The 142,005-nt window shown below is 44.1% G+C and overlaps 8 protein-coding genes and 1 long non-coding RNA gene across 14 annotated transcripts in view; 3 read left to right on the top strand and 6 right to left on the bottom strand.

Moving 5' to 3' along the window:
- LOC148103048 (polyserase-2-like) overlaps positions 1 to 6,072 on the bottom strand; it is a 15,730-nt gene extending 9,658 nt beyond the window's left edge. The window contains exons 1-4 of the mRNA XM_087840142.1: positions 5,972 to 6,072; positions 1,537 to 1,557; positions 1,185 to 1,347; positions 733 to 1,001 (exon numbers count right to left, since the gene is read on the bottom strand). Coding sequence (XP_087696268.1) covers positions 733 to 1,001; positions 1,185 to 1,347; positions 1,537 to 1,557; positions 5,972 to 6,026 — 508 coding nt within the window. The 5' untranslated portion in view covers positions 6,027 to 6,072. The remainder of the gene's footprint in view (positions 1 to 732; positions 1,002 to 1,184; positions 1,348 to 1,536; positions 1,558 to 5,971) is intronic.
- Positions 6,073 to 33,989: 27,917 nt separating this feature from the next.
- On the bottom strand, positions 33,990 to 39,357 carry LOC118455009 (serine protease 27-like). Its single transcript, XM_087840435.1, has 8 exons — positions 39,284 to 39,357; positions 38,862 to 38,882; positions 38,510 to 38,672; positions 38,054 to 38,322; positions 37,311 to 37,456; positions 37,001 to 37,224; positions 35,225 to 35,256; positions 33,990 to 34,165 (listed from the first exon to the last, which is right to left on the bottom strand). Exons 1-8 carry the CDS (start codon positions 39,336 to 39,338, stop codon positions 33,990 to 33,992), a joined length of 1,086 nt encoding a protein of 361 aa, XP_087696561.1. The 5' UTR covers positions 39,339 to 39,357.
- A 5,043-nt stretch (positions 39,358 to 44,400) lies between these two features.
- Positions 44,401 to 45,007, bottom strand: LOC148103047 (uncharacterized). Its single transcript, XR_015719020.1, has 3 exons — positions 44,857 to 45,007; positions 44,562 to 44,767; positions 44,401 to 44,481 (listed from the first exon to the last, which is right to left on the bottom strand). It is a non-coding gene; the product is annotated as an uncharacterized LOC148103047 (long non-coding RNA).
- A 7,377-nt stretch (positions 45,008 to 52,384) lies between these two features.
- On the bottom strand, positions 52,385 to 63,239 carry LOC102793936 (transmembrane protease serine 9-like). The gene is made up of 15 exons (XM_087840122.1): positions 63,110 to 63,239; positions 60,113 to 60,133; positions 59,761 to 59,923; positions 59,360 to 59,628; positions 58,617 to 58,762; positions 58,250 to 58,530; positions 58,147 to 58,169; positions 57,916 to 58,078; positions 57,515 to 57,780; positions 56,772 to 56,917; positions 56,187 to 56,685; positions 55,849 to 56,020; positions 53,362 to 53,615; positions 53,126 to 53,223; positions 52,385 to 52,950 (listed from the first exon to the last, which is right to left on the bottom strand). Exons 1-15 carry the CDS (start codon positions 63,237 to 63,239, stop codon positions 52,603 to 52,605), a joined length of 2,979 nt encoding a protein of 992 aa, XP_087696248.1. The 3' UTR covers positions 52,385 to 52,602.
- A 13,527-nt stretch (positions 63,240 to 76,766) lies between these two features.
- fus (FUS RNA binding protein) lies at positions 76,767 to 104,357 on the bottom strand. The gene is made up of 15 exons (XM_035912578.2): positions 104,211 to 104,357; positions 102,415 to 102,439; positions 102,055 to 102,218; positions 101,790 to 101,976; positions 100,668 to 100,891; positions 100,392 to 100,590; positions 94,713 to 94,747; positions 89,620 to 89,655; positions 87,485 to 87,594; positions 85,249 to 85,378; positions 84,905 to 85,003; positions 84,573 to 84,711; positions 80,910 to 81,007; positions 78,100 to 78,244; positions 76,767 to 77,450 (listed from the first exon to the last, which is right to left on the bottom strand). The coding sequence occupies exons 1-15, from the start codon at positions 104,221 to 104,223 to the stop codon at positions 77,411 to 77,413; spliced, it is 1,644 nt and encodes a 547-aa protein (XP_035768471.1). The 5' UTR covers positions 104,224 to 104,357; the 3' UTR covers positions 76,767 to 77,410.
- A 459-nt stretch (positions 104,358 to 104,816) lies between these two features.
- On the top strand, positions 104,817 to 107,866 carry LOC102798069 (uncharacterized). The gene is made up of 5 exons (XM_006801910.3): positions 104,817 to 104,861; positions 105,469 to 105,688; positions 105,915 to 106,079; positions 106,604 to 106,802; positions 107,136 to 107,866. Exons 2-5 carry the CDS (start codon positions 105,545 to 105,547, stop codon positions 107,243 to 107,245), a joined length of 618 nt encoding a protein of 205 aa, XP_006801973.2. The 5' UTR covers positions 104,817 to 104,861; positions 105,469 to 105,544; the 3' UTR covers positions 107,246 to 107,866.
- A 218-nt stretch (positions 107,867 to 108,084) lies between these two features.
- arl6ip1 (ARL6 interacting reticulophagy regulator 1) lies at positions 108,085 to 118,316 on the bottom strand. Its single transcript, XM_006801912.3, has 6 exons — positions 118,142 to 118,316; positions 117,235 to 117,368; positions 115,654 to 115,773; positions 112,235 to 112,352; positions 111,481 to 111,565; positions 108,085 to 108,978 (listed from the first exon to the last, which is right to left on the bottom strand). Exons 1-6 carry the CDS (start codon positions 118,175 to 118,177, stop codon positions 108,860 to 108,862), a joined length of 612 nt encoding a protein of 203 aa, XP_006801975.1. The 5' UTR covers positions 118,178 to 118,316; the 3' UTR covers positions 108,085 to 108,859.
- Positions 118,317 to 122,675: 4,359 nt separating this feature from the next.
- On the top strand, positions 122,676 to 135,464 carry srrm2 (serine/arginine repetitive matrix 2). 6 transcript variants are annotated; one of them, XM_087840117.1, is made up of 15 exons: positions 122,676 to 122,887; positions 125,787 to 125,844; positions 125,950 to 126,201; positions 126,479 to 126,574; positions 128,058 to 128,243; positions 128,362 to 128,445; positions 128,525 to 128,593; positions 128,678 to 128,704; positions 128,792 to 128,908; positions 129,815 to 129,950; positions 130,039 to 132,164; positions 132,980 to 133,666; positions 133,749 to 133,817; positions 134,268 to 134,375; positions 135,020 to 135,464. In XM_087840117.1, exons 3-15 carry the CDS (start codon positions 125,954 to 125,956, stop codon positions 135,072 to 135,074), a joined length of 4,008 nt encoding a protein of 1,335 aa, XP_087696243.1. In that variant the 5' UTR covers positions 122,676 to 122,887; positions 125,787 to 125,844; positions 125,950 to 125,953; the 3' UTR covers positions 135,075 to 135,464. The 6 variants fall into 6 exon arrangements, with proteins under 6 accessions (XP_087696243.1, XP_087696247.1, XP_087696244.1 ...); XM_087840121.1 differs by lacking the exon at positions 125,787 to 125,844 and having other exon boundaries at positions 128,528 to 128,593; positions 129,818 to 129,950; XM_087840118.1 differs by lacking the exon at positions 125,787 to 125,844 and having other exon boundaries at positions 128,528 to 128,593.
- Positions 135,465 to 139,876: 4,412 nt separating this feature from the next.
- Positions 139,877 to 142,005, top strand: part of LOC118455008 (ras-related protein Rab-35) — a 9,294-nt gene continuing 7,165 nt past the window's right edge. Inside the window, exons 1-2 of the mRNA XM_087840115.1 lie at positions 139,877 to 140,024; positions 141,462 to 142,005. The exon at positions 141,462 to 142,005 is cut by the window's right edge and continues 199 nt beyond it. The gene's annotated coding sequence lies outside the window, so the exon portion shown is untranslated. The remainder of the gene's footprint in view (positions 140,025 to 141,461) is intronic.

Here is a 142,005-nt window from a genome sequence, read left to right as displayed (position 1 = left end):
AGGGACCCCCCAGAAAAGTCAGGTTAAAGAAACGTGATTGATTAAATGCACTCAAAGGATGGCTCTACCAAACTTAAAAACAAAGTGCAGTCATGTGCAAACAAAGACAGTAAGACGTGTTTATCTGCTGTGGGTTCTCCTGTGCTGTTCCACTGGCTGACAGTTGGTGGCAGTAAAACACAAAGAAATGTGAAAAAGTGTCACAGTCACAGGGTTCTTTACCGTAAAGGTTTATTATTAAAGTTTTTGTGGTTTACTGTATTTCTGTTTGTTAATATTATTTGGTTAGTTTGGAGTGTTTCTCTTTGTGTGTTGTGTGTATGTCTGATTCATTGTTAGCTACACCCTGGTGTATTTTGGTAATGGTTTTTCTCTGAGACGAAGTTTTATTTCCTTTGAATCGTTTTCTTGATTATTTTTAGCTGTTCTCCCAGGTGTTTCCTCCCCCCCTGTTTTCTTGTGTGTATTTTTAGCCTCAGATCTCCTTTTTGTTGCATCATCACTCATGGTTGTGTGTTTCCTTGTTCCATATATTATTATCATAATGTGTATGATAATAATATATATAACTTTTGCATTTGTTAAATTTTAATTCTCTGTGTTTCTTTCATTTTTTAATGCGTCTCCACAGACCTTGACCTTACATAAGAATTTTATTGCTCAATTTATTTCTAAAATGGTAGATTATAGTCATGATTAATTAAAAAACGATCGGGTGTCTTTATGACCCACCTTCAAATCTTATGTCGCCCCAGCCGGTGACCCAGCTGTTAACACCGCTGTAGAAGGTGCTGTTTGAAGCTGCCAGGCAGACGGGAGAAATGTAGTTGTTGAAAGTCACCGGTGAGGAGAGCTGCAGGAGGCAGATGTCGTTGTTGTTGGTACCAGAGTTGTAGTTTGGATGGTTGATGATCTGTGTTACTGTCCGAGACTCTGCATTGGGATTAGATCCCTGTAGACTCTGACGGCCCAGATTCACAGTCAGACCGGTTGTAGTAATGCTGAGATCATCAGGAGCGACACAAACAGTGCACAGTTATTACAATTGTTATAGACAAGAAAACATATATAAAGTTTGACTTCCCACCCTGTTAAATATTTATCCTGTTACCCCCCTGAGCCCCCAGATTAGCACCTTTCACAGCGTCTTTAAATCTTGTTTAGTGTTCAGCCTCATTACTCACTTTCGACAGCAGTGAGCAGCAGTCAGCACCCACTGACTGTTAATGAGGGATCCTCCACAGAAGTGGAACCCAGATCTTTGCAGACTGACCTGCCAGGGCCAGCTGCCAACAGGAGCCACCTGTCCTCCTACAATCCTGGTGTTCAGAGGCGCCTGACCACAAACTGAAGACCGACATTAAAACACAGAGTGAGCATTACTGTAAGAGCTGTAAACTCTCAGCATTACAAACTGCTGAGTGATGACACAGTGATCCTGGGAGTCTACAGTTCACTCACAAACTAATATTCATATGAAACTAAAGATTTATTACACATAAAAGTAAATCATTACACAAAGAAGCTTTTTCTTACCATCCAGCTGTGACTCAGACTCTGAAACACAGAAACAAACTATTTTAAAACAAATAATCTTCATTCATCATTCTGTGATTAGTTCACTGTCTGTAATAATAGTGGAAAAGTCTGGTTTGCTAGAAGCAAGAGTGTTAAAAATTAAGCCAAGACTTGCAGTTCCTCTAACATCCATCAGAGTGTGCAACAGTGAATCATTAGAACCAAACTGACCACCATTAATGTTGCAATTGTTGTGTACATCTGTTATATACATATATTTTATATACATAAAAGTGTGTGTGTGTGTGTGTGTGTGTGTGTGTGTGTGTGTGTCAGACTCAGAGGGAGGAGGGGTTTACTGTGTGACGAGCTGTCGATGTTGGTCTCTCACACAGAGAAATACAGGACACACACTGTGTGTTGTACAACTTATTCTTCATGCTTGACCCCAGCAGAGTCCTCGCCCTCCATAGTTACTCCATCGTTAATTAGAAAATGGTTTTCTGAGATATTTACTGAGACAGCCTGTTCTGCTTCTGGAGATTCACCTTCCTCATCAGTGTTTTGCAATCATAGCGAGATGTGGCGCCATCTCAGGACGCGACCAACTTCCTGCTTATCGTCATGAAGGAAAAATGTCATCACACCTCAGATTATTTGCATTTATCTACAAAAATTCAGAGTTCAAACATCTTTTCAAAACATCTCCTCGGCCTTAATTAATCTCAGAATAGATAATCAGTAACAATCAGCCACAAGAACCTTCACTCCACCACTTCACTAAAAAATGTCAGATTTATGCTAACGGCTCTACAAACCCATCAGCTGTGTTTACACAGCATTGCAGCATGTCGTTCCATTGTTGTGCTCTCTCACCTTTAGTCTGTCATTCTGCTTTTTTTCCATCTCCTTCCCCACCCTGCCAAACCGCCGAGGTAGGTGACTGCCGCACCCTGACCCTGGCTCTCCTGCAGAGTTTGTCCTCTTAGTTTTTAACTTTAAAGACCCTACAGTGATCGTTATGGTCTTTACTTTGCAGTTCAAAGTGCCGTAAGGTTACTGTTGTTATTTGGTGTTCTATCAATACACCAAATCAATTTCTAAGTCTGTGTTTAATCTCTTCAACACTTCAATCTGTTAAAATCGTACTACAATTATTATACCTGATGGAGTGACTTCTTCCATTCATGTGTAATAAAAGCATCTTAAGATGACGTCAAGGTGTGAAACTACTTCCTTTAGTCCACAGGTGTCGAACTCCAGGCCTCAAGGGCCGGTGTCCTGGAGGTTTTAGATGTGTCCTTGATCCAACACAGCTGATTTAAATGGCTAAATGACCTCAACATGTCTTCAGTTCTCCAGAGGCCTGAAAATGGACTAATCATGTGATTCAGGTGTGTTGACCCAGGGTGAGATCTAAAACCTGCAGGACACCGGCCCTCGAGGCCTGGAGTTTGACACCCCTGCTTTAGTCTCATGTCTTTGCCTGCAGTTCACATTGAAACTAGTTTATTATGGTTGCATCATCTCCAGAAACATGGAGTTTAATTTGTGAGAGTATCTTCCAAACCACAAAGCTGAGAATACTTTCAAAGAAAAATCTTTACCCCAATAAGAAAAGACGTCATGTGACTGCAAGCTCTCTTCTAACTCCATTATCACATCCCAAAACACCCAATATGTACATGTGCTGTAATCAAATCATTCGTGTGAATACTAAGCTGTACAGATCAGAATCTCATGTTATGAGAGGTGATTTATATCCTCAGGCTGTGATGGCTGTCATGTAATTAATATCCTTAGTGTGATGTTTACAGAACTTTTATTTTGAAAGGTTGAATGTAAGGCGGAAGGAGGATATAGAAAAAGGAGACAACAGAAAACGGTAGATGAACAAGTTAGCGCTGCAGACTGTGTTGCCGCTGCAAGCCTGAGAATTAAAGAATGGAACTGAGAAATACTGAAGGTGTCATCATTAATGTTTGAGGCATGCAAACATTACACTTATTTTTTTATTATATTGTTTTATGTACAGAAAAGAAGATCAGACACCAGCGAGGGAGGATAAGAAGGACAGACGCAACAACATTGTCATCCCCTATGTAGCCGGTGTATCAGAGAAACTCAGGAGGGTTTTCTCCAAGCATGACATCCCGGTGTACTTCAGACCCAGCAACACACTCAGACAAAAACTGGTTCACCCGAAAGACAAAACGCCAAAACACAGACTTAACAATGTGGTGTATGCCGTACAGTGCAGCGAGGAATGCCCAGACCTCTACATTGGAGAGACCAAACAGCCACTTCACAAGCGCATGGCACAACACAGAAGAGCCACCTCCACAGGACAAGACTCAGCTGTCCATCTGCATCTTAAGGTCAAAGGTCACTCTTTCGAGGATGCCAATGTTCACATTTTGGACAGAGAGGACAGATGGTTTGAAAGAGGAGTGAAAGAAGCATCTATGTCCACTGTGAGCGACCATCTTTGAACAGAGGCGGTGGTTTACGACACCAACTCTCTGCCATCTATAATCCAGTTTTGAGATCCCTTCCCAGACGCCTTAACGCCCACTCACACCCTGGGCCATCTGACCTCAGGAATTCGCATGATAAGGTGGGGCCAGGTTTCATAATGAACTCACCCGAAACTCTGGCTGATTGGGACCCACACCCAGTTCCACACCTTTGCTCAGGCGATTAGAGGATCATCAGGGGGTCCTTTTGTCCCTCTGTGGGGGGACACTCCCACCAGGTTTATATCTGGGACTCTCCACCATTTGACCTTAGAACTGAAGAAGCCTCTCGGATGAGAGGTGAAACGTCTTCAAGTAACTTAAAGAAGTCCAGACGCTTTTCTTTGCAAGCTCCTTTGATTGTTTTATGTACTTTAATCGTGAAGGTTTGTAGAGTAAGGCCACTTTTGACTCACAAACTAAGTGCTCACCCAGACTGAAAACAGGAAGTGTAGAGCTGTACAAGTATGTTAATAACTACAGGAAGCCAGACAGAAAAGAGGAACTTTGCCATATAAGCAATGTTTGTATCAAAACTGTGACGTGTAAAGTACCAAAATAAAACCTATATGAGACACAGTTTATGATTCTAATGTTAGAGATCCTGCAACTGGTGTCTGGGCTGTGCAGGGGTCTCTGTCTTCCGGAAGATGATTGAATAAAAAGAAATATAAATGTTTTAACCCACTATGAGTCGGTTTTCTCTGTTCTATCATGGGGACAAAAGAATCGGGGTTAACGCTGTACAGCACAAAGGCATCACAGTTCACTAGAACCACAACTAAGGCTGAAAAAAAATTATTTCGCAGAACAAACAATAAAACTGAAAAATCTTTGAGTCTAAATGTCATGGTAGGCTGTGTGGCAGGCAGGCAAGCAGGAGTGGTGGATCCAAAATGCAGGACTCAGACACAGAAGTACAACTTAAAGCGCAGCTTTATTGCTGGGAAAAACCTCTTAATAAACTAAACTCACCAAAAGACAAACAAAAACACTGGTGGACTAAAACACTGTAGCAGAAATACTGAGCTGGAGACGAAACACGGAGGCAAAACACACAGCTTGTTGAGGGTACAACGCGACACTGACTCAGAGAAACACAGGGTTTAAATACACTGGGAAGTAACGAGGGGAATGAGACACAGAAGGAGAGCACAGCTGGGAGAAATCAGGACTGACGAGACAAGCAAAGCAGGACGCATTCACACAAGACACGGACCTTCAAAGTAAAACAGGAAGTATGACACAGAGACGCGAACTTGACACGGTGGAGACAGCAACTAAGAAACAGAGACATAACCAGTAAGGCAGAGGACTCGATGAACCAAAAGACACAGAGGGAAACTCAAACATGCAGACAGGCTTACACAGAACAGAGGGGACACAGAGAGACATGAAGGGCAAGGGATCGAAACTAGAAACCATAGAATAAATCACACACAAGTACAATAATACAAAAATCACAAAGAACTAAAAACGCTGGGTCAGGAGACCCAGGACCCTGACACCAAATACTTGGTTGACATTTACAGATGACTCAAAGTATTTGTGCTGTAATACCAGCTCTGAACTTAATATTACCGCTGATTAATATCACCCATGTCACTGCACTTTTAGAAACTAACTGTGATATGAAAGAAAAAAACATTAAAATAAAATAAAGGTTAAAAAGTGATTAAAAGTTCAAATAAAATAAAGCAGCTCTAATAACTGTGATACAGACGCTGATTGATGGAGAGCAGTTCAGCCTCTCAGCTGCTTCCAAACCAAACAGATTAATCTGTGTTTAAGTTTTCATCACCAAGATAAAGATGAAGCTAAAGCACAACACCAGTCCTCCTTTTCCTGCTGTGTCACTTTAAAGTGAAGCGATGTGCTCCTGAGTGTTTTCGCCCTCTGAGTCGTACCTGATGCAGGTGTGTGCAGAGAGCTCTTACCTTGGGTCAGGAGCATCAGCCCAGCAGCCAAACACATCACTTTGTAGAAAGCCATCGCTGTAAGATCCAAACCTCCAGACCTGCTGAGGCTTAAATAGCCTTCCTCTGTCCTCCTCCTCTCTGACACACCCAACACCTCACTGCAGCTCACCTGATCCCCCTCACATCAGACACGCTGTAACAGGAATTTCAGCTTTCAGGCATCAGTCTTGAACTTGTTTATTAATGATTTACTTTTTTTTAGATTAATTATCCATTGCACATGAGGAAACCAAAGCCTTGCTACAGACTGAAATATTTTTCCTTTACCTGAGGACCTGTTCTCAGATATCATTCGTTTGCAGTTTCATCAGAGAAAAATTTCCCCTCAGCAGGATTTCATTTACAAAAGTCTGCAGGGAAAGTAGGTCCAATTATAGGAAATCTTTCTTTTAAAACTAGCCTGCACTGAAGGCGCCTTTAGTCAACATCACAAACGTCACAAATGTCTTCATGGAAAGTTGGCCACCAAGAACCAATCTTAAAAGGAAACTAGAAGAAAAGGCTGCGCTATGCCAAAATACACAATAAGTGGCAACAGATCAGGTGATGACTCATCACTCATGTATGTACAGAGGTCAGGAGAAAGGTACAACAGTGAGTGTTTATATCCAGAATCAAAATCCTGCTCCTCACATACAAGGTCTTAAATAATCAGGCCCCATCTTATCTTAATGACCTTGTAGTACCATATCACCCTATTAGAGCACTTCGCTCTCGCTCTGCAGGCCTACTTGTTGTTCCTAGAGTATTTAAAAGTAGAATGGGAGGCAGAGCCTTCGGTTTCCAAACTGACTGGTGTCATGACAGAGTGTATGTCATCCAGATGTGGGTCAGGTCTGGCAATGATTGCACTGTTTATGTTCCTATTTTCCTATTTCAGTTAGAAGACCCAAATGCCATGTTGCAATACTGTACTGCTATGGAAGCCAACGTTTCAAATGCAGGTTTGACAGGTTTGTGAGTGTACACTTTGTCCAAAACCTAGTGACGGTTTACTCATCTTTGCCAGTGGGTGGCTGTAGCTCAGGAGGTAGACCAGCTCACCAACTGGTCAGAAGGTTAGTGGTTCGATCCCTGGCTCCTTCAATGTCAAGAATGTGTATGAATGTAGTTAGGAAGCACTCAGTGTGATTGGGTGAATGTGGTATGTTGTATAGAGCACAGACTAGAAGAGAAAGAAAACTAGAAACCTATATAAGAGTCAGTCATTCAATGTCTGAACAGAGTTTTGTCATGTCACTTTTGCATGTTCCAGCACATGTTTTTATTACATGGCTTGATTAAGGTTCACATTTGGCTGACATCTGGGGCCAGAGCTGAAACTGTTCTGGAGCAGCAGTGTGTCTGCAACTGCCCCGTAGCCACACACAACTTACACATGGTCCACATACCGCAAAGAATGACGGCCCTTTGGTGGCCCAGACCAGGTTTGCCAGAGGTGGCCCACATATGGGCCAGCACAGGACCACCAGTGTGTCTGCAACTGGGCTTGTGCCATCAGTCTTTGGGGTATGTGGGCCATGTGTAAGCACATTGTGTGGGCTAGATCTGGGCCATACCAATTTTACTATGTAGGCTTTCCTTTTTGCTAAACCATATAGTTAGAGCTGGATCAGGTGACCCTGAATCCTCCCTTAGTTATGCTGCAATAGGTGTAGAGGATTCCCATGATGCACTGTGTTTATACACTTCTGTGCATTGAAACATTACTTATTATTAATATCTGGCTCTTCTACAGCATGTCTTTATCCTGTCTTCCAAATGAGATACTATCGGTCATAGATCGGCCTCTCCGGAGTCCAGACCTCAAATTAGCTGAAGCAGTGTGGCAGCATCCTGACAGAGAACAGAACAAAATGCAGAAACATCCAAAGAGCACTGACTGTCCTTCAAGACACCTGGAGAACGGTTCCTGAGGGTCCTCAGAGCTGACAGGGAGCTCAGAAACAACTTGGTCACACCAAATATTCACATCCAAACTCTGCCTATAGTCTACTGTGGTGTGAATAAGGCACGGCAGGCCCAGGGATCAGTGTTTTGAGCCATTTTATTTACATCACCTCACACCACAACCCCGCAACCCCTGAGTCCTCGTGTTTTTAACTTGGCGGACGTGATTAAGGATGCCGTGCAGGTGCATCCGCTCTCCCTGCACGGCACCGCAGGCCACGCCCCACCACATCTATCATTAAATCATCTATAGCATCTATTTGACATTTTCCTCCATGATAAGAATTAAAAGGAGGTGGCTCAGAACTTTTGCACAGAACTGTACCCTTCAGTTTTTCCACAACCAGCTTTGCAAAGCCAGCAGACATGTCTGAAGGATCCGTGTGGTAATTGTATTTTTGATGGTACATTTCAAATACTCAACGCTGCTTCACTTGTAATGTGGTTTAATGACATGAGGACATCTCCAGTTAGGTTAAAACCAGCTGAGTTGATTCTTCATCCATCTTTTGTGTATTTACTCAGTGAAGCAGTAAATAAACAGTGACGGCTGGCAGAACATTTAATAATGTCCCAAATACTTCCCGGGCCCTCAGGTGATCTGCACAAAAACAACAACCATTGCTGTGTCACCGGGTGAATCTCACCTGTCCACATTCCTTGACAGTTAGGTGTGGCGTGGATAAATAAAGACGAGGAGGTGAGTACATGACACAAATCAGTGGTGCCTACTTTACCTGAAACATTAAAAAGCTTAAACTGTTGTGAGGTCGTTGTTGTAATTTATACCGGAGCAGGCCAGATTGTTGGAGATTATTTTACCTGATGCCCTGTGTTGCTTTTGCACAATAAAGAGAGCATTTGTATAAAACATTTTAATATTGTAACCAGTTTGTTTGTGCAGGTGTGTGTAGTGCCACTGCCAGTTATCTGCTACAAATATTTGATTAACTTATTTTGGAAAAATATGATATGAAACTTTACCTCATTTTTGATCACAACCGATCGACAATGTGTTTGAATCTGTGGTTAATCATCCTGAATCGCTCTGAGACGCTACAATAGGTCATCCAACTGTCTTTGAAGGAAACATTTTAATTTTGAATTTCAGTCAAGCTGCATTTTTCCAAAAAAAAAAAAAAAAAAAGTGTCAAAGGACTGAACTATTTTGCTCGTAGCATAGTAATATTAAATGCAAGGCACTCTGTGCATAACATGGGAATTGGGGCCTGAACCCCCCAAAAGGCTTACTCATAGTGTTCCCATGTACAGCATTCAGGTTTTCCTGATGCTTCAGAAAATTTGAGAACAGTTATCAAATCAGATTTATGCAATGGAGGATTGTTTTTAATTAATAATGTCAAAATTTGAAGTAAGTAACCAAAGGTGGTAATATTCATCTACATTACAAGAACATCCAAGCTGCACAGCTCATATATGAGGAAACTGTCCTACAAACTCAGTGGTTGAAAGTCCGTTGACCTGCTCTTTAGAGCTGACTGACATTTTTACAGACGTTTTTGTCTCTCCTTCAGTCGTCTGTGCCTCCATCCTTCCAGTCCACCGCCACCGTGCCCCTCCCTAACAAAAACAACATAACCTGCTGATCACTCTGCTCTTTAATCCTGATGGCAGGGATGGAAATCGGAGAAGTTTCGCCGTTATCCTTTTAACAGTCGATGCAAATCATTAAGGAAGCAGCTTCTGTTTGTGCTGTAGGACTCACCCAGAGATAATAAAGGACAGATATACCACACATCTGCTCTGTGAAGAAAGCCAATGCATTTGCATCCTTCATTTTACTGCGCTGGCAGTGGGACCGACACTGTGGGGAGTGTCAACAATAAACCTGCTGCTTGCTCAGGAATAAACTGGTCAAACTGCATCAGGTTGCTCTGAATCAACTTTAGTCAGAGTCTCAGTAAACAGATGTTTTAGAAGAAGCGAAACACTGAAATTTCCACTGAGCACATCTCGAACAACCGTCATGTCGAAACTACGTCTCTTTCATTTACAACCCTGAAGGGAATCCGATAACAATCTGAAAACAATAGAAACCACAATAGAAAATACTTCAGGATGAGTCAGCAGAAAAAGCTGTTTGCTGAGGGGTTTTCATGTTTAACTAGGCGCTATCATAGCCAAAAAAAGATGAAGGAAAGACTTTCTGATCCGAGTCAGTTAACCTTCAGGGATCTCAGTATCATGGTCCTCGGTCGTTGACCCAGTGTTTTGAGTTTATTGTTATTATTTTCCAGTTTCTGCTGTTTTGTATTTGTTCTTATGGTTTGAGTTGTGTGTTTAGTGTTTCTATCATCCCTACCTGTGTCCTTCCTCTGTGTTCTGTTCGTGTGCCCGAGTTGGTGTTGTGAAACAGTCTGTGAGTTTCCTGTTTACTTTGTAGGTTTGTGTCTCGTTATGCCCATTAGTTCCAGCTGTGTCCCCTCCTGTGTGCCATTTCCTGATTACCTGGTGTGTGTATTTATACTGCGTGTCTGCCTGTGCTCCTCGTCGCGTCGTCTGCATTTCTCTGCATCATTTTGGTATGTCTCCGTGTCTCTCTGTTCCTCGCTTTGTGTCCTCTGTTTGTGTTAGTTTCACCAGTTTAGGTTTATGTTTAGTTCTGCCCTCACCTTGGGTTTTTCACTGTAAATAAATCTCCACCTGCATCTCCACTGCCATCTGCATCTTGGGTCCGACTGCTGCCCAGCCGTGACACTCAGTCTTTCCACAAACCATTGAATCCATTTCAGCTCCTTTTACCACAGTGACAACAAGGAAATAGTTTAGCAGCCTGTTCGGGCTGCTCAGGTAGTCCATCTAATGAACCTTCACAATAGTGATGTGTCGGTCGTAAACGAAGCGGCTCGTAGAGCCGACTCTTTGAAGTGAACGGCGTGAGCCGGCTGTTTTTTTTTTTTCTTTCTCTCACTCTCTCTCTCCCCACCTTTTTCCCCCGCGACCCGGCCCCGGATAAAGCGGAAGAAAATAGATGGATGGATGGATGAGTGAGGATACAGTGATCCTGGGAGTCTACAGTTCACTCACAAACATATGAAACTAAAGATTTATTACACATAAAAGTAAATCATTACACAAAGAAGCTTTTTCTTACCACCCAGCTGTGACTCAGACTCTGAAACACATAAAACAAACTATTTTAAAACAAACAATCTTCATTCATCTGTCTGTGATTAGTTCACTGTCTGTAATTACTGTGTGAAGTTACAGTTAATGTAACACTACGTCTCCTCATCAGAGGCTCTGTGTTGTTGGTCCATGCAGGTGAGCATGGTTCAATGAGAAACAGTGTGATGCGTGTAACCTGTTACGTTATTGTTTGTATGTGTTTGGCAAAAGAGAAAAAAAAGTGCAGATTTCATCCTGTAGACGTCTGCTCTGTCAGCTGATCTGTAGATCCAACCCTTTGAGGAAAACATGAAGCACAGAGGGAACAGTCTCTGACTGCAGCTCATCACTCCAGTGAACCACCTGACTCAAACAGGCTCTGCTGCACATGGTCCTCATTTATAAAGTACTCTACAAACTTGAACATTACAGCTAAACGGTGAATTTTCCTGTTTCCGTACAGCTAGTGTGAGAAAGTATTAGAGCAGGTTGCATGTCTCATGTCCCCTCTGACCAGTGTTGCCAACTTAGCGACTTTGTCGCTATATTTAGCGAGTTTTCAGACCCCCTAGCGACTTTTTTTCTAAACAAAGTCGCTAAAAAAAGACGTGAAAGCGCATATCGCTTTTACTCTCAACAAGCAGCGGGTGCTGTAACGCAGTCAGTTCTGCTTTTACTGTGATGCTGTTTTGTGGATCAGGTTTAAAACTACTTATAAACACACACACAAAGTAACTCCACCAGAGTGCCTATTTCGGGTCACTTTTGCCGGTCCAAGCCCGGGTAAAGGAGCAGGGTTGGAATTGTGACATTACAAAAAACAATAATTGCTAAAATAAATTTAATTTGTAGTTCTAAATAAATTCTAAATGCATTTAGGACGTTTTTTACTCACTTTATGTCTCGTTGTTACGTCCCTCTGGAGCCTCTAATCTGCTCAGTGTGTTCAGCTGGTGCTAATTGGCCACACCTAGTCAGGTGTGGGTAAAAGCATACCTGAGGCAAGCTTCTCAGGAGCTCACTTGTCTTTGCCTTGGTGGCACCAGCCATTTTAGCCGACCTGATGTTCCATTTCAAGACAAAACCTCTGTTCACCTACACTCTGGTATTCGTCTCCTTTTTTAAGTGGCGGCTCGTCCGGGATATTTGGACATTTTAGCGGAGTTCGAATACCAGTTTTTTGTATTGCTTTGGGTGGGTGAGTGATGGTGTTCACTGTAATTGAGCAAACTCCCTTTAGTCAGTGTGTTTCAGCTGGGTAGCTGTGCTGCCCTTCCAGCGAAGCACTTGTTTGTTGTTTTGCTTTATTGTGTTAGTTTGTTGTGTTTGGTGGCTATCCTGGGTGGGGGTACGCTTCGGAGTTTGGTAGGAGACTATATCTCTGGTCTGCTGCCTGCTCTCGAGTTCGCGTTTAAAGTTGCCTCGAGCCTGGTACACCACTGAAGACTAGACAGGTAAAGTTTTATTGTCTTTTAGCGTTTTAGGTTGGGAGTTGCACATAGTAAACCAGTGGCACCAAACTTGGCTAGAGGTTTGAGACCATTCAATAATTATGGTCTTGTGGCTGAGGCAGGTAGACCATTTTTAAGTTGGCATAATGTGTACTGTGTGTGCATATGTCAGTGTTGATGGATGCAAATGAGATCCTTGTGAGGTGAGTGTTTTGTGCTGTGACCTTTAGTGTTGTGGGGAATATGGTATTTTGTTGGATCACTTGTGAGTGTTGTTGGCCAGGTGATGGCAATAACACTGTGGGGTGCTGAACCACCCTTGATGTGATCATTGTGTGGCCATAGCTCTCCATTTTGTGGTTGGTCACTAGCATGCTTCCTTTACTGAACTTTGTGGATTAAGTAACTTGTTGTGGTATAGGGCCACTCATATGTGACCGTTTGTGTGGTGGAGACCACAGATCACTTGTGTGTGATTGTTCGTGGCTGGTTTCATTTTGTGTTGTAACAGGCTGAATAATCATTTTGGGTTTGTGACTGTTGTACTCCTTTGTGTTGGTCACATGTTACTTTTTGTGTGTTCAGTGTGGCAACTTCAGATCCTCATGTAGAGGCATCCATGCTTAAAGATGCCAACTTATTTTTGAGGGATCAAGGCTTCAGAGGGACTTTTAATAAATTTAGGGGTCCTAGAGGAACCCTTTTAAGGGAGGAGGTGTTACGTCCCTCTGGAGCCTCTAATCTGCTCATTGTGTTCAGCTGGTGCTAATTGGCCACACCTAGTCAGGTGTGGGTAAAAGCATACCTGAGGCAAGCTTCTCAGGAGCTCACTTGTCTTTGCCTTGGTGGCACCAGCCATTTTAGCCGACCTGATGTTCCATTTCAAGACAAAACCTCTGTTCACCTACACTATATTACACTATATATTCGACTCCTTTTTTATGTTGCGGCTTTGAGCCGGGTCGTAACACTCGTCCACGATGTTATTTCTCTCTCCAGCAGCGCAGGTTACAATTACATTAGCATGACCAATTATGCAAATTAGGCGATGACGTCATTTAGCGACTTCTAGCGACTTTTAGGACAACCAATAGCGATTTTCCTTACTGAGGAGTTGGCAACACTGCCTCTGACGAGCACTGATGAGCAGTAGGTTGTAAAAGAATAGGAAAGCAGGAAACTGCAGAGGAACAGTTGGGGACTGTACCTTTCTATGTGAATGTTAGGAGTGTGCCCTCAAATGTGCTTGATAAGGAAACAGCATGTATTCTTTTTATTAATTGTTTTGCTGACTGTAGTTAGCACGAGGGTGGTGCTCACCTGTAGCCTCCTGACTAAGCAGTATGCAGTATGTTTGTGTGACTACTAGATCACTATACGGGCAGTTCCTTAAGGAAGCACCCAGAGCCTTTATAATGAACAAACTGAGGAAGTACTACTCAGATCCATTTGGTGCTTCCTGTGGCTGCATGTAGTCGGATCTGCCAATGCACATTTGTAATAAAGCTATGATGAAAGGATACTTCAGACTCATTTGACTTCTTCTCCAGCTGGGATTTCAAAGGAGGTCAAGAAGTGAACCACAACACTAACCACCAATGAAGAAGTACTTGCTGCTTAGAGACAGACAGCCTGCAGCAAAGCCTCGGATATTAACATAAGCTCATTGTTGCAGCCAGGGGCAGTACAACAGTGACCTCCTCTAGTTTTAGCTGTTTTCCACTGAGTTCACTAAGTTCTGTCACTGGTTAGCTAACATAAACTAATATAGCATCGCCCTCTTCAAGTTCCATAACAAAAGCAGCCGTAGCTCCTAACCATCTGCAAGGCTTCACCTCAGCTAGTTGGACTTTAAGCTTGCTAGCTAGCATTAGCTGAAAATTTAGCACATCATGGTGTGGACAGCTAACAAAACAGAAACAGAACAAAACATGGAAGCTAACAAAATACTAACACCAGGGGCGGATCTAGAGACATTTTCTTAGGTTGGCATGAGGGTGGCAAAATCAAAGCCTTTTTCCCCCCCAAACACATATGCAGGTGCTTACATGTGGTTAAAATTATTCAAATGCAGTAAGTATACACGTTTTTCATATAAATATAGTCTATAACTTAATTATTGTCTGTAGCCCACATAATTACACACTTTAGTTACATAAAACATGTGAGTTTTGATGTTATGTACTGTACAGCCTGTATAATAAATAAATATGTAGCCCAATAAGTATAAAATCCAGAAAGTTACACAACATGGGGCGGTTCATTTACAAACACAAGTCTAACTTGAGTTTCACTGTTTTTTGTTAGAAAACAGTCACATTGTTACAGCTTAAATTACACAAAATGTCAGAAATCTGCACTGTCATGAACAAAAATTGAAACCTAATTTTTCATGATTTGTTGGATTAACCCTCTGAGGTCTGAAATACAACCGGCCATTTTTGACTCCTTTTGAGTTTACGTTTGTATTTCACCCTCAAATTGTTTCAATTTATTTTTTCCCCTTGCCTTGTTTGGTATCTTTCTTTTCAGCTCAACTGAATTTAGTTGTTTTTTCACTGGCATACTGCATTAGTATTACTGATCTGAAATCACACAAAGAACTTAAAATCCTAGTAGTATTTTTACTGTAAAAAAACAGACATGTTGAGTAAATTTTTATAACTTGAAATGCAAATATGAATTGTACATTTTGTGTCATGATCCTGGGCCATGTTGGCCCAACATTCTTAGTTTTTGTGTATTTTTGTATTTTGTTCTTTATTTAGGCCATGGTTCCTGGGTTGCTCTGTTAAGTTGTTCCTTATTTGATTTCCCCTTGTGACTTTTACCCCCGTGTGCCCCTCTGTGTATCTGTGAGCCCTCGTCTCCCCTCCTTGTGTTTTATTCCATGTTTACCCCAGAACAGCACAGGGACAAATACACTAAGTATATACTCCACACTAAACCTCACAAATCTCCCACATCTAAAAACTCTCTCTCTCTCTACCTCATTCGCTCACTCTGTCTCGCTGCCGTTACCGTCACTCCAAAAAACCTTTCCCTCTTCCTAAACAACCAAATCCAACCTGTTGACTTTTTTTTAATTGGTCAACATGGTGCATTTTTCCACCGATAGGAAAGAGGTGGCTTTTTTCCTTTCTTTATTGTTTTTGCGCTATCCTTAGAAAACGCTTAAAACACACACACCAAAAACGTGAGCGTGTCCGTGGACCACAGAGTGTTAATAACACTCACCTTCCTTCCATTTTCAGAGTGTAACATCCAACCACCTGTGTAAAATCCGAAATACCCATGGTGTTGTTCAAAATGTGCTCTGGCACAATCATAAGCATCGCTTGCTACTGAAAACAAGAAAAAAGTAGTGGTGGGCAGAGCGATCCAAGTATCGATAGTATCGATCCCAAGTCGGTATCGGATCAATACTAGCCTGGTGATATCGATCGATCACTCATTTACAATGCTGTGCTTTCGGCAAAAACGAAACAACCAGGTCGCTGGACTCGCCGCTCCTGTGTCAGCAGAGAGCAGGCACACTTTGCTCCCTCACCCCCCCCCCCCCCCCACCCCCCCCCCTTATGTTTCAGTGTTGCACTGACACATCACGTGACTTAGACACTTTGGGGGTTGTTAAGTTGTTTACATATTAAACACGGCAGACCCGATGGCATTTTCATGCTTCGCAGCTTCATTTATTCTTACAATAATCCCACGGTTGCTGTAACTACATTCAATGGCTGCAGCTCTCCCGCTGGCAGCCGTACACATCACCACCAACAAACCTGCAGCGGCATCGCAGACCACGAGCCGCCACAATAATAAAACATTTTTTATTTAATTATAAATAAATTATTTCTCCTAATTATGTCCTGGGTTTTAACTAATTAATAATACCAAAGGAAACATCACAAAAAACACTTAAGGTCATAAAATTTAATTGCGATTTAGGAATTCAATGAGGCATCCACCTTATTTATTGAAAAGTAGCGTATCGGTATTGGTATCGGCGATACTGGCCCGAATTTACTTGGTATCGGATCGATACCAAAATATGCAGTATCGCACACCACTAGAAAAAAGCCGTCCTGCTATGGGCTGAACCATTTGTTAATGGTGGAGGGGGGAATACTATGCAATATATTCAGTTTTAGCATTTATATTCTCTATTGACTGTAACTACGCTCAAATTGTTAATGCTATCTTATTTTAATAAACAACACTGTCATATGCAAAACTGGGGTTTGCACTTGGGGGGGGCAAGGGATCATTTTAGGGTGGAACTTGCCACCCCATGCCACCCTTCTAGATCCGCCCCTGGCTAATGCCGAGACTTTAAAATCTGAAGTCCAGTAATCTATGAGTAATTGTGCAGTCTGTATGGCCATCTTTTATAATACAGCTTTTGGTTTTGGTGAGCCTCCAGGGGGCGCTAGAGGAACTCAAGATTGTTGCCTTTGTTATGTTTTTCCGCTCTGGTTGTTTATGTAGTCGTTCATCTGTTGTTTTAGCTACTTAAAGAAGTCCAGACGCTTATCTTTGTAAGCTCCTTTGACTACGATGACCTGGATGACTGAGAACCTTCACAGACCTTTAGCTCAGACTGGTTTTACCACCTTTCCAGTACTACTAATACTACGCCTGTATTACTGCAGTACCTGACAGGATGTTATAAGTATGCAGTAAGTGTGTGAGCTCACTATCAGATGTGCATTTGGTGCATTTGTGTTAAAACATTCAGCTCAGCACAAGAAGAAAAAAACACTAAAGTTCTGGGTTCAGTCTCCGACCCACTTCCTGCTCTGAGCCGTGATGAAGGAAACCCGTCATCACACCTTCAACCATCAGTTTATTACCTGACAGATGACAAATTATACTAAATAATTATTTAGTTCCAACATCTTTTCAGAACATCTCATGAATGAATAAATTATAATAATCAGCCACGAGAACCTTTGTTTCTCCACGTCTGTCATAAAAACTTCTTCTTCAAAATATATATTAAAGTTATGTTTACTGAACATTGTGGATTTTAACTGAACTGATGTGTACAGGTGTAAGAAGGGGCGAGCTGAGCAGCAGCGTTTGTATTGAAGTGAAATGCATTAACTCGACCAAAAACTACATAAATAAATCCTGTTGCTGACGATCATTGAGATATTTAAAAAGTGGTTTTGTTTTTTTGTTGGAAACATTTAGAGATGTTTGAATCTGTGACAACAGGCGCGAAAGAGTGATGATCTAAACTGGAGGGTTTCACAAACACACTGCCAGTGCAGTGGAAACATACCTGTGGGATCATCCTGACAGAGACCAGAACAAAAAGAAGAAACATCCAAAGAAGAGACCTGAATGTCCTTCAAGAGGAAGAAGAAAGTAGAGAAAGCTCAGACTGTGCTGAGAATAAAGGCGCTCACACCAAACAAGCTCGTTAGAGTCATACAAACTCTGTTTGACCCATCAATAAATCGCTGCACATGGTTCACATTTTACTAGAAAAACAGAAAGAAATGAGGCTCAAAACTTTTGCACATTACTGTACAGTTTTTAAACATTAACGTCATTATTGCATTTTCATGATGACTTTCCGCAAAATAAAAACTGCTTCTCTTTAATGTGGTGTAATTACATGATGATGTTTTACTATTTCCTCAACTAGATGAAAATGAGTCAGTTCAGTTTGTTCACTCACGTTAGATCAGCAGGAACATCGATTGTCAATTATTCCAAATAAACAGTGAAGGGTGAACAGAAAGTTTAAATCAGTGTCATTAGTGTCAAACCATCGTCAGGCCCACAAATCAGGCCCACAAATGGCAGTCTATATCAGATGAATCTCACCTGTCAACATTCCTGCGTAATTACACGAGTCTGACGCTTGATGAGTGCCAACCAGCCTGCTGTCCCACATCTTTGATTTTCTGCAGAGCGTACATGTTTATTCTGATGATTTAGATAGTTCAGGTACACATTTTCTTCTAAGTCAGCTCAGACTTCACATTTTAAACATTTACTCACAAATTTACACAGCAGAGAATTTTTTAAAATATCATAATGTATCAAACTCTGCAAACTAAAGTCAGGTTAGGTCATGTTACAGTAGCAGAGTGTGGTTATATCCAAGTTACACAAACACCTAAACTGTATTGTAGTATTTGACCTTTTCAGTATCACATACGCTTACATTTAGGGTTTGGGGTCGGGTATTACTGTCATGGTCCCCGTGTCTGCCCGGACGGCTCCACAAGGCCACATGTGTTTCTGTTTACTTTCTCCTCTCACCTCCCCGCCGGCTCACACACCTGCTCTTCATCAGGCTGCAATTATGTGTTGGACATTTAAGGCCGGGACGCAGGCAGTCTCATCGCTGGATGACAGTGCAAGACACGTGCAAGTGTCAAAAAACATTACATTTAATGGCAATAAAACATGAGGTTTTCTTTAGAAACTCATAAGACATAGTTTTAGAAACACTGCTGAAGACGTTTTTTCCCATGTCTTAGTCTTCCTGCTGACAAACTGGATGTGCCAGTAAGAGAATAATAGCTCATCGGGGAAATGTAATGTACAGTCAGTTTATAGGCATGCATGACAGTGTTGCCAGTGCCAGGAAAAGATCTGAAGATAAGATACAAAAATGTCCCTGGTTAAATGAGTTAATAGATGACAAACAAGTGAGAATAAATGATGTGAGATTTCATGGAAGCACGGCCTTATTAAAGGCTCTGCGTTTGACACACCTGAAGCTTACAGAAGTTTTATTCAGATGAAGAAAAACCAACAGTATAAAGACAATAAATCAGGAAATGTTCAACCCTATCTGCTTTATTTTTGTTATTCTTACAGTTATTTTCAGTAAGTTCTGGATAAACGTAGTGAGGTGGGGTAACCTTCGTCCCCACCGCTGGCACCTTCGTCGGTTCTTTGTCCGACGGCTCCCCGAGTCTCGCTGTCTCTGAGCAGAGGTGGTGACACATCACTGCTTTGGAGCCATGAAAACAGACACAGCTGCAGCATGTGTCCAGCATTTTGTACAGTACTGTACTCTACAGTCTCCAGCAGATCAGGACAACAGTGTTTATGACAACAGCAACCATTTTGTTAGGTACACCTGTTCAACTGCTTGTTAATACAAATATCTAGTCAGCCAATCACATGGTAATAACAGGTCAAGACCACCTGCTGAAGTTCAACCTGAGCATCAGAATAAGGAAGAAGGCCATTTAAGGGAAGGTAACATGTAACACTGTAACACTGGTGCCAGACAGGCTGGTCAGACTGGTTCAAACTGATAGAAGGAAGAAAAACTGTGGTCATATGAAGGATTTAGGTGTGCTGGTTTCAATTTTTAAAAGACACGCTGTGGAAGAGAGCCAAAGATGAACACTAACTGATGATTCGATGCAGAGAGGTCTATTAACACATAGTGAGTGAAGAAGAAACACCCAGTGCATCATGGGAATCCCCCAGCAGCCTACGTCTATTGCAGCATAACTAAGGGAGGATTCAGGGTCACCTGGTCCAGCCCTAACTATATGCTTTAGCAAAAAGGAAAGTTTGAAGCCTAATCTTGAAAGTAGAGATAGTGTCTGTCTCCCGAATCCAAACTGGAAGCTGGTTCCACAGAAGAGGGGCCTGAAAACTGAAGGCTCTGCCTCCCATTCTACTTTTAAATACTCTAGGAACAACAAGTAGGCCTGTAATGTGAGAGCAAAGTGCTCTAATAGGGTGATATGGTACTACAAGGTCATTAAGATAAGATGGGGCCTGATTATTTAAGACCTTGTATGTGAGGAGCAGGATTTTGAATTCTGGATTTAACAGGAAGCCAAAACAGGAGAAATTTGCTCTCTCTTTCTAGTCCCTGTCAGCACTCTTGCTGCAGCATTTTGGATTAACTGAAGACTTCCTGATAATAATGAATCACAGTAGTCCAGCTAGAAGTAATAAATGCATGAATTAGTTGGTCACTGTCACTTAGAGATATTGTACAAATGGAAGAAAGCAGTGCTACATATTTTTTAAATATCTTTATTGTAATGAGCTCTGAAACCTGACTGAAACTCTTCAAATAAGCCATTCCTCTGCAGATAATGTTTTAGCTGTTTGACAACTACTCTTTCAAGGATTTTTGAGACAAAAGGAAGGTTGGAGATTATAATTAGCCTCCTCGTCAGCTGCTCCAACTCCTCCTTCTCTGGGCTCAAGCTGCTAATGAAACAGGAGCGGCGTCATCAAAATGATCTGTTCTGCCCCCTGAACTCACAGCACCACCCTCCCCTGCAACACCCTCCCCTGCAACCGAGCCACAGAGACACTTGAATTTGTTGATAGAGTCGTCATTGCAAAGTTCATCATTGACATTAATGAAAGGGGTGGACCCAGTGTCATGCTCTGCCTCTCAATAAATGTGTCATGCAGGTGATCTTAGACAAGTCAGAGGAATAAGTCTAACACAGTGGTTTGAATACTGGGGAGCACTGGAATAAAAAGCCCCGAGCTTTTTCCAACTCAGCAGCGAAGGTCCATGACGACGGGAGGGCTGTTGGAGCAAGTGGAGGAGTCTGAGAAGAGCTGGATTGGCACCAAGGCGACGTAGTACCTTCTCTTGCTCTCCCAGGTGCTCTCCTTGGTTTCCTGAAGTCAGCCTGCATCAGAATCTATGTTTGGCCATTTTCAGCAGAGGGAACACTGGCAGAGCTTTGACTGAGCAATCGCAGGCAGCTCCGTGGGCAGAAACACTGTCGTGAAGTCGAGAGGTGTTCTGAATTTTAACATGAGGGCAGCGAGACCAGCAGGGAAGCGCCTCTGAAACCAGAGCATTATAATTCACAGTGCGTAACACACCAACGATTTGTCACGTCCCTAGGCGTATCATAGTAACATTAAAGATACCCTTCCACATCCTTATGAAATGCTCTGGGATCTCGGTTCAATCGAATATAAAGCTGCTTGTGGCGATAAGACACAGAGCAGAGGCTCCAGGCCTCCATTCAAGCCCTAACCCTAACTTTTACATTCACCTAAAGAGGTCCAGGGGATGAGGAAAAGTAACACAAGGAAAGGGGAAAAAATAGTGAAGTTAAAGGGTTTTATTAATTTTTCTATTCATAACTAAACTAAAGAGACAAAAAAGAGACTAGCCACTCTCACCTTTTAAAGAAAGAAAACAACAAAACTCAGGTGTTGGTCAATAAACTGAAAAGTTAATCAAAAAGGGTTAGTCACCAAAACCCACTACTCTCCACAGAGCAGGAGCTATCAACCACCATACTCACAGCTCACTAACTGCAACCCAACAAGGCTCTCTAGTAGTAGTATTCACTTTTCTCTGCCTTAAGTATTATTAATTGCTAATGGGAGTCAGCTGTACAAAAAAGGTGGCACCTAAGGCAGGAGAGATGGCAGGACACACCCACACAAGGTCAATTTCAAAGGAGGCTAGGGCCATAACACTAAACTTAACCCTATGACATAGTATTTTCCAAAGTGATTCAGGATCAGAAAGTAAACAGTAGGTGGATTTTCATGTCACACGTAAAACACATTTATAGATTCATTCCAACCCTCTGTCATCCCTCCGAACACATAACATACCGACAGTTTATCACAGTTGTCAGTATATTACACGTTGGGATGAGAACGTGTCGCTGAAACAGGTAATCAGAGTGACACAGCCACAAACACACAGACAGGTTAGAGAAGGGAGGTATTCTTCAGTCGCACCGAATGTAATGCCAACCCAAAATCTGGAAACGAATACTAGGGCGTCTCCCAGAGGTGACACGCGTCGTGCCCAAAGAAGCTAGTCCAACCACTATGCCTCAGTACCCTGAACATTGTTACATTAACCGGATGAAGGCGCAAACTAGCCGACACGCTCAAGAACCACTGCATCGACATTTTGTGCAATCAAGAAACGAAATGGAAAGGGGCAAAGGCACAGGACGCTGGGGAAATCGGACTCAAAAAGAGTGGGCATAGTGGTGAACCGGAAGCTCAGGGACAATGTGGTTAAAGTGACCTGCATGTCGGATCGTCTTATGTCACTCAAGATCGACACTGGCTCCACCATCCTACAGATGGTCTCCTGCTATGCACCGCAGACCAACTTCCCCAACAGCGAGAAGGAAGCATTCTGGCTCAACCCCAACGACCACCTACAATCAATTGGCCCCTGAAGAACACCTGGCAATAGGCGATGACCTAAATGGACACATTGGCCAGGAGAGAGACGGATATGTGCGATTTCATGGCGGCCAAGGATTCTGGACCCGAAACAACGACGGATGCCGTGTTCTGGACTGCGCAGAGGCACACGAACTTGCCATAGCCAACACTTTCTTCAGAAAGAGGCCAGCACATCTCATTACGTATTCTAGTGGCGGAAGGGACACCCAAATCTACTACTGGCTAATCCGAAGACCTCACCTGAACCTGGTCACCAACGTGAAGGTCATCCCGTCAACCAACATCAGTTCTTAGCATCGGCTACATGTGGATGGACCTACTGCTCAAACTTGGCCAGCAACGCCGACCACCAATCACTTCAGTAGAGAAGATAAAATGGTGGCGCCTTCACGTGTGCAAAAGCCAGCTAGTGGGCTTGGGCACTTCGGAGTGGATCGCAATGGACCACTAGACACCATCTGAGATAACATCGCCAGTCAGGTACACGACACGGCAGGCAGCACCCTTGGGAAGATGAAGCCAGCGAGGCACTTCATCAACAAGCAAGTGTGGTGGCTAAACCACAGCATACAGCAAACATTCACAGAAATGAAGACAGCATTCAAGATGTGGCTTCAGTTTCACAACGATGGTGACTATCAGCACTACAGGGCATTTTGAGCAAAGAAGGCAGTAAGAGCAGAAAAGGCATCACACTATGACCAACTCTACAAAGAACTGGACATGCCACCAAAACCACCATCGAGCAACACAGGACATCAGCCAGGTCAAACATATTAAGGATTCCAATCATCAGATCCTCCACAATTCGCCCACCATCCTCAAACATTGGACCAAGTACTTTTCGGATATCTGCAGTTCCCCCACCAGCCAATCCACAGCACCGACCCCGTCCCAGGACCCCCAGTTACCATCAAGGAAGTAAAAGCCGCTGCCAAGAAAATGAAGAATGGCAAAGCAACTGGACCAGACGACATCCCAGCCGAAGTTTGGAAGCTACTCGGCCGCCAGGGCATCTCAGTCCTCACCGACCTGTTCAACAACATCGTCAGAGATGGAGCTGTCCCAGCAGCCTGGTCAACCAGCACCACAGTGCCCATCTGGAAAGGCAAAGGCGACGTGGCCAATTGCTGCAAATACCACCCGATCCGACTCCTGGGCCACACCATGAAGGTATTCGAGCAGATCATTGCTGCCAGGCTGCGAGAAATTGTCCCAATAACGCCCAACCAGTGTGGCTTCGTCAAAGGATGCGGCACAATAGATGCCATCCATGCCGCCCGCCTGCTGTTGGAGAAGCACCGAGAGAAGACCAAGACCATCCATATGGGCTTCCTTGACCTGGAAAAGGCTTTCAACCGAGTCCCTCATGACCTGATCACTGAGCACAGTCAGAAGTCTGTTGGGAACATCACCACCTTTCAACATTATGGGTGTGCACCAAGACTCCACGCTGTCCCCGCTTCTCTTCATCCTCAGCATGGACACCATGACCGCTTACCTCCAAGAAGCCCACCCTTGGACACTCCTCTATGCTGACGATGTCTTCCTCGCAGACTAATCCCAAATGGAGCTGCAACGCCAAATGCAGCAATGGAAGATGTTAGATTTATATTGTTGGATTGTCATTTATGCTTAGAAATATCTACTCATATATGCTTAGAGTTTTATAATCAATGTCATGTTGGTAGAGGGTTGATCCTTAATAGTCTGCAAAGACTTTTGTGTGCATTCCAGAGTGTTCTGGCGTTCACGGTCACATCCTAGGAGCATGTGAGAGGTCGCACCTTCTCTTATTGTTTTGTGGTAGGATAAACATATCTATATCTGTTTTAGTCTAAGTGCCTTTTGTTTAGATGAACTGCTGGACTTCCAGACCAGCAGGTTTAGGGAAGTCTTTTATGGGGTCACATTCTGACCACACACACACACACGCACACACACACACGCACACACAAACACACACTGTGTGCACAGCCTCACAAATGTCCTCCTCCTGCGTCTGGCATTTTAGTGGTATCAGCATCATCATAAACCGTGTATACATAGCTGAATTTGCAGACTCCACTTCTTGAATTGATTTTTTCTCAGACCAGCCTTCCGCATCAGTTGCAAAACAGCTTTTTTTCTCTCTTCTACCTCCAGATACTTCTCAGCAAAGGCTGTGTGTTTATTTTGGAAATCTCTTACTAACACCGAGCAGTGCTGATTTTCTAACACTGGAAAATAATTCAAAATGTTAGAAATATTCCAGTGTTAGAAAATCAGCACTGCTCAGTGTTAGTCGTTGTAAATCTTCAGAACTGACTAGGTTACTTTTAAAAATATAACACTGTCAAAAGTGTTCATTTAACACTCAACAGTGTTATATTTAACACTCAGAGGAGTGGACACATATGGACACTCTCTAGTGTTAATTTAACACTGGAGATTTTGCTGTGTAGGCAACTCTCGTCAAAAGTAAATGCAAATGAATCTGCCCAGGTATCATTAAATGTTGTATTTTCTTTTCTTACATTTCTCCATACTTGGGGTTGAAAGTCCAGGTGTTTCGCCCGGTACACCGGCTTCTGTGAGTGTGACACTTGTTTTGAGCGCCGAAAAATAATAAAATATTAGTACCAATTAGTATGTTGGTGCTTCTGTCATATCCACCCTTTTCTTTTCACTTCTGGATTCAAAACAGCACCTGAACAGACGTCACTAATCATTAGGGATGGGTACCGGTATCCGCTGCCATGTTGGTACCGGTTCTGTCATAAACGGTAGTAACCAGACCGAATAGCAGCGCACATTTCGGTGCTTTTTTTCGTGAGCTGTGATACACTTTATATTCTAGCCAATCATTTTACGTTTCCGAGGATAGTAGGCGGGTCCAGGTACGTACGTTCTTTTAGAGCAGAGCTACAGATTAAAACAAGTGCTTTAAGGTGATACTGTGATACTGTCAAAGGAGGTAACACCTCAAATCCGATAAAACACCTGGCCACGCATAGCGTTTTTTTTAAAAAGCCGAGAAATGCGCCGTATTTGATAGCTTGCTGCGAGACCTCACACCGTGCACATCTACTGCGGGTGGGTTGCCTGTTATAGGACCGGGAGTTAGCAACATCCCCCAAGAACCCGAAGAGGAGAGTCCTGGCACCTAGCCCTGCCAGTGTAGCAGAAATGATGAGGATGATGATGGCAGCAGCAGCCGTTCTTCTCTGGGTCAGTAGCTTAATGTTGTTCGTATTACATTAATGCTTGTAAGGTGAACTAGCAAACATCATCTTAGCTACATGTGGCTGTCGTCTTGTTTGATGGCAGATACTCCCTTCACCCTGGCCAAAAAGGCTAAAATGACCAAAGAAAAAGTGGAAAACAGTTAAACATGAGAGGTTTTTGGACAAAGTTTGTGTTTTCCATTGTTTAAGCACTGCTTCCAGCCAAGAGTGATACCATATATGCCCCATAGCTGCAGAAAAGGCTAACATTGTTATCTTTTTACAAAAAACAGCTGAACATGAAGGTTTTTGGACCAATTTTGTGTTCTCCATTCTTTAAGCACCGGTTCGAGCACCGTTTAAGCACCGGCACCGTTTCAAAAGTACCGGTTTGGTACTGGTATCGGATAAAACCTAAACAACACCCATCCCTACTAATCATTTAACTATGTCATCGTCTGGCCAAACTTCAACTTTATCTGCAACTCACCTTGAGAAACAGTTGGCGTTGCTCAGCACTGAGTCCAAGGCCACAAGAGTCCCACCACACACATGACTTCCATTCTTCTGTAGACTCGCCATCCACGGCCACGAGCTGGCTGTCGCCATCGAGGTTCCACCCAAAAGGCCAGAATTCTTCGGCGCTTGTCCACAGAACACCGCTGAGGAGAAAAACCAGAGGTAGATGCAAAGAAATGTTAAAATTTTTAACCATCAGTTCAGGTGGTTCATCTTAAAGAATCATAGCATCACCCATCAGGGAAGTTTAAACAGAAAGTGAAAAAATGAGAAGCGCACGGGTGATGTCACAATCATCAAAACTGTTATGACTTGGCCAATACAGAAGCTGTGAATGATTTCCGAGTTCCGGGGGAAGACAGAAACGTGGGGAGCTGCATCTGTTTGTGGGAGAAAGTGGCCCTCAGGTTGGCCTGTCCTGAGCTATGAAGAAACCTAAGATGGCATACACGGGACACAGACTTCAGCCTTTAACACAGTCATCTTACTGTAGCTGATGCTGAAGCTCTCTGCTCGGGCTGAACACTTCACTCTGTAACTGAATTTTGGACTTCTTATAAGGAAAGCGACAGATGGTACATATAAGCAGTATTCTGCACAATCAAACTGCATCAAACGGTCCACTGCTCTTTACTCTGCTGACATGACTAAACTGCAAATGTCAGCTTAAAGCAGCTCATCAGGTTTATGATGATACAACATTAGTGGGGTTCATTAACAACAGAGCTAAGACATCTTGCAGAGCAGAAGTGCAACTTTTAGTGAGCCGGTGTAGAGACACCAACCTGTCCCTTAACATCAACAGGAGGAAAGAGTTGACTGTGGACTTGAAAAAGGCCGAAACCAAACATCAGTAGAGAGGGTCAGCAGCACAAAGTTCTACATCACTGAAGAGCTCTCCTGGACTCCTGGAACTTCATGCACCTGGCAGAGAAGGCTCAAAACATAAAGCTTTCAACCTTAGGAGGTTGAAGTGAGTGTGGAACTCTTCCTCATCCTCATCACCTTTTACTGAAGCACTATTCAGAGCATCCTGACACGCTTGACAAGCCTGACATCACACCTTATTTTTCACTACAGCTGTAATTACAAAGAAATTGAACTTGGAAATAGAAATGAGTAAAACTCAGTAACAGTCGATCACACTGCAATCAGTCCATTTTTAACTTTTTAGGTGGTTTTAGGATCGGTGTTTGACCTACGTTTGCTGGTGGTGGTTGGCACTGGTGGCAGCAGTTGATACGGGCGACACGGGCGGTTGCCCGGGATGGCATCGTGGTGGGGGGCGGCATCACGTACATTGGCAAAAAAAAAGAAAATTGCTCGTACTCATGCTGCCCCAACATCAGCCAGCGCATATTGGGAATGTCACAGGCACTGATCGGTTTTCTATCGCCCATTTGCTGGGAGTAAGGGCGCCCTCCGTTTGCGAGGTGCGCCTGCTGCTTGCAGCACAGGGATGAGAGGGCGGGGCGGCGGGGGATTCTCTAGCTGGAGCAGCGTCTAATAACCAACTCGCAAAATAAAACAAAATAAAAACAAAACAACAAACACGAAAACACCAGACATCATGATACAGACTTATAATTTGCACCGATGTTTTTTCGAAATTCTATACATGAAAAGTGAGCGCGAGAGCCCTCGGTGCGTCTGCTCGCTGCTGAAGTCAAAGTAAACTTTATTGTCATCTCCGCTACATACAGTCCAGTATATAGAGACGATACGACGAGTCTCCAGTTACAGAAGTGCAAGTAAACAAACAATAAATATAAGAAGAGTAAGAAAATAAATATACACTTTAGGACTCGGGGTAAAGGGATCAATAACAATTTAAAATTTATAATTTACAGTTTGATGATTTAAAGTCTCACACACAACCCGTCGAAAGGGGAGGGGCCTGCTGCTTCCAAATAGAGCACATTTCATTCATAATGTTGTAAATTATGTATTCATGATTTGAATCCTGGGTTGTGCGATATCCCAGAAATAAACCTTAGACAAAGTGAATCTGTGAACTAAGGTGTAGGCCTGTTAGGTTATGTTGTGGTGATCCTCGGGTTCAGGGATGGGTGTTCATACTGTGCAAAATTAAAACCAATGGAAGATGGACAAGAAAGGCTCAAAGCCATCAGGTGCTCAGTTTAGAAAAAGGAGAAAAGAAGAGAAACGAGCAACAGATGCAGGTAAGCAGATGTGTGATTGGATAATGGCAGGTCATCCTGAAACAATCAGAATCAGAATACTTTATTAATCCCTAAAGAAATTATGTGGATTACAGTTGCTCCAAGAAGAAATGGTAAAAATAGCAACAGTAACAGACTGAACTCCAAACAATACATTATGTTACAGATTTTAATATTAAATAGTCATTGTCAGTTGTTGATTTGCTCTGTTCTCATTGTATGATGAATCATGATGGCTGTTTGGTAGCTGTTTGCATACTATGCACACTCTCTCTCTCTTCATGTGTGTGTCCGGGAGAGAACCGGACAAACGCCGTTCCTTCGCTTGACCTCAGTCGCTCTCGTCCGCTCCCCCTTAACACTGCTCTTTTATTGAGGTTACATGAATATACATAGGTTCATTAACATATGACGTTTACGTACAAACAAAGAGTACCTTGCCTGTGTGTGTGTGTGTGTGTGTGTGTGTGTGTGTGTGTGTGTGGTCAGAGTGTGACCCCATAAATGACTTCCCTAAACCTGCTGATCTGGAAGTCCAGCAGGTCATCTAAACAAAAGGCACTTAGACTAAAACAGATATAGACACGTTTATCCATGAAACAATAAGACAAGGTACGACCTCTCCCAAGCTCCCAGAGTGCTCTGGAATGCACACAAAGTTTGCAGACTATTAAACCTTTTATATCTTTCATATTTTTTAGTTGTGTCACATATTTTTTTTGTACCCTTTTCAATTAAAAAATCAATCATTTTATACAGTTTGTGTCTCAGACTTTGTTGACACATTTCTGCATTTACTTTGTTTTACTGCCACCAACTGTCAGCCAGTGGAACAGCACAGGATGAGCCACAGCAGACAGACGTTTCCCATCTTTGTTTACACACGACTGCACAGAGAAACTTGTCTTTGGATTTAATCTTCATCCAGGTTTTTCTGCCTCTCAATAAATGTGTCATGCAGGTGATCTTAGACAAGTCAGAGGAATAAGTCTAACAGAGTGGTTTGAATACTGGCGAGCACTGGAATAAAAAGCCTCGAGCTTTTTCCAACTCAGCAGCGAAGGTCCGTGACGACGGGAGGTCTGTTGGAGGAAGTGGAGGAGTCTGAGAAGAGCTGGATTGGCACCAAGGCGACGTAGTATCTTCTCTTGCTCTCCCAGGTGCTCTCCTTGGTTTCCTGAAGACAGCCTGCATCAGAATCCATGTTTGGCCATTTTCAGCAGAGGGAACACTGCCAGAGCTTTGACTGAGCAATCGCAGGCAGCTCCGTGGGCACAAACACTGTCGTGAAGTCGAGAGGTGTTCTGAATTTTAACATGAGGGCAGCGAGACCAGCAGGAAAGCGCCTCTGAAACCAGAGCATTATAATTCCCAGTGCGTAACACACCAAGGATTTGTCATGTCCCTAGGCGTATCATAGTAACATTAAAGATACCCTTCCACATCCTTATGAAATGCTCGGGGTTCTCAATTCAATCCAATATAAAGCCGCTTGTGGCGATAAGACACAGAGCAGAGGCTCCAGGCCTCCATTCAAGCCCTAACCCTAACTTTTACATTCACCTAAAGAGGTCCAGGGGATGAGGAAAAGTAACACAAGGTGTCCATGTTTAAAAATGGAGACAGGGGAAAAAATAGTGAAGTTAAAGGGTTTTATTAATTTTTCTATTGACAAAAAAGAGACAAATCTACTACTGGCTAATCTGAAACCTCACCTGAACCTGGTCACCAACGTGAAGGTCATCCCATCAACCAACATCGGTCCTTAGCATCGGCTACACGTGGATGGACCTACTACTAAACCTTGGCCAGCAACGACGACCACCAATCACTTCAGTAGAGAAGATAAAATGGTGGCGCCTTCACGTGTGCAAAAGCCAGCTAGTGGATTTGGGCACTTCGGAGTGGATCACAATGGACCACTAGACACCATCTGAGATAACATCGCCAGTCAGATACACAACACGGCAGGCAGCACCCTTGGGAAGATGAAGCCAGCGAGGCACTTTATCAACAAGCAAGTGTGGTGGTGAAACCACAGCGTACAGCAAACATTCACAGAAATGAAGACAGCATTCAAGATGTGGCTTCAGTTTCACAACGATGGTGACTATCAGCACTACAGGGCACTTTGAGCAAAGAAGGCAGTAAGAGCAGAAAAGGCATCACACTATGACCAACTCTACAAAGAACTGGACATGCCACCAAAACCACCATCGAGCAACACAGGACATCAGCCAGGTCAAACATATTAAGGATTCCAATCATCAGATCCTCCACAATTCGCCCACCATCCTCAAACATTGGACCAAGTACTTTTCGGATATCTGCAGTTCCCCCACCAGCCAATCCACAGCACCGACCCCGTCCCAGGACCCCCAGTTACCATCAAGGAAGTAAAAGCCGCTGCCAAGAAAATGAAGAATGGCAAAGCAACTGGACCAGACGACATCCCAGCCGAAGTTTGGAAGCTACTCGGCCGCCAGGGCATCTCAGTCCTCACCGACCTGTTCAACAACATCGTCAGAGATGGGGCTGTCCCAGCAGCCTGGTCAACCAGCACCACAGTGCCCATCTGGAAAGGCAAAGGCGACGTGGCCAATTGCTGCAAATACCACCCGATCCGACTCCTGGGCCACACCATGAAGGTATTCGAGCAGATCATTGCTGCCAGGCTGTGAGAAATTGTCCCAATAACGCCCAACCAGTGTGGCTTCGTCAAAGGATGCGGCACAATAGATGCCATCCATGCCGCCCGCCTGCTGTTGGAGAAGCACCGAGAGAAGACCAAGACCATCCATGTGGGCTTCCTTGACCTGGAAAAGGCTTTCAACCGAGTCCCTCATGACCTGATCTGGCACTCTCTCCCATCACAAGGCCTACGTCGACTGGATCAAGCCCTTGTACAGAAACGTGGCCAGCACAGTCAGAAGTCCGTTGGGAACATCACCACCTTTCAACATTATCGTGGGTGTGCACCAAGACTCCACGCTGTTCCTACTTCTCTTCATCCTCGGCATGGACACCATGACTGTTTACCTCCAAGAAGCCCACCTTTGGACACTCCTCTATGCTGACGATGTCTTCCTTGCAGACTAATCCCAAATGGAGCTGCAACGCCAAATGCAGCAATGGAAGATGTTAGATTTATATTGTTGGTTTGTCATTTATGCTTAGAAATATCTACTCATATATGCTTAGAGTTTTATAATCAATGTCATGTTGGTAGAGGTTTGATCCTTAATAGTCTTCAAAGACTTTTGTGTGCATTCCAGAGTGTTCTGGCGTTCACACCCACATCCTAGGAGCATGTGAGAGGTCGCACCTTCTCTTATTGTTTTGTGGTAGGATAAACATAACTATATCTGTTTTAGTCTAAGTGCCTTTTGTTTAGATGAACTGCTGGACTTCCAGACCAGCAGGTTTAGGGAAGTCGTTTATGGGGTCACATTCTGACCACACACACACACACACACACGCACACACACACTGTGTGCACAGCCTCACAAATGTCCTCCTCCTGTGTCTGGCATTTTAGTGGTATCAGCGCAATCATTTCTTCTTGTGGTGGTGCGGCTTCTAATAGCTGACTATGTCTTGAGCGGCCATAAACCTTGGATACATAGCTGAATTTGCAGACTCCACTTCTTGAATTGATTTTTTCTCAGACCAGCCTTCCGCATCAGTTGCGAAACAGCTTTTTTTCTCTCTTCTCCCTCCAGATACTTCTCAGCAAAGGCTGTGTGTTTATTTTGGAAATCTCTTACTAACACCGAGCAGTGCTGATTTTCTAACACTGGAAAATAATTCAAAATGTTAGAAATATTCCAGTGTTAGAAAATCAGCACTGCTCAGTGTTAGTCGTTGTAAATCTTCAGAACTGACTAGGTTACTTTTAAAAATATAACACTGTCAAAAGTGTTCATTTAACACTCAACAGTGTTATATTTAACACTCAGAGGAGTGGACACATATGGACACTCTCTAGTGTTAATTTAACACTGGAGATTTTGCTGTGTAGGCAACTCTCGTCAAAAGTAAATGCAAATGAATCTGCCCAGGTATCATTAAATGTTGTATTTTCTTTTCTTACATTTCTCCATACTTGGGGTTGAAAGTCCAGGTGTTTCGCCCGGTACACCGGCTTCTGTGAGTGTGACACTTGTTTTGAGCGCCGAAAAATAATAAAATATTAGTAACAATTAGTATGTTGGTGCTTCTGTCATATCCACCCTTTTCTTTTCACTTCTGGATTCAAAACAGCACCTGAACAGACGTCACTAATCATTAGGGATGGGTACCGGTATCCGCTGCCATGTTGGTACCGGTTCTGACATAAACGGTAGTAACCAGACCGAAAAGCAGCGCACATTTCGGTGCTTTTTTTCCTGAGCTGTAATACACTTTATATTCTAGCCAATCATTTTACGTTTCCGAGGATAGTAGGCGGGTCCAGGTACGTACGTTCTTTTAGAGTAGAGCTACAGATTAAAAACGCCCAAGGCGAAGCGGTCAAAAGTCTGGCTGTACTTCACAGCAAAAGATGCAAACTCAGCAGCTGCAACAAGTGCTTTAAGCTGATACTGTGATACTGTCAAAGGAGGTAACACCTCAAATCTGATGAAACACCTGGCGACGCATAGCGTTTTTTTTAAAAAGCCGAGAAATGCGCCGTATTTGATAGCTTGCTGCGAGACCTCACACCGAGCACATCTACTGCGGGTGGGTTGCCTGTTATCGGACCCGGAGTTAGCAACATCCCCCAAAAACCCGAAGAGTAGAGTCCTGGCCCCTAGCCCTGCCAGTGTAGCAGAAATGATGAGGATGATGATGCAGCAGCAGCCGTTCTTCTCTGGGTCAGTAGCTTAATGTTGTTCGTATTACATTAATGCATGTAAGGTGAACTAGCAAACACCATCATAGCTACATGCGGCTGTCTTCTTGTTTGATGGCAGATACTCCCTTCACCCTGGACAAAAAGGCTAAAATGACCAAAGAAAAAGTGGAAAACAGTTAAACATGAGAGGTTTTTGGACAAAGTTTGTGTTTTTTCCATTGTTTAAGCTGCTTCCAGCCAAGAGTGATACCATATATGCCCCATAGCTGCAGAAAAGGCTAACATTGTTATCTTTTTACAAAAAACAGCTGAACATGAAGGTTTTTGGACCAATTTTGTGTTCTCCATTCTTTAAGCACCGGTTCGAGCACCGGTTCGAGCACCGTTTAAGCACCGGCACCGTTTCAAAAGTACCGGTTTGGTACTGGTATCGGATAAAACCTAAACGATACCCATCCCTACTAATCATTTAACTATGTCATCGTCTGGCCAAACTTCAACTTTATCTGCAACTCACCTTGAGAAACAGTTGGCGTTGCTCAGCACTGAGTCCAAGGCCACAAGAGTCCCACCACACACATGACTTCCATTCTTCTGTAGACTTGCCATCCACGGCCACGAGCTGGCTGTCGCCATCGAGGTTCCACCCAAAAGGCCAGAATTCTTCGGCGCTTGTCCACAGAACACCGCTGAGGAGAAAAACCAGAGGTAGACGCAAAGAAATGTTAAAATTTTTAACCATCAGTTCAGGTGGTTCATCTTAAAGAATCATAGCATCACCCATCAGGGAAGTTTAAACAGAAAGTGAAAAAATGAGAAGCGCACGGGTGATGTCACAATCATCAAAACTGTTATGACTTGGCCAATACAGAAGCTGTGAATGATTTCTGAGATCCGGGGGAAGACAGAGACGTGGGGAGCTGCATCTGTTTGTGGGAGAAAGTGGCCCTCAGGTTGGCCTGTCCTGAGCTATGAAGAAACCTAAGATGGCATACACGGGACACAGACTTCAGTCTTTAACACAGTCATCTCACTGTAGCTGATGCTGAAGCTCTCTGCTCGGGCTGAACACTTCACTCTGTAACTGAATTTTGGACTTCTTATAAGGAAGGCGACAGATGGTACATATAAGCAGTATTCTGCACAATCAAACTGCATCAAACGGTCCACTGCTCTTTACTCTGCTGACATGACTAAACTGCAAATGTCAGCTTAAAGCAGCTCATCAGGTTTATAATGATACAACATTAGTGGGGTTCATTAACAACAGAGCTAAGACATCTTGCAGAGCAGAAGTGCAACTTTTAGTGAGCCGGTGTAGAGACACCAACCTGTCCCTTAACATCAACAGGAGGAAAGAGTTGACTGTGGACTTGAAAAAGGCCGAAACCAAACATCAGTAGAGAGGGTCAGCAGCACAAAGATCTACATCACTGAAGAGCTCTCCTGGACTCCTGGAACTTCATACACCTGGCAGAGAAGGCTCAAAACATAAAGCTTTCAACCTTAGGAGGTTGAAGTGAGTGTGGAACTCTTCCTCATCCTCACCACCTTTTACTGAAGCACTATTCAGAGCATCCTGACACGCTTGACAAGCCTGACATCACACCTTATTTTTCACTACAGCTGTAATTACAAAGAAATTGAACTTGGAAATAGAAATGAGTAAAACTCAGTAACAGTCGATCACACTGCAATCAGTCCATTTTTAACTTTTTAGGTGGTTTTAGGATTGGTGTTTGACCTACGTTTGCTGGTGGTGGTTGGCACTGGTGGCAGCAGTTGATACGGGCGACACGGGCGGTTGCCCGGTGTGGCATCGTGGTGGGGGGCGGCATCACGTACATTGGCAAAAAAAAGAAAATTGCTCGTACTCATGCTGCCCCAACATCAGCCAGCGCATATTGAGAATGGTACAGGCACCGATCGGTTTTCTATCGCCCATTTGCTGGGAGTAAGGGCGCCCTCCGTTTGCGAGGTGCGCCTGCTGCTTGCAGCACAGGGATGAGAGGGCGGGGCGGCGGGGGATTCTCTGGCTGGAGCAGCGTCTAATAACCAACTCGCAAAATAAAACAAAATAAAAACAAAACAACAAACACGAAAACACCAGACATCATGATACAGACTTATAATTTGCACCGATGTTTTTTCGAAATTCTATACATGAAAAGTGAGCACGAGAGCCCTCGGTGCGCCTGCTCGCTGCTGAAGTCAAAGTAAACTTTATTGTCATCTCCGCTACATACAGTCCAGTATATAGAGACGAGACGACGAGTCTCCAGTTACAGAAGTGCAAGTAAACAAACAATAAATATAAGAAGAGTAAGAAAATAAATATACACTTTAGGACTCGGGGTAAAGGGATCAATAACAATTTAAAATTTATAATTTACAGTTTGATGATTTAAAGTCTCACACACAACCCGTCGAAAGGGGAGGGGCCTGCTGCTTCCAAATAGAGCACATTTCATTCATAATGTTGTAAATTATGTATTCATGATTTGAATCCTGGGTTGTGCGATATCCCAGAAATAAACCTTAGACAAAGTGAATCTGTGAACTAAGTTGTAGGTCTGTTAGATCATGTTGTGGTGATCCTCGGGTTGAGGGATGGGTGTTCATACTGTGCAAAATTAAAACCAATGGAAGATGGACAAGAAAGGCTCAAAGCCATCAGGTGCTCAGTTTAGAAAAAAGAGAAAAGAAGAGAAACGAGCAACAGATGCAGGTAAGCAGATGTGTGATTGGATAATGGCAGGTCATCCTGAAACAATCAGAATCAGAATACTTTATTAATCCCTAAAGAAATTATGTGGGTTACAGTTGCTCCAAGAAAAAATGGTAAAAATAGCAACAGTAACAGACTGAACTCCAAACAATACATTATGTTACAGATTTTAATATTAAATAGTCATTGTCAGTTGTTGATTTGCTCTGTTCTCATTGTATGACGAATTATGATGGCTGTTTGGTAGCTGTTTGCATACTATGCACACTCTCTCTCTCTTCATGTGTGTGTCCGGGAGAGAACCGGACAAACGCCGTTCCTTCGCTTGACCCCAGTCGCTCTCGTCCGCTCCCCCGTAACACTGCTCTTTTATTGAGGTTACATGAATATACATAGGTTCATTAACATATGACGTTTACATACAGACTTCCCTAAACCTGCTGATCTGGAAGTCCAGCAGGTCATCTAAACAAAAGGCACTTAGACTAAAACAGATATAGACACGTTTATCCATAAAACAATAAGACAAGGTACGACCTCTCCCAAGCTCCCAGGATGCTCTGGAATGCACACAAAGTTTGCAGACTATTAAGGATCAAACCTTTACCAATCTAAAACCAATTATAAAACTCTAAGCATATATAAGTAGATATTTCTAAGCATAAATGATAATCAACAATACAAAACCTGACACGTTTTGTGTGTGTGTGTGTGTGTGTGTGTGTGTGTGTGGGGGGGGGGGGGGGGGGGGGGGGGGGGGTTTAGCCTGGGGCACCAAGCAGGCTAGGACCGCAGTCCTCTGCAGGTGACACTGAGGTCACTGTTGGTCCCAGTGGACGTGAACCTCACGAAGCCCGGCCGGTTGGAGGAGATCCGGCTGTTAATCCAGGTCTGGTACTTGGATACTCTGGCGTAGACTCCTGGAAAATTCGGCCTGGCACAACCTTCCCCAAAACTGACGACTCCCGCCTGAATCCAGCGACCGTTCTGCTTGATCACCATTGGACCTCCTGAATCTCCCTTTGAGAGCAGAAACATTTACTGTTAGCTGAGGAGAAGAAACTGTAGAAGGTGAAAATGTGCCAAACACAGGTAACAACAATCACCTGACAGGAGTCCTTTCCTCCTGCACTTAACCCGGCACAGATCATGTTGTCAGTGATTGATCCCACTCCATAGTTACAGTTACACTTCCTGTTTCCCACAACAGGAACCTGCACCTCCATCAGGTTTTGTGGAGAAGGTAGGGGCACTGAAGGGGTAAAATAAATATATCAGTTTGTAATAAATAACATGTGACTGATTAACCTTCAAACAAAAGGGCGGCTCCTCCAAACTTAAAAACAAATTGTAGTCATGTGTGCAAACAAAGATGGGGAAACATGTTTGTCCGCTGGGGTTAGAGCTCTCTGCAGAACAGTCACATGACTTTGATGCCGCTCTGTCATCTTGTCCTGTTTTATGTTAATTGAGTATTTTAGATGAAGGACAACAGCTGCTGTTTTTAAACGATACAGAAATAAACTTGACACACAGACAGTAGATGGTCGTCATCATGTAGTAACTGTCGAACACCACCTGGGGGCAGTGTCAGATACACAGAAAGTATACTTTCTTTTAACCAAGGATCATTTTGACCTGACATCATCGTGCAGACAGCATGTTTGCTGCAGGTCCAGCACTTCCAGACTGTTTAATTCACATAATTATTCTTTCTTGCTTTGAACTCTGCACAGATTTAACCTCATGGAAATATTTTATTGCTCTAAATATTTCTGAGACAGCAAACTCGTTCCCTGTATTATTGTCATCATTTCTCTAAAAAGGATCAGGTGTCTCTATGACCCACCTCCTTCTCTAGTACTTCCCCAGCCGGTGACCCAGCTGTTAACACCGCTGTAGAAGATGCTGTTTGAAGCTGCCAGGCAGACGGGAGAAATGTAGTTGTTGAAAGTCACCGGTGAGGAGAGCCTCAGGAGGCAGATGTCGTTGTTGTTGGTATCAGAGTTGTAGTTTGGATGTTTGATGATCTGTGTTACAGTTCGAGACACTGCATTGGGATTAGATCCTTGTAGACTCCGACGGCCCAGAATCACAGTCAGTCCTCTCGGGTTGGTGCTGAGATCATCAAGGAGCACAAAACAACATGCAGTTATTACGATGGCTAAAAAGAAATGATATTATTGACTTCCTACTCTGTTAAATATTTATCCTGTTACACCCTCAGCCCCCTGATTACGACCTTTAATAATCTCTTTATGGTAATAAATCTTGTTTAGTGTGCAGCTTCAGCCTCATTACTCACGTTTCAAAGCAGTGAGCAGCAGTCAGCACCCACTGACTGTTAATGAGGGATCCTCCACAGAAGTGGGACCCAGATCTTTGCAGACTGACCTGCCAGGGCCAGCTGCCATCGCGGGCCGCCTGTCCTCCTACAATCCTGGTGTTGAGCTTTGGTTGACCACAAACTGAAGACAGACATTAAAACACAGAGTGAGCATTACTGTAAGAGCTGTAAACTCTCAGCATTACAAACTGCTGAGTGAGGACACAGTGATCCTGGGAGTCTACAGTTCACTCACAAACTAATATTCATATGAAACTAAAGATTTATTACACATAAAAGTAAATCATTACACAAAGAATCTTTATCTTACCATTCAGCTGTGACTCAGACTCTGAAACACAGAAAACAAACCATTTTAAAACTAAAAATCTTCATTCATCTGTCTGTGATTAGTTCACTGTCTATAATTACTGTGTGAAGTTACAGTTAGTGTAACCAATTTGAAAAAATGTGAGATAAGAAATGTTGAGGTTCCAAACACTACGTCTCCTCATCAGAGGCTCCTGTGTTGTTGGTCTGTCATAAAAACTTCTTCTTCAAAATATATATTAAACTTATGTTTACTGAACATTGTGAATTTTAACTGAACACACCAAATTCGTATTAAAGAAACGATTTTTTAATGTAAAGGTTTTTTTTCCTGCAGTGTCACTTTAAAGTGAAGCGATGTGCTCCTGAGTGTTTTCACCCTCTGAGTCGTACCTGATGCAGGTGTGTGCAGAGAGCTCTTACCTTGGGTCAGGAGCATCAGCCCAGCAGCCAAACACATCACTTTGTAGAAAGCCATCGCTGTAAGATCCAAACCTCCAGACCTGCTGAGGCTTAAATAACCTTCCTCTCTCTTCCTTTAGGTTTGCAGTAAAACACACCTTTCTCAAACACCCGTCTGACGACACGCCCAACACGTCACTGCAGGTTACCAGACCTGCTTCACATTACAATCATCAGATTAAACAGGAACTTTTTAATAATTTTTCTCGGATTACGCACTTTACTCACTTACTAACACCAGGAAACAAAAGTCTGCCCTGCTGTGTCAAATAAAAGTTATTTAAAGGTTTCACAGTATTGACTGACGTGTACAGGTGTAAGAATGGGCGAGCTGAGCAGCAGCGTTTGTATTGAAGTGAAATGCATTAACTCGACCAAAAACTACATAAATAAATCCTGTTGCTGACGATCATTGAGATATTTAAAAAGTGGTTTTGTTTTTTTGTTGGAAACATTTAGAGATGTTTGAATCTGTGACAACAGGCGCCAAAGAGTGATGATCTAAACTGGAGGGTTTCACAAACACACTGCCTCAATAAAGGCGCTCACACCAAACAAGCTCGTTAGAGTCGTACAAACTCTGTTTGACCCATCAATAAATCACTGCACATGGTTCACATTTTACTAGAAAAACAGAAAGAAATGAGGCTCAAAACTTTTGCACATTACTGTACAGTTTTTAAACATTAACGTCATTATTGCATTTTCATGATGACTTTCCGCAAAATAAAAACTGCTTCTCTTTAATGTGGTGTAATTACATGATGATGTTTTACTATTTCCTCAACTAGATGAAAATGAGTCAGTTCTTCAGTCTGATGAGCGTTCGTTCACTCAGACGTTAGATCAGCAGGAACATCGAGCACAGACCTGTAACAAAACTACATTCCCGTAAATCTGTGAAACAGGAAGTTTTATTTAAAGAAGCAGCTTCACCGAGAGATCATGAAGGAGAGATACACCACACATCTGCTCTGTGAACGAAAACAATACATCTCCATCCTTCATTAATCTGCAATGACAGTGGGGGCTGTCCACTCGGGAAAAAACTGGTCAAACTACATCAGGTTTCGCTGAATGAACAAATGAACAGGAAGTGTTTCAGAACCAGTAGAACCACAAAACACTGAAGTTTCCACTGAGCACATCACAAACATCTGTCATGTCAGAAGTATTTCTTTCCCTTCTGATGTAAACGAGAGTTACAAAAAGAGGCAATAACAAGTCAACCCCAAAGAGGCAGCGGTCCAGCAGACTATCGCCCTCTCGCTGTTCTCACTGAGACTTCCCTGGTTTTAGTTTTTGTTAGTGTCTTTGACACTGCAGGTAGCATGAGAGGGTAACTGTTACTACTTTAAATTAAATCAGTGGTTGAAGTGAGCACTTCATAAGTGGGTAAAATGTGGACTCACTGCACCAACTGGGCTGAACAAAGAGGGGAAGTCATCAAGTGTCCCTCATGTTGTACTGACAACTGCCTCCCCTTGTCCACTGACAACTGGACAAGGGGAGGCAGCGACTATATATACTATACTATATATTATATATACGGGAGGAAGTGGCTTTGACTTCCCAAATGCCTCAGCAACCAAATAGCACCCAAAGTGTGGGGCCCCACACTTTGGGAAAGTCTGGGTTAAATGATCACCAAGTAATATTTGTTTATGCAGTCCTGCTGTAACTGTGGGGGCTAGTCCAACCAGAACAGTATGGTGGGGAGAGATTTGTTCTTCCGGTACTGCCATTATGTTTTGTCGTGTGCTGGAGTACGCATTAAAGTGTTCCAGCAGACTAACATCCAGAGTGATCATTGGCTCGTCGCATCACACGAGAGCACTACACATCCTGCCCCCTGTGTTCAGTCCCAGCAACACTCAAGCACATCTTGGTTGGTTGTAGGACTAGCCTTACTCGGGGCAGATACACATGGAGACACAACCAGGTTCTATTAAATTCGTTCTTTTGAATTCTTTTACCGACCGAGAAAGACTTCCGACTCAGAGTGGTCAAGCTCAAAAAATCATCTTTATTGTACATTTCCGGAAACGGAGAACTGTAGACACGAGCACGCACCCAGAGATGTCGAGCCGAGAAAGTTGAGTGCAAGATGAAATCTATCAACTTTTCATGAACCAAGAGGAGCATCGGCTTTCATCAACATTTATCCGGGAGGGAGACAAGCAGAGGACGAGCCCCTAACCCCGGACGTGGGCCCGCTGAAGGTCACCAGGGATTGGCAGATGCAAGTGGACTTGGACCAGAGGCTACTTTTTCCCACAGAGATCGTAACAACTACTCTGCGACCAGACCTCGTCCTTTGGTCTAACTCCCGAAAACTTGCGTACGTCATTGAGCTGACGGTACCATGGGAGGAAGCAACTGAGGAAACATTTGAGCATGAGAAGCTGCGGCATGCCAACTTGGAAGCTGAGGCAGAGGAAAGAGGCTGGAAGATCAAAGTGCGCCGGTGGAAGTGGGGTGCAGGGGCTTTGTTGCCAGTACAACAGCAAAACTGCTTAGAGGTATGGGATCAGGCGACAGGCACAATGGCAGGCTATAAGAGAATTAGCTGACACTGCTGAGAGGACCAGTCACTGGCTATGGCAGCGAAGGTAGTCAGCTAACCGCGAGACACACGCCCAGGATTGATCTGTGGTGAGGTTACCACAGCAAAGGGCACGAGAAGAAGTGAGGCTCTTTAAATATTAAAGAGGTAAGTATAACTTTTGCAGTGAATTGATAAATTGTATGAAACTAAACAGAAGAAATTAGAAGAGAAATAAAAATGTAACATAAACCAGTGACACACTCTGACCCTGATCAACCCTGGCAGGGCTTCCTTGGATGAGGGTGTCTAGTGATAATGGCTGAAACACCCAATGAATCCAAGGTCCACTACTGACGATCTATTACAATCTAAATTAGATTCTTAATCCCCAAACCTAACCAAGGAAGGTAAAAAAAAAAAGCCTAACAAAATGGCAGAATAGCTTTTGATAAAAGACCGAAACAGCCTGTGAAGTTGAGGCACACAATGATGAGTCCCGCTGGTAAAGTTTCCAGGCTGCCTTCTGTCACGTTTTAGTTAATGGACTCAGGCGCAGACCGGGAATCTTTGCAGAGTTAACAATCAGTTTATTTACACAACGACACCTGGTGATACTATTTACAACGTGCTGGAGGGAGGGGAGTGGGGTCCAGAGTTCTGGGGTATGTGAGGGGAAAGACGGGAATCAGACGCACTCCAAAGGCTCTCTCTCTTCACTCCCCACACTGGGGAAACACAAATCCACTCACTCGTCCACAGGAAACAGGCAGGCAGGGAAAGGTCCGGGGTAGATCTGCACACAGAGACGGGGGTTAATGACGAACAGACGGAAATAACTTTACGGAGTTCAACTCACAAATGGTTGAGAGACTGACGCTGATAGCTCAACGATCCAGCGACAAGTGACACAGTGCTGCCGTCTTAAATCGGCCTTGCGATCATCCCGATAGGCAGCAGGTGCGCGGGCCAGAGGCGGGAGCCCATAATGAGCACCGCCCCGGCAGGTGGGCGGGTGAGAGAGAGAGAGAGAGAGAGAGAGAGAGAGAGAGAGAGAGAGAGAGCGCGCATGTTGCCTAATACAGGATCAGCTGGTGAGGCACAGGGACCATGACACCTTCCCTCATAGTAGCCATCCCTCAAGACCTTCTCCATCTGAAGCAATGCATTATCAGGGATAGTAACATCTACTCCTTTTATTGAAATAATACATTCAGAAGGGCAACCAGGGAAGTGGAGGCAGATGAGGAGAATGAGACATGGCTGAACAAAATCACCGAATCACAAGAAGAAAAGCAAAACTGAAAGCAAAGCAAAAGTAACACTGACTCTCAAAGTAAAGCAGCCAATGGGAAAACACAGACACACAAGGGAACTGGATACAGGAGACTCAAGAGGATGCAACACAGCTCAGAACTGTGAAAAGGTCTAAATAAAGTAAGTGGAAAATAGGTAAAAACCACAAACATTAAGCAAACTGGGAATTACAAAAGATAGTTAAAGTAGAAAGTCGTCTGTGAAGGTTCTCAGTCATCCAGGTCATCGTAGTCAAAGGAGCTTGCAAAGAAAAGCGTCTGGACTTCTTTAAGTTACTTGAAGACGTTTCACCTTCATCCGAGAAGCTTCTTCAGTTCTAAGGTCAAATGGTGGAGAGTCCCAGATATAAACCTGGTGGGAGTTTCCCCCCACAGAGGGACAAAAGGACCCCCTGATGATCCTCTAATCGCCTGAGCCAAGGTGTGAAACTGGGTGTGGGTCCCAATCAGCCAGAGTTTCAGGTGAGCTCTTTGTGAAACCTGGCCCCACCTTATCATGCGAATTCCTGAGGTCAGATGGCCCAGGATGTGAGTGGGCGTTAAGGCGTCTGAGGAGGGAACTCAAAACTGGATTATAGATGGCAGAGAGTTGGTGTCGTAAACCACCGCCTCTGTTCAAAGATGGTCGCTCACAGTGGACATAGATGCTTCTTTCACTCCTCTTTCAAACCATCTGTCCTCTCTGTCCAAAATGTGAACATTGGCATCCTCGAAAGAGTGTCCTTTATCCTTAAGATGCAGATGGACAGCTGAGTCTTGTCCTGTGGAGGTGGCTCTTCTATGTTGTGCCATGCGCTTGTGAAGTGGCTGTTTGGTCTCTCCGATGTCGAGGTCTGGACATTCCTCGTTGCACTGTACAGCAAACACCACATTGTTAAGTTTGTGTTTTGGCGTTTTGTCTTTCGGGTGAACCAGTTTGTGTCTGAGTGTGTTGCTGGGTCTGAAATGCACCGGGATGTCATGCTTGGAGAAAACTCTCCTGAGTTTTTCTGATACACCGGCTACATAGGGGATGACAATGTTGTTGCGTCTGTCCTTCTTATCCTCCCTCGCTGGTGTCTGATCTTCTTTTCTGTGCCTCTTTGCTGACTTTAAGAATGCCCATTTAGGATAGCCGCACCTTTTAAGTGCTTCCTTTACATGTGTGTGTTCCTTCTTTTTTCCTTCAGGCTTAGAGGGAACATGTTCAAGACAAGACAAAAACAATAAGACGTGGTGTTTGACGAGGCGTGGCCTGGGAAACGTGGCTAGGGCAAGGGAACGGGATGCAGAGTGGAGCTGAGCAGGGAACAGTCACACTGAAGAGAGAAAACAGTGGAGTTAGGGAGGTAGTGGAGGCAGCTCTGAAGTGGCAAGTTGTAGGAGTGGCAATTCTTACTTGCAGTAGGGGACATGGAGTGTTGAGAGGGGGGTAAGAGAATCCAGGGAGGGCTGAGTGGCGTGGAAAGGCTGACCTGAGATCCGGGGCTTCAGATGGAGTGTGATGGCAGGAGGGCAGGCAGGTGAGGCACAGAGGGATTTTCAAAATGATTGCTTGGTATCCTGAGTCTGGAGGTGGAGCGTGAGCCAAGGTGAAAACAGCAACTGCAGCACAAGAGAGTCTGGTTAACAAGATAAATCATAGCAAGAACTTGAAGTATAAGGCCTGTTACCAACATGTGTTGATGACGAACTGGCAGTGGATGAACATCAATGTGTGGCTTAAATCCCTCTGGCTTGATTGCCTGCAATAGGCTCCAGGTGTGCAGGAGCTGGCCCTGCCCAGGGGCGGATCCCAGGTAGGTTCAGGAGCCTTATGGAAATTCCAGCCACCCACTGCAGACCATGACATTTTAGGAAGTCCGTAAATGCAGGGTATGGCATCCCCTGGGTAAAGGCGGTGATAAGTAAGGTGGTCAATGATTTTGTCCTTTTCAAGGTCTTGAAGGCAAGCTATAACTTTCTTTTTGTAGCTGCTCGTGGGGTCTCGCTTTAAGGCTTCGTAGGTATTGTTGTCACTGAGGAGAGTAGTGATCTTTGTATGGTAATCTGTAGTGTTTAGGACCACGGTGCATCTTCCCTTATCAGCTGGTAAAACAGTGATGTTGTGGTCTTTGCTCAGGGAAGCGACGGCCTTCTTTTCTTGTATTGTGAGGTTGGACGGGGGGACTTTGGCACTGGAGAGGGTGGCTGAGACTTTCATTCTGATTTGCTCTGCCTCTGTCTGTGATAATTTATCAATCCGTATGGCAGATTCTGTGGCTGTGATGAGGTCCACTATGGGCAACGGAGAAATGGCAAAATTGAGTCCTTTGGCTAATACTCTCTTTTCAGGTTCAGTGAGATTCCGGTCTGAAAAGTTCTTCACCCATTTCTCCTGACTGTCTTCAGGTGTGTTTTCTTCTCTGGGTTGTGTATGTTCAGAATGAGTGTGTGTTTTTAGAAGCAAGGTGTGAAATTTCCTGCGTTGTCTTTCTTTTCCTTTAGAGCACAGGTGTCGAACTCCAGGCCTCGAGGCCCGGTGTCCTGGAGGTTTTAGATGTGTCCTTGATCCAACACAGCTGATCTAAATGGCTAAATTATCACCTCAACATGTCTTGAAGTTCTCCAGAAGCCTGTTAATGAACTAATCATTTGATTCAGGTGTGTTGAAATAGGTTGATATCTAAAACCTGCGGGACACCGGCCCTCGAGGCCTGGAGTTCGACACCCCTGCTTTAGAGTGTTGGGCCCGCTGAGCCTTGTCCACAAACTTGTAAACCTCTTCTAAGATTGGAGAGGGTAGAAGGGTTTCCAGTTCCTGCAGAGTCTGGCTGATCTTGATCTGGAGGGCATCTATAGTGAAAGTCCAAAAACAAACCTCACAAACGCTGAGTAAACTGACCCCAGAACATGACAGGAACGCTGGACCGAGCTGAGCCACCAGTGAGTTTCCTGATCTTTATCTACTCAAACCAGCAGAAGCTCTTTGACTAAACTGGAGATTCAACTCATCTTTGTCTTTCTGATTCATGTCTGAACATCTGGCCTGCAAACATATATTTGTCATTAAGTAGCTCAGTTTACATTGGTCTGATTTCTTTCTCACAGCTGAGCGAGTGTCAAAAAACTGCACGACATGAAATTTAATGGCAATAAAACGTGAGACAGTCCTGTGAGGTTGGAGTTATTTTTAGATACTCATAAGTCATAGTTTAAGAAACACTTCTGCAGCTTTTTCCATATGTCTTTGTCCTCTTGTCCGTGTGATGACAAACTGGATGTGCCAGTAAGAGAATAATAGCTCATCGGGGAAATGTAATGTACAGTCAGTTTACAGGCATGCATGACAGTGTTGCCAGTGCCAGGAAAAGATCTGAAGATAAGATACAAAAATGTCCCTGGTTAAATGAGTTAATAGATGACAAACAAGTGAGAATAAATGATGTGAGATTTCATGGAAGCACGGCCTTATTAAAGGCTCTGCGTTTGACACACCTGAAGCTTACAGAAGTTTTATTCAGATGAAGAAAAACCAACAGTATAAAGACAATAAATCAGGAAATGTTCAACCCTATCTGCTTTATTTTTGTTATTCTTACAGTGATTTTCAGTAAGTTCTGGATAAACGTAGTGAGGTGGGGTAACCTTCGTCCCCACCGCTGGCACCTTTGTCGATTCTTTGTCCGACGGCTCCCCGAGTCTCGGTGTCTCTGAGCAGAGGTGGTGACACATCACTGCTTTGGAGCCATGAAAACGGACACAGCTGCAGCATCTGTCCAGCATTTTGTACAGTACTGTACTCTACAGTCTCCAGCAGATCAGGACAACAGTGTTTATGACAACAGCAACCATTTTGTTAGGTACACCTGTTCAACTGCTTGTTAATACAAATATCTAGTCAGCCAATCACATGGTAATAACAGGTCAAGACCACCTGCTGAAGTTCAACCTGAGCATCAGAATAAGGAAAAAGGCCATTTAAGGGAAGGTAACATGTAACACTGTAACACTGGTGCCAGACAGGCTGGTCAGACTGGTTCAAACTGATAGAAGGAAGAGAAACTGTGGTCATTTGAAGAATTTAGCTGTGCTGGTTTCAATTTTTAAAAGACACGCTGTGGAAGAGAGCCAAAGATGAACAATAACTAATGATTCGATGCAGAGAGGTCTATTAACACATAGTGAGTGAAGAAGAAACACCCAGTGCATCATGGGAATCCCCAGCAGCCTACGTCTATTGCAGCATAACTAAGGGAGGATTCAGGGTCACCTGGTCCAGCCCTCCCATATAGAACAGATATATATAAATCTTATAAAGTTTGTATCTGTCTTGTGTAAAAGTTGTATGAAAAGCATACAAGAGTGAAAACAGACATAAGATCCCTTGAAAAATTATATAAATGAAACCTGTATGTTTTGGATACTTACCAAAACAATATATAAAAGTAATGAGAAAGTGGCCACTTTCATGAGTAAATCATATAAGGCTTATATGATTTACTATATGAAGTAAGCCAAATCTTATGCAAGTCTTTTATAAGTTTTTTCTATTTCTTTTCCAAATGGGCTTAATATATACTAGCAAAAAGGAAAGTTTGAAGCCTAATCTTGAAAGTAGAGATAGTTTCTATCTCCTGAATGCAAACTGGAAGCTGGTTCCACAAAAGAGGGGCCTGAAAACTGAAGGCTCTGCCTCCCATTCTACTTTTAAATAGCGATGGACCGATCCGATATTACATATCGGTATTGGTCCTATACTGACCTAAATATCGGAGAGAAATAAAAATATAAAATCCAATTCATTAAATATCACAAAAGCACCTCACAAAACTTGCGACATGGCATAACCCAGCACGTCGGAGCAGTATGCGTCATGTGATAGAGCGGCTTTGGCATGCGAGACCTGTTGGCGGTTTGGTTAAGCATTTGGAGCCTCGCTACCAAACCGGCATTTCATCTCCGAGAAAACTATCCCAGAGTAAGTAAGTAAAGCAAGTGTGTAAGTTCGTCTCTGAATGTTTGTAAAGTATTCCCACATTAAGCTTAACAACCGATATTTTAAGCGACTGTATTTATTCTGCGTCGTTATGCTGTCAGCTGCCCGTTGTCCTCTCATTCTCCCCCCTCCCTCTCCTGTTTCTACTTCAATCATGAAACTGATCAATGATCAGCTGATCGGCTTTTCTCTCTTGTTTGTTTATCGCCCACTTTGCGCCAGAAAGAGGAAACCAGCGGATGTCGCGCTAAACAACAGCAGCACGTTTAAGCTTGATCAGCTGTTGTTAGAATTTATTTAATATTCATTTCTAGTATCAGCTGATGTTTGCTGGAGCCACAGCTGTAAAGCTGCTGGTCATGATGGTTTGGATATGTGGTGAGAGGGAAACATGCAGATGAAACCAGGAGATGTCCTTACTGAATCATCAGAGCTGAACAGGTGATGGAGAAACAGGTTTACCTTTTAGGTGACATGTATGAGCAGAGGAGTTTGCGGTATTTAAGCAGCCCTTTGCTGCCCAATCCAACCGGGCTAAAGCTATTACAAAAGCTATTGCGGTGTTTAGCTGCAGACGGGAGGCCGTATTCTGTTGTGCAAAACAAGGGTTTTAAACTATGATGAACGTGCTTGAGCCACATATGATATCCTGTTGCACGTCCACTTTAGTGGCAAGATCGTTCCAGGCATGTATGAGCAGGAAAAGTTTAAAGTTATGGCTGAACTGTCCCAGGCATCTTCTGTTGCCCTACCTACTAAAAATGGGTGGACCTCCAGGGAAACGGAAAGCTACGTGACCGTGACAGCTCATTACCGGAGGGAGATAGGGTTAGACCATTCATGCATCCTGAGACCCTTCATGTGTGGGGCTGCTTCTCATCCAAGGGAGTGGGCTCGCTCACAATTTTGACAAAGAAAACAGCCATGAATCAAGAATGGTACCAAAACATCCCCTGAAAGCAACTTCTTCCAACTATCCAAGAACAGTTTGATGAAAAACAATGCCTTGGCCAATCAGATTGGTCAGTCCATTGTAGCCCAGCTGCAAGGTGATAAGGAGGCAGTATGTCTACTGGGGCCTTTAAGGCTGAGCAGGGACCTCCTGAGCTAAATTTGTCTGGGGTGAAACTTGTCTTGCAATCAGACGTCAAGGGGCCGCCAGTTTTCAGGGATGACGGCAGTGATAAGTTCTCCATTCATGAATGGAGAACTTATCACACAGATCAGACCCGTATTTCTGTGTCGCAGATATGGAGATGTTCTTATGTTTTGGGGATGCGTCTTTCATTCATTGTTTTTATGGTACAGTGTTTTATTGCCTGTTGGATGGCGATTATTAATTTGATTGTACTTAAGTATAATGTTTGAACTATAAGCACTAGAATATTGGGTCCTGGTTATTAAATTGTATTTGTCTGACTGTTTATTTGTTTTTGAATTATTTTGTTTATTGTTCTTATAAGTTGTTTTTGATTTTTCAGTGATATATTATTTATTTTGTGCTTTTTGTTTTCAGAGAGCTTAAGTTAATTTGTTGTATTTGATCTATTATATTATTGTAGTGTTAATGAAGCTGCAGACACAGCTCCTTTCAGCATGGCCGGAGGAGAGGTGTCCTGGCAGGCGCGTGACACACACAGATCAGAGACGTATTTCTGTGTTGCAGATGTGCAGTAAAGAGCCAAAGACCCAGTGCTGTCTCCTGCCTCTTACTTCACGCCAGAACACAACACAATGACAGGCATAACACATGAAGGGGTTACATTTACATTTCTACATTTACTTTGTTTTACTGCCACCAACTGTCAGCCAGTGGAACAGCACAGGATGACCTACAACAGACAGATGTTTCCCATCGTCGGTTACACCAGTGGTTCCCAAACACTTTTTGCTAGGCCCCCCTTTGTTTTACAAGAAAAATATCCCCCTGCACAAACACATCCTCCAACCACATACACACATATTTTGTTTTTCCAAACCCCAAACATTATACACGGGTATTTTTGAAAACGCAGCTGTTTCTATGCGCTTGGACATTTCGTCCACACGTAAACGGCATTTCGAATCACCGAAAATTGAGATTTTTTAAAACTCCTTTTTTGCATTTACATGTGGACGAGGAATCACAGAGTTCGTCACACAACGTCAAAGATATGTGCCTTTATTCACGTCACGCTGTGCGCCACGTTATTGTTTACATGGGATGAATTGCAGAATGGCAGATAAAAAATGGTAAATGGCCTGTATTTATATAGCGCCTTACTAGTCCCTAAGGACCCCAAAGCGCTTTACATATCCAGTCATTCACACACTGGTGATGGCAGCTACGTTGTAGCCACAGCTGCCCTGGGGTGCACTGACAGAGGCGAGGCTGCCGGACACTGGCGCCACCGGGCCCTCTGACCACCACCAGTAGGCAAACATGGGGTTTGTGTGAACCTGTCCATTATGCTAGTATTGTCCAAGCGTTTTGTTTTTTTCCTTTTCGTACCACGCTGGGGAGCACTGGAATAAAAAGCTGTGACAACGGCAGGGCTGTTTCCAATGGGGTCTGCTGGAGCAGGTGGAGAAGTCTGAGAAGAGCTGGATTGGCACCAAAGTGACGGAGAACCTGGCCTTGCTCTCCCCGCTGCTCTCCTTGGTTTCCTGAAGACAGCCTGTGCCAGAATCCATGTTTGGCCAGATTGTTCTTTAACAAAACCAGTGTTTAGGGTTTACCAGGGTTTATTTCTATTTTCAACAGACAGAAGAGCTTTGACTGAGCGATCGCAGGCAGCTCCGTGGACACAAACACTGTTGTGAAGTCGAGAGGTGTTCTGAATACTGGACAGGTCCCTGCTGGTGCAGCGATCTGGTGAGTAATGAGGCATCTCTTCAGCCTTAAATAACACGAAGAGCAGGTGAGATAACCAACAAACCTCCTTCAGGTAAGAATTTGACATGAGAGCAGCAAGACCAGCAGGGAAGCACCTCTGAAACAGGTAATCAGAGGTAATCAGACAGGGGAGAGAAGGGAAGTGAGCAAAGGAGGACCAAAAGCAACAGAGACGGATCAATGCACCACAAACTGGAAGCAAATTATTCACATTTTATTTTGTCTCTTTAGTTTGTGCGGAGAGTAAAAAAAAAACAAAGCTCTTTGTTGTTGTTTTTGTATTTTTACATTTACACATTTACAAGAAGTTTTTTATTTGTTTATTCTTCATTTAAATAACTTTTTCAGTGCAATTTAACAGTTTTCAAAGCAAATATTGTTTAAGTGCTTAAGTGTTTGTGGCCCAAATATGAGGTAGAAGAGGGACAGTCTGATCGATGTCCCCTTGTTTCCAGGATCTCTAAAGGATGCTTCTTTAAACCTCATAAAGGCTACGTCCACACGTACCCGGGTACGTGAAAAAGCAGATTTTTCTATGCGTTTGCACCTTTCGTCCACACGTAAACGGCGTTTTCAGTCACTGAAAACAGAGATTTTTAAAAACTCCGGCCAGGGTGGATATTTTTGAAAACTCCGTTTTTGCATTTACGTGTGGACGAGAAAAACAGAGAAAACGCAGCGTCAAAGGTGTGCGCCTTTTTTGACGTCACACTGTGCGCCACGTTATTGTTTCGGTAAAATGAATTTCTACAATACTGTTACTGTTAATTGTCTCTGCAGTGTTTAAATGCTTACATATACACACAGTTACTGTCCCTCCACACATACGACTCGGTTCTGCTTCTATGCCCCAGCCTTGTTTACTTTTTCCCATCGAGGCTTCTAGACTTCTGATTGGCCAACATTTCTGCACAGTTAGGAATATAGCGCCACCTGTTGCTTTGGCATGTTCCTAGCAGCGTTTTCCTTCATTTCTGCCTTTACGTGTGGACGGGATTATTTTTTAAAACGAAAACGGAAAATCCCCGTTTTCAAAAATACCCGTGTACGTGTGGACGTAGCCAAAGACTGCAAGAATAACTTCAGTTCTGTCTGTAATCATCAATATGTTTGTGACTGTAAGGTTACAATTAATCTACTCTGTCCTGAAAACAGAGTTCACAATGATATCAGTCTCTGATAAAAATATCCAGATTTCACATCTTTCATTGTTGCATTAATTAAAATATAGAGATATGTATGAAACAGTAACAGTGATGCAGACACACTAATGATCTGTTTAGCTTAAGAAAACATGAACTTCAGTGCAAGTTTAAAGATCTTCATCATTTTTACACCCTTAAACCAGAGTCCAGCTCAAAGTCCACACATTGTACAACCAGCTTCCTTTTCTTGGAAGTGGAGCACCTAAGGCGCCGTTAGCCGACAGTAAACTCGCCCAAAAGTCACCACTGAGCTCTTTGTAGATAATCAGTTAAGAATCAAGTCAAAATTAGCAGGCAGAGCTTTAAGCTTGTGAAGTCTTAGAGTTGAAGCTTGTTCACATTCATTTGTGTCCATCACATCATGTCGATCAAGTCAGACTCTCTACAGGAAGAGCTGGAGACAAAAGGCGAGGCTGACGAGATGGAAGAAGACAAAGATGAAGGAGTGAGCAGGAGGACCCCCGCTGCTTTGTGATACAGGGCGTGAGGTAGTTGTGGTGGTATTGGTGGTGGTGTTGGAGGCGCTGGTGGGGTTGGTGGTGTTGGTCATGGAGGGTGGAGACAAGAGTGTCCCCAGCGTCTTCGTCAGGAAGGTATCAAAGGAGCTCACTCTGGTGAAGGTCATGACTGAGCTTCGTCTCCTCCTGGCGGAGGGGCTTGGAGCTGTTAACACGACCGCCTGGAACCAAGAGCCGCTCTGCTGACACATCAGCGGGCCGCCAGAATCACCCTGAACAGACGGGAAGGGTCAGTTATTATTTTCCTGTGACTCAAAGGAAGAGTTTAATACACCTTTGTTACCAGAAAGTTTGGACTATGATTATTATATTTACTTTTAAGCAGCTAAATCCAAGATCCAGAATAAACATGTCAGCAGACAGTGTTATAAGAATCCAGTCATTTACCTGCTGCAGTGCAAACACGCCTGTACAGATGCTCTCACTCGATGATGAGTTCCCACAGTTTACCACCGAGGTCTGAAACTGCTGCATCACTTCCTCAGCTAACATCATGAAAGATAAGAAAATCCTGATGTTTGACTAAAGAAACTGTAAGTGCAGTGGTCCACATGTGTAATCTGAGAGATGGACTGGTGCAGAGTCTGGGCAGAACTCTGTCAGCCTTCATGTTGCTGACTCACCTCCTCCTCTTCCAGGACTCCAACCGGCCGCCCAGCACGCCAAGCCCTCGGCAAAGGTTCTCCCGTTGTCCAAGCAGATGGGCTGGATGTAGTCGGTCAGGGTGGGCTGGGCAGATAGACGGAGGATGGCTATGTTGGTCCCGGTCGTGTTGCTCAGAGTGATATTTGTCACATTCAGGGTCACCTCAAAGGGGTTGGATCCATTTAGCTTCAGACGCCCCAACACGACAGTCCACTCGGACGCTACAGGGGAGCTGTGGGAGGAACGAAGCACACAAACATAAACTTCATCAGCTTCAAACAAGATCTACACCTTTACACTCAACTTCATGGGACCCAAGTTTTACTCATTTGAACCTGGTGACATTCAGGTCTGGGTCTAATTAAAGAGGTGAAGCTACAACGGCCCTGAGAGGTCAAACAGACTTCAACTGAAGAAAGAAGTAGCCAATTGAAAACCTGCTACAGCACAAAATACAACAGAAGTTAAATGATGTCATGAACTGTCTCAAAGTGACAAGGAAAGAGTCCACACAAGAAGTTCACCTAAATTTGAGACACGTTATTAAACATAACCAATAGACTGATGCCTATGGAAGAGGCTGAGCACTTCATCTGAGCCAGCTTTAGCTGACAGTCCTCCCGTGCTAGCTAAGAAATAACAGCAGGTCATGGCTTTCTTGAGTGGGAGCATCTTGAGTGGGACCGTCAGCATCACAGACTGCATTACGGATTACATGAACTTCTGTGTGGACAACACCATACCCATCATAAAGGTACAGTGTTTTTCTAACAACAAGCCATGGATGAATCCTGAAATTAAGGCTCCCTCAAGGAGAAGAAGAGTCTTTAGATCTGGAAGTGAGAGCTGTCCAGAAGAAGCTGAAATGAAAGATAAGGCAAGGGAAGGAAAAATACAGGAGGAAGATGGAGGAGCAGCTGAACAGGACAACATCAGTATCCCAGTGGATACTGGGCTACCTCACAGAGCATCCACAGTATGTGAGGACACAGGGCTGTGTCTCTGACACGCTGGTCTGCAGTACGGGGGCCCTACAGGGAACTGTGCTGGCACCGTTCCTCTTCACCCTCTACACTGCAGACTTCTCCATCAACTCCCCACGCTGCCACCTACAGCAGTTCTCTGACGACTCTGCCATAGTCGGCCTCATCACAGGTGAGGACGACTCAGAGTACAGACAGTGGACTCTGGACTTTGTGGACTGGTGTCAGCAGAACCACCTGCTGATCGACGCCGGGAAAATCAAGGAGTTGGTGGTGGACTTCCGGAGACGCAGACCCACCACACTGACACTGGTGAACATCCAGGGAGTGGACATTGAGATAGTGGACTCTTATAGGTACCTGGGTGTTCACCTGAATAATAAACTGGAGCCACAACACTGATGCTCTTTACAGGAAGGGTCAGAGCAGACTCTATCTGCTGAGGCGGCTGAGGTCATTTGGAGTCCAGGGTGCGCTTTTAAAGACCTTCTATGACTCTGTGGTGGTGTCTGTCATTTTTTACAGTGTGGTATGTTGGAGCAGCAGTTTATCAGCAGCTGAGAGGAAGAGGTTGGATAAACTCATCAGGAAGGCCAGCTCTGTTCTGGGATGCACCCTGGACCCAGTGCAGGTGGTGGGAGACAGAAGGACTCTGGCCAAAGTAACATCTCTGATGGACAGAGTCTCCCACCCCATGCATGTAGATGTTGCTGAACTGCAGAGCTGCTTCAGCGACAGACTGCTGCATCCTCGATGCATGAAGGAGCGTTTGTAGCAGCTTCATTTGTTCAAAATCCCACAAGGCTGGCTGACATGATAGATAATGGCAGGGCTGTGAGTACTACGCAATATTGATAAGATCTTGAAGAAGAACAACGGGAATTGAGAGACCTGGTGACCAGTGATGGACATCAGACCAACTGTAAAACTGGAAGCAGTTTGTTCACACTAACCAAAACAACTACCATCTTCATCTCATGCGCCCCCCCTGGTGCCAGTTGGATGCTCAAGGCAAAAGCTGATGAATAACTCTCTCTTAGATAACAAAACTGTGTTGTGACTCTCCTCTCTCATTCAAGGCCACGACATCGACCGAAGATTGTTGACTTTTGCCTAACCGGGTGAAGGGACACTTTCTCTCAGCTGAACACAAACACACATGTACACTGACCCATACCTACACTACCACCCACCCCCTTCGAAGCTTTTGTCTTCTATGTTGTGAGATGTGTTGACTCATGTGCTGAGGGGTTTTTTTCTCTTCTCAAACTGATCTCCCTGTTGAAGCTCCGTCACCAATGAGTGTGTTAGTTCTTCTGTCAGATTCACCGTTTTCTCTTTATGTCTGAACTCAAAACTCTTAAAAATTGCTCAGTTTAACATCAGAAAGAGAATTTACTAATCAGAGGGTAACATACTGACTAACTCACCCATTGAACTGAATTATCGTCTGTGCAAACTTCAACTTCAGCTGCAACTCACCTTGAGAAACAGTTGGCGTTGCTCAGCACTGAGTCCAAGGCCACCAGAGTCCCACCGCACACGTGACTTCCATTCTTCTGTAAGCTCGCCATCCACGGCCATGAGCCGGCTGTCGCATCTGAGGTTCCTCCCACAATCTCAGAAGTTCTTGGAGCTTGTCCACAGACCACCGCTGAGGAGAAGAACCAGGGGAGACAGAAAGAGGCAGCAAAAACTTGGATCACACAAAACCATCACTTCAAGTTCAGGTAGTGAAGAACTCAGAAAGTGTCAGAGAGCAGCAGCTGTATTATCTACAAGTTTAAAGGAAACAAAGTGTTAATATGATGGAAACTCACATTGGGGAGTGGTTGGAGGCAATGTGGTTGTAGGTGTGGTGGTTGTGGTGGTAGGGGCGGTGGTTCTAGGTGTGGTGGTGGTAGGGGCGGTGGTTCTAGAGGTAGTGGTGGTGGTTGTAGGTGTGGTGGTTGTGGTGGTAGGGGTGGTGGTTGTAGGTGTGGTGGTGGTAGGGGTGGTGGCTTTTGCAGAGGAGGTGGTTGTGGTGGTGGAAGTTGTAGTGGTGGAAGTTGTAGTCATGGTAGTAGGGGTGGTGGTTGTTGGCACTGGTGGCAGTCCTGTGCAGGAGACACTGAGGTCACTGTTGGTCCCAGTGGACGTGAACGTCATGAAGCCCGGCTGGTTGGAGGAGATCTGGCTGTTGATCCAGGTCTGGTACTGGGATACTCTGGCGTAGACTCCTGGAAGATTCGGCCTGGCGCAACCGGTCCCAAAACTGACGACTCCCGCCTGAATCCAGCGACCGTTCTGCTTGATCACCATTGGACCTCCTGAATCTCCCTTTGAGAGCAGAAACATTTACTGTTAGCTGAGGAGAAGAAACTGTAGAAGGTGAAAATGTGCCAAACACAGGTAACAACAATCACCTGACAGGAGTCCTTTCCTCCTTCACTTAACCCGGCACAGATCATGTTGTCAGTGATTCTTCCCACTCCATAGTTACAGTTACACTTCCTGTTTCCCACAACAGGAACCTCCACCTCCATCAGGTTTTGTGGAGAAGGAAGCGACTCTGAAGGGGTAAAATAAATATATCAGTTTGTAATAAACAACATGTGACTGATTAACCTTCAAATAAAAGGGCGGCTCCTCCAAACTTAAAAACAAAGTGTAGTCATGTGTGCAAACAAAGATGGGGAAACATGTTTGTCCGCTGGGGTTAGAGCTCTCTGCAGAAGAGTCACATGACTTTGATGCCGCTCTGTCATCTTGTCCTGTTTTATGTTAATTGAGTATTTTAGATGAAGCACAACAGCTGCTGTTTTTAAACGATACAGAAATAAACTTGACACGCAGACAGTAGATGGTCGTCATCATGTAGTAACTGTCTAACACCACCTGGGGGCAGTGTCAGATACACATAAAGTATACTTTCTTTTAACCAAGGATCATTTTGACCTGACATCATTGTGCAGACAGCATGTTTGCTGCAGGTCCAGCACTTCCATACTGTTTAATTCACATAATTATTCTTTCTTGTTTTGAACTCTGCACAGATTTAACCTCATGGAAACATTTTATTGCTCTAAATATTTCTGAGACAGCAACTTTGTTCCCTGTATTATTGTCATCATTTCTCTAAAAACAATCAGGTGTCTTTATGACCCACCTCCTTCTCTAGTACTTCCCCAGCCGGTGACCCAGCTGTTAACACCGCTGTAGAAGATGCTGTCTGAAGCTGCCAGGCAGACGGGAGAAATGTAGTTGTTGAAAGTCACCGGTGAGGAGAGCCTCAGGAGGCAGATGTCGTTGTCAACGGTACCAGAGTTGTAGTTTGGATGGTTGATGATCTGTGTTACTGTCCGAGACTCTGCATTGGGATTAGATCCCTGTAGACTCTGACGGCCCAGATTCACAGTCAGACCAGTTGGAGTACTGCTGAGATCATCAGGAGAGACACGAACAGTGCACAGTTGTTACAATTGTTATAGACGAGAAAAGATATATAAAGTTTGACTTCACAGTGTCTTTAAATCTTGTTTATTGTTCAGCTTCACCTTCATTACTCACGTTTGAAAGCAGTGAGCAGCAGTCAGCACCCACTGACTGTTAATGAGGGATCCTCCACAGAAGTGGGACCCAGATCTTTGCAGACTGACCTGCCAGGGCCAGCTGCCATCGGGGGCCACCTGTCCTCCTACAATCCTGGTGTTCAGAGGCGCCTGACCACAAACTGAAGACCGACATTAAAACACAGAGTGAGCATTACTGTAAGAGCTGTAAACTCTCAGCATTACAAACTGCTGAGTGAGGACACAGTGATCCTGGGAGTCTACAGTTCAATCACAAACTAATATTCATATGAAACAAAAGATTTATTATACATAAAAGTAAATCATTACACAAAGTGGTGGAAGTTGTAGTCATGGTAGTAGGGGTGGTGGTTGGCACTGGTGGCAGTCCTGTGCAGGAGACACTGAGGTCACTGTTGGTCCCAGTGGACGTGAACGTCATGAAGCCCGGCTGGTTGGAGGAGATCTGGCTGTTGATCCAGGTCTGATACTGGGATACTCTGGCGTAGACTCCTGGAAGATTCGGCCTGGCACAACCGTACCCAAAACTGACGACTCCCGCCTGAATCCAGCGACCGTTCTGCTTGATCACCATTGGACCTCCTGAATCTCCCTTTGAGAGCAGAAACATTTACTGTTAGCTGAGGAGAAGAAACTGTAGAAGGTGAAAATGTGCCAAACACAGGTAACAACAATCACCTGACAGGAGTCCTTTCCTCCATCAGGTAACCCGGCACAGATCATGTTGTCAGTGATTGATCCCACTCCATAGTCACATTTACACTGCCTGTTTCCCACAACAGGAACCTCCACCTCCATCAGGTTTTGTGGAGAAGGAAGCGACTCTGAAGGGGTAAAATAAATATATCAGTTTGTAATAAACAACATGTGACTGATTAACCTTCAAACTATAGGGCGGCTCCTCCAAACTTAAAAACAAAGTGTAGTCATGTGTGCAAACAAAGATGGGGAAACATGTTTGTCCGCTGGGGTTAGAGCTCTCTGCAGAAGAGTCACATGACTTTGATGCCGCTCTGTCATCTTGTCCTGTTTTATGTTAATTGAGTATTTTAGATGAAGCACAACAGCTGCTGTTTTTAAACGATACAGAAATAAACTTTACACACAGACAATAGATGGTCGTCATCATGTAGTAACTGTCTAACACCACCTGGGGGCAGTGTCAGATACACATAAAGTATACTTTCTTTTAACCAAGGATCATTTTGACCTGACATCATCGTGCAGACAGCATGTTTGCTGCAGGTCCAGCACTTCCAGACTGTTTAATTCACATAATTATTCTTTCTTGTTTTGAACTCTGCACAGATTTAACCTCATGGAAATATTTTATTGCTCTAAATATTTCTGAGGCAGCAAACTTGTTCCCTGTATTATTGTCATCATTTCTCTAAAAACAGTCAGGTGTCTTTATGACCCACCTCCTTCTCCAATGTTGCCCCAGCCGGTGACCGAGCTGTTAACACCGCTGTAGAAGATGCTGTCTGAAGCTGCCAGGCAGACGGGAGAAATGTAGTTGTTGAAAGTCACCGGTGAGGAGAGCTGCAGGAGGCAGACGTCGTTGTCAACGGTACTAGAGTTGTAGTTTGGATGGTTGATGATCTGTGTTACTGTCCGAGACTCTGCATTGGTAGCAGTTCCCTGTAGACTCTGAAGGCCCAGATTCACAGTCAGACCGGTTGAAGTACTGCTGAGATCATCAGGAGCGACACAAACAGTGCACAGTTGTTACAATTGTTATAGACGAGAAAAGATATATAAAGTTTGACTTCACAGTGTCTTTAAATTTTGTTTAGTGTTCAGCTTCACCTTCATTACTCACGTTTGAAAGCAGTGAGCAGCAGTCAGCACCCACTGACTGTTAATGAGGGATCCTCCACAGAAGTGGGACCCAGATCTTTGCAGACTAACCTGCCAGGGCCAGCTGCCAACAGGAGCCACCTGTCCTCCTACAATCCTGGTGTTCAGAGGCGCCTTACCACAATCTGAAGACGGACATTAAAACACAGAGTGAGCATTACTGTAAGAGCTGTAAACTCTCAGCATTACAAACTGCTGAGTGAGGACACAGTGATCCTGGGAGTCTACAGTTCACTCACAAACTAATATTCATATGAAACTAAAGATTTATTACACATAACATTAAATCATTACACAAAGAAACTTTATCTTACCATCCAGCTGTGACTCAGACTCTGAAACACAGAAACAAACCATTTTAAAACAAATAATCTCCATTTATCTGTCTGTGATTAGTTCACTGTCTGTAATAGTAGTGGAAAATTGAGTGTCTGTGGTTAGCCTAGAAATGAAGCCAACCCCTGCAGTTCCTCTGTTGTCCAGTAGAGGCAGCAGTGAGTCATTCCCCGTAGTTTGCTCCTTCAAAACACCAGTTTTTATAACTCACCTATTTAAACTGTACTAATAAGTTTACATTATTAGGGGCGTGGTCTCTTTGGCTGAAAGGTGGATGGTGACACAGGCGGCTGTAGCAATTTGCTCTCTGCTAGGCCTCACCTCAGCTAACTGTCCCTGAGCTGGACCTCTGGACTGTTTTTAATGACATCATCTAACCAATAATATGGCTGCTGTACGAACAAACTGTCCAAGAAAGCTGATCTCCAGTTTAGGTGAAATTCTAGGATTTTAATTGGGTTTTACTGAGCACTAATTATCAGGTGTTAATGATGCTCCCATACAGCTAGTTTGCAGTAGCTGATTATCAAATCAAATCAAAACAAAAATTATTTATATGGCATATTTAAAAACAACAATGTCAATCAAAGTGCTTCACAAATTAGGAAATAAATAAAATAAGAGAAATCAACCAAACAGCAACACAAGACGAGACAAAGTTAGAAGCCAGCCAAATGATAGTCAAACTAACTGAAGACAGCGGTAAAAAGATTAATTCAAGCAAGATTTAAAAGGCTTGATAGACTAAGAAGTGTGAATGGCAATAGGGAGATTGTTCCACAGTCTAGGTGCTGTAATAGCAAAGGCATGATCACCCCTGGTTTTCAGCCTAGACCAGGGGGCGGCAACCTGCGGCTCTTTAGTCCTTATACTGCGGCTCCGTGTGGTTTAGGAAAATAAATTAAGTATTTAGCTGAAGTGTATTTTATTTGTGTTTAGTTCTTTTTTAACTTGTAGTTCTAAATTGAAAGATTATTGTGATATTGAAATATAAAAATAAAATTATATCTTATTATTTTTTCACCGCTCAAAATAAGCGTCACACTCGCTGGTGTACCCGCCGAAACGCCAAGACTTTCAACCCCAGGTAGGCCAGTTATGGATCTTCGGATCCACATTATGTCAGCAGCTCCACCATGAACTATGTTAAAACAAACGCCGCTCACGCCTCACAGACGACAGCTTACAGTCCTGCGTAAAGATGAAAGCCCCGATTTGCAGACGCTGTGCGCAGAGGTTCGGGACCAGAAGTCTTATTGTAAACATATCACAGCAGACCCGACGATGTTTGCATGAACACGCTTTTCAGCATCTCTTTATTGACCACTTTTCACACACGGTTGCTGTACGCACACAGCCGGCTGTAGCTTTGCAGCTCACAGCCCGACACACACCAACAACAGCAGAGAGAGCGCAGACGTTAAGGCGGCGAGGCGTGATCGCGGGTGCCGCTCAGGTGCGTCCGCCTCCCCTGCAGCGGCGCTGCAGACCACGCCCCGCCACACACATTAACCTGGTAAAATACATATATAGGCAGAATTTTGCAAATATCTATTTTTTAGCAGCATAGTGCTTTTTTCCAATTATTTTTTAAAAGTCAGGTCAAGGCTCCAAAAGTCCAAAGGCGATATAACAGTTTTTGTTTGCTGGATCATTTTAGTTCCGCTTTTCTTTGGTTATATTTCTTTAAGAGTTCAAAATGAGTTAATTACATAAATAAAATGTAATTTTCTCTGTAGCACTTCATGGAGTTCATAAGCAGCACACCTTAGTTGCTCCGTGGATTCTTTTAAAAAGCAGTTAAAAACTTTTCAAACAAGCCTTTTGTTGATCTACGTATTTTATATTCTTTACATTATTGACATTTGATCTTTTACATTGTGCATAATGTCTATTGATTGTATTGTTTATTTTAATATTTGTGTACAGCGCTTTGTGACTGCCTGTCTGTGAAAAGCGCTTAATAAATAAACTTTACTTACTTTAGTTGTTCACACAAAGCATAAAGGTAAAAACCAATACATACAGTGTTATCTTCATTTTAGATGTCAAAAAGTATTTGCGGCTCCCAGTGTTTTCTTTTGCGTGGAAACCGGCTCCAACTGGTTCTTTGGGTGTTAAAGGTTGCTGACCCCTGACCTAGACTTCGGTTGCATTAAGAGCATCTGGTTTGAAGATCTTAGTGCTTTTTAGGATTAAACACACAGAGAAGTTCTTTAAATAGCAAGGTGCCGTGTTATTTAAGATTTTATAAGTGAGTCAAAGAATTTTAAAATCAATGCAAAATTTATTCATCTCACAATGTTGTTCCAGCTCGCTCTTACAGCAGACTGGTTTTACCACCTGTTCTGAATGTGTGTGTGTGTGTGTGTGTCTGTCTGTGTGTGTGTGTGTGTGTGTGTGTGTGTGTGTGTGGGTTGGGGGGGGAGTTGGGGAGTTGGTTACTGTGTGACTCAGCAGGATGAAAACACTGATGATGTTTATCTCTCAGACAGAAACCACACAGAGACATACTGTACACACACTGCACGCTGTAATACTGCTGCTGTATCTGTACCTGTGTGTGAGCTCTCCATCACCATCAGTGTGTTTGTAGTTCAAACATTCAGCACAAGCGCCTGATGTTTCTACAGCTGAACATATGTCATGTTTAGCCTCACCCTCCACAAACACTGGTTCATTAGGACAGCGTCTGCTTCTGTGGATTCATTCTCAGTCAGTGTTTAGAAAACACAAACGTTTTGCACTCATAGCGAGGTGTATTGCCATCACAGTAAGTCGCTCACTTCCTGCCCTGAACCATGATGAAGGAACCTGTCATCGCTGCTTCAGCCGTCACCATAAACCGACACACATTTTTCTTCAATAAATGTGACGACTATGCAGCAGTGTCACTTTAAAGTGAAGCGATGTGCTCCTGAGTGTTTTCACCCTCTGAGTCGTACCTGATGCAGGTGTGTGCAGAGAGCTCTTACCTTGGGTCAGGAGCATCAGCCCAGCAGTCAAACACATCACTTTGTAGAAAGCCATCGCTGTAAGATCCAAACCTCCAGACCTGCTGAGGCTTAAATAACCTTCCTCTCTCCTCCTCCTCTCTGTTTGCATTAAACACACCTCTCTCAGACACCTGTCTGACGACACACCCAACGCTTCCCTCCAGCTCACCTGATCCTCCCCCATCACACACGCTCTATTAAACAGGAATTTCAGGTTTCAGGCAGCAATGTTGAACTTTTGAACTAATTATTTACTTTTTTAGGATTAATTATTCATTTCACATCAGGAAATCAAAGCCCTGCTACAGACTGAAGCATTTTCTTTAATCTGCTGTGTTTACCTGAGGACCTTTTCTCAGATCTCATTGGTTTTCATCCCCAGCAGAACTTCATTTACATGAGAGTCGACAGGCTCTTGGCCCTTGATTTCAAAATGTTGTTTTTAAAAATAGACAAGATCACAGACATTAACTTAATGCATTTTCTTGTTTTCCGAGCTGTGGGATTAATAAAGGCTGTATCATCCTTTATTATTATTATTATTATTATTATTATTATTATTATTGAAAGTCAAATAAAATTTATTTAAAGATACGTTTAACCAATATAAACTAAAATGTAGACTCAAAGAACAGTTTGGACATCTATAATGTTTACTGAGAAATTTTAGCTTCATATATCAAAAACAGTCAGTTTCACTTTCAGACCACTTGTTTCACACAGTTTAACTCTTCTAGTTATAACTGAGACCTTTTATTTTTGTGTCTCGTTTGGATCGTTAACCATCAAAACTGTTGTCTGAGGGCCGAGAAAGATGCGAAGTGGATTTACTTTACCAAGTGGATCATCATGGCCTCGCCATATTGGTCCATTTGATTGATCTTTATTGTAATTATGTATTTATTTGATTTGATTTTCGGTTGTTACAGACGGGACAGACATGACTGGGGGATAGGACAGGGAGGAAGAATGAAAGAAAGAGAGGGAGACAAAGAAAACCAGAGGGGAGAAGAGACGGTGGCCAATCAGCCACCAGGAGTGAGTCGGTACATACATGAGCGCCCAGCCCCAGACACCAAGAGCCACCAACACACCAACGTCTGAGGGCATCAGCCACCAGCAGGGAGTGTGGTGAGGGGAGATGGGCCTCCGTACTTTGGAGGGCCTGAGATGTTCCCAGAGAGGCGGAGTCTAAGACTCTACCTGACATATAGACACAGACGAACAGGCGCACGCGGACACAAAGGTGCATTCCCACCCCCATATACACAAACAAATACTCGGCACTCATCCGACACATGGAGACAGTCACACTCCCCAAACATACTCTATATCCCAGGTCCAGGTACTCCCGCCCCCAGAGGGGCAAACCGTACCCGGACCCAGGAAGTGTAACCCTTCTCTCTTGGGTGGAGGCAAGCAGACCGCCTCCATATCTGCAGTAGCAGGGAGGCCCCACATCCCAGACCACAATATGACAGCCAGCACCTCCTCCTGAGACCATTTTGTAAAATATATACATGTTTTGCCTTTTTGTATCTTTTAACTTGAATTATCAGACTCTTCAGGGCAGTAAGTCTCAACATGATAGGTAACAGAGCAGGTCTATCTGGAAACCCTTTTGTTCTAGTCAGACTACCTAGTGAGACTTTTGGGTTTTTTTTTGTTTTTTTAATTCTTTATTTCTAAACTATTACTTCACGAAGGTGATTACAGGCATTAATTAACACAGTTTACAAGGGAAAAACAAAACAAAACGAAAGAGAAAGTGTGACCAGTTAGCTAGGTTGGTGGTTTCAAGCTTTGAGAAGAAGATTCGGCTTATGGGTATTGGCATATAGGACCCACTTAACATGAACGGAACCAACACACCCTGTCATTGACATGAGCTGTTACCTCCTCCATCCTATAAATCTCTAGCGTAATTTCCCACCTTAATGACAAGGTCGGTATATCTTGCAAGGACCATTTCCGAGACTTTTGTTTTTGTGGTACAGCTTGTCATATTTGAATGAAAAATTGCATTTTGAACCTGAGGAAAAAAACGTACAATGAAAAAACAAGTGGGCCAAGAATGGAGCCCTGAGGGACGCCATGGTGATAACCTCTGAAAGATAACAGATAACTCTCTATCATCATTGCACAGTCATACCGAGTAGAACAATAGAACAATAGTAGAAGGAAATTGGAAACTGTCCTGCGTCTGCACTACGCAGAAAACAACACGGCATAGTAACTTAAAAAGTCCAGGGAGGTAGCCAATCAGGTGAACTGTTTGCATTGATTAGGGCTGTTGCCATGTTGTCGTTGAGTCTGCCAGATGGCAGCAGCTTAAACACCCGGTGTCCTGGGTGTGTGCAGTCCCGTAGGATGCTGCGTGCCCTCTTGACACAGCGAGTGCTGTACAGGTCCTTCAGGGAGGGAAGAGGATGTTCAATGATTGGGCCATATTAATGACCCTCTGAAGTGCCTTTTTGTGTGCTGTGGTGCAGCTGGAGAACCACACACAGATGCAGTGCAGCACACTCTCAATGGAGCAGCGGTAGAAGACGATCAGCAGCTCCTTCTTCAGACACTGAAGACGCTGTTGGGCCTTTTTTAAAACCGTCTTACCTGTTTGTTGAGTCACTTGACACTGAATCAGAAAATAAATGTTACTTCATTTGTAATGTGGTGTAATTACATGATAGTATTTTTAGATTGAGGTTAAAACTATTTCCTGCACCGAATTGAAATAAATGAGTCAATGAGTCATAGGACACGTTTCCTCATTCACTCAGATCAGAAGAAATATTTGCACAGTTACCTAAATAAACAGTAAAGGGTAATGGAACATTTTTAAAAGTCCCATTGTCAGGAAGAACAACGACAGGCTGCTATCAGGTGAATCTCACCTGTCCACATTCTCACTGAACGCCACACAGCCTCCTTTCAACTTTGTACGGCGCAGTTTGACCTGATGCTTCAGATAATTCCGATTTCCTTCCAAATCAACTCAGACGTCAAACTTTACACATGTACTCACAATTTTACACAGCAGACGATTGTTTATCAATAATATCATAATGTAGAAATACTCTATTTTAACTAAAGTCAGGTTAAAGTATTATTAAAATAAGCAGCAGACGGTGGTAACATTCAAGTACGTTACACCAACGTCAGATTTTCCATGTTTGCAGGTCGTTTTTCACATATATGAGCAATCTGAGAGTCAGCACACGATTATTGTATTATTATGGATTATTGCAGGCTAATTATTACAAGGAATTAATTGAAACCAGCGAGAAAGGTGATGACTGAAAAATCATTTGAAGACAAAAAGCCACAATGGCAGCAAATTCATCCTGAACAAAGAAACAAGGAGGAAAAAATTATGTTAAAGGATTAAAGGACTCATGAAGGACTGAAACTGTCTGAAACAAGCCGCTTTAGTTCCTGTCTCTTTATGAAAGTGGGCTTTCTTCTGATTGGCTGAGTTCTTGAAGGCCACTTACGAGCAGCACGCAGAGTATGTGAGCTCTATTGTGTCTCTATTGTGTCTCTATTGTGTGTCAATTGTGTCTGTTTGTCGTCGGCGACTGTGAAATAAAACCAAAACAATGGGAGTCAGTTACTGAGACCTCATTATTTGAAACTCTGACAGCGTAACGCTAGAATTGAGAAAAGCAGATAAGCCTTCCCGGCATACGTCTTTAACAGAACAACATTCCTGTAAATCTGTGGAAAGCAGGAATGCTGATATAAAGTTCAAATGTGCACGAGGATCCAGGATGTCTTTTGGGGGGTTTGTTTAAAGAAGCATCTTCTGTGACTCAGCCAGAGATTATAAAAGGCCAAACATCTGCTTTGTGAATGAAACCAATTAATTTCCATGCTTCATTTATCTGCAGTGACAGCGGGACCTGCACACTGGGGACTGTGAACAATAGGCCTGCAGCCCAGTCAGGAATAAACTGGTCAAACTGCATCAGGTTTCCCAGAATCAACAAATGAACAGGAAGTGTTTCCGAATGAGTGAAACGCTGATGTTTCCACTGAGCACATCGTGTTGTGTCACAAGTGTTTCACTGAGAAACAGAAATATCAGACGGAGTCACCGAGAACATGACCTGAACTGAAACTCACACATACAAAATCAAATGTATTTGTCACATACACAATCATACACAGTACGACATGCAGTGAAATGTTACATAGATAAGAGATGAACAAAGGTCTAAACGATGTACAGAATAAATTACGAAATTAACCTAAGAAGTAAAGTCTGACCTAAAAAGTTCAATTTAAAAGAAAATGTGCAAGCTAAGAAAATGATAACTGTGAAACAAACAAGCTCACCATCCATAACACAATGAAACAGACTGAAAAGAGTTCACACAGTGGAGCGAATGACAGCAAGCTTTCAGCTGAAGATGGATGTTTTCTGCCAGAGACGGAACTTTGTGACCAGATACTTGAAACATTGTAGCACGAAGCCACAACTCACGACATGTTACTGACCTAATCTTTGTGTGTGTGTGTTTTCTAAATGGTCTTATGTCAGAGAATGTTAACATGTTGCTTGTTTGGTTGTTTATTAGCACAATAATTACTAAATAAAAAGTTCAAAAAAATAAATAAAATGTGCAAATAAACAGTTTACAGAATAACGAGTCACATTATTGTAAAGAAAACTGGTGTAGCTGAAATTCAAATAATTGACGGGGGAGATATTTTTCTAAAAGTGAGGGAGGCAGAGGCGTCGCACAGGGATCTGAGCCTCTGTGAGTCCCCTTTACTTTATCGATCCACATCTCTAAGCAGTCTGTTCATATTAGTGTGCTGCAGGTGGTCGGGTAGTCTTCATCACCTGATGTCATCCCTCCTCTTCTTCGATTCCTCTGCCCATGTGTGATCCTCCAAGCAGAGATGTCATTTCCAGGAACAACCACAGTACCCCGGGGTCGCTCGTCGAGTCCTCGATGAAGAGCGGTGAATGGAGCTAAAGGGTTAAAATAACTGTTCACACCTGTGTTTCCATCCATCCATCTTCTTCTGCTTATCCAACAAAGCGATGTCATCGAGCGAGAGGCAGGGCACACCCACGACAGGTCATTAACTTATAATGGCACCATGGCTGTATCCCAATTCAGGGTCTGCAGCCTTAAAGGCCGCATTTTAAGGCCGATTACGTCACAGCGACACGACGAAGGCTGTCCCAATTCGAAGGCTGCTCGAAATGCGTCCCTCAAATGCGTCCTTCATTTCCCTGAATTTTAAGGACGTGGCGGTGTAGACTTCGTGGCCCAACATATCCCAGAATGCATAGCGCGGCGGTGGGTGTGGATAATTTTGCCGGAAAAAAACAGCGGATGAGGGGCGGCCGAAGAGTAACTTAGTAAACTAAGTACTGAATATTATGTCACTTATTTATGTGCAAATGTTTAATAACGAAGATCATTAAAACATTACTGTTGGCCACATGTCGGCAAAGTCATGTGACATTAGTGACGTTTGTACTAACTTGGTTTTAAAGCCTTTACTTTAAAATATACGCCGTTCAATAGCTGAGCTTAATCAGAGAATGATCAAAGCTCATGTAGAAACAAACAAATGAACAAAAGATTTTCTCCTTCATTTCTGTCAAATAAAGCTGTATGAAACGTTTCCAGCTGTTAGCATCATGGTTGCTAGGCAACCTGGGCAGCGCGACGGAGGCTAGACCGTCCCATCTCACAGCCTCGCACTTCCGGCCTTAGCGGTCTTTGAGTACGCGGCCCTTGAGGATCGTTGAGGCTGCGTACTTTAAGGCTGCAGACCCTGAATTGGGAAACAGCCCATTTCTCCCACCTTTGTCTTCCTAACTCCTTCTGGAGCCTTTAAGCATATAGACAGATAGAACTTCATTCAGAACTTCAAATATTTCCCAGAGGAACTACCTTTCTGTACAGTTAAAGTGATCTGGAATAAGTCCTAAAATTTTTCCCAAAAGTTTTTAGAGATGATAAAACTCCAGACTCAGGACATGATTACTGAAACTTCCCTCCAAGAAGATTAGAGTACGTGCCCATGATCTGCCAGAACTTCTCCACACTCTCAGGCAGCTCTAGATGATGACTGTACCCTCCAGGCAGATTGCCCAACTTCCTCAGGTATTGCAATTTCCAGTTTATTTTTTTGTTTTATGGAGTCAGTGTTGACCTTGCTCAGTGATGTACGGTCTGCTTATTAACCCATTTATTTCACCAGAATGGTATGCATCAGTAAATATGTGAGTAATGTGTCTTATACATGTTTATAAAGTTGGAAACCTGCAGTCAGCTGAGACTGAAGTCACTTGGACGAGTGACGAAAGTTTCTCCCGCTGAAAACGCTACGTCCACATGAACAGAATCAACCTTTTGTGATTCCTCTTTAAGATTTGAATCCTTTTGCAGAAATAAACTCAAGATTGTATCAAGTATCTGTAAAAGTCCAGTTTTTACAGTCCAAATGTTTGATTGACATCTGGAACAGCAAGTGTGCTTTAAGAAAAAGAAAACTGTAAAAAGAAGACGCCTGAGGGTGCGCTTCATTCAACTTGGTCTAACTACATGCTGATTATTATTACCCTGTTGTGTGTAACAAGCCCTCTGTGCGGCTTCTCTTCTTCATACACAAATGTAAATTTCTAAGAACAGCTATTAAACTCTTGTGGGTTTGTTACGGATTCAAATATTGGGAATGGATACAAGAGGAAAACCAAAATAACAACACTGGTCCGGCCGGGTCAAGTCAAACGATGATTTAATGAACACATGCGTGGGAGATGGACACCATACACAGACAGCATCAGATCTCAAAATGGTGGAGCCTTGATCAAACTCTTATAGCCTCTAGTGGCCCCCACCTAATCATCAGAGCCTAAACATTCTTTCTCACACAGCGCCTAAGCTACGACCTTGGCTCCCTGTTTATCTGCTCCTGATGAAATGGGGCAGTATGCTCTGTTCTCTTCTAATCAGACAAATGAGACGATGACTTTCTGTGAACAGTATTTCTTATAACTCAGCAGTATAATGCATCATAAAACAATATCATTCATTCACAATAAATCAATAGTCTAATGTAATGCAAATCAGTTTACCAAATGTAATAATTATCACCTTCTTCTAGTTCAGGAGCATAATGCAAACTGAAACTACACAATAATTCACAATCTTTAATTAGGGGTCTAACATGGCATAAAATAATATCATAATCCCACAATTCCCCCTGATGAGCTCTTTAGACATAAAGAGCTCACTTACACCCTGCAATCCAGTGTTGCCGGGTTCATTTCTCCTTACTCCTGAGGCCTTTTGTCCCCCTGTTGGGTGAACCATATGTGAGATGAGCTCTGTGTTTACGCAGTTCAGATGCAAGAAAAACTTTTATTACAACAACAATAGTAGGTACAGATGACACTCCCATCACTCCCCAGTTCTCCCACAGCTTTATTTCAGTGCTACCTTATACCCTCCAAACGTACTCGGACTAGAACCTCTGTCCGAGGAGCTTTTAACCTTTATTTTATTGCTGTAGGCACCAGTGTCTTCCAGTCGGTTATTCTCTGCTCTTGTTTCCTTCAACCTCAGGGGTTAGACAACCCTTCAGTCGTTGCACAGATCAGGGGATTATTCTGCCCCGATTTCAAACAATGATCTGTGTATTCTGGGATCACAGCTGTGTTCCCCAGGAAAAGGAACAGAAAGGTGTTCTCCTTATGACCAACAGCCTCTCGAACGTCGTTGGTGTGGTGTTCCTGGATTTCCGTCAACCCCTTCATGATTATTGCTGTGTTTATGGGATCCATCCTTTTGAGGTGACTAACTGGAGCCCAAAATGCCATGACACTTGAACCCAGTTGATGTTTCCGCAGTCACCGTATCTGTCTCTGCTGCCAAGGATCCTCGTATATCTGTGACCTCGTCTGGTGTCTGTTCCTTTCTCTGTAAGAGACAGAAAACCAAAACACCTCTCTTCCTAGCTCTAACACTCTAATGTTGCTGTCTACTGATCTTTTGGTGATTCAGAATTTGTTTAGAATATTCAGAATGTCCCAAGGACTTATCCTAATTTAGTGTATGTGTGTGTGGATCACTTCTCCGTTAATTGAATCAGCATTTTGATTTGTGTGCGTGTGTGTCATTTCTCAGTCAATCAACAAGTGCATATGTGTTCATATGTGTGTTTCTCTTGATTCTGAGTCAGTGTATGTAGATGTGTGTGTTTGTGTTCATCACTTTCCTGTTCTGGTGTTCTGGGTAAACCATGGCCTGAAGCGTGCTCTGGGGTCCTGCCCTCCTCCTTTTCAGTCCGTTTGGGTCCATTGGTGCTGCTGCCCAAAGTTCTCTCCATACTGGTTCTGGCCCCAATTGAGGCAGTCCTTTTCTCCAGTGTCCTGCATCTTCTCCTTGTCCAGCTCCTCCTTAACTTGACCCTTTTTGCTTCTGTAGGTCCTTCAGGGTTTGCTCCTGTGTTGGAGCTTCTCGTCAGATTTGGCAACCTCCTGCTCCAGCAAGCTCCGGGCTGATTTAAAGTCCTGTATCTGGGACTAAGCCTGACTGATGGGTTCGATTAGCAGCCAGCTCCTCCTGAGCCATGCTCAGTTTCTGCTCTGATGTCTTGAGCTCTCACTGAGGGCAGAAACCTCACGAGTCTTTTCCGTACACGTCAGATTGAAGTTTTTGATGTTTTCCTTGCTTTGCTCCACGGCCTTCTGCAGCTCTGCTGTTCGGCTCTTCTCAGAGGTCAGCTCCTGACCGAGCCCCGACACCTGTGCCTTCAGCTTATGTTCTTCTGGTGCTTTTGTCCAATCTGAGGTGCCTCCTGACCTCAGTTACTCCTCGTGTCTCTGGCACGCCCTTTTTGCTGCCCGATCCTCCGTGTTGGTCCATCACTGTCCTGCACAGTTTTAATGCAGAGTTGTTAAGGTCAGCATTCTTTTGCTCGGCCTCACTTTTCATCCGGGCTTAATAGGCGTCTCGTCACAGCTCTGTCAGCTGAAGCTGTCTGGAAATCTCCCCCGTGTAGTGAAACGGGCCTTGGATTTAACGTTCTCCGTCTCCGCTGCATGAGATCGCTTTCCTGCAGCACTGTTGACATTCTCAGGCTGTTGTTGTGGGTCCAGCTGCTGTAGCATTTGGTCAGGGTCACATCAAAGATGGTAGAGGGGAGAGCAAAGATGGTAGAGGGGAGAGCAGGAGTCCAGGTCAGCCTCGGCTTTCCGGGCCGACAAAGCAGCCTGTAATTAAGCATAAAGAGAAAAAACAAAAACAAAACAAAAACAGACGAACAGGAAAATGATGTTGTTTGAAAATAATGTTGTTTTGGCTATGTTATTCAGAGAGGGGCCAGGCCCTGTGTCAGCCTTCTCCCCCCCTTTTTTTGTTTTTTCTCACTATATAATCAACTCATAACCCACCAAGTTGACAGGACAACCCAGGTACACGTTAAAATTCTTAAGATCATGTTTAATAATTCAAAAAAGGAATTTTATTTCATTCAGTAATCACTTATATTAATCAATCAGAGGAAAACATGTCACAATTTGACTCTTTTAACCACTAAATTTGTTGTTTCATCACTGGTTTGTGATTTACCAGTGTCTGTCTTTTTGAAGTCAAGTTGTTGTCCTGCAACCCAGAGAGTTTATTTGTTAGTAGTGGATAGACTTTATCATTTAACATCAGGTGTATGTTAAGTTTTGCTGCTTTAACCTTGCTGGAAAATCTTCACGTGTTCATGAATGTAAGCTGTTTCTTCATTGCGTGTGTGTGCGTTTGTGGGTGGGTTATTTTAACTTTTTTTCTCCAACAAGGCATTTCTCTAATTGTGTATGTTTTTAATTTTGTTTCCCAAATTTTGATTTCCCACCTTAAATAACAGCATTCCATGTCTTCAGCCAGGAATTAGAGCTTGCTTGTGAGATTCAGGGACACATGGTGCCAAAAACAATTCAGTGAAAAACTTGCCTGAAAATTTCCAGTGATGGTAGCCGATAACTGGAGGAGAAGATGTCCTTTAAGCTTCTTTTTCGGGTGGGGACAAAGTGAGAGGTCAACCTGTAAAATTTTGAGCCAGAGCTTGGCATGTGTGTCGTCCCAATTTTATTAATCTATCCTTTTGCTGCTGTACTCAGGTCTCCTGGTTGAGAGAAATCCACCTGTATTAAGAGACTAAAACATTCATTTACTATTTTTCTTACAACATCCATTTAATTCATCCACCTAGATTTTACTCTCTCTCTTGGTGCATAGTTCACACAGTCAGGCAGTTGCCTTTTATGGGCATGCAAGTTTCCGGTCACTTACCCCCAACAGCTGCGAAGCCGTCTCTCCCATATCAAAACTCAGCCAAACATCAAACATTCACCGTAGTCATTCAAAACTTTATTTGTAATATTATAATCAGCAAAATCAGCGTTTTAATTACAGGCATGTATTATTATTTGCAAATTATACTTATAAAACTCAATAACACGCTAAACAGGAAGTCCTCTGTGGGCTTCACAGCAGCCACCTCATTTGCATGTTCACACACTATCTAAAAATAGCTCGCAGCGCTGCAGCGCGCTGTCGTCACACACAACCTCGTTTCACACTCAACTCTATATTATATTACAAAGACGTCTTATATTTACAATCACTCTCAGGCCTGAAAGTTTTAGCGCCTACACAATTTTGACAAATTTAAGATAACGGGTCCAACCGAAGAAAGTCCAACTTTTTTGTAGTCAATTAACCAGTATCAGACTTTAACTGTATCTGGCCTCATCTCTAAAATCCCTAAGTCAATTTACAGTGCCCAAAAAAGCGCAGATACCGTTCAACACGGTAAGGAGACTCTAACTCCTAGTTATTCTGGAGTGCCCCAAGCTCCACAGTGACCAACTGACTATCCCTCAAAGAGGACAAGGCCTAGGCGTCCCTGGCCTTGGCAAGCGTTACCTCTGAGCACTGCGCCTCCTAGTGGACTCTAACCACCGTTCTAACAAAATTTATAATACTTTTAAACAACAGACAACCCAAAAACAAGAGTATGACTGAGGCAGATGCAACGTTATGGACAATGGAGACTCTAACTCGCAACATGGCCAACACAGATGCAATCCTTAGACCAATGGAGACTCTAACTCACAAAATGACCAATTCCCTATCAAACTACCAGAGACTCTAACTCAGTATTATTTTCCTTTACCTTGGGACTCTAACCCAGTATTATTACCTTTACCTGAGACTCTAACTCAGTATTTTTACTTGTAACCTTACTTCAAATTTCAACACTCATGAGATTTTTCTTCAAAATCAAAACAGACACTCACCGGCAACTTTTACTGAATAGACATTTAATTTCATCGTCCAATTCAGCACACTTCGGATAAAATCAACAGGCCTGTACCTACCTCTTTTATAAAGGCGCCTGTCCACTCAGTTCGATTGCCGGATAATGTCTGCCCGTCTGACCACCTCGGACCGTCCAAGCCTCCAAAACTTCCATCCCAATACCACAGGACGAGCCCCCAAAACTGTTACGGATTCAAATATTGGGAATGGATACAAGAGGAAAACCAAAATAACAACACTGGTCCGGCCGGGTCAAGTCAAACGATGATTTAATGAACACATGCGTGGGAGATGGACACCATACACAGACAGCATCAGATCTCAAAATGGTGGAGCCTTGATCAAACTCTTATAGCCTCTAGTGGCCCCCACCTAATCATCAGAGCCTAAACATTCTTTCTCACACAGCGCCTAAGCTACGACCTTGGCTCCCTGTTTATCTGCTCCTGATGAAATGGGGCAGTATGCTCTGTTCTCTTCTAATCAGACAAATGAGACGATGACTTTCTGTGAACAGTATTTCTTATAACTCAGCAGTATAATGCATCATAAAACAATATCATTCATTCACAATAAATCAACAGTCTAATGTAATGCAAATCAGTTTACCAAATGTAATAATTATCACCTTCTTCTAGTTCAGGAGCATAATGCAAACTGAAAACTACATAATAATTCACAATCTTTAATTAGGGGTCTAACATGGCATAAAATAATATCATAATCCCACAGGTTAAAATCCATCTTTTTGCTTTACTTCACTTACTGCATCGATTTGGTCCCCCAGCTGACTTTAATATTATTACATTTAATGTGGCCTTTGACTGAACTGCTCCTGGGTCCTCCTCAGTTTTTTTGTTTGTTTGTTTTAACTTTCTTTTTATTGTTTTTCTTTAAACACTATACACTATACAACAAAACAACAACAACAACAACAACAAAAAATAGATACAACAAGTAGGATAACAAAAAACAAACAAAACAAACAAACAAAAAAAACATGTTGGATCTCTTTGTTTCTACAGTTTGATCATTTCTCATCATCAATGTGTTGGTCTTTATCCTGTTGGGTTTATGTACTCAGTCCATTTCTCCCACTTTTTATGGTATTGATATTCCTGAGTCCTTATTCTGTAGGTCAGTTGTTCCATGGTTTGTATTTCATCTATAATTTTGATCCATTCGTCCTGTGATGGTGGGTCTATCTTGTTCCATTTTCTTGTAATTGCCTTTTTACAGGCAGCAAGCATAATTTTCAATATGTATCTATGTTCTTTCATCACATTTCCTGTAATGACACCAAAGTATAATAATGTACAAGTCTTAGATACAGCATAACCCAGAATTTTACCTATAACTAAATGAATATCTTCCCAAAATTTTGTAATCTTGGGACAGAACCAGAAACATGGGAATGATTCACATTTACCTCTGCACAGCCCCTCCAACACGGTTGTGGTAATGAGGTGTGTTTGTTCTTAATTTTGGGTGTTATAAAAAATCTAATTACATTTTTCCAGCAGTGCAGTCTCCAGGCACGTGATGATGTTGTTGACTGCTGTATTTTCCAGGTTTGTGACCATTCCTCATCAGATATGTTCACTCCCAACTCTCTCTGCCACTTCAGTTTTACATATGTTGTTGTACACCCTCTTGCCTCCATTATATGCTCGTAAATTGTAGAGATTACTTTTTTGCTTTGTAAACTTCAGTTATTGCTTTAATTATCTAATTTTTATCCAGATCTTTAATATTATTCCTTTTCAGTTTTTAATGTCTTTAAGTGTCATTTCTGTGTATATATTAAATCAGATTTTATAATTATGTAAAACACAGCGCTGTCACCTGTATTTTTTTCTAGTCTATCCTCTTTCAGTTTAACTTAGAACAGAAGGATCAGGCTGCGTCTCAGGAGGAGATGATGTGACCCTCCATTAAAGTAAAATAAAATCTGGAAACTATTTCAACTGAAAATAATTAAAAAGTTCACAGGATCTTCTGAAGATGATGACCGGCATGTTTTCCTTCCTTGAACATTTTGCAGAGCAACGTCGACGGGTTGATCCAGGCGTGAAAGGACGGTGAAAAACAAACTGACAGTACCGGGAGTCTTTGAGGTGGAAAAAAATGTCTGACACTGATCCAACATTTCTAAGAACTGGAATTGCTTCATCTGTTTTCATCGAATCCAAGTTCGCCAGAAATCAGCTGAAGCCTCTGAAACTATCAGCCTGGAGCGTTTAGTGGTTTTCTCAAAGCACCACAGTGAAAAAGAACCACAGAAGAACAAGTTACTTGGCCAACACTTTCATTTGGAAAAGCAGCACGAGCACGATACAAAAACACCAATAATAAATAGTAAAAAGTTCTTAAACACAGCTGTAGAGCCGGGGCTTCGTTTACACACTGGCCATGATCAGAATGAGCCGGCATCAGCAGGCGGGTGTGGCATCTGTGCCTCTTGATCCCGAACGGTCTGAGCCGTCGTACGTCGCTCACTGACCCTGCCGAACATCAGGAGGTGCCGCGTTCCTCAGCAGGGATCACCAGTAACGGCTCTGAATCTGCTCGCTTTGAGCGTTTCTCTGAAAATCTGATAGTGACGCCAGCTGATGATCTTTATTCACGTCTCAGACATAAATATTTTGAGCTGGGAATCATGCAAAGCTACTCTGACGGAGTGAAAGCGTGAAGCTGAAACAGAGCGGTGATGATCCCGGAGAGTCGCGCAGATATAAAATCTGATCGATTAAAATGTTGAAGCTTGTTTTGGTAAACGACGCCCCGCTGAGCAGACTGTGGAGGAATCACGACAGCTAACACTAACACAGTCACATGTTGAATAAGGAGGGATATAAAAGGTGAGAGGGGTGGGCTGCGTCCGGTACGGACACCTGTGCACACATAGGTCGTCATGGCGAGCGGCCGGGATGGGCTAATAGGGACGGCCCCGCCGCTCCTGCCTGCGGTCGCCCCTGGAAACCAAACACAAAGACATAAAACGTCAGTGCAGTTTCCAGCCAACGAGTTTCTCCAAGTCAACACAAACCACAGAGGCACTGCTGAGTCAATACTCAGACGAAGAAATAAATAAATGATTTCAAAATCAACAAAACTGATTTTTAAATGAAATGAATTTAAAAATCTGATCAGTGGGACCAAATCTTAACCTGTGAAACCTGTTTCTCGTGTATTTACAGTCAAAGCACTCCAAGTCAGGCTAAAAGTGCCCGTGGGACTGACAGCTGGCACATCTGGGGAGGCTCCATCAGTGCTGGTTTCAGAGCAGCATGTGCTCCATGAAAGGAAGAACCTGCAGACTGGGAAACAGGAGCCTGTCCCAGCTGCTCAAACGCAAAATGAGCTCAGATTTTATTTAAATGGTTCATTTTGCTGTGAGTAAAATTCGAGTTTATGATTGATGCCATCAGTTTTCCCACGTGTGTGTGTCCATATATATTTAAAGCAGTTCTCCTGCTGTCTGTCCGATGTGCAGGTGTTTGCAGGTGTTGTTGACTCCACGAGCTAACTGTCACGATTACTCATCGATTTCCAAATGAACCATAAAACACTTGACGTACACACGGGCACGCCGCCTCACAGAGCTGCCACCTTGTTGCTCACCTCACATCCATCTTGCCGGGGCCAAATCCTCCCCGCTCGCCTCCTCGGCCTCCTCTGAAGCCTCCGCTGCCGCGGTCGCCGCCGCGGCCCCTGAAGCCGCCCCGATCAAACCCCCCTCTGCGGTCCCCGCCTCCTCCGTAACCTCCTGCCAGGAAACAAATGAGGTGAGCGGGAATGCATGACTCACAAAACTGAAACGTTGCTCTGCTGTACACATATAGCAGAGTAAACCACTACAGAGCAGAAGGATTCCTTCATGAACCGCACTGTGTTTGTTATGATTTAATGCAATCATTAATTCACAGGTCACCCTGTTCTTCTTCTCCATCTTAGAGAAACTATGACTGATGAAATTCCCCTTTTTCTAATATCACTAGTTACATTTACAACTCAGAAGGTCAGAGCGTGTCCAGGCTGCTCCAATGCTCCGATCAGAGTTTTAACGCTTCCTCGTTCTTTGTTGAATCAAGAAGCTCCTAAACTTTGGACCAGCTTCCCTCTGCTGAATCTGCAGCTTGTTTTAAACGACTGCTAAAAACTCTTGTTTTAAACATAGGTTAGATTTTCTTTAGTCATTCGTGCATCATAGGATACATTTGCATGTGACAAACGGCAGCTGCAGGTTGTTTCAGCTGCTATTTTCTCCTTACTCAGTATTTTTACATGATTTCTTTAAGGATTAATAAAGTATTCTGATTCTTGCTGTGTGTGTGTTTGAGCACATAACTGTGTGTCTGCGTGTTACAAAGTCATCAGAACTACGCGATCGCACAGTACAAGTCGACATCCTGATGCAGATGTAGAAACGTGGTCGCCAGGATGTGCTTATCATTAAAATCATGACGAGAAAACTTTAAAAATTACCAAATGTAAACTTGTTTTCAAGTCACAAACACACTCCTGGAAACAGAAGACATCTTTGTCCTGCAGCCGCCTCGTGTGGAGTTCAGTTATCTCAGCGAGGAGTTTGATCTGCATCCTCATTCTTTGTGCTTTTGTAATCCGGTAATCCAGAAACAGCGATAAGCAGCTACGCTCCACTGCAACTATGTGTTCTTCAGCCACATTTATGAAATAGTTCAAGATTATCTCACGAACATGACCTGCGTGAGATAAACACTGATGCTAATGCGCGTTCACTCGTCGTCGCTCATTTCAACCATCAGTAGAGCTCAGAGAGCAGAGCTCAGTAGATTTTATATCATCAGACAATGACATGAAATAAAACGTGATTTCATCTACAGCCTGCCCACCTGTCACATATCTAACTGCAGAAAGAAATACATGAAAAATAAAAATGAGCAGCACGTGTCTGTGTGCTCTTCTCTTTGATCAGGTAAACTACAGCTGTGCTGTCGATCTCAACAAATCAGTTTCAGGTTGAACCTGAATGTTGTGGCTAAACCACAGAAAGCTCCCACAGCTAAACACACAAGCATTAGAAGTGTACACAGAGTGCATCCTGAAAGCAGCCGAGACAACCAGACAAACAAACCAGCCGGGCGAACGTCGGGGTCAGAGGGCACACTCTCAGCTTCTGTTTCAGTCAGACATCAGTCTGAGACTTGAAGACCATGATACCCAAACAGCGCCTCACTTAAAAACCAGCTGATCGAACAGCGTTTGGTCGGCAGGAAGTAAAGTTACCTCCACGTGTGGCTGCTAATTCTCTTCTTCTGTACCGTCTTCCTCCCCTCACCACAACCGGCCGCCCCTCCCTGAGCCTGGTTCTCTCTTGAGGTTTCTTCCTGTTAAAAGGGAGTTTCTCCTTCCCACTGTCGCCAAAGTGCTTGTTCATAGATGGTCATATGATTGTTGGCGTTTTCTCGGTTTCTTTGTATTATTGTAGGGTCTACCTCAAACAATAAAGCGCCTTGAGAGAACCGTGATTCATATAAATAAACGTGAATGGAATTTAACTGAAGTGAACTTTTAGGGTGAAAGTTATTTCAAAACTGTGATCTGTGACAGGAAGTCAGGTCAGTTCACTTGGAAAAAACTACAAAAATTGAAAATGGTTTTTGTTTTTTTAACATATATTTCTAGTTAGAGAAATTTAAGAGGCTTATCCCTCAAAACTGTAAATGCAAAAAAGTTGCACAAAATAGTTTCCCACCACAGGAAATTTATTTTGAGTGTTTTCATAGTTTTATTTTTGAGATACACTAATTTTTATACACTGCAGGAAAAACGAAAATAAATATTATAATGCAAATTTGCAAAAAAAAAACAGCATGTGCATCAAAATAAATGTTCAGCAGTGCACTTTGAGTTCTAACATCCCAGAAACTATTCAGAAAAGCATGAAGTCAAACATAACTTTTAAAAACACCAGTACAGGCTTATAAGGCCCCGAGGGTAAAAAACTAAAATTTCCATGAAAATGACGTCACTTCCGGTTTCGGGCAGGTCATGGCGGACATGTGATAGTTTGCGCTGACGTCTATTCCAATGTAGGAAGTGTTATGAACAGCTGATCGGATCGGCAAAGCGTGTTTCTGGAATATTATGTTTTTGTTGCTGCAAGTGCTTTTTATGCAGTTTTTGCAAAGCTATATGTGGAAGGAAACTGTGACCGAGGACAAGCTGATGGCATAAGATGTAAGTACAACTCCTCCGGTTTCATATGCAAAAAACATTATTGCGCTAGCTTACGTGGTCCCAGCTCTGCAGCGATTTAGAAATAGTTACGCAAAACAGAGCGTGCCCGGTTAAGCACGTAAAGCCTTTTTTAAGTGTCTGAGTAAACTCTGTGAGTCAACAAATGTTCACCTATTTATTTTTCTAATATTTGTCCAGGTGTATCTAACCTCGCTCCATGGGGGACATCCCACCAGCATCTTCAGCTTTCGGAGCTTTGCACTGGTTACACTCATTACGCCAGGAGAAGTTCAAGTTCCCACAGTTACTGAAGAGAAGAAAGGAAGACTTGTTATATGTTTTTAACAGATCCATAGAAAGATTACTACATTAAATAAAGGTAAGACTGAGCAAAACTGAAAAATCTGCCATCATATTTTAAGCAATCATTGTACAAGATGTTTTTGTTGTGTTTTTAATTCTACTTCCTCCGTGAATCGCAACCTTATCGTGGTGGAGGGGTTTGTGTGTCCCAGGGATCCCAGGGGCTATGTTGTCTGGGGGCTTTTGCCCCCTGGTAGGGTCTCCCATGGCAAATTGGTCCTGGGTGAGGGACCAGACAAAGAGCGATTCAGAAGACCCCAATGAAAAAAACATCGAGGGAACAGTTTACCCTGCCCGGGATAGGGTTACCAGGGCCCCGCCCTGGAGCCAGGCCCGGGGAGGGTGCCCGAGGGCGAGCGTCTGGTGGCCGGGCCTTAGTCCATGGGGCCCGGCCGGGCACAGCCCCAAGAGGCGACATGGGCCCATCCTCCCGCAGGCCCACCACCCGCAGGAGGCGCCATAGGGGTCGGGTGCATTGTGTGTCGGGTGGCGGCTAGGAGCGGAGGCCCTGGCGGACTGACCCCCGGCTGCCAAGACTGGCAATAGGGACATGGAATGTCACCTCTCTGGTGGGGAAGGAGCCTGAGTTAGTGCGTGAGGTTGAGAGGTACCGGCTAGATATAGTCGGGCTCACCTCTACGCACGGCTTGGGCTCTGGAACCAGTCTCCTGGAGAGGGGCTGGACTCTGTCTCAGTCTGGAGTTGCCCCTGGTGAGAGGCGGCGGGCTGGGGTGGGTATTCTAATATCCCCTCGGCTTGCTGCCGGTACGTTGGGGTTTTTCCCGGTGGACGAGAGGGTTTGTTCCCTGCGCCTTAGGGTCGGGGAACGGGTCCTGACTGTCATCTGCGCTTATGCGCCGAGTGGCAGTTCGGAGTACCCAGCCTTCTTAGAGTCCCTGGGGGGGGTGCTGGAAGGTGCTCCACCTGGAGACTCTGTTGTCCTGCTGGGAGACTTCAATGCTCACGTGGGTAACGACAGCGAGACCTGGAGGGGCGTGATTGGGAGGAACGGCCTCCCTGATCTGAACCCGAGCGGTGCTTTGTTATTGGACTTCTGTGCTAATCACAGTTTGGCCATAACGAACACCTTGTTCGAACATAAGAGTGTCCATAAGTGCACGTGGCACCAGGACGCTCTAGGCCGTAGGTCGATGATCGATTTTGTAATCGTATCACCAGACCTGCGACCATATGTTCTGGACACTCGGGTAAAGAGAGGAGCTGAGCTGTCAACTGATCACCACCTGGTGGTGAGTTGGATCAGGTGGCGGGGGAGGACGCTGGACAGACCTGGTGCACCTAAACGCGTAGTGAGGGTGTGCTGGGAACGACTAGCAGAGGCCCCAGTCCGCGAGATCTTCAACTCACACCTCCGGCAGAGCTTCAACAGCATTCCGAGGGAGGCGGGGGACATCGAGTCCGAATGGACCATGTTCAGCGCCTCCATTGCCGAAGCTGCTGCATTGAGCTGCGGCCGCAAGGTGGTTGGTGCCTGCCGTGGTGGTAATCCCCGAACCAAATGGTGGACACCAGAGGTGAAGGGAGCCACCAGGCTGAAGAAGGAGTCCTATCGGGCTTGGTTAGCCTGTGGGACTCCGGAGGCAGCCGACAGGTATCGACAGGCCAAGCGGAATGCGGCTCGGGCAGTGGCTGAAGCAAAAACTCGGGTGTGGGAGGAGTTCGGAGAGGCCATGGAAAAAGACTTTCGGACTGCCTCGAAGAGGTTCTGGCAAACCGTCAGGCGTCTCAGGAGGGGAAAGCGGTGCTCTACCTGCACTGTGTATAGTGCTGGCGGAGCGCTGCTGACGTCGACTGAGAAAATTGTCAGGCGGTGGAAGGAATACTTCGAGGACCTCCTTAATCCCACTGACGCGTCTTCCGAGGAGGAAGCAGAGTCTGGGGATGAGGGGAATGACCCGCCAATTTCCGGGGGCGAGGTCACTGAGGCAGTTAAACAACTCCTTGGTGGCAGAGCCCCTGGTGTTGATGAGGTCCGCCCCGAGTTCCTGAAGGCTCTGGACGTTGTAGGGCTGTCCTGGCTGACACGCCTCTGCAATGTTGCGTGGAGATCAGGGGCAGTACCCGTGGATTGGCAGACCGGGGTGGTGGTCCCCATCTTTAAGAAGGGGGACCGGAGGGTGTGTTCCAACTACAGGGGGATCACACTCCTCAGCCTCCCCGGGAAAGTCTATGCCAGGGTGCTGGAAAGGAGAGTTCGTCCGCTAGTCGAACCTCTGATGCAGGAGGAACAATGCGGTTTTTGTCCTGGTCGCGGAACACTGGACCAGCTCTTCATCCTCTCGAGGATACTTGAGGGTGCATGGGAGTTTGCCCAACCAGTCTACATGTGTTTTGTGGACTTGGAGAAGGCATTCGACCGTGTCCCTCGGGGTGTCCTGTGGGAGGTGTTGCGGGAGTATGGGGTGTCTGGCCCATTGCTACGGGCCATTCGATCCCTATACAACCGTTGCAAGAGCTTGGTTCGCATTGCCGGCAATAAGTCGGACTCGTTCCCGGTGGGTGATGGGCTCCGCCAGGGCTGCCCTTTGTCACCGGTTCTGTTCATAATTTTTATGGACAGGATTTCTAGGCGCAGCCAAGTGGCGGAGGGCTTTCGCTTTGGTGGCCTCAGGATCTCATCTCTGATCTTTGCGGATGATGTGGTTCTGTTGGCTTCATCGGGTGAGGGCCTCCAGCTCGCACTGGAGCGGTTCGCAGCCGAGTGTGAAGCAGCGGGAATGAGGATCAGCACCTCCAAATCTGAGGCCATGGTTCTCAGCCGGAAAAGGGTGGAGTGCCCACTCCGGGTCGGGGATGAGGTCCTGCCCCAAGTGGAGGAGTTCAAGTATCTCGGGGTCTTGTTCGCGAGTGATGGGAGAAGGGAGCCGGAGATCGACAGACGGATTGGGGCTGCGGCTGCAGTAATGCAGACGCTGCACCGGTCCGTCGTGGTGAAGAGGGAGCTGAGTGTAAAAGCGAAGCTCTCAATTTACCGGTCGATCTACGTCCCTACCCTCACCTATGGCCACGAGCTGTGGGTAGTGACCGAAAGGACGAGATCGCGGATACAAGCGGCGGAAATGAGCTTCCTCCGAAGGGTGGCTGGCATCTCCCTTAGAGATAGGGTGAGAAGTTCGGCTATCCGAGAGGGGCTCAGAGTAGAGCCGCTGCTGCTCCACATCGAAAGGAGCCAGCTGAGGTGGTTTGGGCATCTGACAAGGATGCCCCCTGGGCGCCTCCTGGGTGAGGTGTTCCAGGCATGTCCCACCGGGAGGAGGCCCCGGGGCAGACCCAGGACACGCTGGAGAGATTATATCTCTCGGCTGGCCTGGGAACGCCTTGGTGTTCCCCCGGATGAGCTGGAGGAGGTGGCTGGGGAGAGGGAGGTCTGGGCCTCTTTGCTTAGGCTGCTGCCCCCGCGACCCGGCCCCGGATAAAGCGGATGAAGATGGATGGATGGATGGATTTTAATTCTACTTTATTGTCATAGAGGAGTCATCAAAACTCACGGGTTTGAACACTTCCAATCTCCGGCTCGCTGCTGCCCTCCTCCACCACTGGCACCACCTCCTCCCCCTCCATTGCCACCGTTGCCTCCTGGGAAACCTCCACCTCGACCGCCTCCGAACCCTCCACGGCCCATCGGACCTGCACAGAAGAAAACGCCACAGCATCTGTCAGCAGGACACGTGACTGATGGTTCAGTGCGAGGCTGAAGCTTTTTAATTCCCTGCAAACAGTAAACAAGCTTTTTTGTTACAGCGCCGTGTGGTCCGACTGCTGTTTACAAGGTTATAATTTTTCACTTTATAAAAATAAAAGTAAAAAGAAAGTGACTCGCCTCCTCGCCCTCTACCTCCCCTCATGCCTCCTCGGCCTCCAAAGTCAGCTCTGCGTGTGGCAAAGGACACCTTGATTGGGTTTCCATTGAAGTCTTTACCTGGAGTAAAGCCATGAATATCAAAGAATCAGATGTGAGGTATGAAATCAATGCTCATCTCTATTCTTGGACTTTCCAACAGTAGCTTTGCATGAGTTACAGTTCAACATAATCCTTATTTGTCTTATACTTTAGCAGTCAGTTCCATCAAAGCCTAGTTTCCAGATACAAACCACTTAAACCACTTAAACCACCAATAGAAACTCAAACAGTGGGGAAGCCAAAGCTCAGAGTTAATAACTCACCATCAAACCACTCGATGGCAGCTTTAGCTGAGGGGGGGTCATCGAAGGAGACCGTGGCCTCCCCCTTCAGCTTCCCCGTCTCTCTATCCGTGTACAGGTTGATCATGGGCAGGCCTGTCTTCTTGTTTACCTAAGAGCACAGAAGGAAAGGGATGAAAGTCCGTGGACCAGGACTGTGAAACAGCACAACAGTTCAGGTGCTGTGTGTTACCATGGAAATCAGACTAAAGGATAGATAGGATAGGATAGGTTCTGGCAAACCGTCAGGCGTCTCAGGAGGGGAAAGCAGTGCTCTACCTGCACTGTGTATAGTGCTGGTGGAGCGCTGCTGACGTCGACTGAGAAAAATTGTCAGGCGGTGGAAGGAATACTTCGAGGACCTCCTTAATCCCACTGACGCGTCTTCCGAGGAGGAAGCAGAGTCTGGGGATGAGGGGAATGACCCGCCAATTTCTGGGGGCGAGGTCACTGAGGCAGTTAAACAACTCCTTGGTGGCAGAGCCCCTGGTGTTGATGAGGTCCGCCCCGAGTTCCTGAAGGCTCTGGACGTTGTAGGGCTGTCCTGGCTGACACGCCTCTGCAATGTTGCGTGGAGATCAGGGGCAGTACCCGTGGATTGGCAGACCGGGGTGGTGGTCCCCATCTTTAAGAAGGGGGACCGGAGGGTGTGTTCCAACTACAGGGGGATCACACTCCTCAGCCTCCCCGGGAAAGTCTATGCCAGGGTGCTGGAAAGGAGAGTTCGTCCGCTAGTCGAACCTCTGATGCAGGAGGAACAATGCGGTTTTCGTCCTGGTCGCGGAACACTGGACCAGCTCTTCATCCTCTCGAGGATACCTGAGGGTGCATGGGAGTTTGCCCAACCAGTCTACATGTGTTTTGTGGACTTGGAGAAGGCATTCGACCGTGTCCCTCGGGGTGTCCTGTGGGAGGTGTTGCGGGAGTATGGGGTGTCTGGCCCATTGCTACGGGCCATTCGATCCCTATACAACCGTTGCAAGAGCTTGGTTCGCATTGCCGGCAATAAGTCGGACTCGTTCCCGGTGGGTGATGGGCTCCGCCAGGGCTGCCCTTTGTCACCGGTTCTGTTCATAATTTTTATGGACAGGATTTCTAGGCGCAGCCAAGTGGCAGAGGGCTTTCGCTTTGGTGGCCTCAGGATCTCATCTCTGATCTTTGCGGATGATGTGGTTCTGTTGGCTTCATCGGGTGAGGGCCTCCAGCTCGCACTGGAGCGGTTCGCAGCCGAGTGTGAAGCAGCGGGAATGAGGATCAGCACCTCCAAATCTGAGGCCATGGTTCTCAGCCGGAAAAGGGTGGAGTGCCCACTCCGGGTCGGGGATGAGGTCCTGCCCCAAGTGGAGGAGTTCAAGTATCTCGGGGTCTTGTTCGCGAGTGATGGGAGAAGGGAGCCGGAGATCGACAGACGGATTGGGGCTGCGGCTGCAGTAATGCAGACGCTGCACCGGTCCGTCGTGGTGAAGAGGGAGCTGAGTGTAAAAGCGAAGCTCTCAATTTACCGGTCGATCTACGTCCCTACCCTCACCTATGGCCACGAGCTGTGGGTAGTGACCGAAAGGACGAGATCGCGGATACAAGCGGCGGAAATGAGCTTCCTCCGAAGGGTGGCTGGCATCTCCCTTAGAGATAGGGTGAGAAGTTCGGCTATCCGGGAGGGGCTCAGAGTAGAGCCGCTGCTGCTCCACATCGAAAGGAGCCAGCTGAGGTGGTTTGGGCATCTGACAAGGATGCCCCCTGGGCGCCTCCTGGGTGAGGTGTTCCAGGCATGTCCCACCGGGAGGAGGCCCCGGGGCAGACCCAGGACACGCTGGAGAGATTATATCTCTCGGCTGGCCTGGGAACGCCTTGGTGTTCCCCCGGATGAGCTGGAGGAGGTGGCTGGGGAGAGGGAGGTCTGGGCCTCTTTGCTTAGGCTGCTGCCCCCGCGACCCGGCCCCGGATAAAGCGGATGAAGATGGATGGATGGATGGATGGATAGAAATTAATTTAGATTCCAAATGATGAAATTCTTCGTCTTTTTCTGAAGTGTAACATAAGATTTCATGATGAGCCAACACGATCGGGGAAGAAAATGGCTTCATTCCAGTTTTTGTTAAACTTCAACATCAAGCCGGAGCTTCTTTACCATTTTAACCAGTCATTAAAGCCATCTATACATGACATATCCAAGTAAATGCTTTATTGATTACTGACCAAACACAAATCAATATGTTACCTTAATGATCCCAATCTGCTTAAAAAAGTCAGCCACTGATTCAACAGTGTAGTCGTCTCCCAGGCCTTGCACAAAGATGGTGTTGTTATCAGAGTTATCCTGGTCCTGCACTGTTAGAAAAGCATATAAAGTGATGTAATTCAAGCAGTAACACAGGGGTGTCCTTGAGAGCTACTGTCCTGCAGCTTTTACATGCATGCCTACTCCAACACAGGCGAATAAAATTGTTGAATTAGCTCTGCAGCAAACCATCAAATTTGGCAAAAGCCTGGCAGCAAGCCTTTCATTTGATTCAGGGGTTTCGGAACAAGGACGCAAGCTGCAGGACTGCAGCTCTCGAGGACAGGGGATAGAGACCTCTGTGCTAAAGGAACTACCAAAAGGGTTAATTCTCTAGAAGTCTCTCTAAAAGTGCTCAGTAAATGTAGGCTTTACATTATTATCGGAAGAAAACAAAAACAAAGTGAAAAATGTCTGCCAATTATAAAGCCAAGAGAACCATGTCTTGGTAAATTCTTGGCATAGGAGGAAATTTCTTCTGAATTTATTGGCTTTAGTACATCTGTCTGTGACGGTTCTCAGTCATCCAGGTCATCGTAGTCAAAGGAGCTTGCAAAGAAAAGCGTCTGGACTTCTTTAAGTTGCTTGAAGACGTTTCACCTTCATCCGAGAAGCTTCTTCAGTTCTAAGGTCAAATGGTGGAGAGTCCCAGATTTAAACCTAGTGGGAGTTTCCCCCCAAAGAGGGACAAAAGGACAAGCACAAGCGCATGGCACAACATAGAAGAGCCACCTCCACAGGACAAGACTCAGCAGTCCATCTGCATCTTAAGGTCAAAGGTCACTCTTTTGAGGATGCCAATGTTCACATTTTGGACAGAGAGGACAGATGGTTTGAAAGAGGAGTGAAAGAAGCATCTATGGCTGTATCCCAATTCAGGGTCTGCAGCCTTAAAGTACGCAGCCTTAACGGTCCTCAAGGGCCGCGTACTCAAAGACCGCTAAGGCCGGAAGTGCGAGGCTTGTGAAATGGGACGGTCTAGCCTCCGTTGCGCTGCCCAGGTTGCCTAGCAACCATGATACTAACAGCTGGAAACGTTTCATACAGCTTTGTTTGACAGAAATGAAGGAGAAAATCTTTTGTTCATTTGTTTGTTTCTACATGAGCTTTGATCATTCTCTGATTAAGCTCAGCTATTGAACGGCGTATATTTTAAAGTAAAGACTTTAAAACCAAGTTAGTACAAACGTCACTAATGTCACATGACTTTGCCGACATGTGGCCAACAGGAATGTTTTAATGTTCTTTGTTATTAAACATTTGCACATAAATAAGTGACATAATATTCAGTACTTACTTAAAGTTTACTCTTCGGCCGCCCCTCATCCGCCGTTTTTTTTTCGGCAAAATTATCCACACCCACCGCCGCACTATGCATTCTGGGATATGTTGGGCCACGAAGTCTACACCGCCACGTCCTTAAAATTCAGGGAAATGAAGGACGCATTTGAGGGCCGCATTTCGAGCAGCCTTCGAATTGGGACAACCTTCGGCGTGTCGCTGTGACGTAATCGGCCTTAAAATGCGGCCTTTAAGGCTGCAGACCCTGAATTGGGACACAGCCTATGTCCACTGTGAGCGACCATCTTTGAACAGAGGCGGTGGTTTACGACACCAACTGTCTGCCATCTATAATCCAGTTTTGAGATCCTCCCCAGACGCCTTAACGCCCACTCACATCCTGGGCCATCTGACCTCAGGAATTCGCATGATAAGGTGGGGCCAGGTTTCACAACGAGCTCACCCGTAACTCTGGCTGATTGGGACCCACACCCAGTTTCACACCTTGGCTCAGGCGATTAGAGGATCATCAGGGGGTCCTTTTGTCCCTCTGTGGGGGGAAACTCCCACTAGGTTTAAATCTGGGACTCTCCACCATTTGACCTTAGAACTGAAGAAGCCTCTCGGATGAAGGTGAAACGTCTTCAAGCAACTTAAAGAAGTCCAGACGCTTTTCTTTGCAAGCTCCTTTGACCTTTAGTACATCCCTCAGACTGACATCACACCAACGACTGAAAATGTCCTGGGTTTTGACTTTTGTTGGTAGCTGAACAAAGAAAACAGGAAACACTTACTGAAGCCGGGTCCTCCGTGTCCTGGTTCTCTTGGTCCTTAAGGACAAAAACAAACAGATGTTAGGTGTGGAAAAGGTCAGCTGCTACATCACACACAAACAATGGTCTAACTAATAGTTAATTCATTTCATGCACACCTCATCCCCACAGGTATATCCAGCACTACTATCAAACTCTCTTTAGGTTTATCTGTCTGAACGTTTTTCATGTCTCGGCTCATTCGCTTCACCGTTATCGTTATCACACTGAGGTCAGCGAGTGGCTCCAAGTCCCAGGAACAAGTGTGAAAAAACACAACCGTCCACATTATTGAGATACTGCCTTGTAGCTATTTCTGTGCGTTGGCTTTGGTCCTTTTCTTCTCCAACGAGAACACGCAGACTCTTTGAAAAGAGCCTTAAAGGTGGTTTGTTTACATGTTGGGTTTTTTAAGAATTGCTGCAGTCATGTTGAAGCGTTTTCTTTACCACCAACATTACAGAATCATTGAACCAGTCAAACACACTGAAACACAATTGTTTTAATTTCTATGGAACAGCCCTACATGTCATTAATTGATCCCATTGGATACTTCAGTTTTCCCACAGCTCAACAAAGGATTCTTGCAAACTGCTCAAACATACGTACTGGGAACACGAACGCCATGTTTGCCATTCTGACAATTGAACCCGCTTAGAAAACCATCTTCACCTGTGCAGGTTTTCAGACATTACCTCAAACACCTTACGAAGCGCTTCAGTGCATCAGGTCCCGTCACTTTTCTGAAAGGAACTTGGGCTCAATGCTCCCTCTTTAAACAAACACAGGACTGGTTATCGGACGCCAAAGGCAAACCGCCTGCAGGAGCAGATCTGCTCGTGTCCATCTGACGTTAAAAGACTAGTTTGGGGGCTTTTTTTTAATATATTGTTCTAGTTTGTGACTATGCAAACAAGGAGAACCAGTCTTTGGACACGACTCACTGAGGAAACCAAAATAGAAAAACCAAAATAGAAAATAAAATCTGATCCGTAGCTAACATGAGCAGGCATCAGTGTCCCAAGCTAAAAATTAAGATTTCAGTTTCCAGTTTATTTTTCGCTGAGCTCATTTTTAACTATCATTGACATTAAACAACTATCGGTTAGGGTGGAGCATCTGGCATTGGCTCCCTGAGAATCTTATGAGGAAATAATCAGGAAACTAGACACCACCTTCTCCACAATTATATCAGTAGTCGCAGATAGCTGAACTTTTGTTGGCTGGATGGAAAACCTTAAGTTAATGCACAACCCTAACAGGGGTCAATGACTTCATGACCTTTTATTTCTTTCAATAATTCAAATACAAACATTTTTTTCTATTGCATCTGTTCCACATAAGCACAATAAAAAACTTTACATTGCAGCTAAACTGAAGATTTGTCATTAGAAAGCATACGCCCTCATTGGTTTTTGTGATGTTTGCGATGTTGTGGATCTTAAAGACATCCCACTCCAGCAATGAGTAAACTGGAAGAATCAGAACAGACCAAAACCAGAAACCTGAATATGAGCATCTATTCTCAGATGCAGTGGTGAGAATTTAGATATGGACTTTCCTACGCTAAACACATAACCAGTGATTATTTTAATTATACTAAAGCACGCCCACCTTTCTATACGATCAACACACATCTGAGGATGTGACTAAGCATTCGTGCCTCTTGTTCTATTGTTCCAAATTGATTCCAAAGTTTTCTGCAGAAAGGCGGGCAGACAATGGTGTTCGATCCCATCCACACTGAGGACTAGGGATGGATATCGAAACCTGGTTCTTGTTGAGAACCAGTTCCCACTGTTTCAATTCCTTGGAATTGTTTGCCATTTTTGCAAACGATTCCCTTATCGATTCCAGTCGCCCCGAAGGACGTCACCACGTTGCGGAGCGTCAATTACCTGGCAGGTAAATCTGGCAAGCTCAAACGCTCAAAAGTTTGGTTATACTTTACGAGAACAGATGACAACTTGCAAAGTAGATATTTCATTTAAGGGAGGAAATACTACGAATATGCAAAAGCATTTGCTCACAAACACGCGTTGACCTTAAATGAATGTCGTGTTTTTAATTCCGCTCCGGACTCGTGAATCTCAACCCAGCAGCAGCGGTAACGTTTGCACGTCCTCTCCCGTTGATGCGGCAGGTAAATAATCAACTAACAGTGCAAATTATGTTAGCGCGATCTGCCTTATTACAAAACCATTACTGTGCATTTAGGTGACCATGATGAGACAGAGTCTGGCTCAGATGCTGGCAGTTGTCACTGCAGTCTACCGGTAGCGTCTCCTTTCAGGCCAGGATAGACGAATGTCACCGAGCAGTGACTCAGTTTGTGGTCAAAGGCTTGCACCCGTTTGCCACAGCAGATGATTTTCAGTAAGTGAATGTGTTTAATTGTAGGCAGGGACATTACTGGATATTCTTGTGTAATTGCTACAGAACAATTTATGTTATACTTTGTTATTGCTACAGAAGAATATTTATTTTATTATTTTACATTTACAATTTTTTTCCTAGGGACCCCGTGACGCCCCATTGAAGAGCCGTAGGCTGTGGATCTCTTAAGATCTCACTGTTGGGTTTGTAAGGCCATGTTACTCCTAAATTTCTATCTTGTTCAAAGAGAAGATATAAAACAAAGTTCTAAGCTATTCGACCTTAGTGTTCTCCTTTTTTAAAAAGAATCGAAAATGGAATCGGAATCGTGAAAATCTTATCAATACCCATCCACACTGAGGACGGTGCAGAATCAGAGCCCGTGAGATTAAACCCTACAATAAACTACTCAACAATCTTTAAAGAAAGTTCGAGTTAAGTAAGTATGTATTAGATTACTACAGCCCTTCTACAACAGGGTCTCGCCATTTGCAGGAATCCCGGTCAACATCTCCAAGTAGTTTGGGCAAACAAGGCCAAGCCCTACTGAAACAATCCAAAAAAAAAAAAAAGTGCCGTAACGTCAATCTAATGGTCAGGATTTAAAACAAACAAACAAAAAACTCATCCTAGAAACAAGTCTTTGAAGTTCCTATCTGAATAAATAAGAGCTCTAACTTTTCCAAAAAAAATACTCTCACCAACTGAATTATTCAAAAGATGTTATGAGTCTAATCACAGATTGATGTTTGAAAAGCTTCTTGATTGGCTCAGTCCAGTCCAGTGATACAGTTAGCACTCTGATTGGCTCTATGGTGGGAGGGGTGGCCCACCGCCATATCTGACCATGCAGAAGACTCCCACAGATTTCTGTTCAGGATTATTTGAGCCTCCTCCTGCAATGTTTTTGTAATAGTCCCCGAATCACAGAATCACCAGTAAAACCAGTAAAGAATGACTAGAAATGTGAAAACTTTTCATACTTTCAGGTTCAGCTGATTAAAAGCAGATAATTGACGGGCAGAACGTCCAGCATCTTTGCAGTTACCCAGAGATTTTTGCAAGGCATTCTTTGAACGCTGTTTTGCTCTTACAATGTCTCTAATGAAAACACCTTTCAATCAACATACTTTTGCTTTTTCTGCAACTGTTGTGCTGCTTCAAAATGGCCTTGGAGTGGTAATCTTTGGGTGGTGAATGACACCAATACAGACACAGTGGCTATGCGGGGTAAACACCATTCATTGCTAGAACCTTGTTGCACGTGCTACCTGTAAATTTTAACTAAAATAATTTGGTAATTTAAATAAAGCCCACGTTTATATAAACTCTCCGATCCGTAACAGTTTGTGCTTCTTATGAGCAGGATTGTAAACAACTAAAAACATTTCCTTCAAGATATATTTTCCAAACAGTTTGAAGGGCTTGAAAAAAAGATTATGGCTGGACTTCTTTGGGTTTGTGAAGACGTTCACCTCTCATCCAAAAAGGCTTCTTCAGTTCCCACTACTGACCGTTGCAGGTGCCACATGAGCCGTAGTTCAGAGTAGGCATCGATGGCCTCTTTCAAACCAACGTTCATCTTGTCAAATTCTCAAATTTGACATTCTCAAATTTGACATTCTCAAATTTGACATTCTCAACATTCTCGAAAAGCTACCCCACTGTGAGTTAAATACCTGCAACTCTCCGCCTCTTGTTTCTAGAACTGAAGGGAGTTTCACCACGTGAAACGTCTTTGCAAACCCAACGAAGTCCAGTCACCTTCTTTTCGAGCTCTCAAAACTACCATGACTGGATGACTGAGAATCTACAGACATGTAGTAGAACTACAGTGGAATGCATCAAGTTACCGCCATTACTACTTAATCTCTTTATGATCACAAAAGAACAAAAGCAAAACCCTCTTCAGCCTGAATGAGCATATTCTCAGATGCAGTGGTAAGAATTTAGATAGGGGCTTTCTTACTGTAAACAAATAACCTGCAATTACTTTAACAAAGCTAAAGCATGCCCGCCTTTCTATACGATCAACCCAGATCTGAGGGTGTGACTAAGCATTCGTGCCTCTTGTTCTATTGTTCCAAATGGATTTGCAACTGAACCAAGAATTTTCAGTTTTCATCACCGTGAGTTCCAGAGTCAGTGTCATGTGAAAAAAATTCCCAGTGTGTGCAACCCAACCAGTTTTTACCTTTCAACCGTCTTTGGTGGAAAGTACAACAGAATCAAAACATCCATCAACAGGTTTTCAAGCCAAGCCTTAAAAGCCATTTAGGGTCATTTCATCCATGTAACGCGCTTTGTCACGTTTGCACAACACGATAAGATAAGCAACACTTATCTCACTTCAGTCACTGAGTTTGTCACCATCCACACTTCAAATTCAAACACCAAGTGCCAGAGGAGCAGTGGAAGGGCTAATGATGCGGTTTTAACTCCCTCCGATGGACATTTCAAGTCAAACACACAAAACACGATGGGTGTTATTATCTGTACAGTCATGCTAGAGACAGTATACATCAAAACTCTTAACATTCGCCTGACCTTCACTGTTAAATAGTTGTTTTTTCTTCAGCTTTTCAGACAGAATCAAGTTTTATCCCCCAAACCACACTTGAAGTACCAGAGTTTGAGCTTACTCCCTTTTAGCTTTGACACACCTTTTCACTCAAGTGTTGAAGTTTTTTGTCACTTACCACCAAACTTATTGAATCCTCCACGATCGCCCATTCTGATGAAGAGGAAGAGAAAAACGACACGCATTGAAGGCTGGAGCTGACAGCGATTTCTCTCAATGGGCTGAGGTTAACCTTCACTCTCACAGCGTCTTTGCTAAACCCACCCCTCCTCGCTGGCATTGTCCAAATGTACCCTTACTGCATGTTGATATAACCCATGGACAAGAGGCCAGTGTACAAACCCTGTTAGCTGAAATTTGCATTTCTGACTCAGAAGGTGTAAAAACTTTCAAGTTCCATTTATTTCATCATAAGAGAATTAACAAACCCAAACATCAGAGCTCTGATCCCTTGGTGGGTGCTGTTTGTTTGTTTCTTTAAAGGTCTCGGAAAACCTTTATTCACTCAACACAGGGTGTCTACAGGTATGAACGACTTCAATTTAGAACCTTCAGACCTTAAAGATTTCACTTTGAGTAACACAAAGGTGAAAACACACTGACATCAGGTCAAATTTTCATTTGTTTTTATTCCCGAGTCTGAACAACACGGCACAGACTGCTCTATCAGCATTTTCAGCCACAGGCTTTAACAGCCAAAAGTATTTTTATTCTTATTCACGTGTGCTTGACCTTCTTTCCTTTTCAATCATTGAGCAGGTTGGACAGCAGGGCCTCTCTACTGTGCTCAGGCCTGAGGCTGGGTCTCACTGGGCTTTAACTTAAAGTACTTTTTATCCTGAGATAAAACAGTTACTGTCTGCAATGCTTTTTACACAAAGTAAAGCTAAAAATTATACTTTGAAACAATTTAAAAGGGTAAAATTATCCATGAGATGCCATTCTAAACTGCATTATATAAATAAAACCGAACTGAATGAGGCACAATTTTTTCACCCAGCGGGTGAAAGTACTTTGATATTTTTACCTTCTATAAAATTAAGCTGGTAAGAACACGTTAGTGGAAAAGTGTGTAGCAAACCCAACCCCACCCGTTTTCTCTTCAGCTGATATCTTTCCACTTATCTTCAATTCAAGCAGACCAAACCATTAGCTGCTATTCACCAGGTAGATTACACATCATTTGATGCTCTCTCGCAGGTACAGCGTCGGCTTCTAAAAATTGATGCGGTCACATTGTTGTTACCTAATTATGCAGAGGACGCCAAAATAGCAGCTTTGAGTCTTGGAAACTGTCTCAGTGACATGATTTTAAAATGTTTGAGACCCACTTAACTGAATTCAAGAAAATGTTAGTCTTCTTTAGGGGTTTTTAGAGTTTCAAGTCTTTTTTTAAGGACCCGTAGACACCCTGTCTTTACACAAATTGCAGCAATTCCCAAGTGTTTGAGACTTTTCTCCAAAATGACTGATTAGTATTTAAGTAATATATCCTTGTGTTATTAGAAGACTTAAATCTGACTTCCCCATAATGTGATTTTCCAAATGATGGCTTAAGAGCAGAAAGCCAGCCTGGAGAGAAGGTAAAAGCCTAGGAGAAGATTCAAAGAGTGATTAAAGCAGAGTATGGTACAATAAACCTGCAAGGGCTGGTGGGGAAGGTGGTGGTAACAGGTGAAAAAGGCAGGTGATGGTGATATACTGAGGTGTGTTAGTTTGTAGGCAGAGTGAAGGTCACACTTTATTCTATAGAAACATTTCAGACACAAGCAAAGATGAAAAACTCGCCGAGTTTAAGTCTGCATACAGAAGTTTACGAGCAAGGCTCGCTGGGTTCCTTACATTTAATGCACAGCAGTGTCGTTTTCAAGCTAATCTGTCTTTCCTGGAGATTACATTTGCACCTTTCTTTGTCTACTTGGGTAATTATTTTGTACCTTTTATAAACGGCGCATAGAGTCGCTTCAGAAAGTTTCAGCAGGGATGTTACTGGTTTAAACATCTAACTAGCCGTGCACATTCTGAGTATTCAGATTGGCACATTTTTGTGTTGAAGTTGTAAAAATAACTTCAGAAGTTATATTTTATTTTCCTAGAAACAACCCATGGTGAAGGGAAACCATGGTCTTGGAGATTTGCTGGACAGGCAGTACCAGTCTTTGCAGTAAAGACAGAGCTGAGTGCGAAGGTAAAACTGTCGATTTACTGATAACGATCTACGTTATCCTGGGTCCTGATCAAACCAATAAGATTAAGGATACGTGGGGGAAATGAACCTACTCTGACAGCTGTTTGGGCTCTCAGGCTCTCCTTGAGAGTAGAACCAACGGCCCTCCAATTTAAAAGGAGTCAGGTGATCGCGACACCTCCTGTGTGAGCTCAGGAGGCCCCGTCACAAATCCAGGAGATGCTGGAGAGATTATATCTCTTAGCTGGCTTCAGAAAACCTCAGTGTTTCCCCATGACAACACGGTGGTGACGGGGTGGGGCATCTTTGGTTAGATGCCCGGTCAATGACTTGGACCAACTAAGTAGCAGAAAATAGGTCTGTGAAGGTTCTCAGTCATCCAGGTCATCGTAGTCTAAGGAGCTTGCAAAGAAAAGCGTCTGGACTTCTTTAAGTTGCTTGAAGACGTTTCACCTCTCATCCGAGAAGCTTCTTCAGTTCTAAGGTCAAATGGTGGGGAGTCCCAGATATAAACCTAGTGGGAGTTTCCCCCCACAGAGGGACAAAAGGACAAGCACAAGCACATGGCACAACATAGAAGAGCCACCTCCACAGGACAAGACTCAGCAGTCCATCTGCATCTTAAGGTCAAAGGTCACTCTTTTGAGGATGCCAATGTTCACATTTTGGACAGAGAGGACAGATGGTTTGAAAGAAGCATCTATGTCCACTGTGAGCGACCATCTTTGAACAGAGGCGGTGGTTTACGACACCAACTCTCTGCCATCTATAATCCAGTTTTGAGTTCCCTCCCAGACGCCTTAACGCCCACTCACACCCTGGGCCATCTGACCTCAGGAATTCGCATGATAAGATGGGGCCAGGTTTCACAACGAGCTCACCCGAAACTCTGGCTGATTGGGACCCACACCCAGTTTCACACCTTAGCTCAGGCGATTAGAGGATCATCAGGGGGTCCTTTTGTCCCTCTGTGGGGGGAAACTCCCACTAGGTTTAATCTGGGACTCTCCACCATTTGATCTTAGAACTGAAGAAGCTTCTCGGATGAAGGTGAAACGTCTTCAAGCAACTTAAAGAAGTCCAGACGCTTTTCTTTGCAAGCTCCTTTGACTAGCAGAAAATAGATTGATGGACAAAGTATTAATTACAAATAAAAAATGTATTTCAAAACAAAAAGAGTGCAAAGGGTCTGAATACTTTCTGAAGCAACTGTATACTTTACTATTTCTAGCTGAATGGCATTTTTGAACTCCAGATGTGGCACAACACACATACCATTATCTTTCTTTGACGTGTTCATCCATCGTAAAACTGATAACACCCCAAAGTCATTTGTAAACTTGGATTTATCAGCTGATTAGTTCTCACTGTGGCGAATATCGAGATGACCCAGTGTGGAAGGAGATGTACAGGAAGTACACGATGGATGAGAAAATACATAATGGAATGGGAAACTAGTTTATCTGAGTCCAGCTCTAACATCATGAGGTCACAAAGAAGAAAACGAGAGACTACGTAACCTCGTAAGAAGAACAAAAACATCAACTTACCGGTTTATGCTTCACAGCTTCAAGCATTCAGTGCTGATGTTCTTTGTTCTGTACATTTAATTCATTGGCTTTACGAAGCTTTGCTCCAACCCATTATCCATTTCTGCTGTTTTAATCCAGCTTCACCCAAAACCACCGAGGCCTCTGCAAGTATTCAGACCTCTGGGTAATAACACCAATCACCCGTGGCCGTGCACCCTTCTCTTGTGCATTAGCCTTATTACAGCCTTTATCAGCATCCTGCTAGTGCACCTGTAACTTTTACTAACACGTAGTTTTCCCAGTGCTGGATCAGAGCTGAGAGAATAACCAACAACAATTCACAGTGATGTGTGATGAATGAATGATATTGAATTCAGTTTCTCCTGAGCTGTTTGGAATTTTTGTGGTTGTGGTTTCTGATTTGTATCATAGCTGAGCCTTCGTCCTTACATTTGCATCTTTTCTTTGGAACAGATGAATCGAGTCAGCTGTAGTAAAACAATCATTCTATTGAAAATGACAAATCTGAATCACATCCCAGCATCTTCAGTGTGTCCCATACTTTAAAACATCCATGTGAGACTACAGCCTCATCAGCATTCATAGACAATTCCTTTGCTTTTATTTTGAAAGTGCCATGCTCGCATTTCCACAGTCGATAGTTCGATGGCCGCATCACTACTGTGTGTCACCATCACTCTGGAGTTAGAGCTGGACAGACTTGAACAAGCTTGGAGTATATTTGACTCCACCTCCGCCTGACTCCACCCTCTTGGACTGCAGCTGGTGACAGTTCTTGTTTTGTTTTGTTTTTTAAACGGAGGTCCACACTAACCAGATTCTGCCACGACGCCGAGCTCGCTGAGGCATCAGAGCTGGAGACGAGACGAAGTTCAGCCACGTGATGAGGATCTTATTGACGAGGCAGCTGATAATAGCTTCCTTATTTATTGTCTCAAGCTGTATCTTTATTATTTATGAATTTGTTTTGGAATGCACAGGTGTGCCACCTGTTGTGCATAATGGCACAAAACACTGAATGAACCCTGTCAGACGTTATAGAAATAACATCAATACTTCAATAATGAACAAATAATCCATATATTGGCAGCATGTGCGATTTATTTCATCCTCTCTGATCAGAGAGCACCGATCATTCTGTTGTGTTTGCACTGACTAAGCAGAACAGGAAACAGTACTTTCAACCCATGTTGGATGCCACAAAGTAGCGCTGAGTGAAGCGCAGATTTTCAAAATAAAAGAAACCGAGTTCGGCTGCAGTGTTGTTTTTGTGTTCTGGCTGTGAACCTCTCATTTTTGGCTTACTGATCCATTCTTGACCAGATTTTTTTATCTGTTTTTAACCTCATCATGTCAGGCGGGTCTGCACAGAGTCAACCGGACCACAACGCAAACCACCATGAACCAAGAAAACCCAGCTGAGTGGACGTCCTCTCTGTTATAGGACGAGCTGATATCACAGCACAGATGTTGGCTTTTAAAACTTTTACCTTTGTGCTCTTAATGTGTAAAAACACACCTGCAGGCAGATGAAATAAGCCTGTTTAAGGTCACGCTTTCTCCTCGCTGCCTCCACCTTCTGTTTTCAAAGATGAGTTTCCTTCACCTGTTCTTATGAGTGCTGTAATGTTTCAGAACACACTGCTTTTTCGTGGCCTTTTCATGTTTCGTTTTGATTTGGTGGTAAGCTGGTCCAGTGGCCTCAGAGCAGCAGGGTCTGGGTTTGAATCTGTTTTATCGTCTGCAGAGATGATTCACAGCTTTGGCTCTTTCACTTTTCAACCACATGTCGACTCACTGGACCTTTAGCAATGTGGTCTTCAGCGTTTTTGATGGAGAGATGCTCCACGGGATCTCTCGCAGCACTGAGGATTACATACTCTTACAAGCAGGTGAGGTCAGAGGTGTAAATATGAATCACTACTTCTTTTTTTTTTTTTTAGAGGAAAAAAAAGAAGTAGTGCGGCTCCATGTGAAACCAGATGGGTGGAGACATTAAGATGTAGCACAGCCCTGAGCTTCTGTGACTCATAAGTCAATGATTGATAACACCTACCCCATGCCTCCTCTTCCTCTTGGACCACCTCGGCCGCCTCGGTCAAAACCTCGATCGTATCCGCCACCGCCGCGGCCTCCAAATCCGCCTCCACCGCGGCCCCTGCCCCCACGGCCTTCCTGACCTCCATAACCTCCATCAGGACCGCCGTATCCTCCGCCTCCTCCTCCACTTATCGGCGGGCTGTCGCCTCCATATCCTGAGAGAAAGTTCCAACGTCAGCAGACCAAACACTGATGCTTTCAATCAGTAATCACCAACTACACAACCCCTCACCTCCACTCTGCCCGTACTGGCTCTGCTGGCTGTAGCTCGGCGGAGGAGGGGTGTTGTAGCTCGGCGGTTGGTTGTAGTGACCTCCTCCGTGCTGAGACGGTTGTGGGTGGCTTCCGCTGCCCCCGTAGTTACCACTAGGCTGTCCTCCACTGCTGCCGTAACCGCCTCCGCTCGCTCCGCTGCTCGGTGGCTGGTAGGCGGGAGCTGGCGAGTTGCCTTCATAGCTGTTAGAAAACAGGAAGTGTTAAAGACTACAAAGCAACATGGCAGCTCACATATGAGAGACTCAAACTGCAGCTGCTCAATTATGGTGAAAACCTTAATCCTGATTATTTTGTTCAATGCTGTAATTCACTTGGCAGCTACTCATGCACATGAAAACATGTTTGGCCTCCGCAGTAACAGAGGTAGAGGTAAAGAGACGTTCAGGTGGCAGCGGACACGTGCGCGTCGACACACCTGAACTAATTAAAAATGATGAAATTAGCTAAAAGGGTCACCGTCTGCAAGTCCACGCTGGCTTCAAAGGACATATACCTGGCGATCAGCAGAGACCTGAGTTCGCCACAGAGGAAGTTTGCACCTATAACTGGAGCGCCCCCTGCTGTACTCACATGAAACTGCAGTACAGTTGAGCATCAAGCATGGCCGCCTTTTTTAAAGTTCTATTTTCTGAATGTTTGAGGCTGGATTTAAACTAGTTCGGCCTCTAGGCTGACCTATAATATAACGAAGAACAGAGCACCTGCTTTATTAGGATTAGTATCATAGAGATAAGCACTGAATTACTGAGACTGATGTTGTACTTTATACTGGGGACCAGTATGAACATTTGATTTTTATTACAGGAGTGTTCTGACCACCATCAAACAACAAAAACTAACTGCACTCCAAAATTATTTAAAACTAAAGACGAATGCGGCCTTTAAATTTTTCTTTTTTTGACTGCTTCTATCAAGGTTTGCTAAAGTAGTTCAACTGCCTCCATCTCCTGCTATCCCAGCATCCTCCTCTCTCACACCGCAGGTAAAGTCAGTGAGGTTTGTGGTTGCTCCTAAACACTCCCCCTGTGCAGATGGGGCAGAAATCAGTGAATTAAAGGCGAGGTGAACGTGAGCATACCCCGCAGAGGATGGAGGAGGAGGCTGCTGCTGCTGGCTGTACCCAGAGAACGACGACTGCTGGCTGTAGCTCATGCTGGACGGCTGGTTGCTGCTGTTATAGCCACCGGGGCTGTAGGACTGACTTGAGTGACCATACCCACCACCGCCGCCACCTCCCTGGTTGGAGGATGGAGACCCGTATCCACCTGGGAAAAGGAAACTGATTCACAGGTGACTGGAAAACTGTGACTGTGGTTTTGGGCGGAGGTTGGGGCTTCCTCTACCTGACTGAGGATGGCCGTAGCCGCTATAGCCTCCCTGACTGTAGGAGCTGGAGCTGCTGTCCGAGCTCTGGTTGTAGCCTCCGTAGCCCTGCTGGCCGTAACCCGGGCCAGACGACTGACCGTAGCCCTGGCTAGCACCGCCGCCTCCACCATAGGATGGATAGCTGCACACACCAACCAAGAATACACCGTTTCAAATTTTTTCATTCACTTACAAAACAAAATCATTTCCACGGTTAAATGCAAGGACTTACTTTTCTTGTTTTAACCCAAATTCAAAAGCTAAATGTATTTACTCTGAATGAGTATTAATGACTGACAGCTTCATGAATGAATAAAGACATGATTTTCATAACTTACCCCTGGCTAGATGTTTGGGAATAATCTGTGGGAAAAAGCAGAGAAGGTTAATATTAAAGTCAGTTTTGATGACAGCAATAAAACATCCAAACAGTGTCAGACGTAATCTATAACCTCACAAACTCAACAGTAACTATATAAGACACATTTTAATGGTAATTATTAAATGAATAAACTATTTTCTATCTGTAAAAACACTTTGTAAGAAGGCCACGTCACTGCTTTTTATCATCCAGAAATGGGAAATGGTAATACTTAGGCTCAGTTTTCATGACATGGACTAAAACTGATTCTCTTTTAGTCTGGGACTAGATTTAATCCATGTCTGGGAGATCTATCCAAACCGAACATAATTAACAAAAACAGACGATTTAAAGTGTTTCAGACTGCAACACTGTGAAACTATTTATGAATATATTAAAAATCAGACACCAAATCCACTGAATTCAAATTTGTCAGATCAGTCTGGATGTGGGAGAGAGACACACTCAGTACTTTTAAGATTATGCTTAAAACTTTTGTTTATTGACATAGTTAGGGCTGGATCAGGTGACCCCGAACCGACAGGCTTCCCATGATGCACTGAGCATTTCTTCTTCGTTCACACCACTCTGCATCTTATAATTTGTTATCTCTGCTCTCTTACCCCCAGCTCGGTGTTATGGACGAGCCTCGGGGGTCCTGATCCGCCCGATCAAGTCACTGTGCAGCTGAATCCTAATGACACACTTCAGCTATAAGTTACACTAAATCACATGATAATGACAAACATAAACACCCATATTGCTGATAAGCTACTGCAGTGCAGCTCAGTTTAATGATGCAGTTCACATCAGTCTAGAGCTTCCTGTGCAGGTCAGAAGTATCTCTGTGTCTCATCGGTGTGTGCAGCGAGCTTTAAAGCATGACACTGCATGAAAATGGCAACACAAATGGAAATGTGACGAGGATATTGTGCTCTAGTGTGTGTTGTGAGTTCACTGATCCAATCAAACACAGATACAGTCGCCCTTTTATAACTATAAACTTTGAGTGTCCTGTGCTTATATGTTTGGAAATGTGTGTTTATTTATTGTTTCGTGTTTGTCTGGAATAGCAAAGCCCTCCCTGTCGGTTACCCTCCAGCTCAAACACCCAGCCTGCTGCTCCCTCCCCTCACCCCCATCAGGCAGATGGCTGCCCCTCCCTGATCCTGGTTCTAACGCAAGGTTCTTCCTGTTAACAGGACTTTTCCTCACAGGGGGCCATGTGACTGTTTCTGTGTTGTTGCAGGCTCTTTACCTGACAGAATTAATAATCCAGCCCACAGATGCCAAAAAAATCAATAATAAAATGTCTTTCATTATTTGGGGTTGAGTTGAACCCGCCCGGTGTAGGTGAGCTGGGTTTGCTCGGTCTCCGCTCTGATGTCCTCCTAATAAACCGAGGACAGGGGTTAAAGCGGCGGGATCGGCACAGGGGGGCGGTTACTCTGCTCGAGACCGCAGTGAGCCACCAGAAACTGGGTCAGCAGCAAAACCGGGCTAACGGCGAGCTAACCGTACCGGAGCAGCTTCGGTTACTCAGAGTTAACCGAAGCTAGGCGGCGGGGCGGTCCTGCAGCCGGACAAACGGTGGCGTAAGGCCTGCATGAATTAAATGTGATAATAAAGGATGGACGCCACGCCCCCAGAGAGCCATTTAAACTGCAGCTAGCCGCTAGCTGTCCTCTGTTCACCGGCAGGTGAAGGTGATGCTATCTTTAGCTAACCGGCTCCGACGCCCAGACCCCAGACAGATTTGCCCGTTTCTCTTACCGTTAGACGCCATTTACACGGAGACAGCGCCGCTTCGGCCTTTCTCTCGGTCAAACAACACGTCGTTGGATGATTAAACCGAAGAAGAGGACGAATCGACACGAAGCTCGACCCACTAGCGCCGCCGTCTTTAGCTGCTGTTCCTCCGCCGCCCGCCAGGGGGAGCGCAGCAGTATCGATGATGTTTAGTTTTATGTCAGGTGGAAAATGGCCCATCATCAAAAGATGTGATGAGATGTGACTTCTTATAACACAAAATAGTAGTAGATTAATAGTAATTATAGCAATACAGTATCATTTTAATAACAACAACAATAAAAATAAATTTTAATAATTTCTTTTCGTTTTTTCTTCAGAAGGAAAGTGAGTGCATTTATGATGATGGTGATAATAGTTATGACAAACCTAGCCGGAGCGCCATAGCGGGAGACCTGTGAGAGCAAATAAATACATTCAGTTTCATCGTAAATGTTTTATTCTGAAGATACAGTAAATATATATTTTTTATTTTCCATCTAACAGTCCAGGAGTAAAAGGCAGGTCTGCACATGATAAAGCAGGATCACATTCCTGAGAGAAAATGTCAAAGTGAACCCGTCAGTTTTCATCACCGTGGCAACGTTTCCACAAAAACAAGCTTCATTATCACAGGTAAGTCACTACAGAGCAGGTGTGCTTCCTGCTGTAATGATCGAACACATCTCTGTCAGTTTTCTGTATATGAGAGCGTCCTGTGTGGTGACTGTGCTGAGGTCACCACGTCTGTGATTGTACTACATGTTCACTGTCAACAGGAAGAAACAGGCAGTTTGTCTGCGGGGTTGCCATGGTCGTGTCACTTTCAGCAGTCTGGGAACTTGGACTTGAGTCAAGTTGCTCAAGTCCAAGTTCCAAAAGAGACTTTTGGATATTTTACCTTTTGTTTCCTGGTTCTGGATGAAGCATCTTTCTGTCTTTTTGGGCCTGTTAAGTTTGACTTTTTAATAAAACAGGTGGTTAAATGTGCACTTAAAAGAAAAAGAGCATTCTCACACACACAAGCTGATGCCATGTGTTTGACATTTGTCACTGAGCAGTTGGACAGGTGTACCTAACAGAGTGGCAGGGTGTGTGAATTGTTGCGATTGTGATTAGATGATTGGTTTGTTGTGTTTATCTTTTGTTATTCTAAATGTAGATGAATGAAATTTTAAGTGTAAACAGTGAAGTGTTGTTTATGCTCAAAGAAGCAGGTCTATTGATTTCTGCACAAACACAGTGAAAAGCTGCAGCTACACCTGAGCCTGACAGAGCTGCAGAGGTCTGACTGCACTGTGGCCGAGGCACAGGACGAGATGATGGACGGCTTCAGCCCGGCTTCAGCCCGCTGTGGTCCTCGCTGCCAACGTAAACCTCAGCGCTTTAGCCCGAGACCCATGCATCAGAGCACCCTGAGCCTGGGCGACACGGCGCCCTGCTACACCACCACCCACACCCAGGTCTGTCCCAGTGTGGGGTCTCCTCCGTACAGTCGCTGTACAGTCTCTACAGTTCACATCTGATTAGTCGATCTCTACCTTCTTAGATTTTATGTTTTCACTAAAACTAGAATACAAGTTCTAATGGGTTTTATTCTACATGTCAGTAATGTATAAGTTTAAACGTCCTACAAATCCAGCTCTCGGGTACGATTCTAGCCCTTCCCACTCCTCTTCTCCTGGTCAGAGTTATTCCGGCAGGTCGGCCGATGGACGTCCTCTCGTCTTTCGCCTCAGAGACCCCAGCTTCCAGCACCGGAGCCAGCTGGATCTCCGTGACAACACCACGCCACCGCAGAGTGTGCTGCAGTCACACAGCAAAGAGGTGTACGCGCCCCAGCACGTGACTCCGGTGAGGCGGAAAACCGTCTTTCAGACGGTTAAAGACACTCTGGAGTGTTTTAAGTCTTTTATCTACTCACATTTTTACTTCCATCATATTTCTATAACTCGTCTTTTGTGCGTTGGCAGGTTTCCCTGCTTTAAAAAAGCAGGAATCAGGAAATATTAACATGCTTTATTTCTTTGTGTTGATACAGTTAAGAGCTCTGAGTTGTTTCGATCTTTTGTCTTTCTGTAGTCACAGTTTTTTCATCCCAGCTTTTATCTCAGTAAGAGTCACATGACCATCCTGGTGAATCATTTACTTGCATTAGAAGCATTTTATTAGGGGAAGAAATCAGTTAATGCCAAATCTTCCCTCGGTTATAATTAAATTTATGTTTGGGAGACTTTTCTTTAATTTCAACTTTTTCTTTTAGACTCATCTAAATGTTAAAATAAATAACTTATACATGAATTAAAGTAAAGCTACTGGCTGTCATGAAATATTATGACTATACATTAAGGACAGAACCAGCTTCTGCTTCTCTCCAGAGAGTCGACCCAAAGTTGGAATTCTGGACTCGGTATAAAAGCAGCCGCGCCATCAGAGAGCTCATCAGTCATCATCAGCATCATCCACCCAAGAGCCAGAGCACCTACAGGACGGAGCACGCGACCCCGGAGTTCGACGGCTCGTCGCTGCAGGCCAGCGGCAGACAGACACAGTGGCACCGACACGACATCCTGACAGGTAACGCTCACAGCTTGTGTCCTTGTGGTCACAGTAATAACAGACCGCGCAGCGCCGTCTCTGAGCGGTGCACTCAGCCACAGTAATGCCATGAAAGTCGTATCGGTTTCTTAACAGGCAAATTGTTTTAGCAATCCTGCTTTGTACAGAAAATTGCAGCAAACACAGAATATCAGGATAATTAATCTCTGCTGTGTACAACATAAAAACTACCAGTAATAACTGCATACAATATGAGGACTACCACAGAAGTAATACTTTCAAAGTAATCCACAGAGGAATAAACTGATTTTAGTTAGCTTTGCTGTTTGGACATTTGTTCCCTGTGTGCAGGTGAACCGAAGGTGTTTGAGCCGGGGAAGTCCAGCAGACGGTCCAGAGATCAGCAGCTGTGGGCGGCCAGACGCTGGGAGACGGACTGTACTGCGTGCAGACTCTACTGACAGGAAGTAACGCCACAGGAAACCTCCATTAAATGTACAAACCCTGTCAGGACTCTGTGGTCTGCAGATGCTTCTCAGAGCATCCTTATATGATGCAGGAACAACATTTCTCCTCCAGGACTCAGTGAACAGAAACAATAAGTCAACTGTAACTGAAAGGGCTCAGATGGGCAGGAAAACACAGAAAGACTAAACTCCAAAGCCCACGAGAGGCTCCAGCAGGGAGTCGACCGCCAACTTTACAGCATAAAGAAACACGTTGACAGCCGGACAGGTGAGACACAGGTGGCTGTAGCTGCTAGCATTTTTATAGCATCATCTGACCAATAATATGGCTGCTGTGAGAAACTAACAGACACGGCAAGAAATATTGGTGAAATTCTGGGTGTTACTAATCAGCAGGTCTGTGCTAAGTTATCAGCTAATGCTAGCACCCTCTCATCCAAATATCACTACTGGACCCAGAATTTAGGGTCCTAACCCACTAATGAAAGCCCCCCACCCAGTTTAACCAACAATAAAAGCTTCAAATCTGAGAGAAATATTCAATCCTGTACTCCCACTGTGGTCCAATAACGTGCCAATGATCAGTGGGTCGGATCACTGTGGAGCTGTGAGGTCCTGAGAGAATACACAGCGCAGGTGTGCTGCCAACCCACATACATTTGGAAATACAACACACACACACACACACACACACACCTCAGCTGTCACCCGTACAGACACCAGATCAAAAGCTTACCGTGATTGGTAAACACATGACTGGGGCTGCACAGGTAAGGACAGTGCAGGTGTGGAAGGAGGGCAGGGGTCACACACATGAAGACCAAGAAACAATCTCATTTAAATCACTTTATTCGTGTGTAAAGATCTCCAATAAACACAAACAATGAAATGAGTTGAAATACCAGAAATAAGAAGACTGAGGAGAAACGAACACATAAATAACAAGAAAAGGACAGACGGGGACAGAGAAGAAAGGGCGGGGCCTATTTACAGAGACGCCCCACGTCGCCGACGCACTGTGGGGGTTCATCCGAGCACTAACAGTCCAGCTAGCAGCGGTACAGCAGTAGGCCTGTCTCTACGAACAGTTTCAGCTCCGCTTCAAATCCAGTTTTGTTTTCAGCACTAAATTCAAACACAAGTGAAGCAGAAGAAGCACAAAAACGTAAAAAGGCCTGCTGTTAACCCCCCCACCAAAAAAAAAAAAATCATTGCTGTCTGAGGTTAAAATGAGGCAGCAACGCTACACAAACTGCTCAGTAGTCTAAGTAGAGGGAATGGCTTTGAAAGCATCGACGCCTTCAATCGAAGCACAGCTGATCTATGAAACAGAAGGATGATGTTCGACTGGGACATTTCCACGTGTGATCACCTTCATTTGGTGGCAGCATGCATGGCAGGTTAATTCAAAAGCAAAACAAAACCTTGTGTGTGATGAGGTTTAAATGTGTGTGTGAGAAATGAAACTGTGTGAAAATCAAAACAAAGTGCAGAGACCCGGGCAGCAGGAGGACTTTTTAAACTCCTGCTCCTTTTTCTTCGCTTTTCCATCGTCCTGTTGCGTTTTCTCGTCTTGCAGAGATTCCCCTCTTCACTGCGAACGCTCATCTACTCGTTCTTCTTCTCCTTCTGCTTCATCAGCTTGTTGATCTCCCTCTTGGCCATGCCGGCGTACTTCGTGATGATGCCGTGCTGGTTCAGGCCGGGCAGCAGCAGCAGGAAGCTCACTGCAACAAGAAGAACAAAAAAAGTGTGCAAAGATTTTCAATCGGACGCTTCGAGCGCTGAAAAGTTTACAGATGGCGCCTGATGAACTTTGACACGCTGCCTGTGTGCGTCTGAAACCACCGTTTCCTCCTGTGAGAAAAATGAAATCATCCAAACCTGACTGTCCCAAAACTGTCTGAAGGTCAAAGGTGAAAGTGGCTTTAGTTTTAATTTTCTTATTTGCCAATAATCCATCATAGTGAAACACCTGCAGGCTCTTATTTTGAAACATAATTTAAACTAACAGATTTAAAAAAACTGCTCTTAAACTGCCACCAGGGGGCAGCGCCTGTGCTCGAGTAGAGAAACACCACCTCATGGTTGTGAGGTCAAATTAATGAAACGGTTAATTTTGCACGCGCTCAGTCTAATGACCAGAGAGGATTATCCGGGATGATCAGGCGTCCGGTTTCAATCCACCAGGATCGCTTTGAATGGACGACTTCAGCGTGGCTGCATTGAGCTTTCCAACCACCAATCACAGCAGTGATAACGTGACGGCGTGTCGATGGTTTCAGGTTCTGCTGCATTCTGCAGACTGACTGATATCAAAAATACTTTCACTCTGTCAGATCAGTGTTTCCCTTCAGAGCCAGCATCGGCTGAAAACCTGCGTTGGTTTTCACGGCTCACTTGGCATCGCTCCGCGTGTTCGTGTCAGAACAATCAGTGACTTGTTCACAGCTTTCACTCAGCTCTGAGCAGTGACTCACTGACACCACACAGCCTGAGGATCATTAGCCACTAATTTAAGAAAGCTGGTGAGGAGCCACTGCTTGTACTCCACCCGCTCCTGGCAGATGAAGTCTTCACATGAAAGCAGCTGCTTAACCAGACGAGCCTGAAGAGCAACCAGGTTAAAACCCACAGTCACATGACCTCCGACTGCCTTTCTGCTCGGTTTCTGTCAGAGGAACTCTCGACATGTCTCAGCTTATGTAAGTGGGGATTAGCCCACTCACAGCCCCCCCCCCGCCAGCTTTAAGACGCGTTGGCCCTCTGCAGCGGTGAGACATGGTTTCAGGTTTTACTGCACGTTTCTGCAAAGACTTCCACAATCAGCCCATTAATAATAAATACCCCTGATGGACTCAGAGCCTGCTGACCACACGCAGAGCTTCAAACATGCAAAAACCTGCCAAATATCAAAGATCAATATCAGCCTAAAGCACCATCAGCCATTAAATTAACTTGAACACAGAAGCATTTAAAACTGCTGATGAACACGAGTGCCTCTTCCTCTTCAGTCACGTAGTTTCTGTCTGCAGAAAACGCATGAAAGGCTCAACTTCCACATTCAGCCAAAGCAGCTTTAAAGAAGGACCCGAGAGCAGAGACGAGCATTAAGACTTCTCATTTTAATCCCAACACTCTGCGAGCCTCGGGCCTTTCATTAAAACTCCATTTAAGGTCAATTTAAAACAGAAATCTCTTAAAACAGAATGAAGGTGGGCGGGGCCTGCAGGCACGCCTTCAGCCTGTGTGTGAAGGATTACACAGAGGTTATAAATCATTGTGTTCTGGAGCGACAGAGCAGAGGAAGCCAAACCAAGAGGTGAACACAAGTCTCACAGTATTAACTGTCCGGGTTCCCACACACACACACACACACACACACACACACACACACACGAACTGGAAAAAGAGAGAAAATCGGGCACTGTGGGATGAGCAGCAAGCTCTTGTTTCTCTCTCTCTCTAAAAGGAGAAGAGTGTAACACCTTCTCTAAATGGTCCCTAAGGACCTCAAAGCACTTTACACTACATTCAGTCATTCACACACTGGTGATGGCAGCTACATTGTAGCCACAGCCACCCTGGGGCGCACTGACAGAGGCGAGGCTGCCGGACACTGGCGCCACCGGGCCCTCTGACCACCACCAGTAGGCAAACATGTGGTTAGTATCTTGCCCAAGGATATTTAAAGGCGGCTGGCATCATCCAAACAAGTCTGCAGCTGAGCGCGGGAGTTTCACCTGGAAGCCGGGAACACCGCTCACCCTCAGCTCGCTCTCCTACATCATCTATCAGAAACCCCTGAAGCCACATCGGAGTTTGTTTTTGCCCTGATGTGGAGTTTGTGCAAAAACATCTAATGCACAACAACAAACTGTGAAGAGCACATTTAAAATAAAATGTGGCATTACAGTAAGACGTGTGTCTTTATGTCAGAGTGGTGTTGAAGTGTGTTTACAGTGAGACCCGATTACTGATACACACGAGGCACGAGTGCTTTACCTTTGGTAGTCACACCAGGCCGTAACCGCCAGATGTTTGCCTAAACATATTATTAAAAGTGACTTTACAGCTCAACGATTTGAGACATGAAGGAGCGTGTGATTGGACAGCAGCCAGCAGGAGAGAGCGCAGGAAGGAAACCCACAAAATACGAGTGAAACATGGCTGATAACAGTGGCGACAAACAAAACCGTCTTTTTGTAGTCAAGTGAAAGTATACTCACCGATCAGGTACGTCAGGAACAGGTTGTGCACCTGCTGTCCGATCCAGGCCACAGCCAGCAGGCTGCTGATCACTGAGGCAAAGTACTGTGGAGATCAGGAGGTCAGGTTACATCCAGCTCAATTTCATTAGCAAGTCATCATTCAGAAGGAAGAGACAGAACGGCCACTGAATGAGAACGAGTCAAACAGGCCGTGAAAAACTCTGTTCTGGCTGCCTGTGACCCAGTTTGAGGTCTGCTAAGTGGAGCAGCAAAGTCAGATCAGCTGATATTTTTATCTGGAGCACAGAGAGCTCCCTGTTGGAATAAAACTTCCATTTACTGCAGCTTACTTGATTCATTCTGGTTCCCTGTAGCTCAAGTTAGACTTTAACTCTGCTCAGACCAAAAGCAAAGGTCACAGACTGTTTTTGGGACTTGCCTTCAGCAGCCAATCAGATACAGCCCCTTCACTGTGCACGCTAAGCTAGCCTACAAAGATCAGCTTATCAGAACTTTGTGCGAATGTGATTCATTTTGGAGCCTGAGAACATGGTGGAAAGTTTTGTGCCTCTTCTTCACCGACTGCAACACGGTCAAAAACTTCCAACTACAAACACACAGCACGGCTGAGACCAGCAAGACGCAGCTGATTACACCACAACTATTACAGTGAGGCGTTTAGCTGCAACATCAGATGCAGGATGAGGAATTTATGTCTTAAATATGCTGGTTTTTGAAGGGGTCGGGATCAAAGTGAAAGCTCTGAGCGTACCATTTTGGGTTTTTCCTCCTTGAGGGTGCAGAGGCGCTTCCACCAGCCCACGATGCGGCGCTCAGTCTTCACCAGGTTCCCGCAGATCTCGTGGAAACGCTGCTGCTGCTCGGTGGTCCTGCAGGAGCAGAGTTCGAGGCGTTACAGACAATGAGAAAACTCACTCAACAGTCCTGGCTGCAGAGTTTCTGCTGAGTTAAAGCTCGGGCCTGAAGAAGTTGGTGAAAACCAACATTTCCTAATCTCACCATCAAGAGGAAGCCAGTGAGTCACACACAGCTGCCTGCAACACTTAGCTCTATTTAAACCGATGAGTGAGAAAACAGTGTTGTTGCATTAACGTTTTTAATGTGACCTAATAAACATCTAAGCCCCATTAGAGCTGAAACGATCAGCTGACTCACAGATGATCAGCTGCACAAATATTTCAGATCATGGGGCAAAAAAATTCAATATCAGCTTCTCAGCACATTTAAACTTCCTCCCTTCCTGCTTTAGAAAATCCAACCTACAACAGGAGGAGGTCCACCCAACCTCCTCCTGTCACCAGGTAACAGCACTGAGTTGCGGTTGCTTAGCGGCCCAGCTGACTGCAACTTGTGCTGCTCTGAGCTTAAGCAGAACCAGAACCAAGAACCTGATCAGGGGAAGAACTGGGTCTATTGAACACAAGCTACCAGCTGGAGAAGAGGCAGGAGAAAAGAATCCTCCATTTATAAACGTGTACCTGACAAAACAAAGGAGACACAGGAGACGTGCTGCCCATCAACATCACTACGATGACTCAGCACGGCGCTGCTCGCAGCACAAACCAGCTCCGTTCCAAACTTTCTCACATTCTGGCGTTCAGTAAGACGAATAAGCAAAATCACTGACAGGTGGAAGTTTCACTGTTTGGGAATCACCCAACAACAATTGACCATAATTTGCCTCACAGCCAATAAACTGGAACACCACATCCCACACCGCACTGCTGTGAAGGCTAAAGAGATCAAACAGTGAAGGACAAGAGCGGACAGCTGGGAAGAGTGACCTCCATTTTCTGCTTCGCCATCGCTCCCTATTTCAGTCCTTGTTGTCGGGGAGCCAAACGGGGACCGTGACCAGCTTCGTGTTACAGACTCGCACAGATACGCCAGCTTTCGTCTCAGTGAGATCAAAGGACATTTGTCAGGCTCTGCAGACAAATAGCTCATCATCCCGAGGCTGTAACCGAAAATGGAAACAGGCTTTTTAATCTCCCCTACATAAACCGAGCCCCCGGTGGTAGATTAAAAACAAGCGAAAATCTCAAAAACTGTGCATCATCACCCAGAGGCTGTGTCGAGTGTGAAGCAGTGCAGGTCACGCTCTGCTGATGCAAGCTTTTCTATCAGCTGGAGGATGACGTGCAGCACACCGTGCCAACTGAAGGCTGTCATCCTATCCTGGGTGTCTGGTTGTCACCATCCAACACAAACAGCTGAATCAACGGGCTGCTCGCCGAGTACTGGCTACTGCCGGAGCTTCGTGAAGCCGTGGGACAGTCTGCCATTTAGCTCGAACTGAAAATGAAACGCCGCTTTGGCTGCAGGTCTCTAATAATCTCGTTTGTTATGTTTTACTAACAAACAAAGAGGATGAGAGGACTTCAGGTCCAGCTCAGCCAACAGGCTTTACAACTCGTCTTAACCAACTAACTCTCCAGGTGAGCCGCCCTCATTATAGAGGCAGGACAATTTTACAGTCAGTTCTGTAGAGGCTTTCAAAACCTACACATGCACGTTTTGTTGGGCAGGTCGCGTGGACTTACTGATGACCATCCTCCGAAAACATACTAGGATGGTCCAAAATTCAGCTTGGACCCATTTTCATGGAAATAGCAGTAGAGCAGGGCGATATGACCAAAAATATTTATCACGATATACATTTGAAAATTTGCGATAACAACATAACTGACGATATAATTGACACCAGACAAAATACTTTACAACTCCACAACTTTATTAGTGCAAAAAAAATAAAAAATAAAAAAGTCAATGTATTTTCACTTACACAAGCAGCTGTTTTTTTATGTGCATTAAAGTTATATAAACAGTGCAAATGCAAATTCCTGTCTGACAGTTTAACCAAAAGGCATTTCCAGTGGAAACTGGCCGACATATCCTCAGCATAACCATGTATAATATCCACAAAACTTAAAAAGAGGTTATACACACACAACACGGTAATATTATGTTGAAGCACAGTACGTATCACTCCGCGAGGCTCCGCCTACGATAGCCGTAATGCTCCGACAATCCATCAAGCGGTGCGGCTTCGTAGCTTAGCAAAGTCGTACTGAAACATTTGACAGATTTTCGAGCGCCGTGCACATAAAATCGTTTCGAGGTCAGTAAACACAACCAGAGTTCATACATAAGGCACACGGGATTATAAGGGGCTCTGTCGACTTTCAGAAAAATCAAAGGATTGATTTTAAGTGCGCCGTATTTTCCAAACAACACGGTAATAACGACGGCCCGCTAGCATGCGCTACCAAAAATAGTGCTTTGTTGTGTATCTGACGAAAGCTAAACCAGTTCCACTGAAGTTGCAGCATTTTTACAAATCAGTTCTGGTTCATCTGTTTCATTCAACGATCCGCTTTCACTCTTCTCATTCTGCGTCATGCTTTTTCCGCCATGTGCGTATAAAAACAAAGGCACAGCGCATGCGCGTTTTACCCATATTCTATCGCCATATTTCATTTTCTTGTCGTTGCCCAACATTGTAGCGGTGTTACCCTGAACGGTATGATATGGCCCAGCCCTAAATAGCAGTAAATAAAAACAAAACCCGTGTGAGGCATGAACTGTTTCTGGCTTCTAAAGCAGGCCAGACCACCACTGCTTTAAACCGACACAGCTGGAGGGAACCCCCCCCCTCCTGTTTTTTTAAACCATACCTCTTCCTTTTCTCCGCTCACCTTTTCCCTTCAGCTTCATGCTGCCTGAGAATTTATTAGCTTCCTCCTCAGTGGACTCTTTAACTGGTTATCGTCCAGTTAGACCATGACATGTGTTGTGCTCACTCACACATCTGTTCTCATTACACCATCTGAGATCTGAGATCACCCTCTCTGTTGCTTCATCACTTCTGACTTGCAGAAAAAAAAAGAATCAAAGACACAGAAACAAAGTCATATGAAGCTCCATCGCTCATAGTTAAGACTGAGTTGGAACGATCCTGAAACCCTGATAAGCATCCACAGTTTCCTCCTCCTGTGGAAGTCTGTTGAACGTTGCAATAATATACATCCTCCTCTTTCACAACTCAGTTTGAGTCAAAGACCAAAGCTGGAGGTCATCTCTGAAGCCAGAGTGATGTAGGAAGGCTTCAGAACTGACTGACAAAACAGGAAAACCTGTCTACATAGGCAAATATGACAGAGCTCTCACCACTTATTGGAGCCGAACACTCGGGGGGCGAGGGTGGGCACCAGATAGTCGGCCAGGCAGAGCAACATGACGGTGCAGGACAGGCCGGTCAGCACTGATGGGTCCAAGTAGTAGATGAGCCTGGAGGACGAACACAAAACAGGCAGAACGGGTTTGAACATTTCATCGTTTAAAATCACGCCTTTATTTTGTTACGATTGTTACGATTTGGGGATCTCTGCTCATGAACGCTGGAGCGTACAAAGCACCTGCAGCTGAAAGACATGAACACTGAGGGTGTGTGAAACAAGCAGGAAGGCATCAGAAACAGTGCAGCAGTGTGCTAGTCTGGATTCACCTTCAGCAGATTTCAGAAATGGCCCAATAACGGCCCAACATAAGCTCATTTAGCAGAAGCTAATCTGCATTGTTTTGCTTTGTGTTTCAACAATGTGGAAAAGATTAACATTAAGCTGAGCGTTCTGACAACCAGCTGGAAACTGTAATTAGGACGCTCGTTTTACATCAGTGTGGGCTTATATTACTTGTCACAGGCCTGCTGATTATCTTAATTAGTAATAAATCAGGCCTCAAGAATCAGCCTGCCAAAGCCTCCAGTTCACCCCGCAGGATGGTTACACTGCTGCTCTTTCTGTGGTGACGCCTGCTTTACTAACCAAGAGCACAAGTGTCTGGAAGAGAGTAGTGCGACTTGTCGAGTTTGACTGACAAAATTGTCGTTTTGGATTTCTTCGGTTCATCGATCTGAAAACTGTAAAAACATCTGTTTGTTAGCGGTTTTGTAATCGTAGTGCTCGTCTGACAACATCATGGTCTGAGCTTGAACGCTACAATAAACTGTTAAAATGTCTACTGTGGTTTTTCTAGTGGTTTAAATAAGAGACAGAGTGTGTGTGTGTGTGTGTGTATTGACCAGAAGCCGCACACTGAATGTGGACCTGTATTAGCTCTGCACCCTGTTCACTCATGGTTGTAATTATACGACTCATTTAAGTTAACAAAAGCAGACAACACTCCAAAGCAGTTCCACAGGGCAAAGATAGAAATGGCTGCTGTGCACCACTAACACGTTACACATCCTAAACTACACCATCTAGAGCTGTTGCGCAATTCTAGCAGTATGTTAGCAGACAGGAAGGCCTCTGTGCAGACAGTTGAAGGATGGGAAACGAGCAGAGATACTCCAAGAGAGGAGATTTTACCTGGAGACAGAATCACCTGCACACAACAGTTGTAAGAAATCTTACAGAATCTTAAAATACTGTGATGCAAATCTTTGGTCAACCAACCATCAGACTGCTGATTAAATCAGAAAAATACCTGACCAAAGACATAACACTTTGTACTGTTAGTTTTACACTGGAAGAAATAAATCTGAGTAATTCCACCTTGGTTTACTTTGCTCAGCCCATCTGAGTTCAAACCGGGCTGCTTTTAGTCGCTGGCAGATGTAAACTATAAAAATTGAATATAAGACATGGCCAGCCTCTCCCTGCTCTCTTGTAACAGATAGCCATCACTGCTGAGAGGAAGGAAATGTGTGGTGCCAGCTGTGTAGCGCCCACTCTGAAGCAGACTCACAGGAAGAGCACGGTGGTTGCGCCCATCAGCGCTCCGGGGAACCAGGGCTTCTCCCAACGCAGGACCTGATCCCCAGCCAGGATCACCTCACGCCAGCACTGCAGCTGCTCTTCCAGCTGGGCCGTCTCCTGGGCCTGAACACAAACAAACCTTTACACATTACCTAACTGACCATCAAACTGTGTGATATCAGTGTAATCTGAGGGGATTGTGTACTCAGGAGGGCAGTCTCTCCAGGAGTTAGTATAAAGGTGACATTACTGTGCTGCCTCTGGAAGAGCAACTAGCACCTTTAAAGTCATATAATGTGTGTTTATCCTGCTGTTTCACGCACAGAACACCTGAATGTAACAATACTCCTTTATATGGCTCTCAGTTTGTGTATTTTGTGGCCTAGAAGTCTATTTGAGAAGCAAATTGATAAACAGGGTGTGTATCTTTGGTGATAAGACGGCGCAGTGACAGTGCACTACACGTAGAAATAACCGGGGACAAACACAGGCTGTCAAACCACGTCGAATGAGCGTGTGATGACTCGATCTCAGTTTTTTTTTAAAGCTTTAAAATTATTTCTGCGTTAGGGCGAGGCAGCACCTCCACAAAAAGGAAGCGTCCCCGCTGCTGAAGCTAAAATAAGCATGCTAACTAGTCAGCTAGCTAAGGTTAGCTGCGGTCAGCACGGACGGACGGATAAGCGATCAGGGTTAAATCGCTTAGCTTAGACTTTTCAGCTGCCCGCATGTGCAAAGTTCACACTATTTACACGAATCTCTAAACACCACAGTAGTGTTAGCGCCGTCAGATTAGTAGCGACGGGTAAGGCTAACGCTCCTGCTGCAAACACGCCTACATCGAGCACGAGCCCTTAAATTCGCCATAGTGGGTTTTAAAAATGCTTCATACTTACCATCAAGTTCACGCTTTTGTTGTCTCCTTCCGCCATTATCTCTAAACTGAGCGGCCTACTTCCTAATGTGGAGTTCTTTTATGAGTTTTCGGAGAAACGACCAACAGAAGGACTGCACCCTCCGCTCCTGTTAGCTTCAGCGCCACTAACGGTCGAGCCGAGGAGGCAGGATGTTTTTAACTGAAAAACCTACGTCACACATGAGGCACTCTGGGTAATAGAGTTCCAATATTAATCCTTGCCTTTCGAAAACTTCTTCTTCCTCCATATAGGGTTTATTGGCGGTTGGCAAACAGCAAAATGGTGCATTACCGCCACCAACTGGTGTGGAGTGTGGACCGAAATGACAAAAAAAAAAAATATTAAAATTAAAAAATAAAAAATAAAATAAATAAATAAAATAAAATATTCAAATTCTCCCGAACTTCTCGCCTTAAAAACCAAAATACAGCCTGATAACTTTCACTTATAGAGCTCACGCGAAATAAATCAAACAAGTCCAACTTCACTTCCATATCGTCCAGCTTTTTGATCAGTTGTCTCCTTTCCATATCAAACTTCTGACAATTCAATAAAACATGTTCTATTGTTTCTTGTTCCCTACTGCAGTCACACTCCCCGCTGACCATTATATTTTGCTTAAAAGGCTGAAATACTGGGTCTGTGTATCTGGGTCTGCCTTAGAGTGGTTCTCCTCGTATCTCTACGATACTTTTCTGTGGCGGTCTCTAAGTACAGGTCATCTTCCACGTCCCTGTCCTATGGTGTGCCACAAGGTTCTGTGCTGGAGCCCTTATTGTTTTTAATATATCTACTTCCTCTCCAGCATATTTTGAGCCCCTTTGAGGACATTTGCTACCACTGCTACCAGACGACATCCAGCTATATATATCTATTAAACCTGAAGATGTTTCTAAGCTGCAGATTCTAAATGTGTGCTTAGAAACCATCAAAGGTTGGATGGCTGACAACTTCCTCCAACTTAATGAAGAAAGGACTGAAGTCCTTGTATGTGCTCAAGACAGACATGTACCTAACATAATGAATGCTCTTGGTCCTCTTTCAACATTTGTGAAATCATCTATCAGGAACCTCGGGGTAACCTTTGATTCTGCTCTTACCCTGGATGTCCACGTCAAATCTCTGGTTCGGTCATGCTTCTATCATTTAAGAAACATTTCTAATTTGAGCCCCATAGTGTCTCATACTGAACTGGAGATTGTTATTCATGCATTCATTTCATCACAATTGAACTACTGTAATTCACTGTTTACATGTCTAAACAAAAACTCCCTGGAGCGTCTGCAGATTGTCCAAAATGCTACAAGGCTTCTGACTAAAACATCGAAGTACTCTCATGTAACACCGTTGCTTATACAGCTGCAGTGGCTCCCCGTTGAATTCAGAGTCCATTTTAAGATTCTGGTTCTGACATTTAAAGCTCTTCAAGGACAAGCACCAGCCTACATCACTGAACTTTTACAGCCCTACGTCCCTAGTAGATCCCTGAGATCTTGTGATCAGGGATCTACTTGTTATTCAGCACACAAGGCTGAAAACCAAGGGACACAGAGCTTTTGCCACTGTGGCTCCCAGACTGTGGATCTCTCTTCCTCAGAACTTAAGATCTGCGGACTCAGTGATCACTTTTTAAAAAACAACTAAAAACATCTTTTTAAAATTGCATTTTGTTAACTTTTGTCTGTTTTTGTTTTATACCTTGTGAAGCACTTTGTGATCTTTTGCTATTTAAATAAAATTTTACTTACTTACTTAATAATAATTTAATAAGGTGCAACCTGATATAAAAATTAAAGAGAGTTAAAGCATACTTTTAAATTAAAATATTACGTTACTGAATGATAGAGCATTTAAGACAGTACACCATTTCAAATTTAACAACAAATAATAGAATTTAAAATGAAACGCAGCATTTTAAATTCATTTTAAATTAACAACAGCTAAACACATTAAGAAAAACGAAGTATTACAGGAGCTTATTTTAATTTTGCATTTTAAGAATAAAGTTAAATCCCATCTTTAAAGAGGAAAAAAGACAGAAAACTTTGAGAAAATATTAAAAACTTCTATAAGATTGTCTTTACTTTTATTACAGAAATGATGTCACCATTAAAATTAAAGGTGTGCTCATTTTTGAGCTTTACTGACACTTTCTGCTGAGAAAATACACGTTTTTTGTATTGCATTTTATTACAGTTTAAAGTTTGTAATGTGCAGCGCGTTAACACAGTCCAACAGTCATTAAACAGCCCCCTCTACAGGATAAGGATCATTTTTAAATTCCAAATCCATCTCGGTCTTCTGGGACAAATAGAAGCTTGAAATGTTATTAGGTTAATGGAAACGACTATTTTAATAAATAAATTAAAAAGAAATTTGTATGTAAAATGAAAGGAAACTGGTTCCTTACAGATCAGGTCTTGCTTCGTTTCTTCACGTGATAATCCAGCTTCTTTACATCCTCTGCTGTGGTCCAGAGGGCACTTCTGTGTCTGCTCCTCGGTGTTGTACCTACATTATCATAATAATGTTCATCAACATTACAGCTGATGAATCATGTTGTTGTCATAGTTTTGCAATATGATAGGATTTTTTTTTAATTCCTTTGTTTATATAAAACGTTCATCTGGAACAAATGCTCTGCAGTCCAAGTGTTTTCATACAATTTATACAATAGAATAAATATATTATCAAGTCTGGTTTAGTGTTAGACAATTTTTGGTTATTTTTTAATGCCAACGGCACGCTCAGACAACATCACTGCTCAGTTGTGACGCTGATTCCCTGACCACCATCGTTATGATGGCGCCAGGACGGGGATTTCAGATCATGCTACTCTTACACCCGTCTCTCTCATTCACACTTTCACAATAAATCACAATGTTGTCTGCAAACATAATAGTCCATAACCCCATAATCTCCCCCACCTTAAATGTCTACTGCACAACTCAGGACACCTCATCACTGTCCTCCTTCATCCTAACATGTGACATAGACAACATCAAAATAATTTATTCCAGCCTTGTGTTAAGACAGAAGGAAGGGGAAATAACAGAACTGTATAACGTTTTAAACAGGAGAGAGATGCAGCTTGTCTTCTGTTTCTGGCACTCAAAGGACACAAGCCTCGTTAGGTCTATAGGAAATTATGTTCTCAATACATTTCTCTTCATATTTTTTGAAAATATTTCATAAAATAAACTCATTTTCTGATCTATATATAAATAATGTCAAAGAGATTTGACATCCCAGGCTCATCGTTACCCAAAAGTGGAGTAAAAGGAGTTAACATCCATCTCTTTATGGTTAAAGACACACAGAGTGTTAAACAGAGTGATTTTGAAACAGTTAATGATTTATAATTATAATCAGAAAATAATCAAGTATAATTCTGATCAATCTAATGAATGAAAGCGTAATAACATCCCTTACAATCACAAATTTCAGTTTTTGAGATGCCTGATTTTTTTCCACCCAGATTCCAGGAGCATTGTTATGACTATGATGTATCCTTGACTCAGTGTGTGTGAGACAGAGAGAGCACAGTGGATAGAGTGTGTGTGTAAAGGAGTGAAATGTGACTCTGGCCCATCATCATGCATAATTCTGAACCAAACAAGTGATACTGAGTATACTGTGAGTCACAAACGTCGAGTCATGCAGAGAAAAAGTATTCCTGAGTTAAAAAGAGATCATGTTGGAATCATCCTACAACAACATTAAGACTGAATGAAAAGTAAAGTCTATTCATTTGTGACGAATAATGAAAGTGACTGAACTTTGCTTTAAATCATGTATTTGAAAGGCTGTAGAGAGAGAGCAGCATAGACTGATGTAGCTGTCATAGATGTCTCGTGGAGATCAAGGAGGGGAGGGGATAGAAGAAGAAATGCAAAAACACCCCGTGCAGACGGAATAAGCTGTTCTTCCTCTAGTTTCAGTATCAGAAGATCTGGGATTGGGAATTCACAGTTGAAAATTACAGCAAAAAACCCCCCAACAACAACAAAAACTAAAACCGCCAGCGGATCAAAGTGCAATACTGTGGACTCACAAATTGCATTTATATATTTTTGGGCCTTTTTTCTGCTTATTTTTTGTTGCATCATAACGTCAAAGCATTTGTCTGTTTCCTGCTGGATTACAACTTCCAAGGATTTGGCTCCCTTCCAATTTGAATTTCATCGACACGGAACGGATGATGACGGATGTATCTGAAGGACTGCACCTGACCTACAAGGCCACCCAGGCAAGCACGCGAGGGAGCAGGATTGACATTCTGAGGACTATAAAGCTGGATAAGTCCATCCAAGCTATGCAGTGCCTACTGGATGATACTCATAGGATCAGAGACTCGGACTTTGCAAACAGGCTGTTCCAGGCTTTCGTGTATTGGGGATATTTAATGCTCAATATAATAGTTAACGACAGAACGGTGTAGTTTTTGTGAATATGGTTCTGTCTTTCAGAACCTGAACGCATCAGTCTTTATCCGCGCCTGCGTGCGTCTGACGTCACCGGGAGTCTCGTTCTTCCTGCGGTTGGAGACCAGAGGGGCTATCTGAAAGCAAACGGAGCTAGCAGCGTTTCTTTATCTTTGCATAGTTTTAAAGACACTGTTATTATAATCTAATTTCCGTGATCGTGTGATTGTAAGGGACCTTATTAACCGCCAAATTATCTCAGACGCCGTTTTCTCTTCGCCCCCGCCCGGAGAACAAGCTGGTACGTATCAAATACGTTAGCTATATTAGCTTCGCTGTGTGTTGAGAGGCCTTTAGAAACATGGCGTTAAATTCGCCAGTTGGTAAGGAAACCAAATGTCAGAGAAGCTGCATTTACTCCTTTAATTTTTTATATATAAATATAATCTGCGTATCCCTTCGGTTCTGTTGGCGTTAGTTTTCATAAATTTATTTAACAATCAGGCGCAACAGCAGGCCTGTTATGGCGCACGTGTTAGTGCGCCAAAAATTACTGTTAGCGGTAATAAATTCAGATCAAATGAAGAAGAATTCACGTTAAACACGAGCGGAGACGCACACCGACCCACACAGCGTGTGCTACCCGGTTCAGAGGCTGCTCCAGCCTTCGGTGATCCGAAGCTTCAAACAAATCCGTGTCAACAAAAAAGAAAAAGAGTGCGAGAGACTGATTTAATGATACACCTGTGACAGTCCGAGGCTTTAAACAGGTAGGACTAATAATCACTGCCGGTTTTTTAACGTCTACCTTTGCGTCGGAATATTTGGTTATTAGCAGCGAAATCGAGACTATGAGAAAAGTTATAGTTGTCGAACCGTAACCACATCCTGCTGTTCAGGATCAGGGAGCTGTCGGCATAATTGTTTTCTACTCCTACCATTTTATTTATTTATTATTTTATTTTTATTTATTTATTTATTTTAGGCCGTATACTAGTGTTTCTATTTTACTTAAATATTGTTGTATTTTTTTTTTTTTTATTTAGTTTGAATGCGAGAGTGAATGAATAATGGCATTGTAAAGCGCTTTGGGTGCCTTGAAAAGCGCTATATAAATCCAATCCATTATTATTATTATTATTATTATCATTATTATTATTATTAAGTATTTTTAGATGTTTTTTAAATGTAATTCTACAGTTATTATGTTTTTAATTTCATTTGGTTTTACTTTGGATCTTTACTTGTACAGTACTTTATTCCACACACATTTTTTAAATATTTAATTTTTTGATTTTTAACATTTTATATTTACCCATAATTGCTTTTGCAGACTTTTATTTAAGCACAAAGAACAATTTAAAACGTTAAACATGTCCTTGTAATGCACTTGCATTACAACAAAGCCAGAAAATGGAAATGACATGACACACACTAAAGTTCTTTTAAAGCTTTTTTTTTACTCTACATGAGCACTCAAAGCACTTTATACAGCAGTCATATATTAGTGCTTCCTATACATTCAGGCTCCAAATGCATTAGAGAGCAACTTGCAGATCAGTATCTTGACTGTACAGTCTGTATACAGAGCAGCCAGTGATCGGCCCAACTAACCTTCCTAATAGTAGATGACATGGTGAACCCTGTTCTGTTGAAATTGTGAGAGGTAATGGATCAAACATGCCAGTGTGGTGGTCCTCGGACAGGTTTGCAGACAGTAGTCTGCACATTGTCTTGTTTGTGCTGCTGTTGGTCCATTAGTGACCCGTGAAGAAGAGCAGAGGTCCAACATTCAAAGAGCTGAAATGAAACCAAGTGTTAAGAACAATAAACGGTGTCCTCTGCTGCCCCTGTTTGTGTTTCTCTTTGTATATTTGTTGGTCTTCTGTCATTTGTGGGGACTCACCTGTTGCTCCCTTCCCTGTTCCAACCCACTTTTTAACCAATCAGCATTTGATCTATTTGCATTTGTATTGGTCGGTGTGCGTCTGCATACACGCGCTTCAAAGTTTAAATAATTTATTTTTAGATATTGTAGGTTCTAACACTGACTTTTCAGATGCAGGGAAAACACCAGGTGGCTTTTTGAGACAGGAAACACTCATTCACATTAGTGTTGCAGTGTAGGGCTGGGCGATATGGCCTAAAATTCATATCGCGATATAATTTGAAGCATGTGCGGTAACCTATATCACGATGTATTCTTTTCTTCTGTATAACGTATTTTCCACACTATAAGGACTTAAAATCCTTTAATTTTCTCAAAAATCGAGAGTGTGCCTTATGTGTGAATTCTGGTTGTGCTTACTGACCTCGAACCAATTTTGGCTTTGGCTTGATGGATTGTCAGAGCATTACAGCTGCCCTAGTGAGGAGCTTCGCGGAGTAATCTGGGTCCAAAACTCCGCCTGCTTCAGGTCCCAAAGTCAAACGAACACTGAGTTAAAAACGGTCTAAATTCTTTCATCTTTAATTAAATCATCAGAGTTGCTGCTTTATCAGGTGTAACAATTAAGTTTTACATCCATACATCCATGAAAACTAAATTTATTAAATTTAATGGAGTTAGAAGTAAACAGGAAGTTAGCTCGCTAGTTTACACCTAAACATTTCATACCATGTTCTGACTGAGAGATTTCTGAAACTAATTCAAACGTACAGCTCTGCTATCACTTCCAACATAAATAAAGACAGAAAAATAAACAGCAGTGATGTTTGCAGGGTTACTGAAGTTGGACTACCTGGTATATAAAGTTGTGCTATGTGATTGCTAGCGACACAGCTATGTTAGCATAACATCAGCACAGTGAAGCTGGACGATGAACGCCAACTTTTTTTCCACTCGATAAAAGTTAACGTGAGGGATTCTGGTGGTCAGGGACAAATGCAATCGCATAGCAGGATGCTGTACACGGACCAAACTTCAGTCAGGAGAACAACTGAGATTATTCATCCACAATACGAGGTTAGTTATAAGTGCTTCATCTCTTTGCTATGACTGTCGGCATAATTTGCAGATGATAATGGTTTTAGCCGCTGCGATGCTTTCAACCAAAACAGGCGCAGCTTGATGACATCATCAACATGCGCTATCGCGATAGAGCGGTATAGTCAAAATCTCTATTGTTGGCCAAATTTCTATCGTTTCTATCGCCCACCCCTATTGCAGTGAGTCTTTTTTTTTTCTCTTTAATCTTCAGGTTGTCTCCTGAGCTCCATATTTATTCAGTGTTCACTTGGACCTCACCAGCATATCAGGTCCTTTCAATGATCCTGATTGTTGTTTGTGTTTTTTCTACTTATATTTATTACGTTTTACTGCAGCTGATATCTGATGTTTAACCACTTGCTTCACGTCTTCAGAGCCATGTACAATGGGATTGGCCTGACGACTCCGCGCGGGAGTGGCACCAATGGCTACGTGCAGCGCAACCTATCGAGTCTGCGGGTCAAGCGGCCACGGGATGAGCGTGGCGGCGAGCGGGATGAGAAGGACCGGGAGAGGCTGGAGAGCCAGCTCAACAGGCAGCCCAATGCCGACATCCTGGAGCACCAGCGGAAGAGGCAGCTGGAGGTGAAGTGTGCCGAGCTGCAGGACATGATGGAGGAGCAAGGGTAAACATGGTTATTGAACTCAAAATGAATCTCTTTATCTAAGCTGCTGTGTGTTTGAAGGTCTCTGCTTCTTGAATCGTGAGGATTTCCAGCTTGTTCTTAAAACATTAACTGAGCTTTTTTTTTTTTCTCTCACAAAAATATTGAACCGTGTCTTTAGAAATGTGTAATCAATCCACCCAGATTGCTTCAGTGGGAGGAAGAAAGTACTGGTAGTGCAGCGTGCTGTTACACCGACTTCTGCATATTGCTGAAGCTTCTTTGTGTGAACGCTCAGGTATTCTGCTGAGGAGATCGAGGAGAAGGTGAACAGTTTCCGCATGATGCTGCAGGAGAAGGAGGAGCCTGCACCCACCTCCACCGAGAGACCAACGTAAGCATTTATGTCCTCATTAATAATAAAAGAAATCACAAATTGATTCCTCGAAGCAACTTTGGTTGCCTGTTTTCTTTTATTGGTTTCAAGAAACTAGAGCTGCCACAAACGATTATTTTGATAGTCGACTAGTCACCGATTATTTTTGCGATTAGTAGACTAATCAGATCATCATCCATTGAACGTAAAACGTACAGCTTATTGCACCAGCAGCATCTGCTCTTATATAACTATCATTAGCTTACAGCTTTAAGTGTTTAAGGTATGTGCTAACTAAAAATAAAGACAAGATGATAGTTTATTAAATTTAAATGAAATCTGCAGATTGTTTCGGTGAAGTTTAATAAACTCCTTGCTATCTAAAATATAACAGGACACCGGAGTATAGTCTCGAGCATCTCACACTTCTGATAATCAGTTGTCTGCTTGACGTTTATTCAGCTGTGTAAAAACTATAACTTTAATCTCAGCCAAACCGATTTACTCAGGAACAAATAAAATACTAAAAAAAGCCAAACAATAACATTTTTAAGTTATCTAAGTGACTTATATATCATGTTTAACCTGAGTAGCGAAAGTCCGCGGGGAGTTTGAAAACGATTTGCTGGGAGTCCGGTGTTCTCACGGCTCTAGTTAGCCTAGCCCCCGGCTAGCTATCGAGCTAGTGGGTAACAGACGTCTCCGAAAACGTCAGAGCGCTTTTGAAAATATGTGGTGTCTTGATAAACTGAGCAGATATTTGAGGTTTACACAGCTACATTCTCGCCTGAAAATATGCTAAACATTTATTTTGTGACCCAGAAAGAATAATAAGAGTAATATTAAAACTAACTAGCTGCCGCCATTGTTGGAAACTGAGCAGGGCCGCGCTATGAATTCTGGGACACAGCTTCTTCTTCTTCGGGGTTTAACGGCAGCTGGCATCCTTGTACATGCAGTGCTGCCATCTTCTGTTTCAGTCCGTTATTACACTCTTAAATCCTACTACTTATTCCTGCGTCTTTTGTGATCTTACAAAGCTTCAAACGACGCGTCGACTATTAAATCAGTCGTCGACGATTTTGATAGTCGACTAATCATGGCAGCCCTACAAGAAACATATTTTTCTATAAACCAGCACCAATCCTCGTACAGTTTGCACGGAGGATAATCACACCTGTCAGTTTATTATTTCTTTTGGTTCTTAACTTACCGTGAGCTCATTTGACAGCAACAGGGTTGCAGCAGAAGGAATAAGGCTAAAATTGTCTTGTGTCCATTAATTTAAAAGAACGTCAAGTTAATTACGTTTGTAAAATTCTGCCATGTCTTAATATGAGAGCTACAGCGTGATGTTCAGGGGCACCAGCTCATTATTTGCAGAATTTACAGGAAGCTTGGTCTGCACGTGCTGCCCAGGTGCCTAAACTCTGGAAAACAGCATGACAGAAACTTCTGATCCTTCAGAGCGTGTTGTTGGGTTTTTACTGTTTCTTCTCAGGGTGACAGAGACGCATGCCCTCGCTGCAGCCAACCAGCAGAAGAACGACCGCCTTCGCGCTGCTTTTGGCATCGCCAGCGATTACGTGGACGGATCGTCCTTCCACGCTGACCGCAAGGAGAAAGAGAAGGAAAAGAGGGAGCAGGAACGACTGGAGAGGGAGAGGCAACAGCAACAGAAATACACGTGAGGAGGACATGAAAACACCTTCAGAGCCTGAGTGTACATCAAATTAATTATTAATTAATGTTTTGATTATTATTTAGAGTCTGGTTTGTTTGTTTTTTGGCTTTTTCTCTCTCAGGTTGCTGGAAGATTCAGATGAATCCGATTCTCCTCCAAAGAAGCGCAGTCGCAAGAAGAAAAAGAAAAACAAGAACAGAGACAGGTGAGACGATAAATGAGGGCAAAGCAGAAAAGGTTTTGGCTGCTGAGCGGCGGTCTGATGGTTTTATTTCTTCTCCAAGCAGCTCAGAGAGTCCCTCCCCATCACCTCGCAGAGAGAAGAAGAAATCTAAAAAGAAGAAGAAGAAACGGTATTACACCACCATTTATTTTTTCATTCATATTCACTTATATCATACAGACTGTCACTGTTAACCTGAAAATCTGTTTTTCAGAGAGGTGTCAGAGGAGGAGGAAGACAGGTAGGTGTTCATCAGACTTGACAGCGTTTGATTTTGTCGCTGTTTAAACAGCGTTGTGTCTAACTTTGTCCCTCGCCCTCTTTAAAGTTCGTCAGAGGAAAAAGAGATGGTGTCGAAGAAAAACAGAAAAAAGAGCGAAAGTGCGAGTCCTCCAAAAGCAAAGGCAGGACGAGGCAGGAGCGCTTCCTCCAGCTCTGCTCACAGGTATGACAACAGGAGACATGCAGCCAGCTGTGAGGAACTGGCTGTTCATAATTAACCTTACAGTGCCGTTCGTACTCAGTTTGACACCATTTATCTTCCTACTGTATCATTTGAGGGTTTTTTCTCATTGTCTCACGTTTTGTCGTTGCCGCAAAACGTTGCACTGCTTGTAATTGCGTCTCGACCGTTGCTCGACACTGCGTGTATAGAGCAGGTAGTGCAACTATAGAAAAATAGTTGCGGGACGGCACTGTGTAGCGTTTGTCTGGGGTGTTGATCATTTTCCTAAATCCCTCGTTTTGCACAGTGTTGATGGAGCCATATCTTTGGTCAGGTGATAAGTAACAACCTCCGTAATTTCTTTGTGCCTGCGGGAGGTCGACGGGTATAGGGAAGCGCTGTATAAGGTTCCCGTTATTGATGTTTGGGTGGTTGACCGGGACGGATTTTCTCCGGTCACTTTCTCGTCATCCCTGACGTGCTCTCCGTTGTTTTTTCCTGCTAATTTTAGCAGCCAGCTTCTGTATCACGTGGTATAAGGCTCCGCCCTTGTCATTTGTTGAGCAGGAAGAGTGAGCGCTTGTTTTCATGCAGATTACGTCCCGGATCAAAATGCGGTACAATCGTCGTCTTTTTTTTTTTTTTTTTTAAATCGTTGTCATTTGGAAATGAGATCGCACATAAGTATGAATCGAGATCGCGATTTTTCTAACGATTAATCGTGCAGCCCTACTTATAGCTTCTCAGAAATGTGAGGATGTGAAGGCTTTTTTTGCCACGTCACAGTAAACTGGATAGAAAGTTTTACAGACAAAGCAATACATCAGTGAATCCCTGAACTTTAAAAACAGCTTTGACAATTTGGATCAAATTGTTAATTATTAAATCCCCCCCCCCTTACATTAGCAGCAGCCCATCTCCGGCACCACCAAGATCACGCCAACAGGACCAGACTGGAAGAAACGTTGAAGGTAGAAAAGGAAGTTCTCCAGACAGGAGGAGACGAGGCCACGAGGAGCAGAGCCCAGAGCAGGGCGAACGGGTAAGGCTGAGCGTGTGTGGTCACTGATACTGTTTAAATATTGATCGACACCTTAAAGTGACGGAAACGCTACTTTCATGTCATCTAGAAGAGGCCCAATCTTCAGAGGGAAAAAGAGCGACCAAGCGAGATGGAGAGGACCTCCAGGAGACACGACTACTCACCCCCTTCTCCCCCACCACAGCTGGCAAAAGCCACAGAGAGAGAGAGAGGAAGGAGGTCCAGGAGCAAGCAGAAGGAGAGTGAGAAAGGGAGGCGCTCAAGAAGCAGAGAAGTGGAGAAAAGAAGGCGTTCCCAGAGTGTGGAGATCATGGAGAAGAGGAGGCGCTCGAGGAGCGTAGAGATGGAGAAGAGGAGGCGCTCAAGGAGCGTAGAGATGGAGAAGAGGAGGCGCTCGAGGAGCTTAGAAAATGAGAGGGAAAGATCACGACGTTCAAGAAGCAAGGAGAAGGAGAAAAATAGGCACTCAAGAAGCAGAGACATACAGAGGGGGAGACGATCGAGGAGTCGGGACATGGAGAGGGGGAGACGATCGAGGAGTCGGGACATGGAGAGGAACAGAGGGCAGCATTTAAGAATAAGGGACACGGAGAGGGTAAGGAGATCGAGGAGTCGAGAGATGGAAAGGGGGAGACGATCAAGGAGCAGAGAAAATGAGGGGGAGAGAAGTAAGCGCTCCAGAAGCAGAGACATGGAGAGGAGAAGATCAGCAAGTCCAGAGATGGAGCGAGGGAGGCGTTCAAGGAGCAGAGAACAGCGGGACAAAGGAAAGAGCATCCCTCAGAGGACAAGACATGACTCCTCCTCATCCCCTTCCCCTCTGAAACAGGAAACCAGGATGGAAAGGAGCAAAGACGGAATTAAACTGGACAAAAAGTCAAGACATGACTCCTCCTCCACGCCTTCGCCTCCCCCTGAAAAAGAGAGACCAAGGAGGGAGAGGAGTAGAGAGAGGGAGCGCAGAACTAACGATCTGCAGTCAACAGTGCCAAACGAGAGGGACAACAGGAAGGATGCAAGGAGACTCGCGAGGGAGACGCCTCCTCGCCAGCAGAGAAATGACAGGAAGAGGGACGGACAACCATCCCGTGACTCCTTGTCACCTGCTTCCCACTCACCTGTCACCAATGGACGCCAGAGGGAAAAGGAGAACGACAGGAGAGGAGAAACGGACAGAGAGGGCAACAAGGAGAAGGACTGGCATCTGAACAAGCAGCGGGAAGGAGACAGAGTCCAGGAAGGCAAGAGGAAGCGGGACGAGGTTCGATTGTCCTCAGAAGTCAGGCGAGATGAATCGAGGCCTGCCGAGAAGGCGGTGAGTGAAAGACCGGAGGTGAAGGAGAAGCCTGCTGAGAAACGGGAGAGCAGCAGCAGCAGCAGCAGCAGCAGTAGTAGCGGCAGCAGCAATAGCAGCAGCGACAGTGACAGCGATAGCTCCTCATCTTCTTCATCATCTTCCTCCTCCTCCTCGTCCTCATCCTCTGAAGATGAAGGCAAGTCAAAAAAGGCTGGATCCCCACAGAGGGAGAAGGACAGCCTAGGAAAACCTGCGCTGTCCGCCATCGGGATTGCAGTCCGGAGACATTTAGCCAACGGTAAACAGCAAAGCTCCGCCTCTGAGCGCGACACACCCAAAAGCTCCCAGAGGGAGCGAGGAGGAGGAGCAGGAGGAAGAGATGCACCCGAGAGGGAAAGACTGCCTCAAAGAGCTCCGACGGAGGAGTGCTCACGCCGCACCAAAGGCCAGGAACGCTACAGCCCCACACAGATGGACAGTCCCAGCCCACCTCCTTCCCCACCCAGCAGAGCAGACACCAGAGGAGGCAGGATATGTTCTCCCTCTGAGGCTGATGGTGGGAGGGGGAGAGCCGAGGTGAAGGCTGGGGAAAAGGAGAGAGGGAGGGACAAAGACACAACCAGGGGGGCCACAAGGTCTAGCCCCTATGCCCGGAGGTCACGCTCTCCACCTCAGAGGAAAGCTACTGTCTCACCCCCCCGTCGCACTCCACCCAGGCAGTATCAGGACCCCCCAGCCCGGTCCAGAAGAGTTTCTCCACCTCCTCCAGCCTGGTCAGACCGAGACAGGGACAGGCAGAGGCAGAGGGACAGAGACCGGGAGAGGGAGCGGGTCATCAGGAGGACCAGGTCCAGGAGTCCAAGGAGACGTAGCAGGTCCACTTCAAGAGGTCTAAGAAGACGAAGCCCCCCCAACAGGTAAGAGACAAGCCTACATGTAAGTGCAGGGTCTGCAGGGCAGTGTTGTCATGAGGCAACATCCATGTTCTCTTAAGTTAATGAACAGCCTCCTCACAGGATGTCATCATCTTATGTTTTATTTTTTCTGTGACTGTGGTTGAGCTCGTCTAAGTGCAATACACGACTACAGCACGCACAAATCCTAACAGTTCCAGTCGTCGGCAACAGTAGGTAGGTAACAAATCACATGATGAATATTTAGGGGGCAAATTTACAACCACAGTTCCTCAATAGTTGGGACGCTGAATAAAATGTAATTAAAACAGAATGCAATGATGTGCAAATATCAAACTCATTCACAATCGAACAAATATCAAATGTTTAAGCTGTGGACATTTTAGAAGATGTCACGAATGTGATAGCAGCTGCATGTCTCTGAATAGTTGTGACATTCTGAGTCAGTTTTTTCCAAAGATGCACTAATCTTTGGAAAACATTAGTCTTTGGAAAACACAGAGATCATAATGTGAAGGCCCTGTCAGACGAAGGCCCTGGGGCAGACCCAGACCACGCTGGAGAGATTACCTCTGTCTGCTGGCCTAAAAACACCTCGGTCCTGTCCTGATGTATGAACATCAGATCAGCCCCCTCTAATATTAATTATTGTTCTGAACCCTCGTATGTACTAACATGTCATTATAAATAAAAACTTAGTTTACTTCAGATGGAAGTTTCTAATCTGACATCATTGTGTTTTTCTGTTTAGTGTATTGTGGGTGGTGATTCTGACTCTGTGCAGAGTAACAGTAAAGTCAAATCTTTTTCCCCCCCAGGCCTCGGCGGTCTCCGTCTCCACAGCGGCGAAGAAGGACGAGTCGCTCGCTCTCACGTGAAAGAGAAAGGGAGCGAGAACGTGAGAGGGTCAGGAGGAGGGAGCTCGAGCAGGAGCGAGAAAGGGAGAAGGAAAAAGAAAGCCTGCAGCCAAAGGATGTTCCCCAACCCCGCAGGTCTTCTTCCTCGTCATCATCTTCTTCCAGCTCCTCTTCTTCCTCGGCGTCCTCACAGTCCCTGCCGCCAGAGAGGAAAGACAGCAGAGGACCATCAGAGAGGGACAGGAGAGCAGATCAGCAGGACGAGAGGAGGGAGCAGAAAAGCCGACCCTCTTCCTCACAGGGCCCTTCTAGAGACTCTTCTCATGCTCCGCCCTCAGGCGGGAGAGGCTCACAGTCGGATCCTCGCCGCTCTGAAGTGACCCCGCAAAGATCTCTGGGGAGCAGCCAACCAGACGGCAAGCAGCCGCACCGGGGTCAAAGCGGAAAGCGGTCACCGCCAGCCAGCCGCCAGCCACCCGAACGAACGGGCAGAAGCGAGAACGCTGTAAACGGGAAGGAGGCAGAGACGAAGAGCAGCAGCTCCAGCTCCTCTTCATCTTCTTCCTCCTCTTCATCATCCTCCTCCTCCTCATCATCATCTTCGTCCTCTTCAGACAGCTCAGATTCTGAAGCCGAGCAGGAGAACGGGTGAGCAGACGGATCATCTGAGCTTTAACTGTGTCCGTCACACCGTTAATGAACTAAGACCGTTTTCTTTTCTCTCCAACAGGAAGGCAGCCAAATCTAAGAGCTCTGCTTCCTCTTCCTCTGACAACGAGAAGGAAGCAAAGAAGAGAAGGTAAGAAGGGAGGACCACAGCAACGACACGTTTATGCTCGAAGCGAAAGTCTCCGGAAAGAAAGAAACACTCAGGAGGAGAACAAGTGGAAACAGGAAGTTGCAAAATAGTTTGTTGTTGTTTGTGTTTTTAATCATCAGTTGTGACATCACTTTGGGCAACAGTGGCGAGCTGCCAGCTAGCTTAAAGATTTCATGAAAAATATCTCCGTGGTCCTGTAAAATGTTAAACTACAGTAACAGGCAGATAAAACGAACTGTTGCCCAATTAATGTTTTTTTCTCCTGTGTAGTCACCACTTCTCTGGAAGTTCTCATTGTTATCATTGTTATCATACTCGCTGAGCCGTTAGGCGAGTACCGGCCTGTTTCAGCTTTAATGGTTACAGTGATGTTTGATTATGCCGAGGTTGCAGCGCGGTAGTCTGATGACAGATTTGTTTTGCTCGCAGCCCCGTCAGGCCTCAGCGGGTGCCGGCTGATTCGCTGAGAGATTCTCGCTCCCTCAGTTACTCTCCTCCCCGACACGTGAGACCAGTGGCGTCCTCACCGAGCCGCAGGTCTGTAACCACCCAGGACATTTGAACGTTACAGAGCGACAGCAGCCTGTGGTGTCGTTTATTCATTTTGGTTGATTTTACAGAATCAGAAAAAATCATTTGTGGAGTTTTAAACGTATTTTTAAATGATGCTGAAGCTAAAATATATCGAGAGCCTGCTGTGATTACATATACATGTCCTGATGACTTCAGCAGGCTGAATAAGATTATTAAAAAATAAACAGGTTGTTAGTTTTAGTGCTGTTTAGTGAGATGTGCAGCAGTGAGTAATGCAGGGCGAAAAGACCAGGAGATTTGCTAGAAGTGGAGACCAAACTTTGAAACCCTTTGGCGGGCGGTTTCAGACCCCCGGGCCACGTGTTTGACACACCTGCCATAAACTGTAAAACAAATAGGAATGAACACATCACCACTTCCTGTCAGGGTACAAAAATGAAGACAGAACATCTCAAATTTAACCTCCCTGCTCATATATGCAGATATATCTACAGAAGCTGGTGCTTTTTGTATCTAATGCACCTGTTTCACATCAGCTGTTGTGAAACGATTTTGTATGAATAAAGGTTTATTTATATTAAAGTGGAGTAGTAGTGGAAAAGGTTTGGAAATGACTTGTTTGTTTTTCTTAAACTCTTTCCTGGTAGAAGCAGCAACAGACGGTCACCGAACCAATCATCGAGCAGCAGACGGAGGAAGTGAGCCAACAGCAGACGCCTCCCTTCTTCTTCTGTGGTGTTTGAACTGGACTACAACACAAACTCCAGAGCCAGCAGTCAGCAGATCTGCGTCGCCGGGAGGTCTCCAGTGTTAGTGGGGTTTTTGTTTTGTTTTTTTTAAGCAGCGATGGCTCGAGGCTGGCGTGTACGTCTCTTTTTATGAGCTCAGTAAAAAGTTCACACAGTTAAGTAAAGCGTAACTCTAGCACTGTTCCTCTGTACCTGTACTCTGTGTTGCGTTTCACCTGTAGATATGAGCTGTCTGTATTTTGGTTATCATGTGAGTTCCATTTAATGTGAGCAGAAACTGAAACGTGGTTAATTTCTTTGTTGCAAATGATTAATAATAATAATAAAAGGCAATTGTACATTTTATTTGTCTGGGAGTTTTCTGTTGCTGTGCTTTGTGTCACACTTTAAAGGTACTTTTGTAGTTTTTCTGCAATTTGTGACTTCAACTTTAACCAGTGTTTGAGCAGCGGGAGTGTTGCTGTTTTAACTTTTAACACCATTTTCTCAACAAGCTTCTGCTGGAAATAAGAATGTTTAACAGCTCACTCAGTCCAATAAAGGTCACATCGACTCACTGCGTATGAGACGCACAACTGAGCATTATTTCAACTTGCATTTCTTAACAGTAAAAAGATGCTTTGAAACTTGCTAGCAATCACGTTCTGTTAATGCCGAGTGTTAAAGAGGAAATGCACCTTTAAGTAGCAGTAATCGAGGTTTTGTTGCAGTGCAGAGAATTACTTCAGTTTGCTTTTGACTGAACAATTGAAGTTTTTGTCTTATTCAGAAACTGTAACAAGCAATTTTCATACATTAATCATAGTTTTTAATTTCCTAAGACTAAATTTAAGTCTTTCAATGTAAAAGTATTTGTACTGTAGTAACAGATTTAATTAAAATTATGCAGTGCGTGTTTATTTGTATGGTGTAAACATACTGTCATAACTGCTCATTCAGTTTTCACCACAATTGTTCTAGAAAAAGCCACAAAAGTCTTTTTATACTTTTATGATGAATAAAAACAGGAGCTGAGCTGTTGTTGCTTCATGAAGCTTTAGCAATCTGTTTTCCTGGAAAAAAAAGTCCTGTTCATTCAGTTGAGTTTCACTTCATGTTTCCTTCTTGTTGCCCACGCCCCAGAGTTTGAGAACCGCTACTAATGATGGTAACTGTATGTGTCGTTGAGCAGGTAGATTGTATAATCACCCCGGGTTTTCCTGGAAAAACCAGTGACTCGTTTTATGAATGCAGTAATTTTAAAAACGACAATCAAGGCCGCTTTCTGCCTGCTGTGCACAGATGATTCAGCAGTGGAGCAATAAAACAAATGCAGCACGATGTGTTCACACATTTTTACGTTTCTCACATAGTGACAGCAGACCAGCCTCTCGCTGCAAAACATGAGCTTAGCTGAATCTGTGAAAAAAAAAAAAGTTTTAACACAAAGTGTAATGTTACAAAATAAAAGCTTGGAGCTCTGAATTTCAAAATAAAGAGTTTTGCAACAGGATACTGTTACAAATCATTTACAGATACAGGGTCACATGTGGGTCACCCGGCTGATCTATTTCCTGCAGTCGTTTGTGACATTTTTCCTCTGGTTTCATTTCTTAAGCAGCTTTTTAAATGTTCGTAGAATTTCTTGTGAAATATTTTTTTGTTGGTAAAAAGTGATCTGCCAACAGAAATCTTGGTGTGACCGGACATGAGCGCAAGCTGCTGTTGTAATACTAAAACTGGTGACACGCCCTCGTTCAGTGTGTGTTTCTCACTACTTTAACGTCACACACCACACAGACAAGTTCTGATTCTGAGCTTCAAATATTTTGGTTAAATTCAAACTGTGAATTTTAGTTTTGGTTACACTTATTTAGCGTTCACTCTTTACTGATCACAGAGGGACAGCTCATTAACAGCATGTCATTTCAGTGGACTTGCTTTTTGTTTTTTTGTGTCTTTGTAGTTTTATTATGTACTTTTTACTCACCCTACGTCCTTTTAATTTGACCTTTTTGTCTGATGGGTTTGAGCCTCTTTCAAGACTCCTTTCAATAATTTTTCTAATTCTTTTTGTTGCTTTGGGGTCATTTTAAAGTGTCATACTGACCATTTTGCATCTCTGTTTTTCACCTTTGCATTGATTTTATTATTCATTTACGTCTCTCTGTCTCTCTCTTTTTAATTTTTCTTAATTTTACCCTTTCAAAGATAAATCAGCATTACTACCCATGTTTTAACTTTAACAAATAAATCTGTGTTATTAAGTTATTACTGTGAAATTATTGTTATTATTATTGTAACTATGTTCCCACTGTAGAAAATGAACAATTCATTATACTGAATGTACTCATACTCATTTGTAACGGGGGAAACGGTAAGAAGGCTGTAAAACCTATGATGATTCAGACTCATGATTCTTTCCAAGTGAAGATTTTTTTTAATTGTAATATTTTGTAAAACTTTTCAAGAGTCAAGAATCTTTATTTGTCACATCCATAGTTATACGAGTACAACATGCAGTGAAATGTATCCTGACATGCTCCTTGGCTGTCCTCAGAGACTGCGCATACCAGCTAGCACCTGTGTTCACTGAGATATTCAACATCTCTTTATCTCAGTCGGTGATCCCCACATGCTTCAAAGAGTCCATCATTGTTCCTGTCCCAAAGAAACCCCACCCTGCTTCTCTCAATGACTATCGCCCTGTAGCCCTCACCTCAGTAGTGATGAAGTGCTTTGAACGCCTGGTCAGAGACTTCATCATTTCTTCACTACCAGACACACTGGACCCACTACAGTTCGCTTACCGTCCAAATCGTTCCACAGACGATGCCATCTCTCATCTCCTCCACACATCACTTACTCACTTGGACACTAGAAGGGGGAATTATGTTAAAATGCTCTTCATAGACTACAGCTCTGCATTTAATACCATAATTCCCTCCACACTCACCACCAAGCTGGAGCATCTGGGACTCAGCTCATCTATGTGTCAGTGGATCTCCAACTTCCTAACTGGCAGACCACAGGCAGTAAGGATGGACATGTCTCAGCCTCCACCACTCTCAGCACTGGAGCCCCCCAGGGGTGTGTTCTGAGCCCCCTGCTGTACTCCCTGTACACATATGACTGTGTGGCCACTACCAGCTCCACCACCATCATCAAGTTTGCTGACGACACCGTCGTGGTGGGCCTGATCTCTGACAACAATGAGACGGCCTACCTGAAGGAGATTAGGAATCTGGAGAACTGGTGCCAGAGGAACAACCTCCTTCTAAACGTCAGTAAGACAAAGGAGTTGATAGTGGACTTCAGCACTAAGCAGGAGAGGAACTACCAGACCCCTGTCATCAACGAGTGCCCAGTGGAGAGAGTGGACAGCTTCAAATACCTCGGAGTTCACATCACGCAGGACCTGTCATGGTCCTGTCACATCAACACCGTGGTGAAAAAGGCCTGTCAGCGTCTCTACCACCTCAGACGCTTGAGAGACTTCCGACTGCCCCCCAAGGTGCTCAGGAACTTTTACTCCTGCACCATAGAGAGCATCCTGACGGGAAACATCTTAACCTGGTTCGGGAACAGCACCATGCAGGACAGACGAGCTCTACAGAGGGTTGTGCGTTCAGCTGAGCGCACCATCCGCTCAGAGCTCCCTGACCTGCACTCAATCTACAGCAGGCGGTGCTGGACCAAGGCCAGGAAGATCGTGAAGGACCTCAGCCACCCCAACAACGGACTGTTCTCTCTGTTGAGGTCAGGAAAGAGATTCCGCTCCCTGAAGACCAACACAGAGAGACTGAGGAGGAGCTTCTTCCCGCAGGCGATACAGTCTCTCAATCACACCACCATACAGGACTGACCCACACATATGGTTCTTACACACACTGGACACTCTGGACATTGTTTTCACTTCATCACTTTAAGCATATTTGCACAACACTGGACATTATATTCCTCATTTCCAGTTAATATTTGTACAGCTGCTGTTATTGTGTGTATATATATTTATATTTCTCATACATTCTTATATATGTTTATATATGTCTATACTGTGTATTTTGTTGTACAGTTATCTTATTTTCAACTTTAATTTATATATTTTATCTTATTCTTTCCCAGTTAAATTACCCTTCATTCTAATTTGTGTTGTACAGTTATCTCATTCTTAACTTAATTTTTTATATTTTATTTTATTTTATTCCTTCCTGGTTAAATTTACCCCTTTTTTATTTTTTCATATTTATTTATTTATTTCCTATCTTATTCATAGCCTTTTTTTTTTTTTTTTTTTTTTTTTAAGGTCACGAGCAGTTGTCCAAGCATTTCACTGCATATCGTACTGTGTATGACTGTGTATGTGACAAATAAAATTTGATTTGATTTGATTTGCAGAAAGAGAGAGAACATTATGTACATTAAGTGAATATATACAGGAGGACATTATGTCCAGCAAGTAAGTGAATTATGTTCATTAAATGCATGAAATAAAATGGACAATGTGGAAATTTTAAATTGAGAATCTAAAAAAGTAGTCCATGAGGGCCAGATTGGACCCTTTTGTGGGGCACATCTGTTTCCCCCGGTCGTATGCTGGACGCCCCTGGCTTGTTTCCTTATATGTTTCAGTACATGGGTAAAGATGATTTGATTAGATATTAAAAAACGAAAGAAAGAGCAGCTGTAGTACTCGGTGTCGGTGTGCACTTTGCGGTTGAAGGGTGCAGGGTTTTCCCACATGACCGTGAACGCAGCGTCAGATGATGAGAGTGGGTCATCAGCTGCAGTCAGTCAGGTGTGGTCGGCGGGGAGACGGTCCGACCGTCGGAGCGGCGAGCCAACGGAATCAACGGGCACAAGTCAGAGTGTAGCACCGGTCTGTGAGCATGACCCACCGGCCAAGCACCGCACCATGACCACAGTAAGTTCGTTTTTTAAATAAACGGCGGGGGGTTGAAAGTTTCTCCGAGCGCTGAAGTTTCCCGACGTCTTGGCAGGCCAGCGTCGGGCCCGGACACCGTCACTCCAGGCTGGATGAACAAATCTGGAAGTTTAAACGTTTTCTTGCTAGTCTGCAGCGGTACACCCAGTACCAAATACACATTTAGCCTTTTAACGAGCGGTCATTGCTTTCTTCTTTATTTACACCCGTTGAATTAACGTTAATATTTATTTATTCACCAGTTTTGTCCCGTTTGTGCCTTAACAGGTCGGCGGTTTGGCCGTTAAAACCATCGAGCTCTGAACAAAACTACAGTTTAACGTCAGCACTGTGTTATTTTATTTGTGCCGTATTGAAGCCCGTCCCTGATTCATTTTTACAATGTTTACACAAGTGACTCTAAGTCTTGGATTGGCATAGTTTGATTTCATTTAACGAAAAATGAATATATTTCGCGTGGAGTCAGGCGTGTCGTTCCACCAAAAGCTACAAACGCTCGCGCAATAAGAGACTTTCGAACGTGTTGTCATAGCAGCGGGTCAGAAACTGCCAGTAAAGGCCATTAAAGATTTGTAAAGCTGAATCAGTGACGTGAGGCAATCCACAGACCAATAGCCATCTCTTCTAATGTTTGATGGAATTATCTGCCAAACTGCTTCAAAAATCTAAGTGAAAACATCAGTTTTCTACGCCCAAGCGTTTTAAACCCGAGTCACACAGATTTGGGACTTCTTTGCTCCAACGTTATGTATTATACTTCAATTCGGCATGTATAGACACACAAGGTTGCACGTAATTTATACTTTTATTCAATAATGTGCTGTGCCTTACATGGTTGTCGAAGTCTAGTTAAAGGAGCCAGTCCGTTACTTTAAATTTAGGTTTATTTTTCTTTATTGAATCACATACACATTTGGGGGTTTGATGTGAGCCGAATCAAAGACGATCGGTCCAAGACTTTCCGGGGTGAGTAGTTTTATTGTTGAAGGCATTGATTCTGCCGCCACATTACGAACATTTAAATGTGCGTTTGTTGGAGTGGAGATTGGCGTCGCTCTACTCACGACAGAACAGCGTCCTGGGGCTGGATTAGCTCGCATTAGCGAAGTCCAGCCTTTCCTGTTTTCACGGAAAGCGAACCCAGCAGTAGCCAGCTCAGCTCCACTGTTTTACCTGAAGAATTTAGAAAAACAATAAAATCTGGACGATGGCCGTCAGTGAGCGGCTGTTATTGCTAACACAGATAAGGCATTGGACGGGGGTGGATAAAGCAGGAATAGGAAGTTATATTTAGTGACTCAGCTGCTGTTTGAGTAACAGGCAGGGAGTTGAGGCGGGACACAGCAAGCAAAAAGTTGTGAAGTCTGATGTGATTTGTCTGACTTCTCATTACCTTTTCTCCTTGTCTTTGTTTAGCTCCTTTTGGTGAACCCTCCTCGTGCAATGAAACAGGGAACGGGTGACTTTTTAGCCAACCACCAGAGGAACCGAAGGGATTGAGTCAAAGAAACCTCTGCAGATGTAACCGCTGCTGTTCAAAAAAGAGGAACATCTTAGTTTCTTTCAAGTGCAACAACCAAAAAAAAGAGAGGTGGGGGGAGGAATTCTGAGGAGAAGGGCAGTAACTGGATTTATGATCAGCACTACCACAAAATGCCAAATGTGTCTATCCTGGAGCCGTACATGTGAAGACTGAGCATCCAGAGGAGTGCTGGAGCTGCACTGACACAACTGTGGAGGAGTTGTTGGAAATCCCCCACAGGAGTGTCGCTGGGTGGAACTGGAAGTAAGGTGGAACCACGGTGGAACCTCGCCGTCAATCACATCATAAATGCAGAGCTCTCGAGAAGTGGCACCTACTCTGCCGGCTGCTGCGGTTTCGCTTTTAAAACGATGTGAACATCAGAACTGAAACTATAGTGTAACTGGAAATGTCCTCACGCCCAAAGGGGAATCGAAC

This window comes from Neolamprologus brichardi, chromosome 4, assembly GCF_056152115.1.
Source record: "Neolamprologus brichardi isolate AB-2024 chromosome 4, ASM5615211v1, whole genome shotgun sequence".
In the NCBI taxonomy this organism is placed as follows: domain Eukaryota; kingdom Metazoa; phylum Chordata; class Actinopteri; order Cichliformes; family Cichlidae; genus Neolamprologus; species Neolamprologus brichardi.
The sequence above is the reverse complement of the archived record's forward strand: the minus strand, read 5'-3'. Positions and strand labels throughout refer to the sequence as shown.

What these genes read in the sequence shown, in the direction of transcription:
- LOC118455009 (XM_087840435.1), bottom strand. Translation starts at nt 39,338, where the DNA reads ATGGCTTTCTACAAAGTGATGTGTTTGGCTGCTGGGCTGATGCTCCTG. An exon ending in GCTGATGCTCCTGACCCAAG is followed by an intron (nt 38,883 to 39,283) that starts GTAAGAGCTCTC and finishes TCTGTGTTTCAG; the next exon opens with AGTCTGAGTCACAGCTGAAT. An exon ending in GGGAAGTACTAGAGAAGGAG is followed by an intron (nt 37,457 to 38,053) that starts GTGGGTCATAGA and finishes TTACCCCTTCAG; the next exon opens with TGCCCCTACCTTCTCCACAA.
- LOC102793936 (XM_087840122.1), bottom strand. Translation starts at nt 63,239, where the DNA reads ATGCAAACAGAGAGGAGGAGGAGAGAGGAAGGTTATTTAAGCCTCAGC. An exon ending in GGGCAACATTGGAGAAGGAG is followed by an intron (nt 58,763 to 59,359) that starts GTGGGTCATAAA and finishes TTACCCCTTCAG; the next exon opens with AGTCGCTTCCTTCTCCACAA. An exon ending in GAGGAAAGGACTCCTGTCAG is followed by an intron (nt 58,531 to 58,616) that starts GTGATTGTTGTT and finishes CTGCTCTCAAAG; the next exon opens with GGAGATTCAGGAGGTCCAAT.
- fus (XM_035912578.2), bottom strand. An exon ending in TGCCATCGAGTGGTTTGATG is followed by an intron (nt 85,004 to 85,248) that starts GTGAGTTATTAA and finishes GCTTTACTCCAG; the next exon opens with GTAAAGACTTCAATGGAAAC. An exon ending in GATGTCCCCCATGGAGCGAG is followed by an intron (nt 78,245 to 80,909) that starts GTTAGATACACC and finishes GTTTCCTGGCAG; the next exon opens with GAGGTTACGGAGGAGGCGGG.
- LOC102798069 (XM_006801910.3), top strand. Translation starts at nt 105,545, where the DNA reads ATGATGGACGGCTTCAGCCCGGCTTCAGCCCGCTGTGGTCCTCGCTGC. An exon ending in CGCCCCAGCACGTGACTCCG is followed by an intron (nt 106,080 to 106,603) that starts GTGAGGCGGAAA and finishes GCTTCTCTCCAG; the next exon opens with AGAGTCGACCCAAAGTTGGA. An exon ending in CCGACACGACATCCTGACAG is followed by an intron (nt 106,803 to 107,135) that starts GTAACGCTCACA and finishes CCCTGTGTGCAG; the next exon opens with GTGAACCGAAGGTGTTTGAG.
- arl6ip1 (XM_006801912.3), bottom strand. Translation starts at nt 118,177, where the DNA reads ATGGCGGAAGGAGACAACAAAAGCGTGAACTTGATG. An exon ending in GCAACCACCGTGCTCTTCCT is followed by an intron (nt 115,774 to 117,234) that starts GTGAGTCTGCTT and finishes TTCGTCCTCCAG; the next exon opens with GCTCATCTACTACTTGGACC. An exon ending in GTGTTCGGCTCCAATAAGTG is followed by an intron (nt 112,353 to 115,653) that starts GTGAGAGCTCTG and finishes CTGCTCCTGCAG; the next exon opens with GACCACCGAGCAGCAGCAGC.
- srrm2 (XM_087840116.1), top strand. Translation starts at nt 125,954, where the DNA reads ATGTACAATGGGATTGGCCTGACGACTCCGCGCGGGAGTGGCACCAAT. An exon ending in ACCTCCACCGAGAGACCAAC is followed by an intron (nt 126,575 to 128,057) that starts GTAAGCATTTAT and finishes GTTTCTTCTCAG; the next exon opens with GGTGACAGAGACGCATGCCC. An exon ending in AAAAACAAGAACAGAGACAG is followed by an intron (nt 128,446 to 128,524) that starts GTGAGACGATAA and finishes TTCTTCTCCAAG; the next exon opens with CAGCTCAGAGAGTCCCTCCC.